Source organism: Coffea eugenioides, chromosome 2, assembly GCF_003713205.1.
Source record: "Coffea eugenioides isolate CCC68of chromosome 2, Ceug_1.0, whole genome shotgun sequence".
NCBI lineage: Eukaryota > Viridiplantae > Streptophyta > Magnoliopsida > Gentianales > Rubiaceae > Coffea > Coffea eugenioides.
In genome coordinates this window covers 12,861,462-12,970,283 of record NC_040036.1, presented here as the reverse complement: position 1 = coordinate 12,970,283, position 108,822 = coordinate 12,861,462, and the positions used below count along the sequence as shown (strand labels likewise).

General features: G+C 35.9%; 13 protein-coding genes, 1 non-coding gene and 2 pseudogenes across 16 annotated transcripts; 9 read left to right on the top strand and 7 right to left on the bottom strand.

The window, feature by feature from the left end:
- The first annotated feature begins 7,942 nt into the window (after positions 1 to 7,942).
- On the top strand, positions 7,943 to 15,881 carry LOC113764144 (protein LOL2-like). Its single transcript, XM_027308211.1, has 6 exons — positions 7,943 to 8,384; positions 10,029 to 10,136; positions 11,518 to 11,655; positions 12,858 to 12,965; positions 14,667 to 14,776; positions 15,465 to 15,881. Exons 1-6 carry the CDS (start codon positions 8,138 to 8,140, stop codon positions 15,534 to 15,536), a joined length of 783 nt encoding a protein of 260 aa, XP_027164012.1. The 5' UTR covers positions 7,943 to 8,137; the 3' UTR covers positions 15,537 to 15,881.
- Positions 15,882 to 16,758: 877 nt separating this feature from the next.
- LOC113764041 lies at positions 16,759 to 19,584 on the bottom strand. The gene is made up of 8 exons (XM_027308077.1): positions 19,411 to 19,584; positions 19,236 to 19,325; positions 18,245 to 18,304; positions 18,052 to 18,091; positions 17,870 to 17,963; positions 17,320 to 17,379; positions 17,152 to 17,243; positions 16,759 to 17,061 (listed from the first exon to the last, which is right to left on the bottom strand). Exons 1-8 carry the CDS (start codon positions 19,530 to 19,532, stop codon positions 16,975 to 16,977), a joined length of 645 nt encoding a protein of 214 aa, XP_027163878.1. The 5' UTR covers positions 19,533 to 19,584; the 3' UTR covers positions 16,759 to 16,974.
- Positions 19,585 to 27,948: 8,364 nt separating this feature from the next.
- On the top strand, positions 27,949 to 30,164 carry LOC113754491 (E3 ubiquitin-protein ligase RMA3-like). The gene is made up of 2 exons (XM_027298941.1): positions 27,949 to 28,187; positions 29,242 to 30,164. Exon 2 carries the CDS (start codon positions 29,279 to 29,281, stop codon positions 29,999 to 30,001), a length of 723 nt encoding a protein of 240 aa, XP_027154742.1. The 5' UTR covers positions 27,949 to 28,187; positions 29,242 to 29,278; the 3' UTR covers positions 30,002 to 30,164.
- Positions 30,165 to 33,067: 2,903 nt separating this feature from the next.
- On the bottom strand, positions 33,068 to 36,551 carry LOC113762642 (annotated as a pseudogene).
- Positions 36,552 to 43,264: 6,713 nt separating this feature from the next.
- LOC113763309 (heat stress transcription factor B-2a-like) lies at positions 43,265 to 46,390 on the top strand. Its single transcript, XM_027307078.1, has 2 exons — positions 43,265 to 43,627; positions 45,773 to 46,390. The coding sequence occupies exons 1-2, from the start codon at positions 43,337 to 43,339 to the stop codon at positions 46,112 to 46,114; spliced, it is 633 nt and encodes a 210-aa protein (XP_027162879.1). The 5' UTR covers positions 43,265 to 43,336; the 3' UTR covers positions 46,115 to 46,390.
- A 3,165-nt stretch (positions 46,391 to 49,555) lies between these two features.
- On the top strand, positions 49,556 to 52,726 carry LOC113762386 (pentatricopeptide repeat-containing protein At4g21705, mitochondrial). Its single transcript, XM_027305827.1, has 2 exons — positions 49,556 to 49,920; positions 51,072 to 52,726. The coding sequence occupies exons 1-2, from the start codon at positions 49,579 to 49,581 to the stop codon at positions 52,149 to 52,151; spliced, it is 1,422 nt and encodes a 473-aa protein (XP_027161628.1). The 5' UTR covers positions 49,556 to 49,578; the 3' UTR covers positions 52,152 to 52,726.
- Positions 52,727 to 52,954: 228 nt separating this feature from the next.
- LOC113760094 (monothiol glutaredoxin-S17) lies at positions 52,955 to 56,833 on the bottom strand. Its single transcript, XM_027302668.1, has 3 exons — positions 56,513 to 56,833; positions 54,545 to 54,619; positions 52,955 to 54,372 (listed from the first exon to the last, which is right to left on the bottom strand). Exons 1-3 carry the CDS (start codon positions 56,684 to 56,686, stop codon positions 53,149 to 53,151), a joined length of 1,473 nt encoding a protein of 490 aa, XP_027158469.1. The 5' UTR covers positions 56,687 to 56,833; the 3' UTR covers positions 52,955 to 53,148.
- A 2,671-nt stretch (positions 56,834 to 59,504) lies between these two features.
- On the top strand, positions 59,505 to 60,200 carry LOC113756787 (acanthoscurrin-2-like). Its single transcript, XM_027300332.1, has one exon. It carries the CDS (start codon positions 59,505 to 59,507, stop codon positions 60,198 to 60,200), a length of 696 nt encoding a protein of 231 aa, XP_027156133.1.
- A 1,359-nt stretch (positions 60,201 to 61,559) lies between these two features.
- On the bottom strand, positions 61,560 to 75,875 carry LOC113763476 (endonuclease MutS2). The gene is given in 19 exon segments (XM_027307304.1): positions 61,560 to 61,925; positions 62,795 to 63,241; positions 63,764 to 64,288; positions 64,388 to 65,346; positions 67,689 to 67,833; positions 68,903 to 69,001; positions 69,243 to 69,353; positions 70,480 to 70,590; positions 70,677 to 70,832; positions 71,349 to 71,475; positions 71,695 to 71,843; positions 72,043 to 72,102; positions 72,321 to 72,406; positions 72,477 to 72,513; positions 72,617 to 72,693; positions 73,066 to 73,139; positions 74,077 to 74,197; positions 74,521 to 74,614; positions 75,757 to 75,875. Coding segments are annotated over 19 exon segments (3,780 nt in total). The 5' UTR covers positions 75,841 to 75,875; the 3' UTR covers positions 61,560 to 61,607.
- On the top strand, positions 68,234 to 68,529 carry LOC113763475 (annotated as a pseudogene).
- Positions 75,876 to 78,389: 2,514 nt separating the features above from the next.
- On the top strand, positions 78,390 to 84,132 carry LOC113762959. The gene is made up of 5 exons (XM_027306618.1): positions 78,390 to 78,601; positions 80,696 to 80,749; positions 81,966 to 82,069; positions 82,877 to 82,915; positions 83,635 to 84,132. The coding sequence occupies exons 1-5, from the start codon at positions 78,517 to 78,519 to the stop codon at positions 83,788 to 83,790; spliced, it is 438 nt and encodes a 145-aa protein (XP_027162419.1). The 5' UTR covers positions 78,390 to 78,516; the 3' UTR covers positions 83,791 to 84,132.
- Positions 84,133 to 85,136: 1,004 nt separating this feature from the next.
- Positions 85,137 to 85,209, bottom strand: TRNAV-UAC. Its single transcript has one exon. It is a non-coding gene; the product is annotated as a tRNA-Val (tRNA).
- A 1,208-nt stretch (positions 85,210 to 86,417) lies between these two features.
- On the top strand, positions 86,418 to 89,466 carry LOC113761637 (tetraspanin-19-like). The gene is made up of 6 exons (XM_027304709.1): positions 86,418 to 86,768; positions 87,802 to 87,901; positions 87,983 to 88,063; positions 88,160 to 88,264; positions 88,767 to 88,958; positions 89,083 to 89,466. Exons 1-6 carry the CDS (start codon positions 86,590 to 86,592, stop codon positions 89,092 to 89,094), a joined length of 669 nt encoding a protein of 222 aa, XP_027160510.1. The 5' UTR covers positions 86,418 to 86,589; the 3' UTR covers positions 89,095 to 89,466.
- Positions 89,467 to 91,767: 2,301 nt separating this feature from the next.
- LOC113762065 (sphingolipid delta(4)-desaturase DES1-like) lies at positions 91,768 to 94,737 on the bottom strand. The gene is made up of 2 exons (XM_027305314.1): positions 94,327 to 94,737; positions 91,768 to 92,878 (listed from the first exon to the last, which is right to left on the bottom strand). The coding sequence occupies exons 1-2, from the start codon at positions 94,480 to 94,482 to the stop codon at positions 92,045 to 92,047; spliced, it is 990 nt and encodes a 329-aa protein (XP_027161115.1). The 5' UTR covers positions 94,483 to 94,737; the 3' UTR covers positions 91,768 to 92,044.
- Positions 94,738 to 96,319: 1,582 nt separating this feature from the next.
- On the top strand, positions 96,320 to 101,709 carry LOC113763299 (pre-mRNA-splicing factor ATP-dependent RNA helicase DEAH1-like). 2 transcript variants are annotated; one of them, XR_003467327.1, is made up of 5 exons: positions 96,320 to 96,409; positions 96,694 to 96,974; positions 100,448 to 100,599; positions 101,056 to 101,248; positions 101,399 to 101,709. XR_003467327.1 is itself a non-coding variant. In XM_027307065.1 (2 exons), exon 1 carries the CDS (start codon positions 97,511 to 97,513, stop codon positions 100,280 to 100,282), a length of 2,772 nt encoding a protein of 923 aa, XP_027162866.1. In that variant the 5' UTR covers positions 97,462 to 97,510; the 3' UTR covers positions 100,283 to 100,599; positions 101,056 to 101,709. The 2 variants fall into 2 exon arrangements, 1 of the variants encoding a protein (XP_027162866.1); XM_027307065.1 differs by lacking the exons at positions 96,320 to 96,409; positions 96,694 to 96,974 and having other exon boundaries at positions 97,462 to 100,599; positions 101,056 to 101,709.
- Positions 101,710 to 102,304: 595 nt separating this feature from the next.
- On the bottom strand, positions 102,305 to 108,153 carry LOC113763300 (E3 ubiquitin-protein ligase AIRP2-like). Of its 2 annotated transcripts, none has more exons than XM_027307066.1 (5): positions 107,748 to 108,153; positions 106,334 to 106,484; positions 106,197 to 106,263; positions 105,835 to 106,069; positions 102,305 to 102,785 (listed from the first exon to the last, which is right to left on the bottom strand). In XM_027307066.1, the coding sequence occupies exons 1-5, from the start codon at positions 107,858 to 107,860 to the stop codon at positions 102,575 to 102,577; spliced, it is 777 nt and encodes a 258-aa protein (XP_027162867.1). In that variant the 5' UTR covers positions 107,861 to 108,153; the 3' UTR covers positions 102,305 to 102,574. The 2 variants fall into 2 exon arrangements, with proteins under 2 accessions (XP_027162867.1, XP_027162868.1); XM_027307067.1 differs by lacking the exon at positions 102,305 to 102,785 and adding an exon at positions 105,008 to 105,755.
- Between the last annotated feature and the right edge of the window lie 669 nt (positions 108,154 to 108,822).

Genomic DNA, 108,822 nt, shown 5'->3' with positions numbered 1-108,822 from the left:
TACAACCTTTATATTATGACTGGACTCGAGCATTTTTAAAAGATCCTTTGATACAAGGCTCTTCGATAAATATTAGTAACAACTGGGGTTAATTGGCAAAATACATTAACTATAGGGACAAAAATCAAAATACTGTACTTTGACTGATATAACACAACTAATGGTAAACGTTTTCAGCATTTAACTTTTAAGTTTCAAGTCAGTGGACATTTTGGCGACGAGCAGATCGGTAGAAATGCCACTAAATTATGCGCTGGTACTTGTTCAAGTCACTAAATTTATTTGTTAATAAAAAATGTTAATGAACTAACGACAGTGCATGTTTTGTAGCATTCTATGTAATTTCACCGTAAACTCAAACTAAATCTCTTTATCTGCACTTGCGGGCTTGATTTTAGAGGGTCAAAATTGTCGATTAATCTTTTTGGCTAATTTTTATCTTTATAAACGACCAAGTCACAATAACTTGTCCCAACTTTCTTGAACCCATCATTTTCTTGAGATTTGGTGGTTAGATTTGAGGTGAGTTTAACAACTATTTTGGAATCTCTACTTTGTTGGGAAGGTTAAAACTCCACGATGTCAAGCCGCAAGGAAGCAACTCCGATTTGTCAATATAGAAGAAAAACTATTTTAAAGACTTCATGGACTGATAGAAACCCAATAAAAAAATACCTTGAACGTGCTCGTGATAAGGTGAGTTTTATTTTTTTTTGGAGATTAAAGTTGAGAAATTAAAGGGTGTGTTATACAATTTGATGGGACAAAAAATTTTGGTTAGATTGATGGATATGGCTATTGGGAGTGTTATGATAATGAAATGTGTGCACATTCGAAACAAGTAATACCTGGTCTTCTGAGAAAAGCAAATAGGCTAGAATCGGAGAATGAAGCATTGTGAGAAGATATTCAAAAATGGCAAAACAAAGCTGAAAAAATGGAGGTCCAAGATAGAAAGGTGAAAGAGAAACTTGGGAGTAAGTCGAGGAAAAATTTGTTCATTGTTTTTGTTGTTGCGGTCTGAGTAATTGTGACTGTATTGATATGGATTTGGGAGCCTACAAATGGACATTATTTTGGCAAGTTGCAATTTGATGGGTATTAGGACACCATTGTTCTTGTAGTTTCTTGTAGGTAATTTTGTTTGTTGTACATATTGTTATGTGTAATACTAATGTTTACACTTTATTTTTTCAGGTGTTATTCACCCTTTTGGGATGAAAATGTATTTTATTTCTTAAACAATGTTATAATTATGAATTTAGATGTGAGCTGTTCCTTTGGTTTTATACATGGCAAATACAAATAGACATAATTGGAGAAGGTAAAATCAACATATATATATATATATAAACAATTGATAAATACATCATTCAATATTTCAGACTTTGTTACTTGTCCATAACTACAATCAATTGACAAAAGTATCAAGTGAATACTCTAAACTTCCAACAAAAGTTACCATTTGTTTAAGCATGTCAATCGTCCTAAATCTATCAATCTCAAACAATGGATACCATACAAAAGACTATTTTAGTTGAAAAAACAAAAGAAAAGAAAATTAGTCAACATCATGGATCCCTTAAGTTGAGCCTTCACCTCTGGTGTTTGTTGAACTTCCAGCCCATCTATTAACCATAAAAGAAGGTTCTTTATCTAAGTATTCGTAGTTAGTATTGATCATAATTTTATTTATATCACTCAACTTTCTCTTGCCAGGTTCTGTCTTTTTATGAGCTCCAGAATTCATATGTCTAGCAGTGCCACTGGTGTCTTGGTTAGCAATTGTAGGCCTAATTCTTCTCATCTGTGGGCAATAAATATAGACAGTATGAACACATTGTAAATTAAACAATTCAATTAAGAAAAATGTCAAAACAGTAGGACCAAAATTGTGGACTAACTAGTGCATTAGTCTTTCTAATATTCTGTTTTGACTTGGTTGTTCTAACAATAGTATCTAGTCTTTGTTCGTTTTAAGCATTATAAGTTTTCACATATCCAACACTATCAGCTTGTGAAGATATAACAGGAGTAGTGTTATTGTTGTTTGATTGCCCCTCTTTTCTTGCTAATGTTTCAGACTCTATAAATGCTTCATGTTGAGGGGTATCTGCACCAAAAGCACCTTTATGTAAAACCAGATTCAGGACTTGTAATTCCTAGAATTACTTCTATCAGATTATGTGGTAGGCCTTGTAGCAGATTTTGTAACAACACATTTCATGCCAGTAGAGTGAGATGGACCAGCAATACCAGAATCTGAAACATATTTGCAGGTAGCACTATTGTGACTTGCTTGCCCATATTTTTTGCAATGCATGATTATATGTTTCTTCAATTTTTGCACATTGTCCTTTCCAATATGAACATCACTTCTTACTTTAGTTCCTTCTTGATCTTTTTGACCGATCAGGTTGAACACATGGTGTGGGAGAATTCAAGGTATGAATATTGCTCTCAGACCACAGGAACTTGCCACTTATTGGATAAAATACATTATCATAGATTGCTAAAAAGACATCTCTAATATAACAATCGTGTGTATATTCATAGGGGTTCCACCAATTTTAATAATGGTCGAAATTGCATGACAACATGGAAGGTCACTAATTTGCCACAAGTTACAAGTACATATTTTCTCTCTTAAGTATACAACAAACTGTTTCCCCCTTAATCCACTGATTTGATACCCTCCTTTACCATTTGAAATTAGACGCCATCTCTTAGATAATTTCTCTCTTTTTCAATCAAAATCTTTATTGTTGGACCAACGGAACCATTACATTTCTTCATCCAAGAAGTCCTACTTTCTATTCCCTCTATAAGGAATCCTCTAATCCCCTCACACAATTCAATGATTGGTAAATCTCTATAATTCAATACATGTGAATTAAAGATCTCGGATAAATTATTGACAAGCATGTCAGATTTTATGTGGTATAGAAAAAAAGTCTTACACCAATATTAGGGTGCTGCTGCCTTTTTAATCCATGCATAAGCCTGTTGGTCAAATTCTCTCAACTCTTCCAATGTTGCAAGCATAAAACTCAACTGTTGTAACTGATGCAATGTTTCAAAATTTCTATTTCAGGAGCTCCCTAAGGTATTTCATCTTAAAATTTTTATACATGTGTTGTACGCAAAATCTATGTCCAGCATATGGCAACAGTTCAAGTAGATCACTATTAAAACTCTATCAATATCAAGATAGTAAAACAACACATATTAGGGATCCAAGATAGCTGTGTGTTAGTCACTTACATGAAAATTAGTGAAGTGAATGTATAGAAACTCACTTTCTATTAGTTTGAAATGAATGTATATTCACTGATTCCATGAAGTATGTCCAAATCTTCAATCAACAAACTTAAAAATCAATGTCATTGCTCCTTTACCTCTTTTTCAATAATAGCCCAAGTTATTGGTCACCATCCATTATTGAGATCAGCCCCAATAGCAGTCAATAGTTAGTCAGGTTATGGTCCCTTAATATGGCACCCATCTAGAACAATAAGAAACCTATATCCTTTTTTGAAACCTTTTTTTGGTGCTCCCAAACAACAGTACAACCTCATGAACTTAGGGTTGCTTTAGGAATCAGGTCTCAGGGAGAACTTGACGTTGATGGTGGTATTAAAATATGTTTTCTGTAATTTTACTGCATATTTTTCAATTAAAGCCAATGTTTTCAGAACCGGACCGAACCGGTCGGTCCGATCGCGAACCGGCCATGGCAGCGGTCCGGTCCAGTATCAAACTCGAAAGCTAGTGAAAAACCGCTGAAAACCGTGTGAACCATTGAACCGCTGAAAATCCATGTGAACCGTAAACCAGCGATTCTCAAATTTTGAAACAATAACCTCAAGTTCAAAACAATAACAAGAATGGAGGCTGTTGGGATTTGAACTCTAGTCTCCATAACCATAATAAGGTATGCTTACCACTAAACCACAACTGAAGGACAAGCTTTTGTTGTGTAGAATTTTACTTAACTTAACCAAAAAACTAAAATCAGATTAAATAAAAAAAATCCTAAAAGACCTAGCAAAGTGCAGACGACACATCATTTCAGTTTCCTCGGCTTCACTTCCTCCATTGCTCGGCTTCTCCAGACTCCAATTCTCCTCTTGATTTTTTTAAAAATTTTTTCTTCATAATTCTTCTACATCCTAATATCCACGACAAGATCATCGCGCTATTATCTTTAGACGAGACTCCAGAGCTTTTCCATCTTGGTGAGTTTAATTTTTGCCTTTTCTTGATTTTTGTTTTCTATATTATTTCGTATTTTCTTATTTTTTCCCCCAATTTTCATCCGTTTCCTTATCCCTAATTCACGTTTCATTTTTGTTTGATTAGTTAAGGATGAAACTATTAATCATGAATTATTTTGCTGTCATGTTTAAAGAAATTATTTTTTGGATGAAGTATCAAATTAATAAAATTAGACATGCTTGGTTTTTTAATTTTGTATTTTTCTAAAATTAATCTTTGGAATGCCCTTTTTTGTTCCATTGATGTTGTTTGTGTGTGTGATAACCGATAGTGAAAGTGTTGTAAATTGGACTAGAACTTTTATACAGGAAGCAATGTCAAATGTTCAAAGTTCATACGGTGGCTCAGTCTTGGATTCTATGTTCCTTTGACTTTCCTATCACAATCTTGCTTCCTTTATTTATTGTTTGTTCAAATTACTTAGACAATAACACACGCACACATATATTCTTTAAATCTATTCGAGCTACAAAAAATACAAAATAAATTACTTTTTATTTGTTAAAAGCAACTAGGATCATAAAAAATTATATCTCTTTCATTCAAAGTTTAGGAGATTTATTTGGTGCTATATTGTACAAAGCTTGGCAGCTTTAGCTTATTACTGTTGATTATTAATACTCTAAAAGTAAGAAGTGTTAGATTATTTACATTAGTAGTAAAAAAGGGACAGAACTGAGGAACTATTTATTCACTTCCTGACCCAAAATTTTCTTTTGAGATATTGCCATTAGCACAAGAAAATTAGTTGAATCATGAATGGTCACAGAAATTGATTGGGTACTTAATGATTGATAATATAACATGTTAATTAGTAATGTTTAGTAGCAATTGATTCTTTTTGTATTTGGTTGTATCTTTGTTTTTCAAAATTTTTTGGCTTTTTTTTTTGCTTCACCAATTAGATTTATATTTTTTGTAATAAACTTTTTAATTTTTTCAGGTTAAATTGATGAAATTGTGAAGGGGATGATGTTGCCTTATCATGCCAATGATGGAAGTTTGTTATTCAAATTGTTTGTCTTGAATATGAGTTGAACTTTTTTATGGACTTTTTTAGAATTGTGAAAGAATGTTAACATTTATTTTATTTATTTTTGTGTTTTTGTTTGTGATAATTGATGAACATTTGGACTATATCTATTTATGTTTGTAATGAATTTATGAAAACTTGAAGTGAATTATGATATTTAGTTATATTTATCATTCCAGGTTTCATGTATAACTTTTAAAAAATTTATTATTATCTCAACTTAAATTTAGATTTAACTTTTAAGTTATATTGGTGAATATATTTTAGGGATTTAAGTTATTAATAACCATGTTAGATTGTACATTAGCCGTCAAGTTCCAGTGTAGACTATAGAGTGAAGACTTGTGAAGTACAAAAAAAAAAAAAAAAAAAATGTTGAACCGTTGAACCGGCCAGTCGGACTGTGAACCGGCCCCCTCTCCGGTTCGCTAGCCGGTCAAAGTTTAAAAACATTGATTAAAGCATATTGCTTAGCTGCTGAACTTCTAATATTTGCTCTAACTACGGCTAATGCTTTGTATCCTTTGTTTTTGGTTCACAATTGAACTGTTAATCAACATTTTGCAACAGCTGTCCAACTAGCATTTTCATGTTTATACGGACTGACTCTTCAAATCTTTCTGCCACCCACTCTGAAGTCATATTCTTATTCCTCTAAGCACGGCTACAATTATTGTGTACATCAAGCATTCTCTTAAATACAAAATCAAATGTGCCCAACGTTGGAACCTATGAAGCATACATGTATCACTTGCAATTAGGATGCCTACATTTAGATCTCAATCTTGTCTTGTCACTGGTATACATATAGATTGGTCTACCAGATATGATTGCATAGTTTTTTATGGCAATTATAAACTTTTTTTTGGTACCAAATTTCTGGCCAACATGAAACTGTGGAATTCAACTATCTCTGGCAATATTGAGACTGGTATACCTCACTGGAGCATCATCATCTTCGCTTGTATCAGAATCACTATGAAACTTCACATCCAAGGTATCATCTACAAGTGGATTGTGTTTGGGTCCACCTACTTCATCTTTATTTTCTGAACTAGTGGCTTGGGACTGTTGCGTTTTATCACTCCCTTTTCTTGTGAAATTTCTAGTTTCTTGCCTCTTCCTCTCTTGCCTTTTGCCCTTGGCTGATGGCTCATGTCTGAAGGTAGAGTTTTCATGATGATTTTTTTCAGTTGGTTCATCATGATGAAAGGACTTTGTGTGGAGGTGGCTACCCTGATTGGCGCTTTTTTAGGCCCCAACAAAAGAATCTTGAATCTCCATGTGCTGCTTATACTCTTGTTGATACATTTGTTCATCTTAGCATTATTCATTGTAATTAGCAAAATCTCTTCTATGATTAAAACTCGAATCATACTCAGTTCTATTATGCGTTCCATCTTGAATAGCTTTTTCAACAATATCATTTCCTGCCTCATTTGTCTTGTTCATTTCTACAACTGGTTCTACAGTTGTAGTATTATTTTCGAACTCTCAAATTGGACAGTCTTGCTTTTACTCCAAAGCAGCAACAGCCTTTTTCCTAGCACAAGGTCTCGCAAGTTTTTTTGGAACTATTTCAACAACATTTTCAATTTCCTCTATAATAACCGTAGACTTCTGCAATAGTTCGTCCATCTGCTCTTTCTTCTGCCTACCAAGCTCATATATTTCTTCTAATGTCAAATGATCGTAGTAAACCTCCATCAACTTGTATTCATACACCCAATCATAGAATTTTAGCATATTTTCGTCCGTTTGAAATTTTTTTAGTCTGTGGTTCAAGCTATTTCTAGAATCAATGTAATAATACAACATAATTCCCCAGTGTCTGCATTTTAGAACCATTTTATTTATCACTTGTAACGACATAACATATGCATGATGCATGTCAAAGTAGTCTACCTCTCTCCTATCATAACTCTTGTACTTGTTTCCCTTAATTTTATCCTTATGGTGAAGTTTAATTGAAAATGCACCTCTTCCATTTTCTACACCAACACAAAACACAATAAAAAATTAATCTTAATTAGTATTTTTATTGTTCATATAATTAAAAATGAACACAAAATTAGCAACAATCTAACACACGGAACACAATTAACAATAAATTTCAATAAATTAAAAAAATATATGTTCTTGTAAGACCCTTTGCAACCTATTGTGATGACAACAAAATGAATCCTATAAAGAAATGTCCTTTTCAACCTCACCAGTGCTCTCATGTCGCTTTCTTCTCAACCAGTATAAAACATTAAACCCTTTTACTCACTAAATACAATACCCACATAGTTCAATAACACCATTAATACATTATTAACCAAATCAAGAGGAACGTATGGGTTTTAGCGATTTCTTACCATATAATTCATACGGATCCAAGTATTCATTTCTATTTCGCTTTACCACTTCATCATGATTAATTAAACAGCGCCTTATGTGATTGATGAACTTGTCTACCAGATTTTCTTTTTCAATCTTTGAATTATCTATTCTAATCTTGTCAATTTTCAAGTTTTGAAAGAACCCTAAATTTTGTCTTTTCAATTGAAAATTTAGTAACAAAATTTTGTGTCTGAATTGAACGGCCAACCACTTTACCTTAAAGTTTTTAGACAATTTTGCCCTTCAAACCCTAGATTACACGGAATGCTATAAAACGCTTTTTTCGTTAGTTCAATGATATTTTTAGCTAACGAATAAATTTAGTGACATGAACAAGTACTAGAGTGTAGTTTAGTGACACTTTTGGCAATTTGCTCTTTGGGCGACAGCCACCCGGAAGAAAAAAGTATGGCATCAGAGGAAGACTACTAAAAAGAGAGAATGGGGACTGAAGAGAAAGACCTCGTCAAAGGAGGAGGAGGAGGAGGAGAAGAAGATGATGATGATGACGACGGCCCACCGCCTGGATTTCATTGCATTGCTACCCAAATAGAAGAAAATTTAGTTAAGGAAGAAAAAGATGCAGAAATTAATGAAAATGAAGATGATGAAGATGAAGATGTCGATGGTCCACCACCTGGATGGTCTTCAATTCCTCCTGCAACCTTTCAGCCAGTTCACCCTTCTGGTCAGTATGTTTGTTATATGTTAAAGGGTATTATATCCCAAGGAAGAACAGTTTTCCCAACAATGTCAAAGACTGAAACTTTTTACATTTTGATCTTCAGTTATGGAAATTCATGAATTTTCTTGTACCCTTCTTTTTCCTTGTTTTATCATTAGTAATATGTTTATGTATATCTTGTTGGGGGTGGATTAGGGGTTTAATTAGTGTATGAGTTCATTAATCAGGACAACATGTACTTGTTCACTTGCACTTCATGATTGTACAGTCTCAGACAACCACTGTGCCTTGAGAGAGTATAAATTCGGTGCACTGTGTGGTATAGTCTGTACAAAGCGTAGGAAAATGTCTAATAACTTGATCAGGTGTTCAAATAAAGGAGTGGTGTGGAAAAAAAATAACTTTGTCACTTGGTTTCATCAAGGCTTTAGTGTAGGGCTTTGAAGGTGTAAGTACATAAGTCAATGCGTTTGAGCATGGGGCTCTGAAGTCATGTCCCTTCCTAAGTATTGGGTTGTCAAAAGCATGACTTGAGATTGAGGGGACGTCTTAAACTGCTTAAGTTGCTTGGTTCTTTGATAGCTAAACCTTTTAGATAGATGTGGATCTTTTACATATTTTTCCTGTGTCAGTCATGGAACAGGTCATTTCCTTCCCCTGATTATAACAAGAGTTTGTAACACCCTGTTTCTTGCCTATTAAATTGTCTATTAGGTTGGTGTTTTTAGCATTTCAACGTTACACTTGAATGAATGATTATGATATTGACACTAGTGAAAGATACAGAGCCTATTTGTGTCTGATTAAAAATGAATTGCAAAAGTATAGTTTTTTTTTATTGAATTCTGTATTACAAAATACTGCTAGAAAGAAAGTAGAGGTTGAGACTTAAAGAATGTTGTCAACAGGAGGTCAAAATTTATCTATCAGGAACATATTAGGCGAAAGGGAGATTATACCAATACGCCCCTGCTCTGTGTATAGTTAGTTGGCCCTTACCTTTTAGTTGAAATTTCCTTGTGATCTTCAGAATGTATCTTTTTACTTGAGTTTCTCATATTGTTACTAGGATGGTGGGATATACAGAGGATCTCAGTTTCCTTCGAAGATTCTGAACCAATTTAAGAATTCATTTTCTGCATACATTAGTATGAAGCTTAATCCAGTATTCATGTAGCTAAACTTTTTTCAAGTTCCTGAACTGAAGTGGTTTTGATGTCACGTGCATATATCTATACCCTGATCATGAAATTGAAATGTTTTTTGAGTGGTTGCACTCTATGGGGAAAGATTTCTAGAAGATGGTACTATTCCTCATATGCGTGGGTTGAGGGAAGATGACAACTGATTAGACTGGGAGTTTTCTAGGACTCGACTTTGGTCAAGAATGCCTGCAGACAGTTTCATCAGATTGGATTACATTTATATGGTAGCTGATAGCTGTTTAATTATATTTGACTCAGCAATAGCCATCTAAAATTCTGTATCATGACAAGTTGTGGTAGTGGTGCTGCCTTCCTGGATAACAGTTGTCATGTATGTTTTTGTCCTTCTTGTAGTCCTCTGAGTTATTCATCTACTTAATAGAACATGTTCTGTTGTTCCCTTTGAAAATTTTCAGTGAATTAACTTATTCATAATTTTCAGACGTAGAAATGTCGGACAAGCAAAAAGAGGATGAAAATGAAGAAGGGCCTCCACCTGGGTGGCACTCAGTTCCACTGGCCTCACAGTCATCAGAAGCTGTTCCTGCTGGTAAGTTTTTTCTCCAACCATCTTTCTTGGTTCTTTACTTTTCTCTTTATTTTGTTTCTCTTCATTTTGGTGTTTATGATCTTAAATTCTTGTATCCTTCTGTTCAATAATGTGCAAACACATTCATGGAGAACTTGATTCATTCTCCTCATTTGCCCATATTTAATTGCTTGATTTGCTTCAAGGATAGCACAACCCTGCAGTATCAGGATAATTCTTATTCATTAAGAAAACATTTCAATCTTGTTTACGAAGTCCTGCCCTCCCTTGTTACTTATTTTCTGGACTCCATGACTTTGTTTATTGGTCGTGGCTGTGCTCATACAATCAAGAAACATACATCTCCTTTGCTGGATACTTAGCAAGCAAAAGTTTGGTTATCAAGATAGGGTATTTAGTCATCCAGAAACAGTTTTATGTGCTTTTACTAAATATTTAGTAGAATTTTGGCTAGCTTTGAATTATGTCATTTGCTAATTTTGGATCTCTAGTTCATTATGCATTATGATGTCCATCATATGATGTGTATTATTTGTGGGTAGACTGCTAGATTCTGCTTATATCTTGTTGGGTGGAAATTTTTGCCTGCAGCATATAAAGGCTTGCAAGAAAAATAAGAAACACTTTTAGAAAGCTCATAGAATATTTGATTGGAAGCACAAAAATGAAGGTCATACTAATTTAATTTGCTTAAAGTAACTAAAGGGTATGATAGGCTATTTCCTTGCTGGACTTTTACCTATCTTGTCGATAACTCAAGCCCACAATTTGGCATTAGGTTCAAAAAGGAGTGACCTGTGTGTATTCAACATATGGGGTTTGTTCAAAAGAAGGAGAACTGGTGCCTTTTGCCACAGCCAAATTAAAAAAGAAAAAAAGAAAAGGAGAACTTGTGCTGGATAATCCAAATGCATAGTTATATTTGATGATAATATCCTTGTACAGATGATCATGTTGTTTTGTAATTTGTGGATTGAGGGAAAGAAATATTAAAACTGCTATCTTGATTTACTGCACAAGAATATTTTAGAACTTTTAAGCAAAAATTCCATTCATCATTTTATACATATTTGAGCACATTGTTGCACCTCAAAGTTCTAGCATAAAAGATTGTTGCTTGATCCCTTGTCATTTTAATGGATGTCTTTTGTTCATTTTTATTTATTTCTAGATGCCCATCATTCTGTTTTATGTGTTATGGAATTTTGAACAGCCTATTCTGTTTATTTTAATTATCGTTTATTGGAAACCACAATGTATATCTTGTCTTAGGGCAAACAAACAAAGATTGATATCAACCTCCCGCAAGGTTTAATGCTTTTAGATTTTTGGTCTATTTTTCTATGATTATATGTAATCATAACTAGCCTGTCATTGTCAGATACACAAACGAGAAATCATGAAGACAGAACCAAATACATTGATGAAGGGTCCCAACCAGGGCAGAAATCTGTACCTCCACTGAAGTTGCTTCCACCTACACCACCTCGACCACCACCTGCAGTATCATCTCCTTCGGGTGAGTCTTTTCTTACACATAAGTGTGTAAAGCATACATTTTTAACATAACTTGTCTTCTTCTATAGTCGCTCAAATTTCCTTTTTCCTTTTTTTTAATCAAATACTCTGCCCAATTTTTTAGTGGTTTGAATCTTTTTTTTTATGATAATGGTTTGAATCAAGTGTGGTTAGTGGTTTGAATCTTGCACACATAACAGAGTGTTTTCACGAGCATGTCATGTGTAAAAAGGGGAAACAAAATATTTTTGCATGTCATGTGTTAAAAGGGGAAACGAAATATTTTTGCAATGTACCGTAATAAATGTGCCAACTCATGTTTATGGAGGTACAAAGTCTAGTTTGTACCTTGAGCTGCTCTTACAGATGACTTCAACTTGAAAAGCTATAAACCCAAAGAAATCAGGTATCTTTGCCTTTAATATTATACTCCAATAGTTTGATGTAGTTTTGATGTATAAATATTTTCTGAATTAGTGTGTTGCTGCTCCAAGATATATATTTTACTCCTTAAAAGGCCAACTTCCAAGTTTTATGTAGCCCCTTACGTGGTGAGTAGGATGACGAATTTTAGCATAGAATACTTCTGAGGAAATAAGATGCTTGTGAAAGAAAATGACAAAGGCCCAAACAAGAAACCGATTTATTCTTGATATCTTGATTTTTATTGTAAGAAGGAGAATTTGGAGCACTATTCAAGGAAATTTTGTAATTGTGACATCTATTTAGCCCCTTAGATAGATGGGAATTAGGATCCTTGGGTTGTTCATCAGCACCATAACCCCTTGAGGTGCTCTAGGTACTTTTTACCCACGTGAATTTTTTTTGGCCATACTACATTTTGGCATTACATCTCGAATTGCCATATGATCTTGAAATGTGGCAGCATAGCTGTATCTTTTTTCCATTTGACTACAAGGATGAGTGTTACTGTAACTTCTGTATCTTTCTCAAATGCTTGTCCGCCTCCGTGTTATTTTAAGGTGGAGGAACCACATAATATCTGCTCTAGAATGTGTATCTTCTTCTGAATGTGGATGATGGCATTATGTTTCTCTTAATCTAAAATGTTAATGCCTTTGCATTGTTGCTTAAAATGATTTCATGGTTCTGAAATCTTTACTGGAAAACTTTCCTGCTTTGAGAGATGTGGGTTGGTCTATGTTAGTGGTTTCACCTCAAGGTTGTGTGACTTGAATGCAGAAAAGGGTCAGATGGTTTGTGGTTCCTGCCGGCTGTTGCTTGCGTATCCTCCTGGAGTCAAATATGTCCAGTGCTCTTGTTGCCAGACTGTCAACCTTGTTCTAGAAGGTCTTGATTGGTTCTTTCACTCATTAATGAATTCATGTTTTTGTGGTTTTTTTGTTTCTTCACTAGATCACAAAATTTAATGGATTTCGGATTTTGTCTGAAACATGTGTTTTAAAATCTGTTGGTCATATTTCAAATCTTTGTTTTGCTAGTATTCAAACCTGGATAAGATATTATAATTTCTATCCTTTCCTCCTTTAACCTGCCATCAGCTATACGAATTATTGGAGTTTGGGACACATCTCGATATTTTGTATTTGGTTTAATTAGTTAGATGATCTTATGCCTTTGATACACCTTATTCTACCCTGGGAGCATGAAGCTTGTATATTAGTTTAATATTTTATGCATAAAGGGTAATTTATACTCATACTAGTCACTTTGTTTGGCCAAGTTTGCCGTCCACTTATATGCTCTCCCATGGAAGATTCCTTCGCCTGTCCAGTACTGCATCTATTTGGATACACTACTGATTTGTGAGTTGACTTCCAAATAGCCCTGGGAGAGCCCCTAGGGTACGTATTAGGGAGTTATAAAGAGATTTTGCATGCGACTTTCGAAGACTGTTCAAAAAGGCAGAATGATACCTGAAAGCTACTCCAGTTATGTGCAACCGTTGTACTGATCAAAATTCCAGATGAAGTGTTCATGTAACTCTACTAGAGCCCCTAGGGTACATATGAGGCAGTTATAAAGAGATCGTGCACTCTACTTTCTGAGGCTGTTCAAAGAGGCAGAATGATACTGGAAAGCTACTCCAATTATGTTCAATCATTATACAGCTAAAAATTCCAGATGAAGAGGTCATATGCTTCTAAAACTGGCTGGTTTGAAGGCGAATTGAAGAAAATCCAATGCTTTTGTTATAGACTTTACAGCTCGTTAACAGCAAAGTTCTTTTCTGTCTGTGACATGCATTCTAACAGTGATTATATGCGTCAAAATTTTGAATTTTCAGTATGGACGGTCTTGGGATAGATTTGATGAAGAACCGAGACTCAGTGCTAATGAAGTTAATCTTGACATGGTTTATATAATGCCTCTACAGGCTTCATTAACAAAATAAACTACTAAGGTTTCGCTTGATTTTAGGACTCCATTTATCTAGGATTTCTTCATATGACTATCATTTGCTGTTGCCTTTTTTTGGATGCTTATAGACAAGTAATTGTTAAAAAAGTTGAAAGTGTTTTTTTCTTTCTATTTTTTGAACAAGTTTTGAAAAGTCAAAAGCTGTTTCTGATGGTGATTGTAACTGCCTTTCTGCTTCTAGTGTTAAGGATATGCTACAAATAGCTCTTCGAACCATATTTTTGTGTTACAGGTCCCATAAATAGGTTTTGCCTGTTAGTGTGGCTATTCCATATTGATCATGACTTCTAGATGTACGCAGACCTGTCAAAAAACCAAAGGCTGGCATGAACCTGTATTCTATTGTTCGCGTAGTGGCTTTTGCTATCCTAATGTTAAGTATCTTACTCTTGCATTTACTTGCTCGTCTCAAGATAATTTTATCCCATCCTCCCAGCCACCCAATATATGCTGCAACAAGTTTGCACTTGTTACTTTAAAGGCGTTGAAATACTAAATGTGTATAAGGTCATCAACATTGAATTTTACACATTATGATTTGGATTTGAATGATGTTTTATATGAGTACTTTCTTTGATATGGCTTTGAGTTACGCTGTTTCTTTTGCAGATCATCAGGTTGGACAAGTCAAGTGCGGGGGTTGTGCAGTGTTGCTCATGTACCCATATGGAGCACCATCTGTCAGATGTTGCTCTTGCCGCTCTGTGACAGAAATTGGTGTACGGATCTCTTTCTTTGATCATTCTAGCTCCTAAAACTGCTAGATAACTTTCTGACCACTTATGTCATCATCTATTGGTTCAGTTTCAGAACCTCAACATTGACAATCAAGTAATCAAAAAGTAATCTTTGATTCGTATTTCATTTTTTGACCTTTGGGTGGTAATCTGGAAAGAGTGAAAAACCTTGGTGTTTAACCTTCGCAAAAGAAGGGGGAAAAGAAAAGGTGGGCCACCTGAATCCTCAGCCTGCAGGAGAAAGAAGAACTTTTATGTGGGACGGAAAAGGATGATTAGTTAACATGCATGAGTTGATCTATGTTAATAAATGATAAAGCTGTGTCTTTTTGGAATTTACTCTAAAAATGAGCAGAAATTCCTGATGGAATATGAAGTTTGTCTAGCCATCTTAGAGGAGTCAAGAGCTTGCCATCTCTCATCTAGTAAAACTTTCAGTCGTGTCTTAAACTTGTGAACTACTGAAGATCTGCGTATCAGCTTGCAGTTTTTCCTTAAAAATATTCTAGTAAACTATTATCATTTCAAATCTGGGAAGAAACTACGTTGAGTGGCATGAACAGTTTGCAGACTACTACTTTCATTGATGTTGGTAATTTCATTAATCTTCCGAGGATAAATTCTAAGATGCTCCTATTCCATCTTTTGCTTGGATTTGCAAAATGTGCAGGCTCACAACAGGCGACCCCCTCTATCTGTGCAACAGGCTCGCCGACCACTTTCTGTCAACCGTGTTCATTAGATAGCTACTCTTAGTTATGCTCTAGACTTCTAGTTCTTTTTCCCATTTAGTTAGCTGGAAAAGCCCTATGTATCCTGGACGTTGGTGCTGTGACTCAGCATATTTTGTTCCATAAATGAAGGCCTCACCTTGTTTATTTTGAATGTTGAGCCTTTCATTGATTGCAAATTGTTACTACTGTATTATTAGCTTTTTTCCTGTATCTGGAATCTGGATGCCTTCTTCTGAAGGCTACGGTAGTTTGAACTCCCGCCCACCAGTGTTGACAGAGTCCAGTGGCTATTGTGCCACTGGTTTATAGTTGGATGACTTGAGAAAAGCATGTTCCCCATGTTGCATGTTCAAGCCTCTAGACTTGGATGAGTTGAGAAAAGCTTTACTCTGCATGTTGCCGAGTTAAAGCCTGTCCAAATTTTGAAATAAGTATTTTTCGACCATTGAATGCAGGCGTTTTATAGAGGTAAGGACGAAAGGATTGCGTTTTAGCGGTAAAATAGATCCTAGGTTCGGTTCCAATAGGTATCTCATTTTGAAAAAAAATTTCCCCTTGCTCCTCTTCCCCACCCCAACCAGGCCCCCCGGGACCTTCCTTTTTATTCAAGAAAACTTGAAACTATCTGTGAAATACTGTATTTAAGAGCAAATGGATTAGAATTTAAAACTAATGAACTAAACTTACGAGTAAATTCCCAAAGAGTGAATTTTTATAAGAAATTTTAGAGGATGGTTGTTTTCAAACCTCTTCGTTAAGGGTGAGAAACGTATTCATTGAATGCGATATTTATTCAAAAGATGCATTCACAAAAAGTGTTTATTTTTTAGCTAGGCATTCACTGAATATGTTCTTTCAAAAGTCTTACTATTTGAGAAAACCTTTCCAAAAACCACCACTCGTGTGTGGACAACGAATAAGTTTAAAATTGGCTTTCGTTACGATTAACTCAAATAACACAACAGCCTTCAGGAGTACTTACTGGTCCTGTAAATAATCGAAAGAGTTGCTCATACGCCAAGAGTTTGTAGGTATGTGGTCCGGTGGACTCCCACTCAAAGGGAATAAGCCGTAAGCGAATGACTGACTCCTGCATTGGGCATGCACATACACCAGCAGACATCATAATTGGCCTTCGGGAGCAATTGACCATAAGTAGAAGTGGCTGCCGAAAGATTTGGACCTGAAGTTTCCAAACATTCGACTACACTGGTGTGACAGCTAACGGCATTGAACTCACAACTATGGCAACACTGGGAGCTGGACGAATATCTGGTAACATCCCAATATACTGTACAAAATGCATAGAGGAAAAGGATAGGGTATTACGTGTGTTTAGGAGGAAGAGAGCTACATATAAGATTTAACCCAAAAAACAGAAAGAACTGCTATTTTTTTGTCATTTCGGGGTCAGTAAAAGTGGCAAACAACTGTTCCGACAAAATTTCAATCATCTGGTGGGAAGTCTTCATCAGAAGCATTATCCAGAAAAGAACCTAGAGTCTTTCTCAGAATGCTAAAAGTTTTGTCATCCTGCAAGGCAAAAAGAGAGAAAGGTCATTGTCAACAAGATCACATAAACACGTACAGGCACAAAAAGAGAGGGAGGAATTATATGTTCACCTGTTTCTTCTTCTTCAGCGACTCCTCCAAGTCAGTAATTCTACTTGCACAGGCTTTCTCAAGTTCAGCTATCATACTCTTCTCTTTCTTCCCTGAAAATTTGGAAGTATGCAAGTCAAGTTGTTTCTAAATACAGAACAGGGAATAACTTGAGATCCGGTTGCTCACTTAATTGTTCATATCGCATGAATAATTTTTCCTTTTCTTCCTCGTACTTGGAAATTGCGTCTGCAGAACAATAAATAACAGTCACTACAGACTTTTGTAGGGCAGTCATTAACAGCCAAGGTCCTTTACCTACCAGGTAAATGAGTGGAACGAAAATATTATAAAATTAACATGATTTAATGGTTGAAGGTCCGAGTCAGGACCAACTTCACTTTAAAGCTATGTATAAATCACAGCAAAACAGCACCGTGTATGAAAATATTGTTATGTCCCTACCAATTCCACTCATAATTGGGCATAACTAGGTAGTTAGGAAAATAGCAGCATCTTTCAGGAAGAATTGATCCCATATCTGACTGTTCTTGATAGGAGAAAAGGGGGAGCTCAAATTCAGTCAGTGATTTTTTTTAAAAAGTGTTTCTTAGAAATAATTGAGGAGAATTTTTCATAAGAAACACAGGTACGGAAATGGAACAGTGCTGCTGTGTGAGGTACAACTGACCATGGAATTGGACATTTTATGCAAAATTCACATGCTCAAAGTGCTTACCCTTCAAACCCTGCACATGTACAGTTTTCTCCTTGCAGAAATTCTCATACACTGCTTGAAACTTGGTAGATTCATTCTTCAACAAATTTTCACACTGCAAAGTCATAAGCGTACCCATTCATAGCAAAGCATTAAACTCAAGCAAAATTCAGCCAATTTGATTTCGCCATTCCAGTGCAAACCTCTTTTGAGCTCTTTGATAGTGCTTTAGCAAAAGCTTGCCTGAAAATTCAGCAGAAAAGAGAACAATGAGAGATGGTTTTCCATTCACTTGGAGATGAAATATGCTACTCCAGCAAACTTCTACACAGCAAAAACTTAACATCTTAAGATTTTTGAGGTGGACTATGAATATAATGGATGATCACTTTTCACCTGTCCTTCTCAAGCTTTGTTCTCAACTCATCAAGATTTGACTTGATCTCTGATGCCACACTGTGAACAAAAAGCCAGTTAACAGTTGGCAGGGGAATAAAAAATATATACGAATACAGGCAATAAACTAGTGCACCCAGTCATTAGTCGAACCCCATTGGGAACTTGGACAACCCAAACATGAATCTCTTAAGCACATCAGCAATTTCGAGCTCACGGAAAATAGATAATTTATCAGCACTAGACTCATTTTTACTATACCATCAAATATACTAAAACCAGAATCTACAACTAATGTCAGATTCTCTGAGATAGTGCACGCATCCAACATGATGACTGTATCACCAATTTAGAGTATTTTGGGGCAAAATCTCTCCAAGCAATTCTAAGACAACTCAAATAAGAATCACATGAAATATCAAGAGCTGAAAGGTAGAATATTCTGGAATCCGTATTGTTTAATCTGGTATACGCAAAATAAAAAACAATAACACAGATGTTTCAACTCAATCCAGAGCAGCGGAATTAGTGGTCTACAAAATCACCAACAAGTTGAAGCAAAATTTCAGAGCTACACAATTATAGTAAGCTAGAAATATCAAAAACCACACATGCTTCAATCTCGCTATGGTACATTTTCAAACTCGCATTGTTTCACATCCATTCTAACGAAAACCGGCTGAATACATCTTCACAGCAACATAAACGGCATCCGAGCAAAGATTTGAGACATGAAGTAAAACAGAAAGCTCCATAACAATTTACTCAGTTCTTAAATCAGCATATACACATTCTCACTCACACACACAGAGACGACAAACATAACCAGGAATGGACTTTCATGCTTACCACTATACAACTTCAATTACGAATACAAAATAGGTAAAAGGATCATAAATATCAAAATTATGCATAGAAAACTAGGCAAACACAAATTCTGGTTTCGTGAATCCAGATATAAGGAAAAGGTTAAAAGCCGTAGAAAATTAACCTGGAAATAGTTTCTTCGTTCTTCTTCTGGCCGTCCTGTTGAGCTTTCTGCCTAATTTGCTGCAGAGCCGTCATAATTCCTTTAATATCACTGCAATTTCAACATTTTATTCTTAATTAAATCTACATATTCGAGCAAAAATAATCGAAAAAACAGGAATAGAACTTCGACGTACTTGGAGAGATCGGCGTCGAAATCATCTTCAATGACGACTCGCTTCAGCTTCTCCGATTTCGAAACATCTGATTCACTGCCTCGCTTCTTCGAGCTTGATTTTCCCGCCGTTGCTGCCGACATTTTCAAATGTTTTGGAGAAATTTCTTCGTTTTTATTCTCCTAAATTGAGCGATTTCTGTGCTCTGGATATTTGTGAATTTTGAGAGAGATTTTTGAATTTGAGAATGAGACTACACTGGTCTAGTTATTTGTAATTCTTTAATATATTCAGTGGCGCGAAGAAACTCCAAGGTACTGGCTGGTAATTGGGCTGGGCATTCACTCTCTAAATGGGCTATGACATATCCAAGGAAAATTCAGGTTCGTCCTAGCGTATTCGTTTTAATTGCCCAATAACTATAATGGGCCCAGTTAATAACCACATGGGCCCAAAAACTCATTGGAAACCAGAAACACCGGCTAGGAATGGAAAGTGGCATACAGTATTCTATTTAGGGCTTTTGTTTTTTGTTGATTATTTTAACTAATTATAGATTCTGATTTTGGATTATCAGTTCCTGTTATGTTTTCGATTACTTTTGTATTCTGATTTTAGATTTTTTTATGACCAAAAACGTAAATTTTATAATATCCCAAAAGTAGCTTTTGCTATTTTTGATTATTCTCCATAATCAATTTTTATAATCAGACTTTATAAAATTTAAAGCAACTGAAAACAAGGTCTTGGAACCTTTAGAAGTGGTGAAGGCATTGCTTGTGGACAGTCTTATGGGAACTTCTTTTGTTTTTTTTGGAAATTAAAAATATTTTGGGAGCTTCTTGTTACATAATTTGCCTCCTTCTGATTGCAAATTAAAAAAAAAGGCTTAACCATACTCATTTTTGATCAATTATCTTTGGTTAATAAAAAGTTTTTGGAGTCCTTTTCATATGTGGTTTTTAAATTATCATTTTTTGTTTCACATGCATTACATCATAAAAAGTTTTATAGGAAAAGTTTTTTCTGAACGAATTGTTTAATCATCTCTTCTAACTAGTAACTACTAATGTGTAGTTTTGGCGAGGCGGGCAAAAAGTGCTGTAAGAAATTAAAATTGTGTTTGGATTACATTTTCCGTGATTTTTCATGGAAAAATTACTGTAACGATTTGATGTATGTGAGGAAAAAAGATAATAGGGAAATGTGATCACGGAAAACGACGCAATTTTTTGACGAAAACAGGCAATCCAAACAAGGCCTAAGAATAAGAAAGGCTGTGGAAGTATAAGCCATTGAAATAGACCTAAATTTCGTTTTCAACTTTTGAAGGGGAATAGGGATCTTACAACGATTTACGAGCGTGTTTGGATAGATAAATTTTTTTAAAAAATAATTTACCTACATTAGAAACATATTTTAAATTTATTTTTTTATATTATTAATTATTTTTTTACTTCACGTACATTATATCACAAAAAATATTATAATAATTATTTTAAATAATACTTCTGTCATCGGTACTCATGGATTTTCTGCAGACACGACCCCTTGGAATTTGGATACACCAACCATCATTCATTATGGTGGCTTGATTGATATCAGAAGATTAGTCTTCTAGAAGACCAGGAAAATTTGAACTTTGACCACTTTGTCTCTCGGTCTTTATTTGCACAAGCGAAGCCGTCGCAGTCGTCTGGATGGTCGGTTCAATATATTCATGACGTTTGGATAGTCTTTTCAACCGATTAAATCTTACGGTTTCTATAAACATACTTTTTAAGGATTAATTTTTCTTATATAGAAAATACATATACTATTAGCGTTGGATAAATGACAATTATATAAAATTTAAATTTGAAATTCAACTTTGACAGATATATCATGAATCAAGTGGTGATAGTGTATACACTATCAGTGTGTATAAGATTTACTCATTTTTTTTAATTACATTTTTAACTTACATATATCAAATTATTACAATACAATTTTCCACAAAAATTTCTAAGAATAACAAAGGATCAATGTTAACTTTCAGCTTTTGGAGGCATGCTAACAAAGGATGCTGTAACAGGAGAAGAAAATCTCACTTGGATCTTTGAAACTTTCCCCATCTCGGTCAATTCCATTTATTACAAAATTCATTAATGGTAGGTTTTTCTTTGTCTATTCACAACTACCCATGCCAAGGTATAAGGAGCCAGAAAGATCAATTGATCCTTTTTCATAGATATATAGCATATTTTTTGTACGATAACTCCATCTTTAACGTTCTTTGGCCCGCAACCGTTGCCCTTTGAAAATGGAGATGCATGGGATTCTAAAATCTAATGAAATTCATGCTACACGCACAGGGCCAGCTCTCACTTAAATCCCGTTACCTGATTTTATATTCTGATTTTGAATAATTAAAATTTTTTATTATATGTATTTTTACTTTTTTATGTTTGGTTTGTTTGTCTTTTGCTTTCGTATCTATATTTTAGATTTTTTTTTTCAATAGTCAATAAAGTTAAAAGTTAAGATCTCAAATCAAACAAGACTAATTTTGTTTTTTTTTTTCCCTTTATAATCAATCACCTTTCATAATCCGCTTTTACCAAAGTGGCGGACAAAATATTTTACTAATCATACAATTATTCATACAATAGCATCAATTTTGTTGGATGTGTTTGTCTGTCGTTGTGAACCGGAGCTTATTTTTATAATTCTATCTGTTTGTTTGGTGGCATATCAAGTAAATAAATTAAGTAGCAGATTTAGAATTACTCTCTAATACAAATTAGTTTAGAGAGGGCAGGAGCTGAGAAAAGTTGAATGTTCATGATTTCAACTGCCGGTCAACTGGTTTGCTTTTTTTTTTTTTTCTTTATTGACTAATATTGGTAGAAGTACAAAAGTAATTTGCATCAACATGTTTACCAACAAGTCAATTTGTTTTAGGGAATTCCTGGAAGGTGGCCGGATGAGAAAATTGGGGAGTTATTTTCTTCAAATGGTCTTCTGCTTGGAAATTCCTGTGATGCTTATGACATCCAACTTTGGAAACTTAAGTCACCCAGTCAAATTGATATATAATAGTTACCACACATAAAATTCACCTAAAATATCATATATATATATATATGGACATATTAATAATAATAATTTTTTCTTGCACTATATACTTTTTTTATTTAATTTTGCTTACCCGCTCGTATATTTAGTTAACTTTCCTAATTAATATTATTATAACACCTAAAATATATTTTAACCAGACCCATTATTAAAGATTGGAGTACTTTTAATCTATTAGTTGTGCCAGCGTTATCCAGATATTGATTGGCTTGCTTGCATAAAAAATACGCTGTACGTATGTTGTTCGTTTGTTGAATAGGTCAGAGACTACTAGTCGAAAAAGAAAACGTCCATCTAGAAGCAAACCACATATTTTCTTATGCCATGAAACCAAGGTGGAAGTGGAACTTGCTTGGTAGTCCTACCAAGCAAGTATCCATCAAAGTTTGCATATTTCCTTGACGTATTTGGATTGGATTCCAAAAAGTTTTTTTTGAAATCCTTGCTGTTCTTCTTTTAAAATTGCCATATACGGGTTTTTTGGTTATTTAATTTTTACTATGATCCCATAGTTTACTGATTGTCGCAGTTAAATGTTGTGCTCCACAAATGGACTTCAATTGTGAGGGACTTAGCATCAAATAGGGTGATAGAACTAGGAACAAACTTGTCAGCACAAGTTGATTCAACTGGTCAGGATACGTCATTTCTTTACAAAATTATATTTGAATCTCACTGTCGATGTGAGAATTATGTTAATAAACGATCTGTAACAACTACAGTTTCGGAGGGACCGTAAAGATAATCCGAGCCAGATTCATCCAAAACTTTTATTAAAAAAAGAAAGAAACGCATTTGGTATGGCAGTACAAGTCAAATTGGGTGATAGAACCGTAAAGGCGGGACGTTTGCTGCGAAGCATGCGATGCTTAGAAAAGGAATCGCCACCCACTACAAATGTCACCAAGGGCGGGGCGAGCTGTTAAGGATTATATCATGTGTTAGCCGGCTGCAAGAATGAATCGATTTTGTCCGCAGTAGCATACTGGTTCAGGTTTGCAGCTCTATTATTTGGCCTGCTATAATCTGTTTTTGTAATTTTTGTGATCATAATCTATTAGTATTTTTTAAAATATATTTGTGGGCTTTGTGTGACTTGCTTTCCAGACTTTCGTTTTTAGCTTAGTTCAAGTTTTTTTTGGTTTTCTTAAAAAAAAAAAAGATTAATGGCAAAAGTCGTTCAATAGGTTTGAGAACAACTTTTGCTTCTTCAAGTTTGTTAAAAACCGAGATATAATATCGAATTGTACTCTTGAGAAAATGAGAAACAATCTCTTAAATCTTAATGAGGTCTTTCGGTCATTCCCCCTTTACTTGTTTGGCCCGGAAGTGGAAAGATTTTCAACCATTAAAGGGTTTATTAATTTGAAACTCAAGCTACAAGTAGAGAATGATAGATGGCAAAATTTAATACTACTTTGATTCATTCTCATATAAATTCTCACAATACACCAAACAATGGATTTAGGTTATAACCAAATCCAATCCTACCCCTCATATCCATTTACTAGACACTCCTCAATCTCGATGATGTTAGTTTTTACAAGAAAAGCATAATACATGTACATATATTATGTGTGTGTGCCTACATATTTACTGCTCTTTGGAATTCGCAAATTCCATATTTAGGTGTTGATGAGAAAACGCTAGCGTCTTAATCATTAACGAGCCATCGGGCTCCTGACAGTTAAAGAAAAGTACTACTATTATTGTACTCAATTATTCGACATCATGTGTCATATGTTTTTTTTTTTTTTTTCTTATTTGTCATCATCTACATTTACAGGATGACGGAAAATCAAAGGGACTAAATCATCATCACTCACATAAATTTTAAATAAAATTATATTAAGTGACAATTTTTTGATAGAAGCCATGGTTAAATCCTTGACCCCCACCTCATACTGAAGGTGGTGGCCAACCCCCACTAAAGGAGTTGGTTATCATGTGTCCTATGTTCTATAGGTTCTTTTATGAACCCTTTATGTGAAAGTAAATATGCGAATTTAAGGCATGAAGAGGTTGTGTGTTATATGAGTACACGACAACTGTCCTTGTGTACCTTCCTTCCGGGAGCCTTGGATGTGACATTGTGATCTCCAAAAGGGTGTTTAAATTCCAATTACAATAAGCTTAATTTTTTTTTATAATTAATGATTGAGTGGGTAAGAGTTTTAACTCTTTTTTCAAATTCACACTTTTTTATAATTAATGATTGAGTGATTCTATTAAGGTGCCCATATATTGCTGCGACAAATACAATTGGCAGCTAAGATTTTATCTACTACAAGATAAAGACAATAATAACAATTTCCAACCATGCATTAATATGTTAAACATTAATGTCAAATGGCTGTAATGTATCATTACTTGAAATATCTCACCTTTCATTTTCAAAATACGTTCTTTGTTAGATCTAAAATTTATTGTGCCACTGCTCAACTTGATATTCAATTTGAAGTAGTTAACTAGTAATTGAAAACATGCTGATATGTCAATTGGACTGAATATGAGTTTTATCCAAATTTGGAATATATTTTGAAACTTTCAAGTGTAATCTTTGTTAATTTTTCAGTATGTTGTAATCATTGTTAGCTTTTCAAATTTGTTGTGTGGTTGTATTTTATTGTCATTAGTGCTCTGAAATTATGATGTTTGTAAAAAAAAAAAAAAAGGTAAAGAAATAAAAAGGAAAAATGGTTCAAAATATGTCTCACATTTTCATTAAATGAATTTTTTCGTCATTCACTTTTAAAATAGTAATTTTATATCCTTTAGAAAATTAAGTTGGTAAAATTTGATCCCAATTTAGGTTTTTGACACCCTGAATTCATCACATGACCAATACATCATTTTTTTTTCAGAGCAAAAAAGTTAGATTTCATTTTTAATTAAACAAAATGATCCGATCTGTATTTATCTTTACTCCTAGAAAATAGACTCTAATCCAAATTACATTTTTTTCCTAAAAAAAGTTGGATATGATCCAATTTATAATATTTGTTTTTGTCACTAAACAAGTGAAATTTGACTTTTGCTGTACATAAAAAATGATTGTATGTGAGTTAAACAATGATTTCAGGCTAAAAAATGATCGAAAATTTAGATTTAGACTAAATTTTACTAACTTAAATTTGTAAGGGATTTAAAGTTAATATTTTAAAAGTGAAGGATGAAAAAGTTTATTTAGCAAAATTTAAGGAATATTTTCAACAAATTTCTACAAAAAGGCCATTGATCAACGATCATTAAATGTTATATTCATAGTAGTATGGGACCGAACTTCAGTGGATGAGTGGTGAGGCTGAGGCATGACAATTTATTGCCGTGAACGATGTGAGAGAGAAAGTTGATGGATATCTTTTGTCAATCTTCTAGAAGAGCCACTGCAGAGACATGTAAAAGGCCATCTAGAAGCAGCAGAATTCAGCAGGCAGGTCCTCTGGTCCCGTCAAACTTCCATCATAATTCATACCACTACGCTGATCAATTCAATTGCTTTTAAGGACCCATCCCCCTCTCCCCCCTGCGCGCGCGCACTCGGACAAGGGACAGGGATGGTTGCAGACTTGCAGGTGCAAACATTTTTGGTGATTTTGGTTATTTTTAACGGTGTATAATTTTAATTGTTTATGACGTAATTTTATTTATATAACGTATAATTTTAATACAAAATTTTATGAATATCATACACTTCTCAAAATCGATATACAATTAGCGATTTGAATCACACATTTTTTTGGCCAAAATCTAACCGTGAACTATTCATATGACCGCTCCTGCCTCTTTTCCCCTCGACCCGTTGTACTATGACAAACGTAGTAATTTTGACCGTCAATGTCACCATTTAATTGACGGCGATCTCTCCTTCGCACCCGCGTTTTCTTTTCGTATGGTATATTATTTCTTCTAAGCGGATTTACCAATTTTGGCTCAAAATCATTTCCTTTCGAACTTCAACTTTGTAGAATTTTAATTTGGAGAACTATTTACTAGAAAGGAAAATATACTCCGCAAACGAAAGTAACGTTAACTCGGAGCATAAAGTAAAAGTTTAAGATAGAAAATTGAGAGAAAAAAAAAAGGTATATGAAACGTGTAACTTGGAAGGCAAAATCACAATGCTAAGCTTTGGGCCTTATTTGAAAAGCCAGTTTTCACAAAAAAAATTTTATGTTTTTCATGAACATATTTATTAATCAATTTTTTATCTCACATATATTAAATTACTATAATACATTTTTTATAAAAACTACAAAAAATTGCAATCCAAACAAGACCTTAATTTATATTATGTTGATAAATCACACACACATATGAATTAATCTTATATACATTTATAATGTATGCACCGTTATGGTTGGATGCATGATACATATATAAAATTTGAGTTTTAAATTCAAATTTAAATTATGTGTCATGCATCCAGTGATGAAACTGTATACACTGTTAATATATAGAAAATTAATTATATATATATATGAAATGAAATGATGTTTTCAATTACATATATGGTAACTTGTTGAATTGGATGTATTCATGTTCTACCAAATGGATTATTTATCTTTTCGTCACGTGAGCCTCTTTAATGTTTGATTTTTTTATTTATAATTATCTATCTTTTTGCGATAATATTAAATTTTCTTTTTTTACTTCCTTATTTATAATAACTTTCAACCAATTTATTAATTTTTGCTTTATATATATTCATTTATATTATGCCTTACTAAATCTTTTTCTCAATCAACTTATCGTTTTCGTTTTTAAAAATCTTTCAACAAATTATATGCAGTCCCGTTCAAATAATGGGCTAAAAACTAGTAAATAAATAAAATATAATCAAATTATTAACTGGATAAGTTTTTTCCATGTTTGAAACCATGTGAGCATAATGTCTTTCGATCTCTTTTGGTGGTTTTCTTTTTTCAATTTCTCTTTTGTACATTATTTTGGTACAGCTTGCAAATAGAGTTATACACTTATACTGCTTGATCCACGCACATATTTAGCTATATAATTAAATTTTTGTGGTTCCAAGGAAAAATTAGTAAATAATCTAAATATACTTTTGGAAAAATATATACACCATATAGGTAAATAAAAAAACACGACCACCTTTGAGATTTTAACCGAGTAAGCATAAAAAGTCACATTTTAGCCATTTAATATTATCTTAGAAAGTAACAAAAAGAAAATAGAAGCTTCGTCCTGGATTTGGCCACCGGTGACAAGGACAATAAAACATAGAGTGTAGCGCACGTGTATTTCCTTTTTCTCACCCGTAAGAAAATGCCACGTCATCCCATCAAACAAACGGCACCACAAAAAAAAAAAAATAAAGAAAATAAAAAATACAACTCCACTAATTTCCCTTGTTGAGAATTTCTTCGCCTGTGTATATATATTTTAGCCCCCTATTAACTCCCAATTCTCCCCAAAGAGTAAGGCCATCAGCTCTTCAAGTGCCAACTACCACCACCGTCCTCCGTTCCCCACCTTAACTTCATCAAGGCTACACTCATTCTCATTTTTTTCTGAAAAAATCCTACTGGGTTACTCCTGAGATTCTCTGAACAACTCCAGATTTATCAGATCTTCTCTCAAGAAGAGCCATTGAAGCACTAGAAAGCTGAACAGCTCCTTCTTGGAACAAGAATCCATCAAATTTTTTTTCTTTTTAGGTGTGTATCCTTGATCATCTTTATTGTGTATCCTTGGCTAGTATTTTTTCTTTTGTTAGTCTGGGGAACTTTTGTATTGGCCTTATGTGGTAGCTCTGCAAGTTCTACGTTAACATGTTGGAGCAAGAGACTAATTTTGCATAGTTGTTAAAGATCATGTTAATGTAAAATTTAATTTTCTGTAAGTTAATGCGGAATATTCACTTAGATCCATTTCTTTAAGGATTGGTTTTTGCTTGTGAATTGTGATGCTGAGCTTTTTAGTTGGTTATTAGTATGAGAATTGAAACAAATTATTGGGATAGATGCTGGTGATTTTGCGTGGATGAACGGTATTAAAGTAGTATTTGAATTGATTTCTGCGGAGATCTTCAAGATTTGATTTTTCTCTTAAATTTTACAAGATATGCTACTGTATAGTGTATAGGACCACTTGGAAATTATATGTCTGAAACTTCTATGTGCTTTGCCTGCCAATTTTGTCGCCTGTCTAAACAGAAGCCAACAAGCCCTTTTACTTTTCTAGTTTCCCTGTAACTTTTCAATTTCTTCAATTTGGTTGATCACTAGGGTGTTGAGATGGAAATCTTTCTGCTAATTGGAGATTCATTTATGAAAAAAAAAATTAACTAAAGAGCTGCTAGTATTCAGAAATTTGAAGGAGTCTTCTGTGAAGGATCACATGTATTATCTTTTGGAGGCGTGCCTCCATCCTTTGTTTGTTTACCTACTAATTTCCTTTTGTTTGTTTACTAAATTCGTGCTGATGGGCCCTTTATTTTTGTTGATTCATGCATCATGTTTTTGGATATTGTTTAAACACCCAACCACCAAACACGACTAAAAATACTGAGTTGTACCCAAGAAAGATGCATTTACTCATCTCTTCCTAACTTATTTGGCCGTCTAGCATCTTTTGGCCATGTCTTGACTTGTTGGTCTCCATATGCAATCTTGATGCTCTTTTGACCTTTACTTGTGTTTTCGGTTTCGAAAGCCGATCTCTCGAGGCACTCAAATAAAACATTGTTGTTTTCTGATTGTCTCTTTTCAGACAAAACAATCCTAGGCTGATAGAAGATTGTCAAATCATGGCTATGGAATTTGAGCAACAACTGGCACAAGATTTGAAATCCATCCCCGCTTCAAAAATAGCAGACTCCGAGAAGGCATCTGCCTGCTTTGATTGTAGCATCTGCTTAGAATCAGCGAACGATCCAGTTGTTACCTTCTGTGGGCACCTCTACTGTTGGCCCTGCATTTATAAGTGGCTAGAGTTGCAGATGTCTTCTCTTACTCAAGATGAGTGCACATACTGCCCAATTTGCAAGGCCGAAATTTCCCAAGAATCCCTTGTGCCCCTTTATGGCCGTGGCCGAAGCCTCTCTGAACCTGTGTCTGACGACAAAGTGACCTCTTCAAGTAAGGTCATGGCAATACCTCCTAGACCAAACGCATCTGCTAGACAAGCTCAGGCGACTTCCGCCAATCTTCGCCAACAGCTGCCATCTAACAGTCCTTCCCTGAATCTACAAACTGATCCGACAGCCCCGAGTGAGAGTGAGGATTCCAGTTCACCTGCATTAACGGTCCCACTGGCGGTTTGTCATCCTATGAATGGAAACTATGGAGAGATGATATATGCTAGGGCATTTGGTAACTGGGAGAGCTTTTATACATTTCCCAATTCATACCATACAGAGGGAAGTGCCAGCCCCAGGGTGAGAAGGCAGGAGATACAAGCTCACAAATCCTTAAACAGAATATCAGTTTTTCTCTTCTGTTGGATTCTATTGTGCCTTTTTGTATTCTAGTCTTGTGCTTTAGCATCGATGACGAAAATGTTTAGCTTAGGTATCCCTCCTCCCCTGACCTCTTTGTACAAATGGATCTCAGAGGCATGTCAATAACCTTCGATTGTTACGACATGGTATGTAATATATGATGATCTGTGGTAATACCCACAATTTTTGCCAAGTCTTGGATGGTTTTCGTTTCTGCTCGAACTTTGATCCTGCCATAGAAGAACTTGAGACTACAACTTGTTTCTGTGCTTAGTTTTGCAATTTGATTCCATCAGATAATATGCGGATAGATTGGCCGGTCAAGCTTAATTCTCTCTTATGAAACGAACATAAAACCATTTTTTTTTGAATTTCAATCTCTAAATACGTTTCTCAATACTCGTGTAAGATCTTGATTCCAAAAATTAAGACCTTGCACAAGGTCTTGGTTAATTAGGAGGCCTTCTAGGAGCTTATAGTTTTTGGCTCTTAAGTTTAATTTTCCCTAGCTCCGTTTGCCTTCTCTCTTACGATTGTTTATTTCTCAGGAGAATGAAGGGGTGGGTTGATTAAAATGGCGAAACTCTTGATCTCCAACCAAGATAGTCGAGCGAAATCGCGGTCAAAGATCAAAAAGATTCTAGTGGAGGCTTTAGCACGGGTTTGATTAAATGTTATAAATGATGCGAACATAGGCTTAGTTCTGGTGTTAGATTAAACTCTTACTTATCATATTATTAAGATACCGTGTAAAACCATGTGAAAATGACAAGTCGAAGGTAAGTAGCGGCCCAAGGACTTCTTTGTGCAAAAAATGTCGGCAGATCATAGGTCGTTCAACACTCTTTATCTAGGTGTTGGTGTGTTGTGCACCTTATGTGATGGAATTATTTTGATACTCATCAATCATCATCATGCGTTGAAGATGTTTTTTTTTTTGTTTTCAATGTACTTTGCTGTATTTCAGAATAGTATGGCTCTGTTTGGGTTCTCCATTTTTGAATAACAATCAACGCTCAATTTTTTCTATTATTTTCTTATTTCACATATATCATATCACAAAAAATGCTACCCACCAAAGCTCAATGGTTAATTTAAAAATTTTGAATGGGGTATTAAAACATCGGCAAAGCTCATTGTAATGTACTTTTACCATTTTAGCTACAATAAAACAATAATAATACCATCTTGATTTTACAGTATGATTTGACCATGCGTTGTCGTATGCATCTGAAGTCAAGTGCCAGCGTCTAAAATCGTGGGGGACCTATGTGAATGAGTATTTATTTTTTTAATTTTTTTTTTGGAGGTGTGGGGAGCTTAATTTTTTTATCCCAGATGGTAATATGTTCAAATAAAACCTAGTATGAAATGAATGACATTTTATTTTGTGGAATTACTTAATTACCGTTTCATTATAATCAACAAAGAAAGAAAATGAAACAAAAAAGATACTACTATTGTAATGATCATTTAAACTCGTTTTAATCTTATTTGTTACTACATTTTTTTTATGTTACAACTGCGTTATAGTTTGCCTATTGATCCGTTTTGGTTAGAAATTTTATTTCGGTCAAGACAAAATACTTACCTAGCATAATAATTAATTTTTGACTAATGAAAACGTTCTAATTGGACAAATAAGAGCTCCACAATCTTGTTTGCAACATTTTCATATGCCAAAGAACCTTACTTTGTTTGTTTTTTTTTTTTAACCTTTTCTAAATAGGGGAGGATAAAACTAGTTGAATCATGATTATTAATGTTAGAATAATATATAAACAAAAATAACTCTAAAAACATCCTCTCTCTTCTTCTACCCTCTTTTTCCTCCTCTTCTCCTTCCCTCCTTTTCCTTCCCCTTCCCTTTCCGGCCACAATCGCCGCCCCTCCTACCTCCACCTCTCCAAGCTGTCCACAACTAGATCGAGAAGCGGAAAGGAGGGGAGGGGCAGGAAAAGGGAAAGAAAGGGGAAGGAAAGAGGAGAGAGGGAGGACAAAGGAGAAGAGGAGAAAAAGGGCGGAGAAAAAGGGAAGAGGAGTTGGGAAGAGGTGACAGCGGCAGTGAGTGATAGTATTAATTTTTAAAAAATACACTAAAATATATTTTAACTTTACAAATATCTCAAAATCTATTTCAAAAATAGCACAAAAAATATTTACAATAAAATTTTTTTATATACATTATTATAATAAAATATTTTAAAAATAATTTTAAAAACAACTAATCCAAACGGAGTGAATATTCAATAAACTTCCACTGTAAACTTATCCTTTTGCATAGATGTATGGCCCATTCTAAAAAAGTTTCATCCAATGTACCAAACCCCGAATTTAGTTCCATAATCCAACTACCCAATGGGTTTTTAGTATTATCTTTAGAAGTCCGGTCTCTGATAGCAAGGATCGATTGAACTGAACAATAATAATTATAGATCTCGTACTGAAATGGAAGACACAAGAAGCCAAAATGTTGTGCATTGGAAGCTCTAATTCTCTTCAAAGATTGCGCAAAACGAGCCCAAATGGCAGATTGTCATCATCAAACTTTTCTTCTCATTTTACATGATATCCTATCACAGCAGATGATCAGCGTTGCAAATCTTTCAGTGTCTGACAAATGGATTGTCAGCATTTGATACAATTGCATCCATTTTCGGATAAGAATAATGGATTTGCCAGAATGATGTAAGCTACGCATCAAGCTGATTCAGCTGGAAAAAGGACATCTTGAATTATCAAGTTGATACCCTTCTCAGGTTATCTCTTGGTTGGAAGCTTTTTCAGGTTGAATATTCTTCATATTACATAATTGAGACATAATTTCATGGGCCATGAGAGTAGAACCAGAGTCCAATAAACTACTTATCCCAATCAAGAAGGTGTAGCTTGGCCCTTGATATGTAGGGACAAAAATGAAATTACTAGTAGTTGATTGTACCACGTTCATTGATGAAGGCAGATGCAAGAATCAGATCGGGCATTGTAGGGCATGCAAGGAGGATTCACCTCTTAAACATTTGACAAGGACTCCCATGTGAAATCTGATATACAGGTGTTGGCAGGCAGTGAGAGAATCCCTCCACGCCTAGGGGTACAAGAGTTGTTCACCACTTGATTAAAATTCAATTCATCATTTTTGGATAAGTGTCGAACCTACCCAAGTACAATATATCTAGCTTCAATTCCATACCTAACTTGGAATGTTCTGATATCTAGAGTACGGAAAATATAAGTGTCATATCAAACAGCAATATATATGATCCCCAAGAGGCTAGTTAGGGGTCAAATAACTGCTTAAACACCTTAAAGTGAAGTCTATGTTGCTACTAAACCACTTCGCCGTGACAACAAGGCTGTTAACATAATATGAAGAGTTGAATAACTGCATATTTACCTGGTGAGTGATGACTAACTGCAGTAAGTGACACTACAAGGAATTGAATCAAATGTACTAGGCAGCCTTGAAAACATTACCTGAAATTGAGCTATCATGAGCGGTTGAAAACCCAATCAGCAAGGTGTATGTATCATTATATATATGCTCTTCATAATGTAATGCCGTTCAAGAAATTGAAAACTTGATGCTGCAATTTCTTCAATATCAGCCATGCAATCGAGATTGAGATTCACCAGACTTGATAAAATCCATGGAGCTATCCTGAACAGCCAGTGAACATAAGCTCTCTTTCTTTATAAGCTTTATGAACTCCTCTGACTTTTCCACATCCCCCCTCTCCATATGTTCCAGACAGGTGTTCAATGTTTCTGTATTAGGCTTGTGATCAGGAGGGCATTTCAAGATTGCCTTCTTCAATGCTTCCACAGCTTTTGAAATTTGATTATCCTTTATGTATCCAAGTGCCATATAAAACCATGTTGTTGCAAAAGGTTCACCCCCTTCTGATAACCCCTTGTCTATAAGGGCCTCAGCCTTCTCCAATTCCCCATTTCTGCAATAAGCATGTATCAAAACATTTGGAACCCGAAAATCATAGGATAATCCCCTTGATTCCCATTCTTTAAAGATGTCCTCAATGCCTCCAACGTCGCCAAAGCTCAGTAGTGAGCTCATCATGGTCATGTAACCCTTGTTATTGATCTTCTGTTTTTGCTTGTACATTTCCCATATTCGGAGCACATCATCTCTCCTCTGCATTCCAGCATACAATTTGAGCAGGAAATCATACGGAAATTTTCCTTTCCTTGTGGTTACTGCTAATTCCTCCATTTTCTTCAAAATTGGCAAAGCTTTATCCAACTGACCAACTTTTAAGTACCCCTGGGCTACAAGCCTACAACAGCATAGGCACTAAAGTCTGGAACAATCAGCGGATCAATTTCCACCATCTAGCAATTTTATCTACACCTTCAGCATCAGAAGCAGCCGCATAAGCACTTAACCGGATGGTGAGGGTGAATGGGTCAAATTTAATTCCCCTTCCTTCCATTTCATTCATTAGATCATCTAGCTTCTTACAGTTTCCCAAGCCATAATGGAGATTCATCATGAGATTGTAGGGTAGTGGTGAATTAGCATACCCCATTTCCCTCATTTTCTGCATTAAGGCCTCTGCTTTTTCCGCTGATTTTTCATGGACATAACAGTTAAGGAGGGCTATGTGAGTATTAAAGCCTTTTAGCTTACTAGTGACATTATTGAAACAGTTCTCAGCTTCCTTCAAGCCATGTACTCTGTGAATCAAATTAATTTGAATGGAAGCATCCAGCTCTCTCAAAGGCATGTATCTTTTTTCGGTCATCCACCGTGATACCTAAACATAAATTTGATACAGAATGGAATCATAAGATGAAGGCAACATGACTATAAAATTTTTTTTGTACTTTCTACATTTAGGAATATCATACATAAGAACATTAGGAGTCCATTTTCATTCAGCTTCGTTCCTTAAAGCAGATGCCCTGCTGCATAAGAAGGTTAAATTTGGCTAACATTCACAACATACAGAGAATGTTATATTCACCTCACCCCTACTGAGTTAACAACTGAACTTCAAGCAAGCAAATCAACCGTCCCCATCAACATTTCGAGAATTCAATTCCTAGTCACAGCAACACCTCTCATGATACTGCTCTAGTCAGAAGGAAAGGAAGAATCAAAAAGCAAGTTATTTTATCCTTCCCCCTTCCGATCAACCTGACAGGCATATGAATCCACCTATAATTCAATTGTACCGAGTACGGACCAAAGGAGAGAAAGCAGCCATTCTGTCACAGCTACAACTTTGCCACTGTGCTGCTTTATCATGCTACCATAGACGGTTTCTTTACCAGCACAAACTATTCCATAGCTTCATGTGATTGAATATGCTAAAGAAATTTTCCAGTTTTCTATCTAAAGTTTGTTAAGGAAAGACAGGAGCCCATTGAAGAAAGAAATAATAGAAAACTGGCTGGCCAGGTGCCAAGATCAAGCTTCACAAATAGCTAAAATTCAGTAATTTCAATTTTCAGATATATCTGCGACAATGACTACACCTGCAGAAGCATGATGATGTTCACACAAAAGGAGTTACATAAAGTGCGGAAGGTTCATACACGGACTGGGCTTCAAGCTAGTAATTGTGTAGGTTCCATAATTAGTTGCTCCATATTCTAGATTTAAGTATTTGGAACTCCAATTGGATGCATGGTATGTTTCACAAAATTGAAACAGAATGCTTCTTAAGTTTTCTTCAATTAAGTTGGTTGCTTTACTGGGAGCAGTGCCCATATGATTCACGGTTCTTATTCTCAGACAGTGCATGATAAGGTGCAAACAATACTTCGCCCATGAATCTAATGTACGCCAAATTTGGGCTCTTGACCTCCTACTCTTCGCAACCATCAAGTCCAATGAAAGGTCCAAAGTTAATCCAAACTGTTTCATTCGGTCTGTGACAATGATGTTTGATTTGATGTGCAAATGGATTAGGAAAAGAAAAATAAGCTGGGGAAGGAGAAAAAAAATGAGAAATAGTAACGTCGATCTCCTGGCAGTCGACCCTAACTAAAAGTTGATTATTGAGAAATTTAACTTCTATATTTCTGGAAACCAAGTATGATTATCCACTTCTTTTAAAATTTTTTTACCCATTTACTCATAATAGGAAAAATATCCACAAGCATATAGTCCAACGGAAACAGGAAAACAATACAGAAATTGCATTTCAGTACAAGAAAATGGCAAGGAAGCAAGAGAAAAAGAATGCAAAACCTCGAGGGCATGTTTGTATCTTTTGTATGCTTTCAATTCCTTTATGATGCTCTCTAGCTATTCTTTGTGGACAGGTCTTCCTTCGGCAGCCCACTGATCAAGCACAGGCACCACTGAGATTTTTGGATCACCCAGAGGTGAAATTCTTTTGTAAAGATTGTTTGAAGGGTCAGATCGGTCGAGGGATTTTGGTGATCTTGTGCAAAAGAAATGCCTAAACATTTTCTGCGAAGCAGATTTTGAGAGCTGACTAAGGGGATTGGGGAAAAGAATGTTCATTTTTTGGATTGGAGGGACAGAGTGACAGAAGGCCAGAGCAAATTAGTTTGGGTTTTAAGAAGCACGAGGCCGAGAAGGGTTTATGAAATTTGGACCTTCAATTTAGAAGCCAGCCATTACCGTGGCCCCCTAAGCAGAACTCCCTGCTAAGTACAGAGCCTCCTCTCTTTTTTTTTTTCTTTTTTTTTTAATTTATTTATTTTTGGTAGGGTGGGTGTTATAATTCATAAACGGGGTTAATTGTAATTTACCCACTAAAGTCATATCCTGATTTTTCACTTTACCTCCTAACTTTCATTTTGTGTCACTTAACCCCTAAAAGATAAAAATTCCCCTTTGCTATATAATTGTTTTCTTTTTTTTTATTTGTCTCTCATCTCTTTTTTATGTTAAAATAGTTTTCTTTTTTTTTCAAATTTTTATTTATAAGAAAATAATATATTTCTCTAACAAAAAATTTTAGGATGTTTGTTCCCTAATTTACAAAACTGAAAAAACTGTATATTTTTTACAAATCAATTTCATCTATTTTCAAATTTAAGAAATCAAGCAAAAAATATATTCTATTTTATTATAATTACACTATTCACCGTCAATTACCCATTTTTACAATTACACCTTCACATGTTAGTATTGGGCCTTTTTTTGTTGATTTTCCTATAATAAGTTTTTGCTTATTAGGATATTTTTTATTTGCCATTTTTTAAAAATTACTCAATTATTAATGTATTCGCTAATATGCATGCTCATCTCATACGAAGCTTTATTACCATCAATTAGAGTGGTCAATATCAAATTGCATGTTAAGGTTCAATAATTAAGGAAAGCAAAAGTTTTGAAAATAAAAACTTAGCATATACTAAAGGAATATTTTTGTCTCTTAGGGATTTAAGTGATAAAAAATAAATGTTAAGAGGAAAAGTGAGAATCACGGAATGCTTTAATTGTTATTATCATAAATAAAAACAATCAACCGTGGATAGATAAAGTGGAGAAAACAGTAGATGGATAAAAAGGAGAAACTAGCAAGTTTTTTGTTTCTTTTTAAAAACATTTTTTCCCTACATCGTGCGGTCTGGAATGCTTGATTAGTTATCCTTTGAACGGATCAATCTTGCAGCCCTAGTATTTTCTCAAAATTTTTTGTGATTTTCTTTGCATTGTTTAGCAAGTGAGTAATTATGATCATTTTTGGTGTAAAATAGTGGACTTCAATTTCGACATACACGAGTTATAAATGTGGCTTAGACAAGACATTTATCTTTTCTTTCCCTCAAAGATGGCTTAAAATTAGAGATTCCTTTGAGTTTTTACGCTAACGTTTTTACCCAATCTTGAAAAAATTTTAACTTTGATCCTAAAATATTATCAACTGATATTACTTAGGGTGCAAGTGAATGCAAACTACTATCGAGTAGCTTGGCACCCAACTCATAAAAAAACTTGCTTTGTTTGTGGAAATCAAGCTCGATCTTGAATTCAATCAACTTGAGTAGTAAATTTAACTCAAATTTGAGTTATAAAATTATAAACTTATTGAGCTTTTACTTATACAGTTTATATTTTTTAACATAAAATTACTTATAAATCCTTCTTACAAACGAAACTGTCTTATTTTGTCCATCGACTCGATTCAAAATCCTGAATAAATGTTTGTTACCCATGGCATCTTAACCTGGCTTTCTATTTGCTCTACCAAAATGTTATATTTTCATTGAGTTTGATGAATATAAGAGGGAGAATGAGTTTCTGGGCCAAGTTAATTGAAGTACAAGGCCTCAAAACGATGAAAGGCCTGAACTCCTCCAACATTGCTTTCCAGACCATTTCAACCTCTCAGCAAACTCAAGTGATGCCAAATTCCGAAATATTTCTTGTCCAAACAGTTATTTCATCCCTAATTTGTGTCAACTGAGGAAGGACTTAATAACAAGGCCTTAGTTTGGGTCTGCCATACAACCAAATGACCCAAATTTCGTGCATGTTCGAGAACCATTTTGATTTCTAGCTTCTTTTACCAAGTCTCTTGGGTTTCACTGAAAAAAATATATATATATATCTTTGTTGACTAAGATGAGTCTGATTTCCCTTTCTGAGCTCTGATTAATTTCAAAGTCGTAGGCACAGTTAACGTTGTAAATCTTGGGACGTGGTACTTAATTAAGTTTTGGTGATATTTTGGAGACAAACACTGATATATTTTTGATTTGTAAAAGAAGATCTGAATGAAGTTAATTATAGTGGTTAAGGTTGAATTCTAAGATTTAGAAGTTCTGGGTACAAAATTTCCTTCTCCTTTCTTGCTTCTTAAATCCTACCTTTCCTCTATTAAATTTTGGATGATTCTATATTTTATCATTCATTGAACACAAAGTAAAAGCGCATCATTACATTTTTTTTTTTGTGTGTGAGAGCTATTTGATGGAATTGTTTGTCCCAGTCTTTCTGGGGCTAATAAATACGCCCCTTCTTCTAGTCAAAACCCTCAAGAACAACAATAAAAAGATGTCAGATTTTCAAGTCAACATTCATAATCCAGTTTGAGTCAAGTCTTTTTAATCAGGTTCCAAACTTCTTTATTCACATTTTAGTGATTTACAACTGCAGGGGCTAATAATACAAAGTATAATAATGTTCCAACTACAGACTTTGGCAACATAGCCAACTTCACGCTTGATCACGAACAAACCTAACCTACCTGTGCCGCAGGGTGGATGGAGACAATTATAATCATATTTCATAGTTTAATTTGAAACAAGATATATAGGCAGCTACCAATTAACCTATTGTCAAAGAAAAGAATTCGTGATTCATATGTGTATATATCTGTTTATATGCACCAAATAAATTTTACATAACACATAATTCCGTCGTGCAAAGCTAAAGATTCGGATGGTGATTCTATTGGATAAATTTTTAAGACTATTATGCGAGTTCCTGATGTGAGAAGTTTTTCTCTTTCTAAGCTAACGCAAGCAAGGACACGAATACGCAGTTGAATTCAATTTCAAGGGCATGTCATGCATGGAAAAGTCTCCGAGTGAAACCATTTTTTAATCTGTATATGCCTCCAGGCTTGTCTTCTCCAGACCAAGTTCCATATATAGCTTGAATCTATTACAACATTCAGGATTGAATAAGCATAATATATTGCATGAATTAGGAGTTTCACGATCGAAGACGTTTTTTTTGAGAAGAAAGCTATAGTTTTTTTTTTTTTTTTTTTTTGGGGGAGTTCAACACTTCAATTCAATGGGCATAAAGCCATAAACCACGAAAAATAGTCTCCAAAGGGGACCCAGAGCGCATAGTCAAATCAGGTTTGCTACCAACTTACTTTTATATCCTCATGGCACCTGATTTCTTTTGCGTATGTTTTTTGTATTTTGGTTTTTTGTTCAGGGGTGGATGTTTTTGCCTGTTAGTTCTTGGTGTCCGGTTCCACATTTCAATGGAAGCTGCATGTGCTTGATTTCCTTGACTCGTACTTGATTTAGAATTTTTCTACACTTGACAAAAAATATGTTTTACCATAGAGCAAGGAAAACATAAAATCATGAAATCTTTCTGTTCGTTGCAGCAATTGTTGCAAGAAATTAGAAACTCTTCTTCCAAAGGCAAAGGTTAGACGAATGATGTGGGCTGATGAATGTAACAACATTGTTAAATTTACACGTTTTCTTTCCTTTGGTACGACTAGGTTTAGATGCATGTCAATTCTAGAGTTATATTATTATTAGTAAATTCAAGAGAATAAACCTATTTGCAAAATATATTAGATCAGACGCCGGATCCAAATTAAACAAAATGACCAACCACCTATATTTGTCCACTTCATATTTTTAAATTTGATTCAAATATGATTTTATTACCTGAATAATAACCAGGACAACGACCAAAATGAATTCTTGTTAGCAGTCATAGTTGAATATAATTCACATTAATTAATATGTGAAGCGTAACATTAAAAAAATCATTGACTTGTAAAATGATATTCATTTTTGTACGCTAGAGTACCAATTTTTACAAATTAGTAGAATTACCACGAAGGCAGTATTTTGTACTCCGTATGTTGGGGAAAGTACACCGCTATTGGATCGCAACGGATTTTCTGTCCCATATCCTGTGCCACTTTTTATTATATTGCTATTTCTCCTACATAAATATTATGTTTTAGTTCTTTTTTTTTCCTTAAGATTCAATAACTATTAATTGAATAAAAAATAAATACGACAGGTTCAAAAAAGCAATACATAATAGAAAATTAAAAAATACAGCAGAAAATTCATTAAAAAATCCCATTTTTTTATGCATTTTGATTTTTTGAGTTTGTTAAATATTGTGTGCTACTCAATTAATAGTTATTGAATCTTAAGAAAAAAAAAAGAACTAAAACATGATATTTATGTACAAGAAATAGTAATATAATAAAAAGTGGGACAGAGAGTGGCACAAGATGTGGGACAGAAGATCGTTGCGCTGGATCGCAACGGATTTTCTGTCCCATATCCTGTGCCACTTTTTATTATATTGCTATTTCTCCTACATAAATATTATGTTTTAGTTCTTTTTTTTTCCTTAAGATTCAATAACTATTAATTGAATAAAAAATAAATACGACAGGTTCAAAAAAGCAATACATAATAGAAAATTAAAAAATACAGCAGAAAATTCATTAAAAAATCCCATTTTTTTATGCATTTTGATTTTTTGAGTTTGTTAAATATTGTGTGCTACTCAATTAATAGTTATTGAATCTTAAGAAAAAAAAAAGAACTAAAACATGATATTTATGTACAAGAAATAGTAATATAATAAAAAGTGGGACAGAGAGTGGCACAAGATGTGGGACAGAAGATCGTTGCGCTATTGGATCCATTTTCTGTTTTTTGGAGCTGAAAAGTGAAAAACGCATATGACATCAGTCGCCGCCACAGTCTTCTAAATTGAAGTCAGCTTTCGCGGCCCTTCCTCAAATTTCCGTGAGTTCTTCGAATTCTTTCGCGGCACATATATGTTACTTTCAACGCATCATCGCTAAGGAAGATGGAAGCTTTTTTGTCACGGTCGTGCAGTTTGTGTTGGGGCCGTGCAGTGTGATCTTTTGCCTTTGAGGAAGAAAGATTTTGTGTGGACAAAAGAAAAAACACCACTTTATTCTGACTTCTATATAGTGCCGTCTTTATTGAAGTAATGAATTTCCCTTTTGTGTTCTTCTCGTTTCCAAAAAGGAGGAGGAGGAGGAGGAGGAGGGGGGGGGAGAGGGAGAGGGGAGCATAACTTTGTGTTTATGATAAATTTTATTTTATTTGCTAGGAAAATTAAGGGCAGTTTTTTGGGATGTGATCAATACTAATTTTCAATTGAATAACTGCATTTAGATTTTAACTGTGCATGTGATTATCAACATTTTGGATCCCAAAATTAAAATTTTGCGAATACATCAAGTTAATAATAATTGGGTTAATTCCAATTAACCCCCTCAAAGCATGCTTCTTCTTCAAATTGCCCGTCTCAATGTTTAATTGAACCCATCCACTTCCTATGCTATTATAATTGTCCTAATTATGTACGATTGGTTGAACAGGTCAATCTCAGGCTAAAATTTTATGTGCAACTGAAATGGTTTCGTGAACCGACCAAATTACCCTCTTCATACTATATAAAATTTCCCAAGAATGCTTTGAACAAAAATTTTAAACTAATAAATTGAGTCAAGATGAACTCTATAATTACACACATTGTAATTAAGAACTTTAGAATAAGACATAAAAGACAATCTACTTAACAATTACATTTTTCAATACATTTTTAAGTTGTAGCAAAGATTCAAAATATAGTAGCGATAAACTAATATATATATATATATATCAAAATATGCTTCAATTATGATAATAAACCAAAAGTTGCACAAAATTAAAGAATAACTAGATTGTTTTAAAAATTCTTCATCAAGACGAGTAAGTAATTAAAAAATTTGGTAGTTAAGAACTTGGGGGTAATTTAGTCATTCTACGAAACCATGTGCTTTTGCACATGACCGATTCGACCAAATATTAGGCTTTTTGATCCAATTGTATTCGATTGAGAAAGTTATAACAGCATGCCATACTAGCACAGGGGGCGAATTGGTTCAATCAAATGTTCAGAGGGGCAACATGAGAAGAAGGCAGTTTTTGAGGCGATTTAATAAATTGATGATACCTAGGAACTCTAGTTGATTCTTTTTTTGTCTCACCATGCATTTAATCTAATACTAGTACTAACTACAGAAATCAGTCACTTAAAGCTAGCTGTACTTCAAGATGAGTATTCGAGTTAGTTATGTTGAGAGTAATTAAGTAAACTATTTGTCATGTGAATCCGACTCTTTATAGGAAATTGACTGTAAATTACACTCTATCTTCTTCTTCTACTTCGGCGACCGCACTAATTGTGCCACCGATTAATCTTTCCGGACGAGAAAGACATCCTTTTGGATTGGTTGGTCTATGAATCACTAAATGGCATTTCATTGACATATTCAAATTACACGTCTCCCAAACTTATAATAGACACCACGAAAATTCTACTATCCTTTCAAACGAAGTAACCAATAATATCCAAAGCAAAAGATGGAAAAATATCCACTTTCGGACTATGTCTCTTTGGGTCCCCCTTGCGAAAAGCGTAGAAATATGCACTCAGTCGACAAAGAAAGCGACAAGAACAGTGCGACGAAAGAAAGATATATAGTACTGCCCGTATTAGTAGCATCTTCCACAGATGACAGAACTAGTAGTTTCCAAGAAGCGGGTCCATAATTATTAAGCAGAAGAGAATATGCATTCAAACAGTAGAACTGCTTGAGTTCTCTAGACAATTCAAGAATGGCTAGAGAGCGAAGGAGACCAATCGTGGGGCAGTCGTCATCTTCTTCATCGAGGATTAAGAGCCCGGCTCCATTTCTATCCAAGACCTATGACCTTTTGGAGGAGGAAGAAGAGAGGGGTCGCAGGGAAGCAATTGAAAGAGGAAGCTGGGGCCAAAGGGTAGTGTCATGGACCGCTGATGGAACCGGTTTTGTTGTTTGGTCTCCTGCTGAGTTTTCTGAGCTCATGTTGCCTAGATATTTCAAGCATAATAATTTCTCTAGCTTCATTCGACAGCTCAATACCTATGTGAGTCTCCCTCTTCCTTGACTCCATAATTGTGTGTGTGTGTGTGTGTGTTGTCTTCTCTCTGATTAATTTGCATATTAATGGCCCTTTTTGATAATCCTCCTTCTCAAGTTTGACATATTTTGCAGTTTGCATGTATCATGTGGGTGTTTGTGTGGCTTCTCTTTGTGGCTCAGTTCAGCACATATTCTATATTCCATAGCCAGAATGCATGAAGATAAAGTGAAAATGCCTTAGTCAAGAGTTAGAATGAATATTCAGGCTTGATGTGAAGGACACTTTACAGGAGAGTGGTTAATTAAATCTTGAATTCATGAACGTCTAATTTGATCTATTATCGTGTAATTAACAGGGATGAGAAAAGTAAAGTTACTATTGGTTGTTTTACATGCATCATCCTCGGGCCATTCTGCAGTAGAGAAAAGTAATTTGATTTAATCTTGATTTGATGCGTCAAGAATATTAGTAGGATATGTTGCCTCTAAACACTTTTGGAAGATGAGAGGCTAACTTGGAATAATTATTGTTTTGGGAACAAATGCATACGAAACCTTAATGTGTGAAAGATGTCGGCTGATTTGACTGTGTGCAAGCATAGGGATAAACACGAACAAAACTTTGGAAAACACAATCCAATAAGTTGTCAAGCTATTCATTTCACACAAAACTTTGCAAAGTTGAGTGGTTTTTTCTTTGAGAAGAGTTTCCAAAATTTTTTTAAAAAGTCCAAATAAGCTGTCAAGCTTTTCATTCAACACAAAATGATGAAATGTTCTTTAAAATAGAAGATTGTTCGGAATAAATTCTTTAGAATAATAGTGTAATTTTTTTGTAAGGTAATACATGCAAAATACAAATGTGATTAAGAAGATAGAAAAAAAAATTTGATTGGAAAACATGTTCATTATGCAACAAAAAAACATTTTTTTCCCATATGATTACTTCTCCAGACAAACCCTTCTCGCATGGACCAATTCCTAACAAACTCAATAATCTTCTTTAAGCTTTCCATTGATTGACTTTGCTCTGATGGGCTGGTATTTGTTTTTTTTCTTTTTCTAACAAATTATTAATTGTTTTGAAATATGAAATGAAAAAGGTGGCTGCGTTGTCGTAATATTAACCATTTCTTGGCAGTATAACCACAGCAGTCAAAACAATCACACTGCTGGTTTGGAATCTTAGGAGAATAAGAATAAATGTTTTGACTTAATTCGCCGTAGAATAACAAAGCACTTGTTTAGAATACACTCAAGTCTAAATGTGAATGCTCAGTTTCTTTATAGAAGGCCAACGTAGACTCGGAAGGTTTCCACATTCCTGATTCCACAATAAATTTAGTAGTTGGAAAAAGAAGGTATCTAATCGTTTATCCTCTTCCTCCTACAGGAAAAGATTATTTAATGCATCTTGTTGTTAGTTCTGCTTTGAAGATTCCGTTTGAAAAACAAATTGAGAATTCTTTTGACTATTTGTCGTTTAATTAGTACCAGTAATCTACTGCACTACTTAGCACCGAAACTTCCTATACTTAATTAATACTATGTGTATAGTCATAATATATACTCCTCTTCTTGGTTCCAATTCCAACTATTATCGTAGGTCGAGGTGCCAAAGCAGCCAAACACGAAGAAGATCAGATGATAAATGCTTTTGAGTTTGGTCAACATGAATGGTTTTTGAAATCAGTACTATGGTGTTTACGTTTAGCGAACAGCATATGATTTTCCGCAATGAAATGACAATCCCACCAACTTTCAAGAAGTACGATATTGTTGTTTATGCTTTATAGTAAATCTTTCAACGTTAAGGCCATTTTGCAATTCTCACCATATGGCATTGATTCTTTGTTTTTTTTTTTGGGTTGTTTTTTGACCTAATATTCCAAAATCATAATAATGGTTCGTTAACGCTGTAGCTCTTCCATATTCCATAATCATAAGGACTGTGTACCCTATTCTTTAATGGTTAGTATTTTTTAAGACTGAACAAACTTTTAAGGGCCAAAGTGAAAATTAGTGAAAGTTGAAGATAGAGTAGTGTATTTTTTGAATTCAACTACACCACGTACTCTTTTTTTTTTTTTTTTTTGGTACAAATCCCAGAAGAGAACTAACAAGAATGTCAATTCTGGTTTCTTCATAGGGATTCAAGAAAACAGCATCTAAGAGATGGGAATTCCAGCACGAGAAATTCCAGAAGGGGTGCCGGCATCTGCTGTCGGAGATACACCGGAAGAAGTGCGAGCCCAGCGCCTTTCCTCAGTATCTGAAAGCATCAGAAGAGAGTAACAACAGCCCTTCATCCACGGTTGAGGAAAATAATACTACTCGTCTGCTACTCATGCAGGAAAACAAGAATCTGAAGAAAGAAAGAATGGAGCTCCAAATGCAGATAGCCCACTTCAAAACACTGGAGCTGAAGTTGATGGAGTGCCTTTCTTTTTACTGGGACGATCACCACAATAAAGTCAGGAGGTTATGCTAGCTGCTTCGGACCATGGTTGGTTGTTGGAGGTTGGGGATTTGGGATGCAATAATGGACTATTTATTTATGTTTGCTGTCCCTTTGGTTCATTGAACTTTAGAACCATTGTGGTTAGTCTTTTTCCTGGTTTGAGTCGAATTCAAAAAGGCAATCTGCATGAAATCTTATGCAAAGATTGTCTGTAGGAATAGTTTATGATGGTAATAGCAAGCAACTTGTATATTTGACTTCAAGCTTAAATATTGATGAAAGCACATATACTCAGCCCGCTTTCCGCACTGCTTTTTTTTTTTTTTTTTTTTTTTTATCTATTGGCCCGTTTGGTTCTGGTTAATTATTCTTTGTATTTAATCAGAATGGATTACGTCGCTTTTTAATTTTAAGTTGCTTTACTTTTGGATATAGACACCTCAATTATTCGAAAAACAATTGTTTAGCATTAAATGCTGACATTTTGAGTCATAAGTAGAAATCAAAAATTTTTTAATGCCACTGAGAAAAATCAGACCAAGAAACATGGGATTCAAAAACTTCTCACCAATAACATATATTTGATCTAGGTTCATGATTGGCTCATATGGTTTTGTAATACTAGCATTTTTCTGATTTACAGGTTTGCCTACCTCGTAAATGGGGCACGTTCACCAGTTATTTAACACACAAATCAAATCATGGTGCAGCATGAGTAAAACAAGCCATAAGTGAAAATGGGATAGTCAAGAATTATTTTGTCACCCCTCAGTTAGTGGTAAGTTCAGTTTTGGCAACCTCATGAATCACGATTTCATCTATTGGGGGGCAAAAAAAAAACAAGAAGAAAATAGTACTACTAGACCTGTGGGTGAATTGGTTAAGGTGCATGATATTAGGTTCCATGCAACAAAAGCACGACTCCTTTCTTGATTCTTCAAGCACATGAGCAGCTTCGTTCTTGTTCTTCTCTAGCAGCAAGGCCACGTACTCAGCCCAGTCTGGGTTCGGTCCGGTGGTTGTAGCCCATGAGCAGCTTCGATTCTCTGTCACGCAGTGGGATTAGTTGGGGCGTACTCTAGCACTGTGAAGAAAAAAAAAAAAAAAAAGCCAAGGCCACGTACTCATGAAATGATTGAATTGCGGGCGAAAAGAAAAGAAACAAGGCAAGGACTTCAATATATGCTCCTCTCTCCGTCCCACTTTAATAATTCTGTTTTTCTTTTTTATCTGTGTCAAATTGTAATCAATTTTTCAATTGAAGAATGTCGTTATCTTTTAATTTCTCTAAAATACCCTTATTCAATGTAGGTTGTTATTAGTATAAACTACCTTATTTAATATAGATTGTTAACCTACCCCATTTAATACATTTAGATTTTTCAAAACATATTGATATATGAAAAGCCAACTCTGTTATTCTTTCAAGCCAAAATGTGAAATAATGTAAAATGAGGATTGATTCTTTCTTGATCATCAATTCAAGTTCTCATAAACCATCAATTCAAGTTCTCATAAATAATTAATATAAAGTTGTACTCTATTTAATGTAAGGATATTTTAGAAAAATAGCAATCTAAATTTATTATTCCAACAAAATTAACTACTTTTTCTTAAATTGTGTAGAAAAAAAAAACTAGGACTATCAAAATGGGACAGAGGAAGTATAAATTAACAATGTTAATTAAGCAATATACACATATTCCTACAGAATCTTTTCCAAGTTGGCTGAATAGATTAGCCAAAAATGATGAAGGAGCAATGTAAATGTTTTTGTCATTAATGGAAGTTTTGTTATCGTCTGAAAAAAGAATTAAGCAATATTCCTTTATAAATGTCGTTATAGCTGCAACGGGACGGGAGTCACGGGACGATGAGTCCATGACCATAACATTAAAGAATAAATCCCAAAACCAATGACCCGTTTGTGGTAGAAATGGAACAGAATGATTTCGTTTCTTTTTTGGAAAGTTGGACTTGTGTTTAAATGTAAACACGGTCAAAATGCAGAAAAATTGGCTATTGGAGAATGCGACTAATGAAGGTCAAGACCTCGTGCTTAGAAGAGGTTCTACATAACTAATGGTGAAGGTGATTTTCAATACTTGCCCTTGGGTATAAATTATAAGTGTAGAATATTAAGTTAATTTGTATGATCAACTTTTACTAGCATTTTTTTTTTTTTTTGTGTGGATAGAATGCACCATACTCAGTAACGTCTTGTAATTTGGGTAAATGTGCAAAGTGAATAAAAATATATAAATAGACACCACCATTTGTTAGAATTAGTTCACTGTCCCGCGGCAAGTTATTAAATTTCACAAGTACATTCTTCCCTTTTCGCAATCAATCTCACCAAATTATGTAAGGAATTGATTGGTATTTTTGATGTCGACGAAGAAAGTAAGGAAATTGTAATATTTTTAAATCTACCCCCAAATTCTTGCTTTTTTTTTTTTTGGGTCTTAAAACACTTTGCGGGTATTTTGGCTAGAAAAAAAAATGACAAAATACTATTAATTTTCAAAAAATCCACACATTAGGTTTGTGACCCTCAAAGCATCTATAAAGTTACATTTTCCTCCGTCCTGCTTTTTTACATAAAGTACAAGTGAGTATTAAGTAAATTTCAAAAATCACGAAAGAAATTATGTGTTTAATTGCTCAACCACGAGAAAAAGTAATAAAATTTGCCAACAATTTCATACACACAGTTAAAATGATGTTTATGATTTTTATGAAGGAAAAATAGTAATATACTATAAAAAAAAAATGAAATAGAAAGTGGCATAGGAGGTGGGACGGAAGATCCATTATGGTTAAAGTGCATGCTTAGACCATCTAAAAATTTATTATGGGAGCATCAACAAAGAAACCATCTATTGTATATGTAATACCAATTCCATGAGCAACTTAAAAGACTCAAACTAATAACAACCTTAAGACAATTTGATGAATGTGGACTATTATGGTATGTTGATTTTTTAAAACTTTTTTTCGTCTAGGATGGGAGTGTTTTTTAAAAACTAGTTTTTCAAATACAATAAATATTTTTAAAAAGTGCTCTAAAAGGTAATCTAAAAATTAGTTTAAATTTTTTTAAAATTTTAAAAAATATTTCAAAATATATTCTAAAAACTCTTCTACTCTTAAATATTTCAAAATATTTTTTGAAAATATCCCAAAATATAATCTAAAAACTCTGCTACAGCACAATTTTTTAAAAACACCTCAAAAACAGCCAATCCAAATAGATACGAATCACACGCGATAATTTCAAAAACATGTTTGTATAGTCAATTGAGATAACTTTAGGATGACAAGTCACCCGAACAATAGCAAATTGGAGATCTGATGCAGGGACTTAACTGAAATCTTTCTGACTTTAGTGGGCAAGTTTGATATTGACCAGTTACAATATAACCCGTTCCACTCTTCATATTCCTCATCAAAGCCCCTGCCACCTTAATTCAGAACTTCAAACAAAGGAACAAATGCTGAAAATGCAATCACTGAGCCGTCGACTATCCCTGTTTCAAACCCTAATTTCAGTCAATTCCCGCGTAAAAAACACTCAGAAATTCTACTGCACCAATCAAATAGTAATTAACAGTAGTAGGGGTGGCAACCAGAGCAACAGGGAGGGGGAGGAGATCAGGAAGAAGGAGAAGAAAGAGACGCTCTACTCCAGAATCAGCCCGTTGGGAAATCCTAAAACCAAAATTGGACCAGTTCTGGACCAATGGGTCGAAAGCGGCCAGAAAGTTCGATTCGCGGAGCTTCTTCGCATCATTCACGACCTCCGCAAACGCAGTCGATTCTCTCACGCCCTCCAGGTACTTCCATAATGCTAACTACTCTGTCTTCTTGTTCTTCTTCTTCTTTCTTTCATTTTTCTGGTTGATTGTTGCAAAAATTGTTTCTTTATTGAATTGGTTTTTTTTTTTTTCAAAATTTGTCCTAAATTCTGAAAGTTGCTGTCAATTGTCAAATGCTATCCCCTTTACTTCACTACTTCCTTAAACTGAACTCCTTATGCTAAACTTTCATGTATATTAGTTGGAAGTAAGAGGGGTAGTATTCGGCGTATGCAACTTAATAGTTTCCCTGAACTTTGGACCAAGCCTTGTAGTGCTTGTGAGTGCCTTCAACTATTAGTTCATCATGTGCGCATATATCAAGGCTTTTAACCGAAAAAAAAATGAATTTAAGCTTTTTCTTGTCAATAAATAGAAACAAATGTTAGGCGGATTGGGGTGGTCATGTGTATCTACTCTCTCCTATGTAGTGGAGAAGTTTCTTTTTCTTGGCAGGGCTTTGACATGACATTTTATGAAGACATAATGGGAATTCGCATGGAAATGGTGATTGTTAGAATATGTTTTCGAACAACCTCTTTCGGAATATGAAAGCCTTACAAGAGCTGTGGGCTGCATGTTTCTCTGAAGTCTTGTGCGATATGTGGAGTTGTTTTCACTTTTTCCTCACTGACGTTTTCTTTCTTTCTTTCTTTTCTTTTTACACTAAAAGTGCAAATTATTGTTCATTTCTTCTACGGGTAACTTTAAATGAAACACAGATTGGCATGAACCGCCTGGAATTCAAAGAGATCCTGGGTTTTCCAGACCTAAATTCTGTAATAAAACGAGCTTTTAGGGTTCCTGCTGTAGTGGTACCTAGTTACCTCGGGTTGCCTTGGGACAATACCACCAAACCATTCCAGAGAAATATTGGCCCAATCCTTGGTTTTCTTTTTCGCTGTAATTAACTGAAGTTCTACATTTTATATTTTGAGTGTTGTTCAGAGGCTGTCACTCGTATTGTAGCACAAGTCTAAACTTCAAAACTTTTCTTTGTCATCTCTTAAGTTGCTGATTAACAGAATTACATGTTTGTTTGGATGGCTGCTTGAAAGTTACAGAATTAAGTTGTGACTCATGCAAAGAAAAGTCAAACTGAGAAACTGCTTTCTGATTTTAATTAATAGGTCTGTGAATGGATGAAAAAGAGTGGCATGTTCACGTATTCACCGACCGAGCATGCTGTGCAGCTTGATCTGATTGGTAGAGTACATGGATATCTTTCTGCAGAAAATTATTTTACTGACTTGAGTGAAGAAGATAAAACAGAAAAGACATATGGTGCTCTCCTGCATTCCTATGCACGCCAGCGCCAATCTGATAAGTCATTGTCTCTTCTGCAGATGATGAAAGAGAAAGGTCTTAGCTTATCATCTGTTGCATACAATGATATCATGCTCCTTTATACCAAGGTTGCTCAACATGAAAAAGTCCCTGATGTGCTAATTCAGATGCAAGACAATGGGGTTTCTCCTGATAATTTGAGTTATAGACTCTGCATTAACTCTTTCGGTGTGAGGTCGGACATGGATGGCATTAAGAATGTTTTGCGCGAAATGGAATACCAACCCAACATCAGCATGGACTGGAACACATATGCAGTTGTTGCAAATTTCTATATCAAGGAAGGCCTAAAAGATGAGGCAAATATTTATCTTCAAAGAGCTGAGAAGATACTGGACAATAATGACGCTGAAGGTTATAACCATCTTATCTCACTGCATGCTAATCTGGGAAACAAGGCTCAGGTCTTTAGATTATGGGCGCTAGAGAAAAACACCTTTAAAAAGCGTATCAACAAGGATTACCTAAATATGCTGAAGAGTCTGGTGAGGATTGATGAGTTTGAATCAGCACTGGAATGCCTAAAGGAGTGGGAGTCATCTGGCAACTGCTATGATTTTCGAGTGCCAAACACAATAATTTTGGGATACATAGAGAAGGGGCTTTGTGAGAAGGCTGAGGCTATGCTTAAAGGTTTGATGGGTGAAGGGAAAGCACATATGCCAGAGAGTTGGGGAAGATTATCAGCGGGCTACCTGCACAAGGATGAGATGGAGAAGGCTGTGGAATGCATGAAAGTTGCTTTGTCTTTTTGTGGAGAGAGGAAAGGATGGAAGCCTGATCCAAGTGTCCTTACAAAACTAAACAACTTTTTAGGAGATAAGGGAAGCATGGAAGATACTGAAGCATTAATAAGAGCATGATCAATGTCGTACGTGAAAGTTGAATACTTGTTATGCTTGAATCTGATAATATGCGTTCAAGTGGTGGTGAAGAGGTGCACTGGCAGCTGATTCTTTTGAAAAGAATGGAAGCCGATTCAGAAAAAGATAATGGTGTACTAGGAGGTTATCAACCCAGATGAAGAGGTTAAAGGTTATGCAGGTTGGGTTGGATTAATGTTGCTAGCAAGTTTTACCACATCTTACTACTATCGTGTCAGTTAAGGGAAAGCAAACCTTATTTGGAGACTAGTTGAATTTTGCTTGGCTCTTGTTAGGATTCATTGCGCAAGGTAGTTTCAATAAACGATTCCATTGATGACTGGCTTTGTGAAGTTCATCGCTAAGCACTATGATCAAGGCATGCCCTCAACCGGGGAGGGGTCTGCTTAGAGTGTAACATATATTGATGGTGGTACTCGTGGTTTATTTATAGAATTTTCTGCAATGAACATGGCTCCGGAGCACATCTTCTGATGTTGGCTAAGGATCAAACTAGATATTCTTGTATCTTCGTTACGTTCATGGGAAAGCAAAATGGCAAGCTTATTGCACCATCTGTTTCTGATTTTTACTATTCATGAATCATGCTTTTTAATGAAATTCAGGAGCCAATACTCAACCAAAAAAAATTTAAAATAAAAAAGTCAGGGGCCAAGGCGGAAAATATCTGGTGATGGAAACTGGAACTGCAAATTTAGGGTTGTTTTCTTGCAAAATTCAAGTCTAGTCACCACACTATCCAAGTCTGGTGTGTAGATTCTTTAAATAAGAGCACAAGACAATGATGATCCAAAAATATTCTCCAATAATTATAGGAATGTGCAACCAGAGCATGAAGAAGGTTCCCTAAAAAGGGCAGAAATATAAGACAAGGGTTCTGAAACCATTTTCCAGCGGACAACATTTTTAAAGACTTCTAGATCAATAAGCCATCAGTAGTAGGGAGTAGCACCGCTTCAGCCTACATTTCCTAAACCTATTCAGATAAGGTAGATTTCAACTCGCCATTGCTTTTTAGCTCCAGTATAATATCACAACCTCCTATCAGTTCACCCTTGTAATAGAGCTGTGGAAAGGTTGGCCAGTTTGACAAGGTCTTCAATCCCTGCCTGACCTCCTCATCAGTTAAAATATCAAATGATCCAAACTCCACTTCCTCCTCCTTCAAGGCGTTTACTACCTTGGAGCTGAAACCACAACGTGAAGCATCTGGAGTACCCTTCATAAAAAGCATCACAGGAGAAGAAGTTATCAGCTGCTTAAGGCGCACTTCCAGGGTGATCCCATTAGGAATACCTTTCTCTGCAAGAACCTTACTGAGCTCTCCACTCTTTTGCATGTCCAACACAATATCAGATCCACCAATCAGTTCACCCTTTATGTACAGCTGAGGATAGCTGGACCAGTTTGAGTAAACTTTTAGGCCTTGACGGACTTCATCATCAGTAAGGATGTCAAAGCTCTTAAAATCTATTTTCTCTTGTCTCAGAATATCAACAACTTTCCGGCTAAAACCACAACGCGGTGTATCTGGTTCCCCCTTCATAAAAAGCATAACTGGACTAGAATTAATTAAGCTATCCAAACGAGAGTTCAGGTCTGCACTCAAACCAGAGGCCTCAGAGATGCCACCCTTTCCCATTCCAGGTTCTGTTGCTTCTGCTTTAGAGGAATCAGATGCTTCAATTCCATGATCCAACAAAACTTCTTTAAGTTCACCACTCTCATGCATAGCAGTTACAATGTCACAGCCACCGAGAAGCTCACCCTTACAGTAGAGTTGAGGATATGTTGGCCAGTTGGAGAACTTCTTCAATCCCTCACGAACCTCGTCATCCGTCAGAATATCAAAGCTTCCAAATTTGATCTTTTCTTTCATCAAGATGTCGACTACTGTCCGGCTAAAACCACATCTAGGTTCCTCAGGGCTTCCTTTCATAAAGAGCATTACTGGATGAGAATTCACAAGCTGTTCTAATCGCAATTTAAGCCCATTTCCAGTGCCAGGTGAATGGCTTTCCACTTTAGAATTGTCTTTAGCAAAATCCTTGACTGTTTCAAGGATTGCTGGCCCTGCAGCCATACCTAAACTAGCAGGAGCTGCAGGTTCGTCAGCAGTGACAGATCCAGCAACTTTAGCAACCTTGTTAGCTAAAGCTGAGGGGTCAGCACCTTCCAGGGTATCCACACTCTTACCATCCTAAAAGCACCAAAAAGGAACAAACTTACACATGAAAGGCTCGAAAATAAGACACATAACATTCCCAGATACATTCTTAAATTAAGTTAAAAACTCCAGAAGGAGCAAAACACAACAGACTGCAGAAAAAAGCTGAACGCTCTTGAGAAGTAGAATTACAACTTGAAATTACCTTGAAGAAGACAAAGTAAGGCACAGCAGCAACTGAATATGCCTCAGAAATCTCTGGTTGTTCTTCAGCTTCAACCTGTAGTGACACAGAGGAAGTGATGAACAATGAATTAACAGAGAGTAGTGCACTTCTCAAGAAAGGTCAACACTATACAAAATCAAAGTGTACAGCAGATAGCAAATCCCAAAATACAGTCCTTTCCTCAAGTCTAATATTCACCCAGACAAAGAGCCTTCAGACCACAAAACCCAAGAAGTTAAAAAGCAAGAACAGAGAAAGGGTTAACCTTCAAATCATCAGTATTTTCCTAATCTTAGAGGTGTAAACCTCAGGCAGTTTGTAAAAAAGTTAAATAGCTCAAAATTACACAATGTAGAATGGAGTGCATAAATAACACCTTGAGGATCATAGTTTGTGGTTTCAATTTCACTCAAACCATTTCCTGCTCCTATCACTCGTGATAACAGGTAACTAGTTTTATTCCAAACCCGGTACGGATTCTTGTTTCTACAATGTTTACAATTAAATTATGAGGAGCAAGGCAGGGAACCAACTACATAATCATGTAGCCAATATACGCAGATAATTAAACTTCTATCTCAATTCTACCTGCTTCCTAGGACACCGGATTACATGATTCTGTTACCCTATTTCTTATTCCAGCTTTCTATATCCCTACTGTCTATGTATTCTCTTACCGGCTCATGCATCGTACATTGGTGCCAAGTGCCAAGACTACCTCCCGACAAACAAAAATGATGGATAATGATTCAACTTATTTCCAGTTAAGTCCTTGTCATCCTCATAAGAAAATTGGTACACAATTATAGTTCAAAAATTCTGGAAAGATAAATGCTCAGAAAGGATTCCTAGCTCACCATGGGAGCATATTTTATACACAAAAGGCACAAAAAGATGAGAAAGCAACATGAGTTACTAAAGCTTATGATAGTTTGGCAGAAGAACGGGAAGGAATGCGGAAGAGGATTGGAATCCCTTATAAAGGCAGAGTTCCTTCAATCTTCAGCTACCTAAATGAAGAGAAACTTTTTCCAATTACAATGTTTGCTCTATACAAGCATCAAAAATTAAGACCTTACACTTTCTACCTAATCATCATTTGACTTTTTCCATTTTTTTGGGGTATTTCATTAAAGGAAAAAAGTTAATTTCCTTTTTGATAAGGATGTTATTATTCAACCAGGTCAGCCCTTTCAAAATCATCAAAAGACAAAACAAAATCAAGCTACCAGTTGGGATCAGCTCTACCCTTCTGATATCTTGATTTCCTTCCACCAACTACCATAAAAGGTAATAAAACCCTGACTGAAGATTATTAGACTTATTACGTGCAAGTTGGAATCATCACTAGATTTCTAATGTGGCATTTTCTGACCCATTAAAAAGAGTCGTTAACCAGTTCTGCTTCCAGACTAACACTTTGACAGAAATAGATAATGATTGCTGCTTGTCCAATACACATTTCCTGTGCCCACAAAGAATCACTGCCTCAGCCCAACAAGATATCTCATTTACCTTGTACGCCCAACTTCTAATTTGAATCCTATATACATTAAGCTATTAAAAATATTCCTTTTATCAATCACATCTACACCATTATCAAATTTTTTTCTTCTGACATATTCCTCTGGCATCAAGGACCCATTTTTCTCAAAATTTACATACTCCCATTAGGCTTCACGAGTTTAATTAATTATAACTTATGAACAATAATAAGTGCATAATGATAATAAAACACTCAACCTCTATTCCTCCCAAATTTAAGAACCAAGAAAGCAGCATAACAGCAAAAAAAAAAAAAGGTTAAAAAAAATGTCCAAGATGAAAGAAAATTCATCGACTAAATCAACTAAAACACAGTTGCAATAGGGATGCAATTAAGAATGGATAAGGATATCAAAAAATATCATTATAACGAGAGAGAGAGAAAAGGGGAAAAGGGTTTACTCTGAAGAAGCGGGCATGAGGGAAATCAGTGGAAAGATGAGAAAAGACTTGGTCCATCTGCTTAGAAGCTTCACACCATGATGCCCAGAAGTGTAAAATCACCGTTGTCTTCTCTGCCAATGTCTTCTCCAGCTCGGCTTTCGATTTCAATTCCTTCACCGACCCTCCTCCCATTTTCTTTTCACTTTCCCTCCTCTCTGGCTTCTCTCTTGTTGTCTCTCCCAATCTCGCCGAAGCAAAATTCTCAAAGCAGGCAGGAGTCAGCGAGTCTGCGCAGGGTCCCGTCCTATGGCTATATATGGCCTGCGGTTTTCGCTATTTTCTGGGTTTTTCCTTTTTTCTTTTCCTTCCAATTTTTTTTGGTATAAACCTTCTTTTTTCTTTCTTGGCCTTGCTTTTTAAAGTCTTTTTCACTCTTTTATTAGAGCATTGTGTGCTTTTTCCTTTTTGTTTGTTTGTTTGTGATTTCCTTTGCTGGTGCAAATTTTGAACTTTGAACAAAGTACAAATATTTCGAGAATGAAATTTTCCAAACGTATTTTAGCTTGTAAGAAAAGAAATTCAATGTTTAAATTATTATGAACAAAATAATGTTCAAACTATAAACTATAACTACTTTTCATTCATATTCTATAATTTATTTTAATGACTTCTAACTTGTTTAAAGGTGCATGAAAGTTTTTTTTTTTTTTTTTTTTTTTGTTGTCATAACGGCACATCTAATTTAGCCTAACTTATTCCTACTCCTACACCGGAGGAACCTTACTCTAAGGGGTGGCCTAACTGAGTCAAGGAAATCTGACGGAGACTGAAGGTACACCACTACGCACTTATATTGATTTAAAACAATTTTTATATAAAAACATGTTGATAGGGAACAAGATTTAAACTCTTGATTTCTCACCTCATAATTAATGCGGGAGGCAAGGTGCATGAAAGTTTGTGAAAAATAATTTTCATTTATCATCATGTGCATGAAGTAATCACATTCTAAACTATCCTCTCGTAATATTTGAGGACCATGAAAGACAATTTCATTAAAGTTGCGGAACCATGAATTCATATTCTTGAGCTTTTTTTTTGGGGAGGGGAGGGGGGGGGGGGGTTGGGGAGAGTATTTAAGAGCTACACATAACTGAGGGAAAAAATCCCGTATTAAAAAAAAGTTTGAAATTATGGAAAAAAATGAAATTTTTAAAGGGGTGGCTAAATTTGAACATTGAACTGAGTAACCCCTATTCTAACTGTGCTCCTTTGAGTTCTATGGATTAAAATGTAAGGACTAGGAAACATACATTATTCACTAAATTGTATAACTCTCCTATGTTGGTAGTCCCATATTATGAAAATACTAAACATACAAATTTTTAGAATCAAGCAATTTACAAAATCCCGGATCAAATAGATGAAAACTCATTAGTTTTTTTTTTTTTTGGGGTTGAACTTGGGATAGTGAAACCGCTGGTGAAATTAATGATAAATAGCTCTCACCTGAAGCATGCTCGTGAATCAGAGAGGATTGATTGGCTCCTCGTGAAAATTGAAAAAAGGCAAATATGGTAGATAAGGACCATCGGGTCCAAAGAATATCTTGTTCATTGGCAATTAGCATGGTGCGAAATTTGTGGTGGATGAGAAAGTCTTCCAAAAGAAAATAAAAGCAAGCAAGAAAGTAACAGAATCGACTTCAATCTTTTAGAATGAAAACAAAGCATAGATGATAGATGAGACCCTCTTCTGCTTTTGCCATACTTTCCAGCTAGTAATATGTCCAGTGGCTGAAAGTCTATTTTTTTCTGATTGAAATGAACTTTAAGGGTTTATTTATTTACTGTTTCTTGAAACCAGAGTAATGAATAGTGCTAGAACATGTATGGGATCTGGATTAATTTTCCAATCCACAAAAGAAAAAGCTGTCACGTACGTAGAAGCAATAGTGGATTGAGGATTCACTTTTTATCTCTTGCAATCACAGACCTGCAGCGACTGACTTGTATTTTTGTGGCCAATCAGGGATCAAATCCAAACTGAAGACATTAGACATGGCATCGCCGTGGATCCCATTGTATATGGTTGCAAGCGAGATGGTAAAGGCCAGGCAAGAAGTGATATATGGATTAGATTCCCAATCAGGGACTTGGGGCCTGTGGGGGCATTTTTAGATTCTTCGGCTTTGCTTAATAATCATACTATAGTGATTTGAGAATTGATCCTATATGACTATACTTGTTTGAGTTAAAAAAAAAAAAAAAAGAAACAAGTTGTGTGTGAGTCTGATAAAATTGAAGTATGAAATCTGAAATCTGAATTAAATTATTAAATTGTTAAATATTAAATATAATACATTTAAATACACATCACATTCAGTGATAAGTGTATAACTTATCATTTACTTTTGAAAACTAGTTTTGTCCAGAAAATTCAGTGCTACTTAATTAATTCAAATGTTTAATATTTTATTATCAAATAATTTGAATATGAAATTTAAATGTGTGAACTGGATTATCATATATGACTTGACTAGTTTCAACTTTAAACTGAGTTATCATGACTTTGAATTCCTTTTCTGATTGAGCCAAGATAGAGAACCATATACTGTACACAGTCTAATTGACGAGATAATTTGGACGTACTTCACAAGGAGAATGATGATAGTTGTACACGTACATCAATTCTCTTCAAAGACTTTGTTGAGGAACTCCAAAGCAAGATATCCATCCATAAGCACTTATGGCGTTGCAGATAAACATGAACAACAGAATTGAACCAACTCGAAATGCATGACATGTTGCTTTCTGTTTTATGCAACTTATTTTGTACCACTTTCTCAGGAAAATGACCATGAGAAAACAATGCCATGCACTCAAGAAACTGTTCAAGCCTCCTGCTATAAATATGTGCATGTAATGTAACATACAGACCAAAATGTATAATATAAAAAAAGTGTTAATCAAATCAGTAAATATAGCTTAACGTCCTCTAAATTCTGAAAATGGCAGCATCAACTTGGGCTTACGTAGCCTTTACGGTTATGCTGAGCTTATCAGTGTCCTCTGCTCACAGAGCCAATTTGCTCACTGGTGATCATGAACCCAAGGTGCGTGTACTAGGCGGCTGGGGTGAGCCATACTATGGCGGAGGTAGCAATGGTGGGTGCCAATACGGTGCTTGGGACGGCTGTGGTTATGGACAAGGCAGCGGTAGTGGTAGTGGCGGAGGAGGTGGGGGTGGTGGTGGAGGTAGTTACGGTGGACCTGGTTATGGTGGCTCTGGCAATGGTGGTGGAAGCGGTGGGGGTGGTGGAGGTTCTGGAGGCATGCCTGGTTATGGTGGCCCGGGAAATGGTGGTGGTGGCGGAGGCGGAGGCGGAGGCGGCTCGGGTCCTGGAGGCATGCCCGGTTACGGTGGCCCTGGCAATGGTGGAAATGGAGGTGGTGGAGGTGGCGGCGGTGGCTCAGGATGGACGCCTGGTTACGGTGGCCCTGGGTATGGGAATGGAAATGGAGGCGGTGGTGGATACGGTGGAGGACCTTATCAGTGTGTGCCACATCCAAGTTGCCACAATTGTCACCCTTTTACTCTATACACCAATCATCATCTTCTTCCTCCCGGTACTGGTGCTACTGGGCCAAACAACAACAAAGCAGCAGACGAACCTTCTGCTGCCTTGGCTCCTGAATCCGATTAGGCTAGCCACAAATGGCAACACCTTAATATCCGCCACATAAAACTTAAAAGAGGGTCTACCTGTCTAGATGATTTGTTATCTCCATAAAAAATGAGAGTGATATTTATACTTCAAAATTAATGTTCAATCAATTATCTACTGATCAAGTATGAGCAAAAGTTGCTAGCTTCAATTCTGCTAATGCGGAGGCGGAGGTAAATAAGCACAAACATTTGTGATGAGCTTCGATTCTGCATCTATTGCACCTTAGATTTATCTCTAACAAACAAATACTCCGCATTTGCCGATTCAAAACATGAACAACTCGACAATTCATCTCTTCGCAGTCAAGACATAAAATACAAGAAGGTTGCAACATTAATATCATCAAAATAGAACTGCAAATCCTAATACAAACAGCAATAATTCATCGTCTTATGATGGGAATGACACAAACGTGTTTCCATGTATTATACCAATTGTCCGCGTATTTACATAGACATTATTGTTTTAAGAGAAGGAGATGGAGAATGACATTTGAACTTCAGGACCTCTAATTCTTGAAATCTTAATTTCAACCAATGGAGAAATGAGATTTAAACTTTAGGACCTCTAACTCTTGAAATCTTAACTTTAATCATCGGACTAGGCTTCTTTGGCAGAATGAGACAAATTACCCAAGCATATATTTTATTTTTGAAAAAATATTTATTATGTTTTATGCAATTCAAAATCTTAAAAAAGAAGAGACCTTAGAGAGTTAATCACCAACGCAGCAAGATGTTTACTTCGTCATTAATTCTTTCCCGCTTAGCTGCATAATCTAATTGTAAAATATACACAATAATATGACACTGTAGAAACAAATGTTTAGATTTTGAGAAAATCAAAGAAGTATACAAATTTGACTTTTATTTCTTACATCATAACTTGATGGGATGCCCTTTCTAATATTTCAAACTGAATGATAGTTTTAAATACATCAACTTGGCCTCGACATAGCCAGTTAGGCTCTGCATTGGAAGAGAAATAAATTTGATTGGTCATTGGAGTTGTCAACATCCTAATTGCAGGGAACATAGCCTAAAACATCAAGCTCTAAAGAAGAAATTGTTCTCTTTGTTTTTCCAAACAAAATCCATAAAAGAACACCCAAGTGCAAAACACCAAATTTTGAACAACCGACATAATTTTCAATGTCATGAACAAGCAGGGAAAGTTTCCTGACATTTCACATAAACAATGACTCTTAGTACATTATCGTACTGCTCAAATGATCACAAATGCATTAAAAAAAAAAAAAAGGTTATAGCCAGGCTAAGTAAAAGAACTTAAACATTCAAATGCACATGCATCGGTATAAGCTAATGCAACCACTTTAAAGGAGGGGCAAAAAAATTTCATTTCATAAATGGGATGGAAGAACATTCACTTTATATAAGCAACTGTGCAACCGTAATTCAGAGGACTTTCCTGCTCAAACTTGGCAACACGTGGATGGTTTTTCAGTATCTGTAATGCTCGCTCCTTCACCACCCCAGTGCCCATCCCATGTATGACAAAAAGAACAGAACCTGGTCCTCTTGAATTGAGGGCCATCTCAAGGTAGTGAGCAGCTTCCTCAGATCGCATACCTCGTAAGTCCACTGTATTCTTGGATGTTTGAAACACAGGTCCATAGGAAACCTCCTCACTATTGCTCATTTTGGAGAAGCTCCTAAGGCTCTTGAGGTTTCTCAAAACTCCCTACAATGTCAACAGGTACACCCACTGCCATCAGATTTAGTAGCGTATGCTCCAACACATTGTTGATCATTTCAATCTCAAAATTAATGCAGGATAGAGAATCGCAACATTCAACTAATAAGTACAATGCAGATCAATCAATCACACCTGAAGGAATATGATGTAACTGAAGTTATATCCACAATGAAAATCTCAAACCAAAAGACAATTCTTTAAATGTCTAATCACTTTTAGTACCCGATAGTTGGATTTTGCACCAATTCAGTCCCTCAGGTTCCATAAGAAGCACATTTAATCTCTCAGCTTTCCAATATAGAACGATTAGTTAACATAAAGTAGCTAATCATAATTAGGTGAAGCATGCAAGGATGTTTAACTGTTGGCTTTGGAGGTAAACAAACATTACAGGGCAATATCTGTTCCAGCCGATGGTTAAAAGCATCAGCTGGTCTATTTAAATATAGATGCCTTTCCACAAAGCAGTAGCAGGTATTGTTTGTTGATTTGCTTCAAAAATGGAGAGCATTGTGCTATGAAAAATACAAAAAAACATTTAGGCAATTGTGTAGAAAATGCCTATTTTCTTCTGTTTAACTGATGCAGAGAGCTGATGTCCACATGCAGTCCTAGTTTCCTCTCGTAAGTAATATCCAATTTCAGATCAACTGTCCATGATATGTCCAAATTGAGAAATTAATGAAGACGTGTGTTCCCAAAAGCTGACTGACCCAAAAAAAAACGATAATCCTCTAATAAAGTAGCATTATTAAAAAAATGCTGAAAATTTTGTAACATCATGCCTAAGGACAACATATTAAGAACTTTGGAAAATCGCCAATAATTAACAAATTTGATGTTACTCCTCATACCTGATTAGAAGCTGTTCCACCACTAATATCAGCATTTGCAAGAGCTCCTACACTGTTTTTATTCACACGTACTCTGACTTTTCCAAGTTGGACGAGGACCATGTCATCATCTCCAGGTGCTTCAATTACAGTAGCCAACTTTTTCCCAAGTCCCTTGACATACACTTGCTCACCAGGCTGTGGTACATACAACCTACCGTCCGAATTCCCAATAGAAAGACCATCAGTAGGCTGATGAGTTTCAACAATGGATGCAATTGCAGACTCTGCTTTCTTCAGCAGCAGATTGTACTTATCTGCATCAGCATTTTTAAGTTGGTTCTCAAATTCATGCACTATATCTTCAATTTCTTTCTTCACTGCCTTCAATTCCTGTTGGATCTGTTGGGTTTCCTTTGTCTTAAGAGTTGCCTCGCGCCCTTCAAGGTCATCTGCTGCATTTCTTATCTTCAATTTAGGAAGGAAAAATGGAGTAAACAGAAACTTATGAAGCAAAAGAGGGTGCAAACTGTGACGTAACAAAGAAGAGTATTCACCGCTTTCCACCTATCTAAAAATTGAAGTGAAACAAAAGGGGAAAATACTCCTGTACATTATATGATGTACTCACCTATATGTTATAGCACGTAGTGCATCAATAAAACACATGCACATAAATGGACGCATGTATAGGTTGAGAAATTGAAATAAAGAATGATAGATATCATGGGCAACAGAAGTTGCCAAGAGAAGAGAAAAGCCATTCCTTGCCCACCAATACAAGTAAACATGTTATGCTAGTGTTATATGCAGGCGCTTTAGCTTTTTGTGCAACTTATGTGACGATAAACATGAATGAAGGAAGCAGGCTATATGTGGTAATCAAGGACTGCAATAAAATAGGAGAAAAACATTTTCATTGCATATTGTCTCATAACAAGTATCTCTTTTCTCAAAGATTAAATATTTACAATCGTGCAACTTACATACCTCATAATAAATGCTCATAACATCCAAGTGAAGAGATGCAGCTTTATTTGCTTGAATTTCTAATCTGTTTCTTTCTTCCATTAGTGACTGGTACAGCAAACCTTTCTGCATCTGCACCTTCTCTGGGGCCAACTTGTTTATCCATGCTTGGGCACGGTTAATTATCTTCTCATCAAAGCCAATTCTTTCAGCAACGCTTATGGCATTGGATTCTCCTGCGCTTCCCCAAAGCATCCGATAGGTAGGCTGTAATGTCTCCAGGGAAAACTCCATTGCAGCATTTTCGAACCTACTATCTTTACCTTTGAGTTGAGTCAAGTCAGCATAATGGGTAGTGACAACAGCTAACTTGACCCGATCAACAATATATTTTAAAATGCTGGCAGAGAGAGCTACACCTTCTGAAGGATCAGTCCCACTTCCAATTTCATCAATAAGGACCAGAGACTTTCTGGATGCAGTTTCCAAAATTTTACAAAGCCTTGAAATGTGCCCACTAAAAGTTGAGAGACTTTGTTCGAGCGACTTCAACCAAATATGAAAAATGCGAAGCCATTAAACAGAGACAAGGAATAAAATCGAGAAGAGATATAAAACTATAAAGGGCCAGAAAGAATCTACTACCTGATGATCTCCAATATCTGCCAGAATCAAATCAAACCACGGCAGCTGCGGATTGTCCTGAGCAGGCAAATACATGCCAGCTTTTGACATAACGGAAGCTAGTCCTAGAGTTTTCATGGATGCAGTTTTGCCACCCGTATTAGGTCCCGAAATTATGACGACTTTTATATTATACCCAATCTTGATATCAACAGGAACAGGAGAAACTGTTTTGGAATTGGAGAAGTCATTCCTTTGATACAATTTAGCTGAGTTTCTGGATTCAGATGGAACAAGATCAGACAATTTTGTCAAAAAGGGTGCTAGCAGCAAAGGATGTTGTATGCCTTGAATGTCTACTAATAAAGAACTCAGTCCAGATTTCCCAAAACTTTCTGAACTTAGAACTGGACAAACCCCATTGATCCATTTCGCATGAGCAGCTCTAGCGAATGCAAGATCTAAATCCAATATTCTGTCCAGTAAATACTTTATCTCTGAATTTGATTGCACAATCTCAGATGTTAGTAGGCTTAAGATCACACGTTCCTCGAGCTTCTCCTCATCTAATAGCCTCACTTCTTCATTGTTCAAGTTAATGGCCTCCTTAGGCTCCATGAAATATGTTGCTCCTGAGCTGCTAACATTTAGAACAACGCCATCTGGGAGCAGCGACCTATGGGAAGCTCTAACTGCCACACACATCCTTGATCGACGTTTGGTAACCAATGGTCTGTCAATTCCACCAGCCCGAAACATCTGGGTTGCTGTTTGCTTCAGCATGGATTCCAGATTGTCCATATTCCTCCTCCTTTCTGACCTAATAAGCTCCAACTCCTCACTAGCTCTGTCAAGCACTACTGAAAACTTACAATCGATACAGAAATCTATTTTTTCCTCCAACTGCACCAGGAAATTGACACTTTGAAGGACATCAAGAAGAGGAGAGCACCTGTTTGAATACAAGGAGAGATAGAATCCTATGAGTCCTTCCCATAGCTGTTAAAATTAATATGCAGCAGCTTCTACATCACTTATGTTAAAGAACAATGAATTGCTATAACTATCACTTCCACTCCCACTTTTACAACTCCTCCAGAAACCTATTTTAGAGCCCTACCCAAGCCATGATGACAATCCATCCATAGGATGTACATGCATTCCCTCGACGATGTCAAACTGCCATACAAAAAGCAATAGCTATTTAGACATGCAACAAAAACATGCCCACATATAAGCATACTAAGATCATAGCAAGATGAGTTTACAGCTTTCAACCATTGTTGTTACTAGATTTGAAGATAAACCCGCACTCCTCCAGAATCAGTCGTGCCAAGGATGCAATCAAGTCAAGTAAAGTCAGACTTATTGACCTCAAGCTCACAAAACCTTCAACTCGACTTAAACTGGAACTACGAATTTTCAAGCTTGCCAAACCAAGCTTGAGCTCAAATCGTTGAGTTAATGAAAGAGCTCTAGGCCGGCTTGAATACAACAAAATGCTCAAATATTTTGACCACAGGTTTTTCTGGGCCTGCCTAACGCAGATGTCCCTCAAATAGGGGATTGGTTGATTGGAAAGCTCAGGCAGGAGTAGGACATTCCATACAAATCTTTCTGATTCGCTAGCTTTTTGGCTCCTCTCAAATCGCATTTTTTAATCGACAGGTAGGGGTTGATGGTCAAAACTCAAGCCTTCGAGCTTCCATAAAAAAACTTCTCGTCCTTGTGTCAGGTTTATACTATGTAACTCAAATATAAAAATACACGAAGCTCGATTAAGCTCAAACTCAATGAGCTCGCGACTCGGGTACTGCGCTCGACCAAGCTCGACTCAATAAATCTACTCGGAGTAGCACAAGCTGGACTATAACTCAGTCAAATTAATGCAGTTAAAACTTTACTTCATCTTCAAAAAGTTACCTCTCAGAGGAATTACTGTCCACTGAAAACTCTTCCACCTGTTCGACCAAATGTCTAGCTGACGCAAGAGTCCGTTTAAACAAACACAGCTCTTGAATCGTCAGCAAGTTTCCGGCCACTGCAGAATCAATCAAGACGGAAACGTCCTCTATCCCGGAAAAGTCCAACGGCCGAGGAATGGCCAGGGCCGCGGATGTTTGGGCCAGGAGAGTCCTGCTCTCTTCTGGGCTTCGCCCCAGTGGAATCCTGGCCGACTGGGCGGCAGCAAGGCCCATTGACGTGGAGGTGAATGCGGCAAGCTGGGCGCAGACGGCGGGCCATTCTAGAATCCGAAGAGCCTCGGACTGGAGTGATTGGGCGAGTTGCAGACGCTGAGTCGAGTCAGCGGAGACGGAAATGCGGAGGCGTCTGACGGACTTGGGGTAGTTGCAGGGGAAGAGTGTAAGGTAGGGTGGAGGCCTATTGAGAGCGATAAAGTTGCTGCAGAATTTCATTATTGAAACTATAATTTGAATTTTGATGGGATTTCATAGAAAGCAACGCATCTTATCTATAGCTGAATTGGAGGGAAGGTTTTGGCTCCAATTAGCTAAGGTGGGCTGCATGGGAACATGGCGTAATATCCATCACCAGAATTTTTTGATCACTGGCAAAATAAGATGACTAGTATTCTTAGCTTCCAAGTAAAGTCCCATACAATAATTTTAAAACATAATGAAAAAAAAAAAGACATCCTAGTAAGGTTCGATTTATCCCATGACAACTTTGCTAAAGTATGTTTCTAATGAAATACTAATAATCCTTAATTTTGAAGATATCGTTATTGCCTATTGGCTCCTTAAACCATTCTCATTCTGCTGGGGAACATTCATTATTAGTAGTGTGACATTGGCAACAGAAATAATGAATGGATGAAACCGGTTACTTCTCTGAAATCTAAATTGATGCAAGATAGATGCAGTTGACCAACTCAAAACGGCAATGCAAAATTGCAGAAATTTTGTTTGGAAATCAGAATGCCATTCATTTCAATGTCAACTCCTCCTAGACAGACTATGGAATTAGTGTTCAACAGCTGCATTGACAGCTTAGCATACAGCCATAGACAAATCCAGGCATCAATGAAGTATGAACATGATGCTAAATCCCAAATTTACATGCTTCAGGATGACCCCTTCCGCCAGAGCTCCTCCTCCAGTCAATTCACAAGTGCAATGAAGAATCCTCAGTTGAGCAACCCGTGCGGCAATATGCGTACCACGCAATAATACTCCGACTACCTAAAGAAATTCAAGAATCAGCGATCAGCGTATTTGACAAAAAGAAACAACACAGGTTCAAAGCAGCAAAAGGTAAGTGTAAGAACTGAAAAAGACAGGTAGAAGAACCATGAAATTACCAAAGGTACGATTTCCTTATAGTGTTGCAAGGATTGGGGAACCACACGCAAGAGCATGCTTTCCTTCATTGTAAACAAGGTTTCCCCTCACAAAGGTAGCCAAAACTTTTCCTGAGAGTCTAGATCCAATGTACGCCGAGATAGTCTGCAGAAGGAATGGAAGAATTGAGAGGTCATTTTTTTAATTGGAAGAAGCATGTTCGTCACTCACCATGGAAGTTTATGAGCCAATACAACATCCATCTGATTTACAATGTATAACTCACAAGTAACCAAAGCCCTGGGGATTTTTACCAAAGATATCGCCTTCTTACTGGAACTTGAAAAAAAAAAAAACACAGTTAATTTAAAACCACTTATGTACAGAAGTCAACTTCAGTCAACTTCCATTCTCCAAAAGATTTTCTCCTTCTTCCCTTCCCAATACAAAGCATATTTGTTGGTTGGGTTTTCCTATTGGAAACAGTTCCCTATAAAAAATTAAGGAAGTCTGGTGATTTTGAGGGTCCAACCTTCGACCCCCTCGTCCCTGTGAGTCTTCCCAGCTGTTCAACATGACTAAGAAAACCAAGAAGGTGAGTATTCTTGGGAAATTTAATACCTGTTGTGGTGCCAGTGTGAGAAAGCTGATTAAAAAGATGAAATCAGTCAGCACAGCTAGCACCAGTTCTGTGAAAACTGGGTGGTAAAAATGAAGGCTGTTGGAATTTGGGGATGCAATAACACTGGCAAAGTCAAAGCAGGCGGTGCTTACATGTTAAACACTGCTACAGCCGTGATGGTCAGGAGCATCATCAGTAGATTGAAGAAGCAGACCTTAGATGAATTTTGGTGAAAAGGAGAATAAATACTAAGTTTTGGTCTGAGATAGCTGAAGTCGACTTCTTAATGTATTTCTATACATTTGGAAAACTATTAAAACTAACACTTTCTTTAATATTTTAACATAAAAGGCAATATTTGAATCAGTACGTGCAGTCCAAACTCCGAAGAAAGTAAGGCTATTCAGATTGAGTATGTATGTGATTTTTACTATCAAATGGCCTATACTATGACTATACCAAAGAAATTTGATCATAGAATAACACACATTCAAGCCCACGGTGCCAAGCCAGGGTGCATTCTTTGGAAAAGAAGTACCACAAAGAGAAATTACAAGCAGTATGTCGATCATACAGATAAACAGACAGAGTGGTGAGGAAGTGAGAACTTACAGGATGCTTATGATATACAGGATGGTTCTCATCAAGGTCAAATTCCACTTCTGGTTCCCATACCACAAAATCTGCTTCATAGCCAATTGAAATTGCTCCCTGCACAATATTCGGATTGTTTACCAGTTAAAATTACAGAAAAAAAAAATAAAACCTTGGTCTTTGGGAAAGCCTCTGAAGAGGTTCTATGTATTCTGATATCAATGTCAGAAAAATATGACTGTGAAATTAAATGACACAATTCTCATGCATGGCACTTGATTGAAAGTTATTAGTGACCCAGAAAAGCAGATGGGAATTTCACTTCCATTAGTTTTCCTCACAACGGTGGAAATATTACCTTATAACTTAAGCCAGCAAGTTTAGCAGGCTTTTCACTCCACCATGAAGCTAATTGTTCGAGTGTAATTCCATATTTCTGCCCATATGACCAAGTCGCAGGAAGTACGAACTGCAAATAGACATGCATGAATATGAGACACAGAGAGAGTGAGAGACCTGTGATCAGCCCAAACAATAGAATAACGACACATATCATTAGTGACTTACAAGGTAAAAATTTTTTTGGGGGTGTTTTTGAAAAATTTTACTGTAGCAGTGTATATGAAAAATTTTTGCTATAAAATTTTTTTGAAATATTTGATATATTGTATGGATGAAATATTTTTTAAATTATTTTGTATTACTCTAACATTGTATTTGAAAAACTTGTTTTTGAAAAGGCCAATCCAAACGGACCAAAAAGGAACCAGAATCAGTAGTATTTTGTGTTAGTTTTAAATGCAATCTACAGTAACATGAAAAGGGATTCTCTCCTTGATTCAAAAAGACTTCTTGAAAGACGTGATTTTTTTGTTTTGAACCGTTAAGCATGTTGTGAAAGGGGTGAGGACCATAAACCTGCAGTTCTACGAAACAGTTCTCTTAATTGATTCAAATGCTTTTTATGTTATTTGCAGTTCTTTGCTTTACTTTTCAATTTAGTTGTGACATCATGCTTACATAGTCCAGTTTATTAGGGATGGTCTAAATGGACGAAACAGCTGACTGTTAACACAGTAGCTTTGCCAGTTTGCCTAACTGTATAAAGTTTATTGGGCCTTAGCTTCAGATTTGCAAAAGCTGATTTTGTGGACTTCGGAGGGTTCTGTTCACAAAACTACGCTCGAATCAGATAGTTCAAGGTGGATGCAATGCTTAGTAAATGAAGAACGTTTTGATTTGGATAATTTTTTAAAATGTTAAAGAATTCAGGTCATTGGATATGCTTGTCGAAGCCCAACACCTTCCCCCTTGGAAGGGGCCTTCCTTCCTGCACAAAGGGCCTTGAGGTCACGGGTTCAAATCCTGTCTCCGCAACATCTTGATCTTGTTTGTCAAAAATTTTAACATAAGGGCATGTTATGCCATGGTAGCTACCATATCAGAGTAGTAGGTAGCTTCATGATTTCCTTTAGTGCAGAGTTACGTTTACCAAAATCAAAACAAATGTAAACCTTAAAAAAAAAAAAAAAGAAGAAAAAAAAGAATCCAGTACTTACAGGGATTCTTAAATATCAACTTTTAAGCACACTGACCTGCAAAGAAGATATGCCGCCCCATGCCCTCAAGAAATCACCTTCATTGAAAAGTTTGAGTTCTGGTGCTGATGGTGAGTGGTCTGAGCTTAACATGTCAATATCCCCATCCTGAGAGAAACCAAAAGAATCAAATTTGTGAACCATTTGAACCACAAGAAAAACACAAATTTAGGCATTATGAGTTTGAAAACTACTATCAAAGCTGCCCACAGCTTTTCTTTATTTGCAGCATCACGAATGGGTGGAGCACACTTAAAGCGAGTGTCTCCATCTGGGATCTTTTCAGCTGAAAAAGCTAGATAGTGGGGGCAAGTTTCAACAGTCATGCTGTCGCCACTTTTCTTTGCTTCCTGGAGAAGTAGAATTAAAGTACTAAGCGAACCACAGAATATATAGTAATGCAATGAGCAGATAACAATTTAAAATGGCAGAATATTGAATATCATAACCAAGTGAGTTAAAGCGGAATAATCAAACTGAAAGAAGTCAGAGTACTCAAGTTATGATAAGAATTGCCCTCCTTCAATCCCTATTTATCATTGCTCTCCCCTAAATATTTGATACATAAAATTCACTCTGACATTTTGCAATAATCTAGAACTGCAGTCTAATAGGAAAAGCTCAGAAAGGTGAAACCTATGATGTGGAATAACTCTATGATGTACTTCAAATGTAAATGTCAATTGACTAAGTACATCATTTGCCAGGGCTTTGCGTGTTTCTAGACGCATTCACCATTATAGACAGATAGAAAGGATAGAAAGGATCATTTTACAAGCAAAGCCATATTGAAAATGCACTCCAAGTTAGCTAGTAGGTCGCATTGTTGAATTCTAAACAACAAAATGAAACAAAACAAAGAGTACCTTAATGAGCTCAAATGAAGATCTTGCATCTGACAGATGAACAATGTGAAGATGAGCCCCTTCTGCAGGGCCACCTGTTCTTGTGTCTTTTGATACAGTTAAAAGATCCTTAATAGCGGCTTCTTCCCTGATTACAAATGAAGGGGATTCAATGAAAGAAAATATCAGATAATAAGAGACTCAAGAGATCTTGATCAAATCAAGGTATGCACATATTAGATTTGCACTTCAGAAAATTTAGCTCAGTATGTAACCATATCCATACAGCATATGTATCAATACAAGTTTCTGGGAGATCCAGACTTATGAAGTAGGCCATAGAAATATTAATTTTTCAATGTATTACCAAGAAGCAGGCCTTGACTGAAGATATACATCATAAGATCTAGGATTGTCACGACCATCTTTGCTTTCCAAGTAACCTGCATCATCTTGTGGAATTTCTGCATGCACAAGTAGAGGCCTTCTGTATTTTGCCAATACAAGGAGTCCTTCCTAAAGGAGAAATACATATTAGATAAATTCTGGGTGGATAACAAGGATAAAACATTGAGTGCATACTACATAGTGAACAGAGCAAATAGAACACGAAACCAAGTCCAAATATGCAATGGAAGGCTTCCATGCATAAATAAACATCACACGTTAATGTATCTAGAAATATTCACAATGGGGATCACATAAATCAGATTACCTTAATATGGCTTATATTCGTCATAGGAAAGTCATTAATTCCAGACGGACACATGAAGGACTACAGTAGATAGAAAAAAAAAGGTCAAATTGTGTTAGATAGAAACAGGAATTGACGTTTCAGGAGATAACCAAATCCCATGACTTTTGATGATAACTCCACTCATATTGGCTGTACTAATTTCATTACTCAAAGTCATCCTGCTTAATGCATTCTATAACATCCCCATCCTGGTAGAATGGACAAGAAAAATGGTTAAGAATATCAGAACAAGATACCTTCAGGCCAAGAGCTCCTGCCTTCAGGAGACCCTCCAGAGAACTTGCATTGAAGGCATTTTCTGGTACCAGACCTCCCCAAAAACCTGTGGGTGGAAGAGCTTAATTGTTAACCATGAAAACTTAACATGTCAGCGTATAATTTGAAAAGCATACCAACATCAATATATATCCTTCCTGCTGCAGCCTGGAGCTGTTAAGACAGATGAGAAATTATGACTCAGTAATATCAAATTTAACTGGAAAGAATCAATTTTAACAGTGCCATCTAAGCAAACTAAGTGAGATATCTATACCTTAAGTCCAAGAGTTTCTTCAGAAACAGTAGATGGAACACTATTAAGAGGCATGTCGATCAGTGTTGTAATCCCACCTGCAAGGAAATGGTAAGGCACATTATTCACGGGTCAATGTTGGAAAATAGATCAACATGGATTTGTGGAGTAAATGAACTTTAACTTAGTAAACAATATTCCACATCAAATAGCAGTATATACTTAAGTAAGATCATTCAAGCTTGGTAAACTGACCAATGAAGAGCACCTTTTGTAGTAGGTAAACAAATCGGGATAGGGTCTGATGATGGAAAATGGTTCAACTTTATATAACCACATAAACCTTCATGCTCCACGACTTCTGGCAGAAATTTATCATGCTAACAGAATTCTTCTTAGAAGAAGAAGAGTACATGCTTACAACAATGTACTTAAAACAGGAAGACAGATAAGGAATACAATGTATATACCAGCCGCAGCAGCTCTTGTCCCTGAAGGAAATCCTTCCCATTCTTCCTTTCCAGGGTCATCAAGATGGGCATGCCTGCATTATTATACCATCTTTTACTTGGGACAGGTTTGGAGACAGCTCATAAGAATTGAACCATTGCAATTTGCACGTAAGTCAAACTTGGGAAGCATCCTATTACTTTCAAAGGGAAATAAGAAGCAGAACAAAGGACAACTAAGGTGTTCAACGTAATTTAACTGTGTTCATCAAAATTAGAGTAAGCAAGTGAAAAGGCATGTTGCATGAGAAATTAATATACAAAGGCAGACAGGTGGCAGTGCAAGTTCAAACTAAAATACTATTCCAAAAGAAACAAGTCCACTGTGCTACAAATACTAAAACGTGACATAGCAACAAAGATTATTCATTTTCATTTTTTTTATCCTTTCTTCTTTTATACAGGTCAATAATCCATTTTGGAAGATTGATTGGATAATCATAATAAATAGATTCTACAGTTCCTTGCATAAAATGGTTTTGAAGAGAAACCTCCAGTACTGGAAAACAAGGGACCTTGAATGTGTTATGACTATAATAAAATCACTTTTAGTCCTATCTTCATTCATTTATAACTGAAAATCTGAAGCAAGTATCCAGGTTACACATCAAATCTAAGCATCCCGCATCAAAACCTGATTATATCTCAGTTTGATCCAAACGAAAAAGGACCTTTGGGACTGGTAAATTGAAAAATAATGAAAGTGAGTTTCTACTCAGTGGAATGTATTCAAGGTTTTCAAATGTATGCAGTAGCATACTCGAAGACATGTTTCATTAAGTCCTCTTGCAGTTCAATTATCTTTTTCTCTGACTTCCAGTTCTTACCAAGAGGTTGCAGCAATAGTACACTTGCAAGTGTTAAGGGTTACTCAGAAATATTTGGTTTCTTCCAACAGTCAAACACAAAGGCAAAATAGAAGGAAATAATGAAGAAGTAGAAGAACATAGACTGCTAACAGCACTGTCTTACACATCAACCAAACCAGGCATGATCACAGCATTCCCATAATCTATAACTTGCAGACTCTTGACACTCTTTTGCCAATGTTCTTCTTCAAGCACGGATACTATTCTTCCTCCTTTTATTTCAACTGTCCAATTACAAACCACAGAAAACATATGTCATTCATAACAGTAGGTGAATACTTAACTGATTGTCTTCATAATGAAGTTACCACTGAAAGGTATCTCCCATTTATAATATTCTAAATAATTCTGTAGTATCACTTATTTAGTTGCACAATCCATTCAACATGCTTATAATTTGCAATTACCGTATAGCAGGTAACCTACTACAAGTCCCTCTAAAAATTTTTTTCTTATTTTCCAGTAAACATTCAATATCACCAATTTGCAGTCCTAGAGGTCCAAACGTTGTCTCAGAAGTCCTGAATAATGAAAATTATGAACACACCTGTACCCGATATGATTCCTTTGGGGGTTACAATACGCTTGCTAGCTATCCAATAATGGCTATGAGGGTAAAGACTGCATCTGTTTGCAGAGAGCTGCAGCACAGATCCTTCAGAATCAATTTGAATTAATGCAAATAAATTGGTAATAAATGGTTTCTGATGACATTTAATCATTTCAACTACTAAAATAGCAATGTAAGTGATAACTGTTTATATTCTTCCCATACATGTTAATTATGTAACTTGTCATCAATTTTAACTTGTCATTAAAATTCGACAGGTAAGTCATGGAAAATGTTTAATATATAATAACTTAAATTGATCTTGTTGGATAATAAGAAAGGAACCATCCTATAGTTTTTGTATTTTTTAGCTTGCAAGTAATTTCCACAATTCATTTGCGAACAACACAAACAATTACCAAGAAAAAAGCTTCTAAGCTTGATTATAACATTTCATACTATAATTTTTGCTGTTCAACCAATAATAAGTCCCCCATCAACATGATCTCAACTCGAGTGAGAGCAAGGTTGTGACTTTATGGTTTAGTATCTGGCTTGGCTTACAGAGTAAATACAAATGCAGCAGAAATAATACTTCAGTTGTTGGAAAACCTGTGAAGAGCTTGTAAACCCATGTACCAAGGTAGCTAGTCTAATTTACACCCTGCGCCTCTGCGGATGGCTCAGAGGATTTGCTTATAATAGAGATTAAATAGCAGACCTTATGCCAAAGGATTGCCACCCTAACCACCCCTGAGGCTAATTTTGCATATCAAGCAAATTACCACCTATTTCACTCCTTTCAACACTGTCAACTATCAAAAGAACGTATGTCTATAATATCCAGAATTTCACATCCCTATATCAACATACGTGATACATCCATGTAGATGTCTTCCTCCCCCATACTCTAGCATATCATTTTCAAATCGTTTATCTTTTAGAGGGGGAGGTAGAAGAGGCACTGAGGGGAAGAGGACAAGGTTGGTGAAAACTGAATTTGTTCTAAAACGAAAGAAGAAGACCCTTAACAGGCCTAACGGCTATGCTCTGCACACGCCATGAAAGTTTGAGTATGCTTGCAATTTAAACTGATTCTATTATTCATTTGGTATATGGAATAAAAGCTTCAAACTTTGTTCCATTACGGGACCATTGATTGAAATCCATAATAGTTCCCCAAAAAAAAAAACTACAGAAAAAAACAGAGAAGAAAACAGAAGAATATTAAACCTTGAAAAGGATATCAAGGAAGAGAACAGCAACAGATACAAGAATTGGCAAGAGAGCCCCAATTTTCCATGTCTTTGAGATCATTTTTCCACCTCTCGTTTCTTTCCCTGGTGCGGTGCAATCCCCCTTACTCCTTACTACTACTACTCTGCTAGTCTGCGTGGGTATATAGTAAGACGAGTTCCCACTCCTAACTTCCCGCGAAGTCGTCTGTTTTTGTTTGTTTCACCTTTTTGGTGAGTGGGCATGCACCGCAGCTTGCACTACCTATGCAACTTGTACTACTATAATATTTTTGCCACTAATTGTTCGAATCCAAAAAAAAAAAAATTCATTCAAAAAATCCTTCACATTTTATAGCAAGGAAAGAATCATTGACAAGTTACTGAGGAAAGAATCATTGACAAGTGGAATTACTAGCACATTGTAATTTATTAAAGGATTCTAATAGCACTATGGAGAAACTTACAAACAAACTATAAAACTCTCCAAATACCTAATATTTTTTTTTTGATAAAACGAAAACCAATACTATTAATAAACTAATTAGAAATCATCAAATAGAATTTGTTTGATAAAATGACAAAGAAAACTGCATTAATGATAGATAGATAGAGAATACCTGAAATTTAGGATTAAGGAAATAGTATGTTGATTGGTTTGCTTTGGCAGAACATTAGTCCACAGAGTTGTTACGCTTAATCTTTCGACACCTTAAAACTGACGTCATGACTTAATATGTATAGGTGATAGTAGTATATTTTACTAATTGTATTACGTTTTGTGATTCCATCTTTTTCTTCTTTCTTTTTAAGAAAGTAAGCATTTGTTATTAACCTTTTTTTTTTCCAAATAAAAAACGGGTGAAATTTAAAAAACAGGGATCAAACAGGAAAATTAGAATCCAAAACCTCTAGTTTTAGTTTTTGTAATCTCAAACTTAGCTACTAACCATTCATTTCTTCTTTTATAGAGACTACTACCAATTATTTTTCCATTTATTGGCTACTATTATTATTGTTTTAGGAGGATCCGCTCTAGCCTCTAAGGGTACCATAAGAATTTTCCCATACAGCGACAGCTATCGGCCAAAGTGCTCCAGTGAGCGGGCGGCCCGACGATTCTGTGGTCCCCGTGGAGTTGTGGAATCTCAGTAGATTCACGAATCTTTTTCCGTGATTCGTTCATTTTTTAAACTTTGGCGGCGATGCAATGGTTCATGAATCAGCAGCCCTGCTTTGAATATTCTTCCAAGTTGGAACTCGCTGGGAAAAGCTGTTTCCACCTTGAAATGCCTAAAATAAAAAAAAATAAAAAAAAAATCAACACAACAGACGATGGAAAAAGCTGCTTCCACTTTGAAAAGCCTAAAATAAAAAAAAAATTCAACAAAACAGACGATGGAATACTCTTTTATTCTTTAATGTTGGGCTTCGCCGGGCTGGTTAGTAGCTTCTTCCTTCTTCTGTAGAACAGTAAAAATAGTTCACTTCCCTAACACTGTAGTCTCTGGTTCATTCATTTCTTCTCTATCAAATATGGGAACGTTTTCTTCACATGTAATTTTACACACCAATGCACCATAATTTAAACCCCACCACTCCTCTTTTTTTGGCACTCGTTAGCTACCGATAAGATGAATAGACATATTTTTTAACTGCGTAGTCCTTTTTTTTTTGGGTTAATGGAGGCAGTAGAGCTAGAAATATTATCCAACGGGGCACGCATTAACAAGAAATTTTTTAATTAAAATAAAAAATGAGAAGAAAGTTCTTTTTTTTTTCTCCTTCTAAAGAAGTAACTCTTAATAAAAAAGCAAAAATATTCAAGCACGGTTGGGGTCGATGGTAAAGTGGGAGAGATTGTAAGGGTTAAGGAAAAGGTTTTGGATTTACTGCCTCCCACTTAAAAAAAAATTTCTTAATAGAAGTACTCAAATGACAACTAAAATGATTGTGAGTCAAGTAGACTCAATTTGAAACTTAAACATTTTTGGCTCTTGAGTCATTGGAAAATCTAGTTAAGTCAAGTAATAGAGGAGTTCTTTAGTAGCGAACATCATCAATTTGAAGCTTAAAAACTATATATGTCGGAACTTAAGTTTTGCTCTAGAACAAAATTACTGATAATTATTTAGTACAATTTGATCTACATCACCGCGCTTATGTCAGGTTAAACATATACAAGAAATTACAAATTTGTAATTAACAGAAACCATATATCCAAAATCTACGGGGAGGGTTGGGTTGGGTGGTATGGGGGGAGGGAGTGTAAGCAAGAGGTCTTGGGTTCGAGTCCTCCCGCTTACACTAAAAGAAAAAATGTAAAATATATATATATATATATATACATATCCAAAATCTACGTTGGTTCTTGAGTCATTGGATTAAATCAAGCTGGAAATAGAATTCAAGTAATTTTTTGACCCTCAAATTTTAGTACTACGTCACAGCCTAGACTGGGTTGAAGGCCCACTCTTCTGAAGGTGATTTCTTCGAAAGTAAAATCCAAAGTCGGAGAATTTTGCTGGATAATGACGGGCCTGGGAACAGTACCAATTATCTACAAAGACTAATTCCATCCACAGGCCCAAACGCCGGTCTATTCGGACATCTCAGTTCAATGACCATACTGCCCTCGTCTCTGTAAGAGTGTGTACTGTACTTTCCCCCAAAAAATGTTCATCTCCGTCCCCTCGTTGGTAACGGTCGTCGATCATCATTTTCTCATCATTGCAGAGGAAGGAAAAAACCTGAAAAGATGGAAAAAATGATTCCACAGCAATGGACGCCGCCTTGTAACAATCAATGCACCCATAAATTTGCAGCTCTCATGCAAATTCCCTGTAATTTACTCTGTCCCTCTTTTTTCCTTTTTTTTTCTCGTTTGAATTTGAAGTCTGATTGATTTTGTACGTTGATTTCTGAAGTTTATGTCTCTCATGAATTAGGTTTGTTATGTGGTGAAAATTTTCTTTTTGGTCAGTTCATTTTGGTTCAATGAAATGTGAAATAGTCTTGATTGCCTGTAAGATATACTACAAATTAAATATTGAATATGTGAATTTTGATGGTTCTTTTCTTAGTTTTCTTTGCGAGGAATTAGTTGGAAATGGTGCATATATTCTTGTTCGGAGGGAATGTACGAGAGACTGTGTGAGAGTTTAAGTTTTATGCGGATTATATGCTATAATAGGATTGTGGTCACTCGTCAGATAACGTTGATAAGTCTAATATTTGGGCCGGTGCCTGGTCGCGCATTTTGACGATTGTTGTTAGTTTATGTTACTTTGGCTTATTTCCAATTTTTCTGCAGCATTATATGTTGAAGTGTTAATATATACAAATGTTTGAAGATTTTCTCAAAGATGGTAGAATTGTCAAGATTTTGAAGTTTCTTTGCATAAGTTGTGGGTGGAGGACTTGAGGTTGTCGCAGCAATGTTATGCTGAATTTGGATGTTAAACAGTGTCATCTGATGATGAAAGTAAACTGTGTGACATGTGCCTCTCTTTGTGTTTCTATTTCCTTTTCCCTTATGGTGGAAGAAGCTTTCTTCATGCGGTCTAAAACAAGTGCATGCTTAGAGCTACTCAGCTTTAGGTGGGATAGTTTTCAACTTGATTCCTATTCATGTGTTTTTGAAATAATGCACAATGTGGTTTCAACTGTTAAAGATTTATGAAATATGCAATATGACTGTAAGATATTATTTGGATCCAAATGAAGAAGGGACACAGTGCAATGCTGGACTTATTTGTGAAACTAACTTCTTCTTACAGACATACTATGTGCTCCATTCTAAATTTAGAGATAAAACTTTGATCACAACTTCTGGAGAGTTAGTTCCAGTGTGATTTAAGACAACAAGTTCCAAAGGAATGTTTAGCTTATGAAGCTGCCAAGCTCAGCTCTAGGAGCATGAAATGATCATTTCTGACTTTCAAACAAAATTTCCAGTTAGTTCTCTGGAGAAAAGGTGACCAAACCCCCCTTCAGGTGAAAAACACAAAAAAATGAAAATGAACAATAAACAAAGAATTCTTTAAGTCAAACCTATAGTTCTACATATATCTGTCTCAACAAGGCAAAAACTTGTGCCTATCACTTTCTAGGGTCCTCAACTAGTCTGAGAGAATCAATAGCTTAATCAAAAGCAGTTTTTTCCAAACATATTTATACTGTGATATCTTTGTTTGGTTGATACTTTGATGGCATTCATATCATTCATTACTAGTTACTCCCACATAGCTTTGCTTTTGCTTTTCTAGTGGCTGTTCAGGCTTTAAGTGGCACAAAGGAGAATTCAATGTTTTGTTTATATAATAATAAATATTCTTCCAGATGAGCTGTTGATGATGCCGATTAAAGAGGTAGGCTGTGAGCTCAACAAGTGTTTGCACATAAGACAACTCTTTACTGGTTATACACATACTGAATATGAGATTGTGCCACTCTTTTCATATACAAACGTGATGTTAGTTTTGTATGAATATTTTAATGCAATTTAACTGTTGCACTTTGTTGTTAGTATCCCATTTTATAATTTAATGTATTCAGTGTTTAGAACTGTAGGTTTACAGGTTTGTTTCGTCCAAAATGATATGAGCTTCAACAATCAAATTTTGACTTTGAGATGATTTTGTCTAGAAGGTCAAACATACAATGGACATGTTCATTGTGTTAATGCTATAAATCAGGTGAAAGAGCAAAGGACTTTGATTTGTTAGTCATTTTCAAGTCAAAACTTTGATTAGTTGTTCATTAGTTACATGTAGTCTTGTTTGTATGTGGGTGGCTTTCTTTAGCAAGGTATTATCTCTTGTTGGTTGTTACAGTTATGTCTGATCTTATCATATTATGAAAATGAAGAGCTATGCTTAATTTCTTTTGTTTATTTATCCAGTAATTCCAATTAACAGTTAACTGAATTTATGTAGGGAGAGTATTTTGCAAAAAAGGGTGTGATTCAGATGGCGACACGTGGGAGGAGTGTAAGTTGCAAACTTTAATCCGCATCACCTTTCTTTTTTAATAACCTTCTTTGAAAACTTCAGTTGACCATTGTTGCATGTTGTCTAAATATGGAAATGAGATCTTTATGCTGAGTCTTGTTGCATTACCCAGGAAAATTTAACTCAATTGTTGGTCAGGGGGAGGGATGGGTTGGGTGATATGGGGGGAGGGAGTGTAAATGAGAGGTCCCGGGTTCGAGACCTCTTACTTACCCTAAAAAATAATAATAATAATAAAAATAAATAAATAAATTGTTGGGGGTCTGTTGTGGTAATTTTAGAATGTCAAGTTTTTTTGATGTTATCTGTTAACTTATGCATCATATGGTACTCCGCTTGTGTATATACCTATAGCATAATTGAACCAAATGCTGGATCCTTTTATTCAACATATCAAGCTCCTCATTACACATTCTTAAAGCACTCTTATGCATCATAAGTTGCCACATGTGTACCCCTTAATATAGTTTTGGGGAAGGGAACAGATGAAACCTGAAACTTGAAGTTAGTCTTACCTTCTGTTGAAGTAGTCTTTTTTGGTAAGTAGATAAGTGGTAATAATTTGATTCTGGAAATTAGTGATTGCACCTGAGAGTTTGGTTCCTTGTCTCTTGTTGGCAAGGTTAGCATCTCATGTGGCACCCACCTTGTATTGATCTTCTCAATTTGTGAGTACTCAAGTATGTTTAGTTAAATACTCTCATTCTCCAACTGGAATTGTGGCCTGGCATTTGTTTTTCATTTAAGTTGACTGGATTAGGTGCCTATGCCTTAGGTAAAGATGAAATGCTTTGAGAATGTCAAGATTGTTGCTTGGAAATGGCTTGAGCTGGTTGCAAAATATCTGCAAGAAATGCAGAAAGTTGCCCTTGTCTGTCTATTGATGCTTGAAACGCTGTCTTTTAGTGTCTTTGGACGTGAACTGGTGCTTATGTACAAAAAAAATTTTTTTTTGTGTGGCTGACACAGTTGACATTATTTGTTTTTTGTGCAAAAGTCCATGTTCTGTGATGTGTATTTCTTATCTAACATGCTATATGGTGACCTTTTTCCCTTTAATATACTGCTTTGGCTTGATATTGGATATTAATTTTTCAAGAATGTATTTGATTAGTTATGTCTGTGGTGATGATATTCTCATTCATAAACCATACTGGGATTAAACGAGATGATACAATAGACACTTAATCCTCAGGTATGGGAGAATGTGATGAGATATGCTATAAAGACCCAGTTTTCAAGGATCACCAGTGGAGTGCTTACATTGACCGTTCTCCTGGTGCTGCCAGCTACTCAGAGGTTTTTGCTATTTCATCTATTATTACAACATTTGGTTATTAATGGTAGTGCTCACAGTCTATTATACTGCACTATCCACTGCCCATCATTTTTCCTCATGTTTTACTATTTCGTTGTTGTTTCCACTCACTGTTTCCAGTGGTTTGGAGATTTAAAATTATGAATTCAACCTCTTTACATAAGTCTGAAAATTTTGCCAGTTTCTGACTCTGAAGATATTGTCTAATATTTCTAATTAGTTGACAAGAAGTGCCAATGTCTTGTTGAAAAATGATAAGTTCTATCAAGAAAAAATGCAGCTAGCTAGGATCATGCTTTGTGATAAAGAACGGAAGTTTTAGAGGGTGTTGCAAAATTTTTTGCAGACTTCCTCAGCAGTCAGTATGTTGAGAAGGAACGATCTTCATTTCTCTCCTCAAAATTTTCTTCTAGGGATGACTTCCATGTAGCAATTAGGGTTGATCAATAATTCATTGGAGTTCCTTAGCATTGACGCTGAAGTTGTCCAAGACAAGATAAAACATGAAAACCGCGGCATGTTTGAAAACTAACTGCAAGGTAGAAAGAAATGGAGTTATACTTTTTTTTTCGGTGTTTGATATTTTCATTGGGCATGTTGCACTAGTAGTATTTGGTCATTTTCTGTTGGGAAAAAAGATCTAGATATGGTTCTTTGGTAATACATTTACATAGGAAGAAAAAAACACCATGATTATTTTAATGCCCCCTTTTCCTTTTTCCATTTGAGCAAGTGATCTGGTTCTGTTTATTCCTATGTTATAGTTTTATTACCTTTTTTTCGTACAGGAATGTTTTCACGCTTGTATAGCTGGCTGCGGATACAAGGTCGGTCTCATTTCCTGACCATAAAGTTGTATTCTTTTATGCTAAGTTTTTTGATACAAGATAGGAATGTGGGGGAACTGCAGATTTTTTTTCCATGGAAGATCTACAATATGTAGGTTGATTGATGGCTCTTGGTTATAAGTAAGACAAAATGAAAATGCAACATTTTAGCATGCTGGTAACAAAAGCTTTTGGAATATGCAGAGGATTGTCTATTTAATTGCTTCATGTGAAACGAAAAGAATTGATACAAGAAAAATTTGCTTATGGCTGGAGTATTTATTGATATGTTATGGTTTTCTGAATTGGGACGTCTATAATCAGAAAATTATGTTACAGAGCTGAAAGGATGATATGGCACTCCTTTCCAGCCCTATCCTCCCCACCTGTAGGGAAAGGATGTCAGACCTGTATGTATCTTCACTATAAAAGGGTAATTCAATTGAAGAGGCATCTGCCCTGGTATATGGATGAATGCTCAAGGCTTCCCCACTCCCCTTGCTATGTTGAAAAGAGAGGATAGTTAGGGAAACGAGCACTATCAAAAGCAAAGACATCAGTTCACATAGACCAAGATGTATTTTTATGTTAGTCCGAGTGTATTCTGTTCACAATCATGTTAATGTCGCCTGTGAACACAATTTCTGTTATGGATCTTAATTACTTGTTATTGTAGATGTTTCCTATCATCCTGATGAAATTGCTTTTGTTGTGTGCAGTTTGATATCCCTCCTCAACAAGTTAGTCAAGTTCATCCAAACAGGCCATCCAAGCCTCCTCCTGAGGAGAAACCTACTCCACCCCCTGTCGAATCCAGACCATCTCCTGACTCCAGTACACCCACCATTAATGACGTACCCTCCACTTCTGCATAAGCCAATTCCAAGATTTAGCTAGTTATTCTGTAGCTTAGGGCACTTTAGACTCCTTTCCTCAACACAGGAGCATTATCTAGTTTGTTAAAAGTTTTTATGGCCTATTTGAGCAAATATATAACCGCAGTCATAGATCGAGTCACTCAAATTTCTTGCTGAGGGTTTACATCATACCTTAATGGGTGAAATATGAGTCTTTCCCATGGGTAAAGGATGTACAATTACATGTATAACATGTAAACCTCGTCATTCTTGCAGCTTAGGTGCCTTATGTATAGGCCTTCTTGGATAATTGTTAGCATACATGAGCAACTTTTGTTAATTGATATAGCCACAAATTGATGCAGCTAAAGCATGTTATATTCCTTTTTTCCATTTCTAATATGATAGCCCAAAAGCTTGATAAATAGAATTTTGCTGCGAGAACTTTTTTGAAGACTGCACAGCTGAATTTGTTCTTGATGGCGCACTGCATCAACTTTGAGTCCGTTTAGATGTATGTTTACCGGTTTATGCTTCTGTGAACAAGGAGAATTGCAATAGCTTTGGCATACCTTCTGTTTGAAATGTCTTGACATTTCTTTGCATTCTAAAAGGCCAGTTATGAACTCCGCTCATCTGACGATGGAACAAAGCAACGATACGATTAATTTGCATATGGGTTTATGTATAAAAGAGTGGATTTTATAATTAGGATTCAGAAATTCTTATCTTTGAGTAGGTTGACATTCAATTTGTCAATGTTGGTCCATTCCATCCTTTCCTTGTTAAAATGAAAAAAATTTCAATTTATCGTTGCATTGTCTAAGTGCACTATTATGTAAATGGAGAAGAAATATGTGACAAGTCTCAGTTTGTTTCAAATCCCTCTCCTCAACATCAAAACTCAAATCCTTCTCCACAATGCCGCCAATTTCATCCTACACGTAGACACACACACAACAATAACAACAACGATAGGAGTGAGAATAATGAATGATGTTGCCAAGGTGAGAGTATTCGAAAGCATAAGTCTATTTTAGCACAAAACAATTTCAACCGTCAATTTTGTTAGTACGCAATAACATGGTAAATCCTTCTCCACAATGCCGCCAATTTCATCCTACACGTAGACACACACACAACAATAACAACAACGATAGGAGTGAGAATAATGAATGATGTTGCCAATGTGAGAGTATTGGAAAGCATAAGTCTATTTTAGTACAAAACAATTTCATCCATCAATTTTGTGAGAATAATGAATGATGTTGCCAATGTGAGAGTATTGGAAAGCATAAGTCTATTTTAGTACAAAACAATTTCATCCATCAATTTTGTTAGTACGCAATAACATGGCTGCAACGTGATGCTGCCCAGGATCGAACTGGGGACCTTTAGTGTGTAAGACTAACGTGATAACCACTACACCACAGCATCAGATGACTGTCTGGGCTTATGCCATGTCTATGAGATTTAGAAAATTGAACATTTTTGGACTTATTACCAATTACAAATATCGTGCGGCAAGGTTGGGACACACCATTTAAGGCTCGAAATTGTGCTTACCCACTAATGGTGGCTGGCACCAAAACAACTAACTAAAATTCGGGTTTAAAACTTTTCACCTCTCCTAGTAAAGTTTTAGATTTTTTGTGAAACCATTGGTTGAGCTCAAAATTTGAGTCAATCCATTCCTTCTATAAAGATGTTCACCTACGTTCTCTTCCTCTCTTCTCTCTCTTTTGGGGCTGGAAATTTGGCAAAAATCAAGCTAATATTGATCACAAACTAACTTGGACGAAGCCGGAGGCTGGGTGATGGGGTGGTGTGGGATAATGAATACGTCAAGAGCAGACACAAACAAAAAGGACAAATATCTAGGTTTGTCCTTTTTGATAATATAATTCGATCTTGATATGTTCAAACACGTTTGATAACCAAAAATAGAACATGTAAATTAGTAAAATGATACTAAATTTTTTTAAAAAAATAAGTGATAAACTATTCGCTTATTAATTAGTATGATATACATTAAAATGTATTAGATTTAATACTTAACAATCTTATATAGTTTACTGAATTTAGAATTCAGTTTTATCAGATACACCTAGTCTTCAATGTCATTGAACGCAAGTACAAAAAGCATGGGATGTTTCATGGAAATTTCCTTCCTTCCATTGCATCATTTTTGTTGCAACGTGGAAATTTCCTTCCTTTGATTGCATGCATCATTTTTGTTGCCAACTGCTGTAGCTCATGGAGTTTAATCCAGTACAAGCTTGCAACAATAGCCTTTCCTTGTAAAATCCACATAACTGCAGCACTTCAAAACTAAGGAGGTGTTTGGTAAATAGGTTTTAAGATAAGGAATGGGTATCAATTTCAATCATATCCATATATAATATTTATTTTAAGTCAATCAGAATCTGTTAATGGGTTTCATGATTAACTACTACAGAGTGGCATTTCGTTTGTTTATTATTAAAACACATTATTGTAAAGTTACCAATCACCCTATGCATTTTTATCAAATCTATTGTTATCCCTCAATACATTGTACCTATTGTGATAGTGATTTTGAAATTTGAACCAAACGAGTCCTAAGAAAGTAGAAGAATAATTGAGGATAAATGCCGCTGGTCCAAACTCTGAACAGCAGAAGTCTCGAGCCATCTTCAGTTAATCAAGGCCTAACTACTAAAACCTAGAACCACTTTTAAGGTCTTATGCAATTTGCAAGTCTTGTACATATATTTTCAGCAAGTGATAGGCTGTAAAGATTTAAACAAGCTTAATTTCTACTTAGCTAGTTTGAAAATGGCGAGAGCTATGAAGAGATGCCTGCAAGTAACCCTAAAAGTGTTGAATGCAGCAATGGGTTTGTTGGGCATTGCAATGATCATATATGGTATCTGGATGATTAGAGTTTGGGAGCGAGACATCGACTACAGCTCATCCGTTGCTGATGATGATGATGATGCTTATGCTTTGCCATGGTAAGTATAATCTTTTAACTTATTCCAATTTTGAAACACAGAAGTCGCTATTCTTGGAGTCTAACCTAGCTAGTCTTTTATACCACCTGATTGCCTATCATGTTTAAGATATTCTTAGTCATTTGGCAGTGAAACTCGTGGCAGAGTTCCCATTTGCGTAGCTTAGGGTTACTTTATTAGATACTCCTATATATAAAGCTTCTTATAAAGCTCCTTGATGTTATCTTGGGATCACCTTACCTATGTAAGCTCTTCTTCAAGATCAGAGCTGAACAAAGCTCTTTTTCTATGACAAGATACACAATAACTGCAGTAATAGAAGTTGAACTATCTCGTTTTAAATATTGTTCAATTAACGCAAAGTTCTTTCTTGTTAATTTTCACTAGGGTTATTTTAACTACAAGCTAGTAGTCTTCACAATCTTGCACAAAAAGTTCCTTTTTTGTTTATATATTCAGTAATAATGTTAGGATCCTAGGTCAGGTAAGTTTGCCTTGCCATGGTAAGTTAATCTGATGATGATGACGATTATGATTTTGCTTCGCCATGGTAAGTTTATGCTTAAGAAGTATGATTTATTTTTCTCAGCAGATCAATTTTATGTTGCTATCTCTTTCTATATATTTTCTATGACACTAGAGCAAAGTTCCTTCGTTTTACTTCATTCTTGGTTTATCTTACCTACAAGCTCTTAGCCTTCACTATCTTAAAAAGTTCCCTTTTTTTTTGTTTATGTGCCAGTAGGCAATTAATGGTTAATTATCTCATTGTGGATGTTTTATTGATTGTTATGTGATTAAATCTCCTGAACACAATATGAATCATATAATCATGCTAAATATTTGCATGGTCATCACGAGAATTAACTGCAAAGTCCAAATTAATATCTTCTTGAACAACAGCTTTTGCTTTGTCAATTTTAGCAGGAAAAGCTCGTTTCTATTCACCAAAGGCAATTGCTTTGACAGTTTGAGTCGAGTCATTTCCTTTTGAATCCAGTATTTCTTCTTGTGTAACTTGCATTCTATGCAGGTTGATTCATGCTTTTGTTGGTGTTGGCATTGCTTTGTGTGCAATCACATTCCTTGGTCATATGGCAGCAGGTACTGCCAATTCCTGGTGCCTCAGCTGCGTATCCTTGTCACAAATAAATCTCCAGAGTTATAATTGGGCTGCATGGCTTTGAAATTTGTTGACCTTAATCACAACACAGTACTCTTTCGTTGTCTTCGTGCTTCTCATATTGGACACAGCATTGCTAGCAGATGTTCTGCTCAACTCAGACTGGGAAGAGGTAAAATTAGATGTCAAAAGACCTTAACTTTTTGTGTCTGCAAATATTCTAACGTAATTGTTTGGGTTTCATCACCTGCTATTGGTGCTATGATAGGATCTACCGGATGATCCATCAGGAAGATTCGACGATTTCAAGGATTTTGTGAGTTCAAATATGCAATTATGTCAATGGGTTTCATTCTCGATATTTCTAGCTCAGGTACTTTCTTTGGTTTCTTGACTTGGAAAATCAAGCAATTGCATATTGCTAATTCTTTTTATTGCCCTTTTAATATAATTTATTATTTTATTCTTATTATTTTTACACTATATACCAACGTAACTTTGTTTAAATATTCTCTTGACACATTTTTCAATTATTTTTTTATTTTATATATATCAAATTGCTGCTGCAGTATATTTTTCTATATATATATATAACGGAATTTCGACTTTCGTATTTGTCATGTCATTTCCATCTCCTTCAATCACTTATACATTGAATTGAAAAAAATGAAAAAAAAAAGAAGAAACAAGATTACCTTAACTGCAAAGCCACGAGTGACTTTTCTTAATTTGATGCAAAGTGAAACCATTTTAATGAGTAGTTGATTAGCGATTGAAATTTTAAATTTATTCAAGCTCCTTATAGACTATTCCATGAAATGAATCTGCTGTATTGCATTCCAAATCACTATCTGTATGTTGCATGAATTCCACAGGGTTGCTCCATCTTGATTGCCACAATCATCAAAAGTCTGGATGCAGACGAGAGAATCAACTATGATACTGATAGTGATGTAGAGCATGGTAATTCCAGGGCCCCGTTTCTGAACCCACCTGCTGCACAAACGATTCCAACATTTGCGATTGGGGAACCACAATTCGTTTACTACAAATATGAGGACCGGAGGGTACTATGAACCCAATCTTTACTTGGAACTTGCAAATGCAAATATGTATTACATAGAATTCCTAATTTCAGTTAACTTTTAATGGGTCACCATATAAAAGTGATATAATTTTCATGATAATCAGGTAACCGATTGAACTGGCTGGAGCTCCAGTGTATGCTGGATTTGGAAGGGTGTAACAAAGAACTCAGTTGAAGATGCTGTGGATTCTCAGTTTCTTGCCTGCAGAATAAAAGCCAAAACGTGCATGGGCATGGTCACTAGTTCTTACTTTGTAGTAGCAACCCCACGAAATTTCCTTGGTTTGCAGTAGAATCTTCCAAATATGGCCATCACAATCTACTGGAACTTAGAGGGTTTTATGTACTAAAGCCTTAGTCAATCAGGGTTGAAAACTTGATGTTCACCGAAGAACTTTTAAAAGTCTGTAATTTGTCTTTCAAGAAGAAAGAGTCTGCAATGCTCTGGTGTTTTTCTCGGATCAGCCTCTCAAGTCAAGTTTTTCTCCGATCAGCCTCTCAAATTGACGTTTGTCCAGTCAGTTGATAGTATAATTCTTACAACTTTTGGTACAAATTCGTACAATTTTGATGTAGTTGTGATTTTTTTTTTTTTTTTTTACACCCGCTTAGTTTCGTCAATTGACAAATTCATGTTTGTGCTGAAATTATATAAGTTTAAACCAAATGTTGTAAGAATTCATAAAAATTTAATTTTTTTTTTTTTTTTTTTGGTCGACACGGGGGTGTCCGGGTCAATCCTTACGGGGCCCGACTAATCCCCTGCGGGCCGGGAGAGGAGGCCCCACTTCACACCGAACACGTTAACAGCGGGACTCGAACCCTGGACAAGCCAGGAAGGTCGCCATACCCTAAGGAGGGGGAGCGGACCGCTCGAGCTACCCCGCGGGGACAAAGACCAGTCACGTAGAGTGGCAAGTTGTGGGAGGCAGGGGTTGAACCCCTGACCTCCAGCATCCCCAAAGAAGGAGATGACCGTTGGACCAGATGACCAGTGGTTCATAAAAATTTAACTTGAGTGACTCTGGATCCATTTTTATCATATGTGACTTATCCAACTCTTATTAGGAAAGTCCAATAATGCTCGACCAGCCCATAACATACCAATGGGCTTTTGGCAATGAACCCAGTTGTATACGAGGAGTTAGACCCGATTTATTAAAGAAATGAAATTTTGTGTCAAAACAGCTCAACCAAATTAAATCTCGACCGCTACAAATCTCTCGATATAAAAAGTCTGAGTAAGTTTGGTGTTAAATCTCGACCAAATTAAATCTTATTTGTTTTTTCAAATACATCCTTCCCAGATTCAGTATCATCCACCTCTTTTTTACTAAATTTTCCACCCTTATATACTAACTATCATTGCACTCTTCTTTCCATGCTAGTTTCGCACTATTAACTAACCCACTAATTCCCATGTTAATCAGCGCTATTAATCGATGTTATTTCTAGGCCAGTTAATCGGGTCATGTGAATCAAGCTTTCATAAATTCAATCTTAACTCATTTAATTTGTAATACTTTCGAATTTTGGACCATGAGTTTCGGGTTAATATATATGATGATCATACTCAATTCACAAAATATTCAGGTTTTGAGTCTTACTCGGGTTTAACCCAAATTCACTTATTATTGCTCTTCAATTTTCTTAATATAATTACTATAACTGTTGAGTTATAAAACTAATTTAACATTTACATGACTACAACATTAAAACTAAACATGAACAAGTAATAGGTCTTAAAAAGTACATAAACCAAATAACTTTTCAACAATATTTATATCTAATTCGTTCAAAATACATGAAAAATAGTAATAAAACATGCGGTCATAAGTCAATACATCTTCAAAGGTTGGAACTTCTTCGTATGTTTGTGACTTGAATCCAAACATATTGGATGATTTGTGTTTCTAGACCAAAAAGAAATCAACCAATATTATGTCAACACAAAAAATTACTCAAACAATAAGTTAAATTTTCAGTTATGCATTACCAATATTGACTTTCAAGAAAGCTAGTAGAACAGTCTTCAAATATATTTTTGTATTTTGTATATATTTAGTATTTAATAATAATTTATTTGAATATATAATTATATATAATATCAAAATATAAATATTATATATATCATTATATATATAGGTAATTTAAGGGTCGAGCCTATATCGGATTTGAATCTAATAAGACCCAAACTCGACTCATTTATTTTGGACCTAATTTTTAGATTCAAGTTCAGACTGACTGACTAAAAGGTTAAGCTCATCGAGCTTTTTCTCAGGCCGAACGAGCCAAACTCGAGTTAGCCCGACCCCGTTGATAGTCCTAATTATTCCAATGCATCACCTTCCATTTCTATTACTCTATAATTATTCCTCGCTTGAAATGCTACGAGAACCAGCCCGACTCACCTTCCATTTCTGTTACTCTATAATTATATTCCTTGGTTTAAATGCTGCAAGAATCAGCCTAACTCGAGGATTGCACTCTCCTCCTGGATCATTTATTTTTCTCTCATTATTTATTTCTTTGCTTAGACACATTGAGTGTTCCTCACCCACTAGTATAGGAATAATTTTTTTCATTTTCAACGCCACCAATGTAGAAAAATTTTTACACGATGTTCAAATGCAAGACCCCCACCATCTTTCAAGTTTCAATAGAGGGGTGCAGGAATAAATCCGATTAAAGTTGCCAACTCGTATCAAATGAGATACAAGGCATACAAATATGCCATCCAAACAAGGTAGAAAGAATTCCAAAAAGTGAAAAAAAAAAAAACTTCCATAGGGAGAAAAATGGGGCAAATAAATCTAAAATAGATCATAGTATTACATATATATCAACTAGCAACGTCTATACTTCCATGCTTCGACAACATAACTCAGAAAATGTCATTTTAGTAAGAGGAAAAATGGAAAAAGAAAACTAATAGTATTACAAAATCTTGTTTGTGTACTAAACCATAAAACTAACCAAAGACTTAAAGAACAAAAAAGGCCTATCCCATGTTAAAACCAGGAAAAACGCGAGGAAATGGAAAGGGAATGCAGCACTAGAAAAACCTTAATCAGATTTGTTTGTGGTCACTGTAGACAACTTTCTCTTCATTCTACTGAAGGGACCAACAGTGCAATCCATTATATACGTGTAGATGACCTGGCTCCAAGATCTATATGACTTCAAACTATCATAATATTCAGGTGCAATCTCCCTCACCTTGTGAAGCTTGTACCCAGGAATCCTAGGAAAATCATGATGCTCATTGTGGTATCCTACATGCCAAGTCATTAGATTCAAGGGACCGTAGTAGGAATATGTTTCTTGGTCTGGCTTAAAGACATAATGTTCTGAGATAAAGTGGCCAGCCATTGGGTGCATTCCACCACCAACGAAAGTTGACAGGATCATATATGCAAAAGATCTCCAGCCCCAGAAATAGACCATAGCTGCATCAACAGCCAACTGAACAAGCAAATTGACAAGCTCCCATATACCAGGTGGTTTTGGTTTGAGAAAAAGTGGCCGGAAAGCATAAAAGAAGAGTTGTAAGACGACCCAAATGGATTTTGTGAGAATGTTTGTCACAACATGGCCTTCGGCAAGGCTTGGGACGTCCATGTCGACTCCATCAACTCCTTGGAAGCGATGATGCTCAAGATGGTACTTTTGGAAGGTGACAGACATAGGTACCCCGATAGGAAGGTTAGCAAAAATCCCAAGCCAACGGTTGTAGACAGGAGTTGAAAAGGCAAGATTGTGACTCAGTTCATGAATGGCCAAGAAGAGGTTGTGGTTGAGAAACGAGCCAAAAAAGTAGGCCACCATTAATATCTTCAGCCAACTTGCATCATGAAGGTACGTTGCAGTCCACAGCTGAAGCAAAACAACCATAGCAATCTGCAAAAGAAATTTGCAGAGCATCAGGCAAACAAAAAGCAAATGACACGAGAATAAGTGCAACATTAGGAGCTATAGAAACTTTCATACTGACAAACAAAGAAACCTGTTGAACTTAGTGTATGTCATCTATGGTAACACATCAACTCGTATCTATCTATCGACCAAAAAAGAAAGTGAAACAAAAAGAATTCCAAGTGTTGATAGCTATTCTCAATGTTGGTCAATAAGAGTATTTAATATGAATCTTTTGATGCTCTTTGCTGCCATATGAATACCGTCTCCACCTAAAAGAATTTAAAAAAAAAAACTGAGACAACAAACCCTTTCAAGTACCATTTTCACATCTGCTGTGAGAAGACTGTAGAAAAAACAAGTATTATCTTACCCATTGACATCAGATATTACATCATCAGAGGCAGTTTTGCAAGTACAACATGCCTATGGTCACAACATACAGCTCAAGGAAAATTAGACAGCCAAGTGAACAGTTGTCAGAGATCAGCAATCTTAAGAAAGATTATTAGCAAAACAAGAAAATTCTACAATTGCTGGGTATCCTCATAAAGCTCCAAGTTATGGGAGGAATCTGTAATTGTCCATTGCCATTCACAGCTAAGTTATAGCTATCTAATATTCGCTTATAATGGGTGAAAATTTAATCAATTAAAACAGAGCAAAGGGCACCTGATCTCTGCCCATTACACGGGTAGCAATTCGCAAATGTGAATCGCCAATTCACCCTGTCCCATTTACAATGACGAAAATACCATTGGCCGACCATGCCAACCAAAAAAGGTTTGCGTATATTCCAACCATAAAGACCATAGATCATTGAAACTAATACTGAACCTTCCAGACTATTGATGGGGTTCAAACACCTGAACAACTCAAAAAAGGAAGATTCGATAAAGTTGCCACCAAAAGTTTCATATTCTTAGAGGAAAGTCTTCCGGTTAAAAGGGCAGAAAAAGAATTGGAGGACTGAAGATTCAGGATTTAGCTCTACACCGAGTACTTGATTCTTTGCCAGAATTAATGTAAATATCTGGTAGGTCAATAACAGAGATCCCAAAGTCAACACTATTCGATCTAAACAAAACAGCTTTAAAACCTCAAAGATCGCATAATGCCAACCAAAAAGCATAAACCTTTTCCGGCATAAATAACACAATGCATCATCGAAAGCCCGAAAGAACATCAAAAACAAGGTCAATATCAAACTAGGAATGCAAAAATTCAAAAACTTTCAAGTCAAATGAACGCAAGATGCACTAGCAGACACAATTTATAAAAAAAAAAATTTAAAATAAAACAAGAATGATCAAAAGATTAGTTTTTTTTTAAAAAAAAATTTTTGCTCCCACATTAACGAATAACCAAATCCCATCAAACATTTACACAAAATCAATTAAAATTGAAATGCCATTGCTGCAAGTTGAAACTACCTTGAGAAAAGCAAAAGGGTCAGGGCCAAAGAGTTCTCTGATTTGAGGATAGTGAGAGAGGATCTGTCTTCTACGAGAGGCATGGGGCTCATCTGTATATGACCAGAAAAAATCTGTAGCCATTACTCCTTCTTTATCATCTTCTACGAACCCCATTGCCTCCTCTGTTCTCCTCTGTCTCTTGCTAGTTGATACCTTCCCCCTCCCCTTGTCCAGCAAAGAGATTGAGACTCTCTTTTGTTTTGTTTGTTTTCCCTTGGTGCTCTTTTTCCTATTGCCCACTGTTAAGAAATCAAGCAGCAAACCAATCGAGCGGTTTGTATTGATTTAAAAACAGAAATTAAAACGATGGCCACTTTTTGTTTTCGGAGGGGAGAAAAAAAAGGAGCTGTAGGACTAGAACCGGAAGTACACAACTGGGCATAGAAAAGATATGGGCCATAACTTATCGTTTGGATTTTGCTCATACTCTTTTATCTTTCTGTTTTTCCACAAGCAATTCTCCAATCAGAGGGACAGACAGCGAGGGGCCGGATTGACAACTGGCCGTGGAATGGGAAACTTGGCCGTTTCCCAGCATACAATTTTCCACGGCATTTTTTTTTGAAAAAGCATGTGAAACTGAGTTTAAAGTTTGGGGTCCTTTTTATTTATTTATTTTTGGTGGGAATTGTGGGTGTAATTTGTAAAGTTTGGGGTGGTCCTTTTTATTTATTTACTCACGCAACTATACACCCAAACTTAATAATTATTTTTGCCAAAAGCTCTATAAATTATAATGTGAAGTTTTCTTAAATTACTGTCAGATGGATTTAGGATTAATATATGATCTCACTTGTAGACCATATATTATAGTGGTATAAATTATAGCCACATCAGTCTCATTTACCATCACTTTTCAAATATACTGCATGAGTGTCATATGACCATACGAATATTCCATATGGTCTATAAATATATTTCTATACAAGTATTTTTGAAGTCTATGGCTAATAATTTTGTGTTTACAAATTTTTAATGTGATGCTGCTAGGAAATATTAGGATGGAGCCAGAAATAATCACATGGTATAAAAACGAAGGAAGACTCAATTCACGTGGATAACTGATCTAGCTAGATCAATCCAAATTAAGTTTCATGTTTCTATTTGGAAAAATTGTTTAAAACATCTCTCACATCTCGCTAAATGAATTTTTCGTTCTTTACTTTTAAAATATTAACTTTACATCTCTTACAAATTCAAGTTAACAAAAATTGATTCTAACTTAAATTTTTTATCACTTTTTAAATTGAAATCAAATGTGATCCACATACAATCATTTTTTTTATATACAAAAAGTTCAGATTCCACTTTTTTAGTGGTAAAAAGAAATATAAATCAAGTCAAATCCCATTTTTTTAAGAAAAAAATGAATATAATTCGGATTAAATCTTACTCCTTTAAGGATAAAAATGAATATGTATTGAGTCATTTGTTTAACTATAAATGAGATTTGACTTTTCTGTCCATAAAAAAAAAAAAATCACATGTGAGTAACATAACAAATTTAGGATAAAAAATGATCGAAAACATAGATTGGAACCAAATTTTACTGCTTGGATATTACAAGGGATATAAAATTTGTATTTTAAAAGTAAAAGATAAAAAGAAAAATCATTTAACTGAATGTGAGTAACTTTTTAAACAATTTTTCCTTCCTATTATGAGGATTAATTCAAAAATATTAATAAACCGGATCGTTGAAAGTATCTGCCGGACACTTGGACTTTGGAGTTTCCCTGTTATGACCCCTAACTATATGAAACTTGGGGACCGCGGTCGGAAGTTACTACTCAAGGGTCTGAATTGTATTTATTTCGATTATTGAGGAAACTTCGAACTCTTCTTGTTTAGTTTCAGACTTCCGTACCCTGTCAACTTACGTGTTCCCCAAACAAAGAGTTTCAGACTTCCGCAACCCTGGGAACTAGTCAACTTACGTGTTCCCCAAACAAAGTAACAAAACTAACCGCCAACTTTAGCTCACACATGTTTCAGACGAATTCTCTAACGGCTTCCAACATTTATTGTCCCTGCAAGGAGGGTAACCGACTTCACACTTCATATGCTCTTTACCATTTCATGAATTTCTTGGATCCAATTTTTTTTTTAGTCTTTTGTGATTGTAATATCAGAAGGATTTTCTTGATATTCAACAGAAAGTTAGTTTATAAGTCCTGTTTCTATCAGGGTTATGTGGGTTGATCAAACCTATTCCCAAGTGCAATTCCGAAGATGCATTTTGATTAATCAGTCGGTTCGGAATTGTGTTTGATAATTAAGAAACTGACTAGTCTCCCGTTGGCGGCGTTTCTTTCTTTGTTGCAGAGCCGCGGCGCTTTTTATCGTATTTTCATCTTATTTCCGCTACCAAGTTTGTTAGATTGTTTTCGGCATCTGCTTATTTCTGTGGAAGAAGAAATCAATCTAGAGGAGGAAACTTTTCCACAATAAAATACTGACTAAAGTTGGGAAAGCGTGGAGGGTTGTACAGGTTCTTATACCCTTGCTCGTTGGGCGGCCTTCAACTAGCTTCCTACTTGATTCAGCATTTAAGTCAGCCGGCTTAGTGTTTATTGCTGGACGATGCTGGTATCTTTGAGCTTCAGGTTAGTAACAAAGTATTCGTGATATTATATATATATTTCAGTTCGATTCTTTTTGTCTTTGGATCTTTCTCTGTTACTTTTTCTATTTTCCCTGTCCTCAGTCAGATTATTTGTTTCTTTTGCGTAATTTTGTCCAAATACATTCATATCTTCAAGATTGCATAGATTAGTGGGGAGTGATTTGAGGAGCTGGGTGTCAGATAAGTTGATATCAATTTTAAGGATATTCAAATCCTTGTGTGGTCCGATATGTGATTAGTCTATCTAAGAGAGCTTTGTCTGCACCGGAGCTTGTGAATTTCCTTGTACAGGAGGGATTTCCTTCAAAGAACAACAAAACATTGTCTTTTGCTCAAGAAATTTTTGATAGACTGGGGATTATGGCGTCGTCTGAGCTGAATTTGTATCAAAAGCAAGAAAGTGTGGCAACAATGTCAACTAGGAAACACAACAATTGTGCCCTTTTGGGAGATAATGATGAGTACCAGAACCAGATTGATAGAGGAGGAGTTGGTATAAATTCGGTGCCTAAGGATATGGAGATGGGGAAAGAGGGTACCTCAAGAAAAAGGTTCAGAAAGAGGACAGAAATCAAAGAGGATGCTGATTCTGATTCTCAAGATGAAAGGTTAGTTAGAAGTCAGATTTGCAAGGATAGAAGTGATGGCTCTGACATGGAAGAGGAAGAAAGAATTCGTGATCGAAGGGAGAGGGAGTTGGAGAAGAATTATAAAGAAAGGGATGCAGCACGGACTAGAGAGTTGGCTGCAGTGCACAAGTCAACAAGGAAGGAGGGAAATGGGGCAGTTCAGGGGTCTAATGCTGTTAAGATGGATCACATTATGATGCTAAGGGAAGTTTCGAGGCAAAAGTATTTGAAGAAAAGGGAGCAAGATAAAGTAGAGGAACTTGGAGATGATATTCAAGATGAGCAGTATTTATTTGAGGGCTTAAAACTCACAGAAGCAGAGCATTGCGATCTTAGATATAAGAAAGAATTGTATGGGCTTGTTAAGAAGAGTTCTGAAGAGGCAGATAGTGTAAAAGAGTACAGGATGCCAGAATCCTACGATCAGGAAGGGAGTATAAATCAGGACAAGAGATTTTCTGCCGCTTCCAAGTGCCACAGGGATCCTAATGCTGAAAATACGGGGAAGCCCTTTGCTGAGCAAGAAGCATGGGAACAAAATCAAAGGGGGAAGGCAATTCTCAAGTTTGGGTCAAGAGATAGAAAACAAAGAGGTGATGAATATGAGTTTGTATTTGATAACCAGATTGAATTCATAAAGGCAGCAGTTATGGATAGCATGAATGATGAACAAGAATCGGTTATTGAGCCAACTGAAAAATCTGGGGGCAGATCAGCATTTGACGTGCTTCAGGAGGAGCGAAAAGCTCTACCTATTTATCAGTATAGAGAAGAATTGCTTCAGGCTGTAAATGATCATCAGGTTCTTGTTATCGTCGGGGAGACGGGTTCTGGAAAGACAACCCAGATTCCTCAATATCTCCACGAGGCAGGTTTCACAAAAGTTGGAAAGGTTGGGTGTACCCAGCCACGCCGAGTTGCGGCCATGAGTGTTGCTGCTCGAGTTTCTCAGGAAATGGGAGTCAAAGTCGGGCATGAGGTTGGTTATGCCATTCGTTTTGAGGACTGTACTTCCAAGAAGACCGTTCTGAAGTACATGACCGATGGCATGTTATTGAGGGAGTTGCTTGGTGAACCTGCTCTTGCAAGCTACAGTGTCTTGATGGTGGATGAGGCTCATGAGAGAACATTATCGACTGATATACTATTTGGCTTGGTTAAGGACATTGCTCGTTTTCGACCTGATCTTAAGTTGCTCATCTCAAGTGCCACACTAGATGCTGAGAAGTTCAGTGATTACTTTGATTTTGCTCCAATTTTCAAAATACCTGGAAGGAGGTATCCTGTTGACATCCATTTCACCAAAGCACCAGAGGCGGATTACTTGGATGCTGCAGTTGTCACTGCCTTACAAATCCATCTGACACAACCACCTGGGGATGGTGATATATTGATTTTCTTAACTGGGCAGGAAGAAATTGAAACTGTCGAGGAGATCCTGAAGCATAGGCTACAAGGTTTTGGAGCAAAAATTGCAGAGCTGATCATATGTCCAATTTACGCAAACCTACGAACAGAGTTGCAGGCAAAAATATTCAAGCCCACTCCTCAAGGGGCACGCAAGTGTGTCCTGGCGACAAATATTGCTGAGACTTCATTGACGATTGATGGGATAAAGTATGTTATCGATCCAGGATTTTGCAAAATGAAGTCTTACAATCCCCGAACTGGGATGGAGTCATTATTGGTTGCTCCTATCTCAAAAGCATCTGCAGATCAACGGGCTGGTCGATCTGGACGAACGGGTCCAGGAAAGTGCTTTAGACTGTACACTGCACACATTTACTACAACGACTTGGAAGATAATACCGTCCCGGAGATAAAAAGGAGCAACCTATCAAATGTTGTGCTTACTCTCAAGAGCCTCGGCATTCATAACTTGTTGAACTTCGACTTTATGGATCCACCATCAACAGAAGCTTTATTGAAAGCCCTGGAACTTCTTTATGCACTAGGTGCGCTAAATAAGCATGGTGAGCTGACAAAGGTTGGTAGAAGAATGGCAGAGTTCCCTCTTGATCCAATGCTTTCCAAGATGATCGTAGCTTCTGAAAAGTATAAATGCAGCGAGGAAATCATATCTATTGCAGCAATGCTCTCTGTAGGAAATTCAATATTTTATCGTCCAAACAACAAAAAAGTTCTCGCTGATAATGCAAGGATGTATTTCCATGTAGGGAATTCCGGGGACCATATTGCATTACTTAATGTCTACAACTCTTGGAAGGAAACAGACTATTCAACACAATGGTGTCATGAGAATTTCATACAAGTCAGAAGCATGAGGCGTGCAAGAGATATAAGAGATCAGTTGAAGAGGTTGTTGGAAAGAGTTGAAATTGCCTTGACATCAAATCTCAATGACTTAGAAGCTATTAAGAAGGCCATAACTTCTGGGTTTTTTCCTAATTCAGCAGTCATGCAAAAGAATGGACTATATAGAACTGTAAAACTGCCCCAAACTGTATATATCCACCCTAGTTCAGGCTTACTGCAAGCGCCTCCTAGCTGGGTAATCTACCATGAGTTGGTCTTGACGAGCAAGGAGTACATGAGACAGGTGACTGAATTAAAGCCAGAGTGGCTGGTGGAAATAGCTCCCCACTATTTTCAGTTGAAAGATGTTGCCTATCCTGATTCAAAGAAAGCAGCCGTGTGAAGGGGTTGCACATCCTACAAGTGAACATTTACATCCTTCTTGAACTGAAGAGATGGAGTCGCCTAGCCATCCAATCCTTTGATTATTTATTTTATGATATGCAAAATTAGGATATGATTCATTTTAATTCCATGGAATTTACATGTCTTTTGATTAACTTTGCAGTGTCATTCGAGAACTCTCCTCTTTCATATGAAGCAAAACATGGCTACTATGACATTCCTTGAAGGCGCTTTTATTTTTCTTCTATTTGGTGTGAGGAAGATTTTTTATGGAGATCAAATGTAACAGAATATGATATTACGATTGACTCATAGGTATGTATGCTCTAGTCTTTTCCTTTTGGTTGCCTAATCATTTCTTTCATAAAGCAAGTTGATGGAACTATAAACGCATGTTCTTCGCTACTTATTCCTGGTATGCTGCTTTAAGGTTCAGGACTCTCTTCAAACTCACTGCTTCTTGTATCGATTAGGAAGAAGAATAAAATGGGTTTATCCTCATTCTGATTCATGATTGTATTACATTGTATATGTTACATATTACTGGTGTTTTCTGGGAAGTAGAGTCGATGGACAGAAATTTGAATTTTTGTGTCTTACCTATTTAGTTGATATTGCACTTACATGAGCCATGGACGGATGAAAGGAGAGATGCAACAAGATATATGTTGCAGAGTAGTGACTGAGCATGGTGGAATAGGAACACCTGCTGGTCCTTGTCGTAACAGCAGCAGGTTAATAATGATTTGGTTTACTCTTTTGAGTTTGCAGATGGTTTTCTGCTGTTCAGAAGCTGATTTGGAATTCTTGGTGTTCAATATTCCCTGATGCATAGCACTAGCAGTAGCAGAGAGTGCTTAGTCATGCTCAGGGTCTGCGATACTGGGTGCTTCGACAACGGCAACTAAAGCCTCCGCAGCACCAGGTTTTATTTGATCTCATAACGTCAGCACATAAAAATCAGGTTCTGGAATTACTTCAATGTTTATAGACTTCCCCCCTCCACCCCTCTCTTTCGTCGCTCTCATTTTTTCACCTTAAATCCAAGATGCAACAGCAAATTTTTCAGCAGATTGAGATTGTTAGACGTGACAAGTTTTTCTTTTCTGGACAGGGGACCAAGATTTGTAATTTCATGATTCAAAACTTCCCTGGAAATGAATGAGATTCAGGGTGAGCATCCCTTGAGCAGCTAAATTTTGTAATTTGAGATATGGCAAGCCACAGCATGCAGCTGAAGTTGACACTCAATGGTACAACAAAACTTGATGGATATGTTAGCAGCTTTAGACTCAAATTACATGAAGATGTGATAGTTATATTTGCTTTGCTCTTTTGTTTGAATGCAAAAACAGCTGGCGAATCACCCAATTTTGAAACACAACGATAATCAATTGAATTCCCAGTTTGCGTTGGCCAAGCCAATTGCATGTTAAATGCTTAGCTTTTGCAATTCCTGTCCGTCTTAACGAACTTCGCTCCATTGCAGTCGAGAAGCGTTTAGCGTCTGTCTAATAAAAGATCCATAAGCCCCTTTGTCCCCTTTTTCAATTCTGTCGTCCTAAGAAATCCCATGCAGAGTATTTCTCTCGTGCTTTTGCCTGAATTATGCAGCCGCTCGCCATGTTTGAAAATTGCCTGATGTCCATAGAGTTGAATAAATGACCATGCAATGGCCATTTTTTAACTTCCTGCCATAACTTGTCGACGTCTCGTTTGGTCATATAGTCCAATCTCCTTTTCTAGTTAACAGGCTACTGTTAAGAACTGCTTCGACAACATTATCCATCTCTCAAAATAGATATGACCTTATTAGCTCATTTCACCAAACCACAGGATTTCATCTGCAATCCACGTCATTTAACTACTATTGAAACATCCCCTTGCGTGTGCGTGTGTGCTACAAAGACATTGAAGCAGTCTGAGGAACTGCCACATATTCAAGACAATCAAACAAGAAAAGCATTCATTTGTGTTATTGGCATACCCAGATCTTAAGAAGTCCTTCAAAGGCAATGCAGGGAAGAATATCCAATGAGATAAAGGACTGTTTAACCGAGTCTTTGAGCTGTACATATATACGATTTTGCTGCATACAATTTATAAGCCTCTTCTAGCTATTCTAACTTAAATTCACCCACAGCCTACAATAATACAGGCGGGGTTTGTCAACTTAAAGGTGGAAGGAAACCAGTGCATTTCTAATCTAGTCGAAGAAGTTATTATAGGGTTTAGAACACCCAGAGACACAGCAGCACTTCAGGAGACCGCTCAGACAAAACCCTTTTCCCTACCTTAAATGATTATCGTAAGTGTCAAAAAGGTTATCCGGAACAATAAGAGGCAACTTATCTATATACATAAAGAGCCTTCTCAGATTCTCCCTTGTTATGGTAGCCATGTCCACGACATCCTTGCTGTCCATAAGCACCCAGAGATCACCTGAGTTGACCCTCTTCAGGCTATCACGGCAGAAGGGGCACGATTGTGACCTTAAACGCCTGCGATAACCTTTTTGCTCAAAAAAGGTTTCAGGAATAAAGAGAAATATACGTACAAGATCAAATTATAGTATGGCAATGTCCTGGAGAGATGTCAGCAACAAACGATTACACAAAATAGATAGGGAAATCCACTATATATAAATCATGGCGAACTTTATTCTTGATTATACTCTCCTAATTTTTTTTATCAATTTTTTTGTGGGTAGGTGGGGGGAGGGGAAAGAACATTCTGCTAAAGGAATTTCAATTTCATTTTCCCATAAACCTGTCCATGACAACCTGTGAAGGGTATCTAGATCCTTGGTCTGTAAAACACTTGCTCCCAATGGTTAGTGATGCCCACCTATGAAGCTGAAAGCTAAGAAAAAACTTCCAGAGCAGTGATTTCAAAACCCAGTGTACATGACTGTCTTGCTTAAGAATAAAAGAGATCAAAATTCTGGAACTTATGATAAAGCAAACCATAAAACTTAGATTTTCTACTGCAGACATTTTTAGCTACAGGAAGGTACTTTCTACTTGTCTATTGATAGCACTTGGATCTCTGTAATACATCTATAATCACGTCTGTACCCTACTACTAAAAAAAAAACCATATTCATTATTAATCAGTTAAACCACACTTGTCACGATATGTCATGTTCTAATGCTATTATATTAAAGTGAAAAGTGAATGAATAAATAACCCTAAAGCTTTGTTCTAGTTGGTTGCTCCAATATTGCATTATGGAAGGAACAAGACCAAATTTGCTGAAAGTGCTCTTCCACTGGATACAAAACTTTTCTTGGTATCAGGAGGTAAAGGAAAAGAGGATAGAAAAAGCTATTAGGAAGCAAAAGCTCTAGCTTACAAAAGCATGTTAAAGCATTTACTTAGTAGGGTGACCAATGACCAATATATCTGTTAAGTGTTCTTTTCATTAAAAATAAAATCTTTCTAGTAAAAATAATTTACCACCCCACAATTGGAAACTATCAGAACATAATTGTGATATTAAGCACCAACAACTTTGACCAAGCACATGAAAGCATTCTCGCTATGCTCCACCTCTGATTTTTATGCAAATACACCAAAACCACCTTATACTTGGACACCTAGGTAAATGAAATGAACACATTCAATAAAAGATAAAGCAAGTTGTGTTTTCAAATATAATGTTTAGTACTAGGACACCAGTAAATAAAATAAACACATGCAATAAAAGGTAAAGCAAGTTGTGTTTTCAAATATAGTGATTAATGATTGTTCACTTCTTGCTGGAATGAATGAGAGAAGAAACGTGACTCGCAGAATTAGGAGAAAGAGTTTAAAATCATCCACTCAGAAACTATTGCAAGAGGGATCAACTGTTTTTGAAACCACCTTGCAGACCAGATGGGAATCATACAGTAGTCTGTAAGCCAATAAAAGAACATGCTGACAATGACAGCAGTAGGAGTAAGCCCCTGAATAGCCAATCACTTTCCCCCCTCACAACCAGTAAATCATTTCCACATTCATATATAATCTAATCTGGGTGCTATCACCTTTCAAGACAACCACATACATTTGGAAACTATTGCTAGAAGCAGAGAAGGCACAGATAAAGACTTTTCTAGGATAAGGAAGAGATAGTCCAGGTAGTTGTAAACCTTGCACTGGCTTATTTTCCTGGACCAGTTTGTTCCTTTATACTACACAATATAGGAAACATATCACTCCAAATATCTCAAAAGGTTCGAATGAAGAAGTACCTTCAACTTGCTCCTGACATTACACACTAGTAAACATCCGCATGTTTAATATCCACTTGTGCACAGGATTAAAGAGTAACATATCCAATCAAGCAGAGTAAAACTTGATTAGAAGTAAAGAACGAATCCAAAAAGTTAAGAAGCAAGTAATTGCCCCACTCTTCTGTTATAGCACATTGACTGGCGCATGAAGACAATTATGTACTAGCATTTTCTTTTGGCACATACTTCATCGGTGGAATCCCAATTGCAACATCTAGGTTCTCTGAATAGAAATACCTACATACTATCACGTATAAAATTGTAGCTAGTAGAGCTCTGTAGTTGTTTTACAGCAGAGGAAACACTTTTAACAACTTCATTGTAATATAAAGCTTGTAATAAAAAGCACAACAACCATTATTTGGTAAGCCTGTTTCCATAATTGAAGCTATGTCACAATTTTCCCCATCTCCAACTCCACTTGAACCCCCCCCCCCCTTTTTTCCAATTGCAAAGCATTGATGAAAAAGTAATTACTCAACACCTTCAATTCAAGTTCTAGAGTACGATAAATGTCAAGTTCTAGATGCGAGTTACATAATAGCAAAAGCAAATTTCCAAAAAAAAAAAAGAAATATACTTAAAATGACCACTTATTAAGAACTAGCTTTTTGCTCATTGCCCTGCTTACTGCCCATAAGCTGGACCATGGACTTCAACACCACAGTGACTATCCAATTCGACCTGTCATTCATCTGAGCTTCTTCTCCATTAATGTGTGTGAACATCTAAGATTATAAACTTGCAATCTAACACTAGATTTAGCAAGATTTCTTTATTTAATCTCACATATGTATAAACCTATTCAAAACAAAGCTTTTGTACTGTAGGATCTGTAAAAGTATATAATCTTACAAATATACAGCTGCACATGCCAGTATAACATACTTTTCAGAACAGCAGATACTTATCAGTTTACATTGATAGTTCAAATTATGCTAGAGTTTCTACACAATAATAATAAGAAATAGTTTATCTTCGGTCGTGAATTTTTGGCTATTTCATTCCAAACTGTCTTTTGAAAATGAAACTTCCCCACTTACATTGTCCAGATGTAACTACGTAGCCATATCCCACCAAAACTATTTACATTGTGGATATGCCTCTGACTCGGAATTAAATAAACCAAGCATATATTCCAACATGGAATGCAGTAAAGGCAACATAGTTGATAAGTGACTGTCATTGATCCTGAATGATGCACAGAGGAGGACAAAGTAATTATAGAGATCTAAAGAGAAGTAGCAAAAGAAGGAAAAAAGAAGAGTACCATTCACGGTAGCATTTCATGCACATGGCATGGTTGCAGTTGGGCAAGACTATTTTGCTGTTCATCTCCATGCAAATACCACATTCTTCCTCCCTTTCAACTTCTAGCTCCGAAATTTGCCGGTGTTCCTCTTCATCTCTTCTTTTATATCTTTCCAAGCACACTGCTTTTTGCTTTTTGTCTTCTGTGTCGGTAACCCCCCTCTGGAGTTGCATTAATGAGGGATAGATAATAGCTGCAAAAGATTTCAAATCATAGGTGTAAATTTCATATTACATAATTAAACTCCTTACACCCCAAGAATTCACCTCCTTAAAAAAAGGGTTTATGAAGCAGAAGAGAACATAATTGCACAAAGTTACCATAGAATTCTCTAATGCTTGCTTTCCTTTCATGAGTGGACATTGTTGTGGTGCCATCGACGTAAACCTAGGGCACGAGACAAGCTGATAAACTAAGCTTATGGAAGACCTTGCATGACTCAAATTGAATATGTTACCTTATAAATCAGGATTCTTAACAGGCCAAGAGCACCAGCTAGGTGACAGTCAGTCCACTGAACCAGGAAAAGGAACAGGTGTGCTGCTGGACTGTAGGACATTCTCATCTGCAGGCAAGCACCATCATACTCCCGTGGAAAATCCGAAGCCCTGCAATGACCATATTGCAACTTTCAGATTCTAAATCAAAATCAACAATAACAGCAGCACTGCTAATTACAAACCAATTGATCAATTGACAAAATCTAATTGGATTATACATAATTTAGCGGAAAATTATTTTGTCCAGACAAATGCGCTTGAATCAATGTGGTTATGCTTCTATCAAGAGTTTCTTTCTGATTTTCATGTAGAAATGGTAAATACCCTCTTTTACTTTAGTGTGCCTTAATTTAGTTGCTCATTTTGTACCATTTCCTCTTTTTTCCATCACTTTTTGTGAATCAGCTATCCTTCCTCTAAATTTCCTCAAAAGTTGTCATCAGGATTTACGCAAAACTCTAACAGATATATAGAATATTATAATTATGTTGTAATTCCTTCGCAGTTTTATCAGCCCCACGTGTTTTAGGTAAGGCAACCGTCCCACTAACCAAAGGCCCCAGCAGGGAACAGTGCTCAACAATGACGTGCTTATCTGCCACCAAAAAATCAACATTCACCAAACGCGAAAAAGAGAGAGAGGAAAAAGCACCGGGGTAAAATGGAAGGATATCTCATTGGGAACTGAATCTACCAAAGTCGCTATTGATGAGCATTTTGAAAAGGTTTACCAGAAGCTAAGCATCTGATTAACTTGAAAAACGATACCTTTATCGCACTTCGAAGCAATTCTTAAAGTAAACTTCAAAGGAAAATTGAACCCCACATTTATCTAACCATCAAATGCACATTCCCTTAACATCTTACTGGGAAAAAAAAAAGGATGAACAAGAAGAAGAAGGAACTGCAACTACATGGATTTTACACTATGAAAAACCCAATAAAAATATAATCAAAACTTTTTACAAGTAAGATATTAAGAAAAAATTTCCATCAGAATTCAAACTTCATTTTAAAGAACTTGACTAGTTATTTTTGTCTCCAATTTCACCAGATTAAAAAGTGGAAGCCTTTTATACAAAACAGAAATGTGAAGTCCGGAAGAAATTTTCAGCTAAGACAGAATTTTCGAACAAATATAAAACCAAAACCAGAAACACAAAAACCCTTTAAGAGTTATCCACAAAAATCAAAACTTTGACCTGAAAATAAAAATGGCAAATGTTAAAACAAATGTTAAGTACCGCTCATCTGTGATCGAAAAATTACTACAAAATTTAAAACATTATCAACAGTTTAAAAGAAAATTAGACAACAAGAGGAGAAAAAAAAAAAAAAAGGTAAGCCACATAAAGGAAAGATTAGACTTACAGAGTATTGGCATGCTGAATATCAGCTTCAAGAACTTTGAGAGAATCCTTAAATGACTTCCGCATTGTCCCTCCTCCGGCTCCCCCAACTCCTCCCCCCCCTCCTATATACATCTTTCTCCAAAAATCAAATGGGATTTTTCGTGCAGCTCTTTCCCTTTAATTGCTTTTCTTTTTCCTTTCTAGAAACTGAGATTCCTCATCCCCATGGATAAAAAATTCAAAACCTCGTGAGCTAGAAGGTTCTTCAGTTACTGCGCTGATTTTCTCTGTCTAGAAAGAAAGATTTGATGAATATATTTTTTTTAAGCTGTGTGGTGGGGTATTTCGATGAAGAGTTCTATACTGTTCTTCTCTTCTCTTCCCTTCCTTTCTTCTTCAATATTCAATCCAAATGCAGACAGCGAAAATGGGAGGAAAAACTGGTGAGATAGATAGGGAGATAGAGATAGAGAAAAACAAATTAAAAAGAAGCCATGAGTCGTTTTCCGAAGGACACGTGGATCGGGCCGATGACGCTGCCCCCGTATAGCTTTAATTAATAAAATATCAAAATAATGAATGCTAACAAAATACTTATTAGTCCCCTCCCCTTTTAGATGGTTATTTTTTGAAACTTATACAAAAAAATACACGCGTTAGTAATTTGATGTATATGTAATAAAAAAAATGGTTAAAAATATGCTCGAAAAAAAAATGTAAAAATTTTTGAAAAAAAATTACAATCCAACCAAAATCTAAAGTATGCTTCTTTTTTTTTTAATTCAATTTTCCCCGTAACACCCAACTCATCTCTCGTCGGAGTAATATACAATGATACGGTTACTTACTGTGCTACTAATATTAGTATATTCTATCCTCAAACAAAGAATAAAAATAAAAAGGTTAGTTAGGTTTGGCGTAATTTAATCCACCTCTCACTATTTTTACTTTTATTACAAAGTCCACCTCTGTCAACTTTTGAATTGCATAGTGTTCATAAAAGGTGTATTGGGAGATTGCAATTATTTTTTTTGCATAATCTTGAGATTTTGGAAAATAAAAAAAGGTTCGTATAATGCGATGTCAAATTTTAT

Excerpts from the sequence above, each read along its gene's own strand:
- LOC113764144 (XM_027308211.1), top strand. The coding sequence starts at position 8,138 with ATGGGGACTGAAGAGAAAGACCTCGTCAAAGGAGGAGGAGGAGGAGGA. Across the intron at positions 8,385-10,028 it reads TCAGCCAGTTCACCCTTCTG|ACGTAGAAATGTCGGACAAG; the intron begins GTCAGTATGTTT and ends CATAATTTTCAG. Across the intron at positions 12,966-14,666 it reads TGTCAACCTTGTTCTAGAAG|ATCATCAGGTTGGACAAGTC; the intron begins GTCTTGATTGGT and ends TTTCTTTTGCAG.
- LOC113764041 (XM_027308077.1), bottom strand. The coding sequence starts at position 19,532 with ATGTCGGCAGCAACGGCGGGAAAATCAAGCTCGAAGAAGCGAGGCAGT. Across the intron at positions 19,326-19,410 it reads TTCGACGCCGATCTCTCCAA|TGATATTAAAGGAATTATGA; the intron begins GTACGTCGAAGT and ends TTGAAATTGCAG. Across the intron at positions 17,380-17,869 it reads ACATGTGCAGGGTTTGAAGG|ACGCAATTTCCAAGTACGAG; the intron begins GTAAGCACTTTG and ends ATTGTTCTGCAG.
- LOC113754491 (XM_027298941.1), top strand. The coding sequence starts at position 29,279 with ATGGCTATGGAATTTGAGCAACAACTGGCACAAGATTTGAAATCCATC.
- LOC113763309 (XM_027307078.1), top strand. The coding sequence starts at position 43,337 with ATGGCTAGAGAGCGAAGGAGACCAATCGTGGGGCAGTCGTCATCTTCT. Across the intron at positions 43,628-45,772 it reads TTCGACAGCTCAATACCTAT|GGATTCAAGAAAACAGCATC; the intron begins GTGAGTCTCCCT and ends GTTTCTTCATAG.
- LOC113762386 (XM_027305827.1), top strand. The coding sequence starts at position 49,579 with ATGCTGAAAATGCAATCACTGAGCCGTCGACTATCCCTGTTTCAAACC. Across the intron at positions 49,921-51,071 it reads GATTCTCTCACGCCCTCCAG|GTCTGTGAATGGATGAAAAA; the intron begins GTACTTCCATAA and ends TTTAATTAATAG.
- LOC113760094 (XM_027302668.1), bottom strand. The coding sequence starts at position 56,686 with ATGGGAGGAGGGTCGGTGAAGGAATTGAAATCGAAAGCCGAGCTGGAG. Across the intron at positions 54,620-56,512 it reads CTCATGCCCGCTTCTTCAGA|GTTGAAGCTGAAGAACAACC; the intron begins GTAAACCCTTTT and ends GTGTCACTACAG. Across the intron at positions 54,373-54,544 it reads CTTACTTTGTCTTCTTCAAG|GATGGTAAGAGTGTGGATAC; the intron begins GTAATTTCAAGT and ends TGGTGCTTTTAG.
- LOC113756787 (XM_027300332.1), top strand. The coding sequence starts at position 59,505 with ATGGCAGCATCAACTTGGGCTTACGTAGCCTTTACGGTTATGCTGAGC.
- LOC113762959 (XM_027306618.1), top strand. The coding sequence starts at position 78,517 with ATGGAAAAAATGATTCCACAGCAATGGACGCCGCCTTGTAACAATCAA. Across the intron at positions 80,750-81,965 it reads TGGCGACACGTGGGAGGAGT|GTATGGGAGAATGTGATGAG; the intron begins GTAAGTTGCAAA and ends CTTAATCCTCAG. Across the intron at positions 82,070-82,876 it reads GTGCTGCCAGCTACTCAGAG|GAATGTTTTCACGCTTGTAT; the intron begins GTTTTTGCTATT and ends TTTTTCGTACAG.
- LOC113761637 (XM_027304709.1), top strand. The coding sequence starts at position 86,590 with ATGGCGAGAGCTATGAAGAGATGCCTGCAAGTAACCCTAAAAGTGTTG. Across the intron at positions 86,769-87,801 it reads GATGCTTATGCTTTGCCATG|GTTGATTCATGCTTTTGTTG; the intron begins GTAAGTATAATC and ends CATTCTATGCAG. Across the intron at positions 88,265-88,766 it reads TCTCGATATTTCTAGCTCAG|GGTTGCTCCATCTTGATTGC; the intron begins GTACTTTCTTTG and ends TGAATTCCACAG.
- LOC113762065 (XM_027305314.1), bottom strand. The coding sequence starts at position 94,482 with ATGGGGTTCGTAGAAGATGATAAAGAAGGAGTAATGGCTACAGATTTT. Across the intron at positions 92,879-94,326 it reads ACCCTTTTGCTTTTCTCAAG|ATTGCTATGGTTGTTTTGCT; the intron begins GTAGTTTCAACT and ends TTTCTTTTGCAG.
- LOC113763299 (XM_027307065.1), top strand. The coding sequence starts at position 97,511 with ATGGAGATGGGGAAAGAGGGTACCTCAAGAAAAAGGTTCAGAAAGAGG.
- LOC113763300 (XM_027307066.1), bottom strand. The coding sequence starts at position 107,860 with ATGTATATAGGAGGGGGGGGAGGAGTTGGGGGAGCCGGAGGAGGGACA. Across the intron at positions 106,264-106,333 it reads TAAGAATCCTGATTTATAAG|GTTTACGTCGATGGCACCAC; the intron begins GTAACATATTCA and ends CTCGTGCCCTAG. Across the intron at positions 106,070-106,196 it reads AAGCATTAGAGAATTCTATG|CTATTATCTATCCCTCATTA; the intron begins GTAACTTTGTGC and ends AATCTTTTGCAG.